The 119,352-nt window shown below is 33.5% G+C and overlaps 4 protein-coding genes across 7 annotated transcripts; 1 reads left to right on the top strand and 3 right to left on the bottom strand.

Moving 5' to 3' along the window:
- Nucleotides 1–3,893: 3,893 nt before the first annotated feature.
- Nucleotides 3,894–20,196, top strand: LOC133203804 (uncharacterized). The gene is made up of 21 exons (XM_061339589.1): nucleotides 3,894–4,103; nucleotides 4,991–5,150; nucleotides 7,673–7,739; nucleotides 8,737–8,812; nucleotides 9,687–9,782; nucleotides 10,455–10,530; nucleotides 10,614–10,797; nucleotides 11,824–11,890; nucleotides 12,036–12,102; nucleotides 12,357–12,434; nucleotides 14,407–14,505; nucleotides 14,667–14,769; nucleotides 14,935–14,988; nucleotides 15,104–15,171; nucleotides 15,308–15,492; nucleotides 15,631–15,687; nucleotides 15,868–15,928; nucleotides 16,045–16,173; nucleotides 19,433–19,540; nucleotides 19,626–19,703; nucleotides 19,995–20,196. The coding sequence occupies exons 1-21, from the start codon at nucleotides 4,044–4,046 to the stop codon at nucleotides 20,075–20,077; spliced, it is 1,956 nt and encodes a 651-aa protein (XP_061195573.1). The 5' UTR covers nucleotides 3,894–4,043; the 3' UTR covers nucleotides 20,078–20,196.
- An 8,835-nt stretch (nucleotides 20,197–29,031) lies between these two features.
- LOC133203511 (cytochrome P450 2D28-like) lies at nucleotides 29,032–41,049 on the bottom strand. The gene is made up of 5 exons (XM_061339286.1): nucleotides 40,955–41,049; nucleotides 40,645–40,811; nucleotides 35,240–35,764; nucleotides 32,248–32,688; nucleotides 29,032–29,243 (listed from the first exon to the last, which is right to left on the bottom strand). Exons 1-5 carry the CDS (start codon nucleotides 41,047–41,049, stop codon nucleotides 29,032–29,034), a joined length of 1,440 nt encoding a protein of 479 aa, XP_061195270.1.
- Nucleotides 41,050–51,275: 10,226 nt separating this feature from the next.
- On the bottom strand, nucleotides 51,276–67,410 carry LOC133203562 (cytochrome P450 2U1-like). 3 transcript variants are annotated; one of them, XM_061339330.1, is made up of 7 exons: nucleotides 67,287–67,410; nucleotides 62,754–62,850; nucleotides 62,466–62,632; nucleotides 61,647–62,171; nucleotides 57,370–57,810; nucleotides 54,015–54,195; nucleotides 51,276–52,599 (listed from the first exon to the last, which is right to left on the bottom strand). In XM_061339330.1, exons 2-7 carry the CDS (start codon nucleotides 62,846–62,848, stop codon nucleotides 52,536–52,538), a joined length of 1,473 nt encoding a protein of 490 aa, XP_061195314.1. In that variant the 5' UTR covers nucleotides 62,849–62,850; nucleotides 67,287–67,410; the 3' UTR covers nucleotides 51,276–52,535. The 3 variants fall into 3 exon arrangements, with proteins under 3 accessions (XP_061195314.1, XP_061195315.1, XP_061195316.1); XM_061339331.1 differs by lacking the exon at nucleotides 67,287–67,410 and adding an exon at nucleotides 63,385–63,431; XM_061339332.1 differs by lacking the exon at nucleotides 62,754–62,850 and having other exon boundaries at nucleotides 67,287–67,409.
- A 17,458-nt stretch (nucleotides 67,411–84,868) lies between these two features.
- LOC133203715 (cadherin-like and PC-esterase domain-containing protein 1) lies at nucleotides 84,869–109,455 on the bottom strand. Of its 2 annotated transcripts, XM_061339483.1 has the most exons (22): nucleotides 109,115–109,455; nucleotides 103,748–103,877; nucleotides 103,220–103,311; nucleotides 102,987–103,074; nucleotides 102,590–102,734; nucleotides 100,271–100,448; nucleotides 95,227–95,384; nucleotides 94,658–94,730; nucleotides 94,265–94,393; nucleotides 93,159–93,257; nucleotides 92,247–92,467; nucleotides 91,910–91,980; nucleotides 91,760–91,786; nucleotides 91,079–91,271; nucleotides 90,699–90,724; nucleotides 90,493–90,635; nucleotides 89,910–90,039; nucleotides 88,833–89,190; nucleotides 87,975–88,076; nucleotides 87,435–87,522; nucleotides 86,141–86,287; nucleotides 84,869–85,358 (listed from the first exon to the last, which is right to left on the bottom strand). In XM_061339483.1, exons 1-22 carry the CDS (start codon nucleotides 109,400–109,402, stop codon nucleotides 85,245–85,247), a joined length of 3,000 nt encoding a protein of 999 aa, XP_061195467.1. In that variant the 5' UTR covers nucleotides 109,403–109,455; the 3' UTR covers nucleotides 84,869–85,244. The 2 variants fall into 2 exon arrangements, with proteins under 2 accessions (XP_061195467.1, XP_061195466.1); XM_061339482.1 differs by lacking the exon at nucleotides 90,699–90,724 and having other exon boundaries at nucleotides 90,493–90,661.
- Nucleotides 109,456–119,352: the final 9,897 nt, after the last annotated feature.

Raw genomic sequence — 119,352 nt, 5'->3', positions numbered from 1 at the left:
TGGTAAAATACGATGACCGTATAAAGTGTATGTCGTTTTTACAATCTGTTCGAATCCTGGGATGCTTTGTATATATATACATGTTTTTTCCCAATGAAATAATGAAAATATAGTGAAATATCATTTTTTTTTTTATTAGAAAGAGGTTATCTCTGTATGAGGTTTTATGAGCAATATTTTAATTACATTTAAATTGTTACCCTCGTTACTGTGATCTCAAACTAATAATACATAATAATTTTGGATACTTTCATGACGGTTTAATGAAAAGAAATATATCATTTTCAATAAGCTGATTATGATATGCTTTTGTAATACTGTTAAGTGTTGGACGAGATCTGACTTGTGACGCATTTACATCCCTGCTATTCGTCCCTGCTACAACCAAATTAATTGAAATGATGTACTCGAAAGAATATCTTGGATGTAGTATCCACAATGTAGTTATGGGACACTATTTTTTAGAGAAATATATGCACGAGTTATCTACATCTTAAAAAAACATTGTTTAAGGTGCATACTGTATTGTTTGTTTGGTGTTGCTCCTCAAAATGACTTCCTTCTCGTCTACAATATGGAAGCATAGTTGCAGGTCTCTCCGAACGTTCGATATAAAAGAAATGTAAAATGTTAATAAGCTCATGCCCACTTTATCTATGAAGTAATTTGTTACTATATTTTGACATCACTCTTCATGTGCCGTCGGTATTAAAATGCCCTTCTAGATATAGGGAATAATCGCAAGTTTTTCTGCAACACTCTGTACTCTTAAACGGACTTTAATTAAATTGCAATGGTATTGCACACTTTTTGCTCTTCGCAGCTATGTTAGGCTTCCCGAAGCTTTAAAATGCGTTCAAAACATAATATTTCATTGCGAGGTCGGTTTTGGTTTTAATTTAGAAGTATTGTACTTAAGTACTTCCAATTTATACAGAGGCTTCCCTCGGCTTTATATTAACATGTTTGTTATGATTTCACATGACTTTGTTGATCACGTGACGGTCATTTATAATTTTTTAAAGTGCTTCACATAAATCGCTTCGGCACAGCTGATTAACACAATAATTATTAACATTTTGTTATATCAATAAACTCATCGTTTCTTTGGGTACCCGAAATGTGCTTGGGAAAAGTAATGGTATTACTTGGGTACAAAATATTTCCTGAGAAATTCAACTTACCTACAAATTTGAGGGTATTTACCACACAATATCGTAATCTGTATTAAAACAAAGCCATCACACATTTTTCCCAAGCAAGATTCAGTTAGAGAACAATCTCTTCTTACAGATTTCCACAAAAATTCTCAGATTAATCCTCATTAATCACCTGCGCCAGACTCTTTTATACACATATAATAAATTCTACCTCAAACCACGGGTATAAAACAGAGTACATTTCAAAAGTATATTTTTCGTAAACATTCTGAACATGCTATACAGTGATTCCTTATATTTCCATTTCATTGTGAAATAAAAATGTAAATTTAAATTTTAAAAATGTAGACTAATAGATTTAAATTACACGAGGCCTCCCATGTCAATTTCAATAGTCCCCGCCCACTGACGTCAAACACAAAGACAGCCGTACGAGAATTACATGCATATTAGGCCTCCTTAGAGTGAGACACAAAGACTGCTGCACGAGAATTACATGCATGTAAGGCCTTCTTAGCTCTGACCTTTCGCTTGGCGAAATTTACATTCCGGTAAAATGATCAAGAAATCAACTCAACTAACTTTCAAAGAGAAAACAAATAGAAATGGAAATATTCCCAAATTAACTTCTACATGAGAACGAGAAAACACTTGCTGTGGCCTTCCTATCGACGACGTTTATCAATTAACAAAAGTTACTTCCATATGTCGACTCCGAGTGAACTTGAAATATTTACATATCGCTGTGATATCTTGAAAGTTAAGTGTGTTGATTTCTCGATAATTACAATTGAATGCAAATGTCGCCAAGTTAAAGGTCAAGTGCCCACAATGCATGTCAATCTCGCTGTTGTCTTTGTGTCTGACGTCGGTGGGCTAGGGCTATTAAAATTAACATGGAATGACTCGTGTATTTTTTAATCTATTGGACAGCATCTTTTATTTATTTTGACATTTTTTATTTCACATATAAATGTAAATTTAAGGAATCACTGTCTAGTTTGTTGGGTATGCCAGGGCCATCAATGATTGCAACGACAGTTAGAAACGTGGGATAATCCCGAAATGCAAATAATCCCATTTTTTCAAGTATTGTTGATGCCCTGGCTATCCTACAAACTAGACATTGATTCCTTCAATATAAAGCACAATTGAACTTTAGCTATGAATTAATAGCAAAGATAAATAATATGGAATAATTCTAATTCGTGGGGCCAACATTCGTGGGCAACCAAAACTTGACTAGTTCGTGGGGATGTATTTTCGTTTTAATTCGCATTAACAAAAGAATCAATGAATCAATTCTATAACAGGAACTTAGCATCGTTTTAGAAAGGGGGTAGCCCGAGAAAAAAAAATCAACTTACATGTAGCTGAAAAAATTGACAAGCAAGAAAAAAAGAGGAAAATAGTCCAAACTCAAAAATCCTATATTTCGCAGTGATGATGGTGGGATGGGTGTTAGGTTCCAACTTCTATCAGACCCAACCACTACATTACCCTTATTTGACTATACTGCAACAAATAATGGGGCGGGGGCAACCGACCTTTTAATGAACATATCCAGTTATGTTTGGAAAAAAATGCCCCCCCCCCTCCCGGCCCCACTGATGCTACGTGCCTGAGTACAAAATTATAAGTTGTGTGGATGTTCTTTGGTAATGGTAACATAGGAAATCTACAGATTCAATCATTGCATTTGGTCCCCCACATACAGCAATGATTCTACAGTATTTATTACTAATTTTTTTAAAAGGAATATCAATGATTTTGCATGATAGTTATACATAAATATTTTAAAAATGTTGAAGATATGCTTTCAAACCCCTCTTCCGCCTGATACAAAATGCTCCAGCATGTTTTGGTTGTCACGTTCGAGCAACACCTGTAACGTATTCTAATTGGAACAAATAATCATTTGTATCTTTTAAATGCTTTTTATCCATCATGCGTTTTGTTTTTGTTGTTGACAACTTTATAAGTATATGACTACATTATCATGATTATTTAGTCAAAGTTAGACAATCTTTGTTAAAAATGCTAACATATAACGTTGCATTCGTATAAAATTCGTGATGTATTTGACGTTTCATGTGTAATTGATGAATAAGGAAGATGAAATATACAGAGATACATGTATATTTGTAACTTAATCATAAATAGAGTATCGTCGGGATAAAACAGACTTCCCTGTCTAAATCTGGAGTACCAATAATCTGTCATTATACACACAGGAATGATTGTGGTGTCCTTGCCAAATTTTGACAATTGCCCCTACTCCAGGGCACTCAAGATTTATTCTTGACTGCACTGGAAAGTTAAGAGCTCAAATTAAGCGTTCGACTTTCCTAAATAAGGTTTCACACTCAGACAGTTTTATCTCATTAGTTTGTTTATTTGCTTTAGCGTATTAGATATAACAGTGTAATTTACTTGCATTCCAGAGTATATAATAGGTAGAATGTTCAAATGCCATGGGAAATGCATCACATAATTTGGATGCCTCAAGTGGGATCCGCTCCTAAAACGGCAGAATAAACAAAACTTTAAAAAGGCCTTACAAAGTTAAGTGAACGCAATTGTCCAAATCCGGTGTTTATTAAGTAAACGTTCAGTACTTGTACATTTTTTGAATAGCGTTACAACACAACAAGCAGAGTCTACTTGGGTTTTATGTACAGTTTCTCGTGTCGTGATTTATCAAGCGAGTCACGCAGTTCAGGTAAACAAAAAGTTGACATCAACGGCCTCGAAATAGAACCACCGCGTTATTGTGATACGCTCCTGAAATTTCCACTTTACTTCCTGGACACCTCATTAATCGGGAAGGAGGAAAGATACAGAACTTAAACACAATCCCGCATCTTGCTTCCGGTGAGGAAGATGGGGAAGGAAGAAGAACTTCTAAAGACAGTTCACAACAACGACGAGAAAAAATTACAGGTAAGTCCTGGTGACCCGGAAGTGGCTTAATAGCGAGCTGTGTTGTTAATACCTCAACATAACATTTGTGTCCATTCAGTGTTATTTATATGAAAGTAGTGCTGAAGTCCATTTTTGAGCTTCTACAGTACATGGTGTTTATATTTTATTTTCTCTTTCACGCTTTGATGATTATCAAATATGACATACAAAATAATTCTACTCTCTTTATCTTATTTTAATTTGGTTTTAAATTAGTGTTTGTTTTTATGTTTAAACATAATATTATGTATTTTTTTTAATTATGTCTCTTAATTTAATTTATTCTACCTCAAACCATTTATTTTTTAGCATAATGTTTACCAAACTCTGGCGTCATTGTGAATTATGATAATTCGAAAAAATTGGAATGTAATTAAAAATCATTTATGCACACTTTTTAAAAGTACATCCTCCAAGTAAGGTAAACAAAAAAGGGATAAAATTGTGTAAAATAATGTCAGCATAATATAACAGTGTACCTCTTATATTTACAGTGCATGCAGGTGTTTATCAATTAAATTTAAAAGCGCCAAACTTAAGTTGAACTTAGAGTGTCAGTGTTACAAATCTTTTATCACATCGGAACTCTCCTATCACTACATGTAATTTGTGGCTATGATATATACTTACGATTTTACATGTATACGTTGCGCTTATTGAAACATAGGGATATGAGTAAAAAACAGTTAAAGATAATATACTATACATCATTTAAATAATAATGTATCGCGGAACTACATTAATGTGGCTAAATATCTTCATTTTTTTTCTTTACATTTTCTGCAGCAAAAATACCTTTTTAAAATCATTTATTCACACTTAGTTTTTTCCCTTCGAACTAAAATTGATATTTTTTTTACTGAAAGAAACTCTTGCTTCCGGAGAAAGAATTCCAGATTCGGAAGGTAGATGTGCCTACATCCGGCGCTCTAGGAGGGCGGATCCGGATGCAAGTGGTGCACGTGGATATCAACTGCAAGGAAAATGGCACGGGATACACGCCCTTAATCATTTCCGTCCTCAATGGTAATGTTGAGAAATTAATTTTATTGATGAAAATGACCTGTTCATGATTTATTTTTGATTGATTGATTGATTGTATGTCGTTTTACGTCGAACATTTTTCACTCATAAACCGGTTAAGGGCTTCAGATTTAGACATTTACTTGGCACTCAGGGCCATTGAGCAGTGAGGTTATCGCCCGCCGCGACATGGGGCCTCGGTTTTTAAGGTCTCATCCGAAAGACCCGCAACTTTCACGTCAAAGTTTCGAGAGCTTGGCAAAGGAACAGTTGCTACCTACTTTTAATCGACGTAGGTCAGTAGCTGCCGGGGTTTGAACCCCCGATCTTACGATCATGGAGTGAGCGCTTTCCTTTTTTTCGGAACTTTAATTTGTAAATATGCCAATTTTGATGATAAATTTTAGTGATTTCGAGATTACACTGAATGTAACTGATCTAGGTTCAAGTGAACTTTTCTGATCAATTGTCGTCCGAAAGATTTGTTCAAATGATCACCCATGTTGGGGCCACAATAAGGGATCAACGTTTTATACTGAGATATCTAGTGTAAAACTTATCAAAGACAACAGTGCTATGATTATTGGTATTGATGTACAAACATCCACAGGTAGTGCATGCCTATTCATTTTTTTAGCTCACCTGAGCTGAAAGCTCAAGTGAGCTTTTCTGATCACATTTTGTCTGTAGTCCATCTGTCCGTCTAGCTGTCTGTCCGTCCGTCTGTCTGTAAACTTTTCACATTTTCGACTTCTTCTCCAGAACCACTGGGTCAATTTCAACCAAACTTGCCACAAAGCATCCTTGGGTGAAGGGGATTCAAGTTTGATCAAATGAAGGGCCATGCCCTCATTCAAGGAGAGATAATTCAGAAATAGTGAAAATTTGGTGGCATATTTTAAAAATCTTCTTCTCAAGAACCACTGGACCAAAAAAGTTGAAACTTATAGGAAACCTTTATTACATAGTGTAGATTTAAATTTGTACAAATCATGACCCCTGGGGGTAGGGTGGAGCCACAATGGGGGTCAAAGTTTTACGTAGAAATATATAGGAAATTTTTTTTTAAAATCTTCTTCTCAAGAACAGCAATGTCATGATTAGTCATATTGATATGGAAGCATCCTCAGGTAGTATAGATTAAAGTTTGTTCAAATCATGACCCCCAGGGGAAGGGTGGGGTCACAATGGGGGATCAAAGTTTTACATAGAAATATAAAGGAAAAAATCTTTATAAATCTTCTTCTCAAGATCGGCATAGCCTTGTCCAGTCAAATTGATATGTAAGCATCCTTAGGTAGTGTCGATTCAAGTTTGTTCAAATCATGACGCCTGGGGTTAGGGTGGGGTCACAGTGGAGGATCAAAGTTTTACATAGAAATATATAGGATTTTTTTTTTTTAAATCTTCTTCTCAAGAACAGCAAAGCCTTGTTTAGTCATATTGATATGTAAGCATCCTCTGGTTAGTGTAGATTCCAGATTGTTCAAAACTGTTCAAATCATGATCCCTGGGGTAAGGGTGGGGCCACAATGGGGGATCAAAGTTTTATATAGGAATATATAGGGGGAAAAAAAATAAAAATCTTCTCAAGAACAGCAAAGCCATGTTTAGTCATATTGATATGGAAGCATTCTCCGGCATTGTAGATTCAAGTTTATTCAAATCATGACCCCTGGGGGTAGGGTGGGGCCACAATAAACACTCAAAATTTTACATAGAAATATATAGGAAACAAAAATTTAAAAATGTTCTTCTCAAGAACAGCAAAGCCATGTTTAGTCATATTGAAATGGAAGCATTTTCAGGTATTGTAGATTCAAGTTTGTTTAAATGATGACCTTCGGTGGTAGAAAGGGGCCACAATGAGGGATCAAAGTTTTACATAGAAATATATAGGAAAAAATCTTTTCCTCAAGAACAGAAAAGCCATGTTTAGTCGTATTGATATGGAAGCATCCTCAGGTAGTGTAGATTCAAATTGTTCAAATGATCGTCCCCGGAAGTAGTGAGGGGCCACAATGGGGTATCAAATTTTTATAATGGAATATAAAAGAAAAAGTATATAAAAACCTTCTGCTCAAGAACAGCAAAGCCATTTGTTATATATTGATATGGAAGCATCCTCAGGTAGTTTAGAATTCAGCCCCCCCCCCCTCCCATTTAAACTTTTCAATACTGAACTAATTTGTGCTTTTACCTAGCCAATGTGCTTAGGTGCGATGTGGCCTATGGGCCTCTTGTTTTTAAAATTGCGTTTCCTGCGGATATTGGTTGTGGCCAAAATAGCGGATCAACATTTTAAAGAATATATATATATATATATATATATATATATATATATATATATATATATATATATATATATATATATATATATATATATAAATTAAAATTCTGAAGAATACTAAATCAACACTAATTCAAATTCAGATGCAAAAATTTAGTAATTTTTTAAGCATATATCTTGAACATTTTTGGTCAGTATAATATTAAAACTAGTTCTTTTTTTTTTCTAATTCTAGGCAATAAAGAAATCATGGAAACATTGTTATTTTACTCAGCGAACGTCAATCTTGCCGATCAAAAAGGGTAAGTGTAGAATAATCTGTTGACTGTGCGACCGTTTGGGGAGCACAGTTGTTTATTTAATACTGGATACCTGTTCATTTTAACTTATATCCGCAACTTCAAACCGCACGAGACAAATGGAAGTCTAGACTTTGACGTCAAATAGCGTAGTATGTCAGATATATATACAACTAAAGTTTGTCATTGAGCGAGTTAGCAAAGCAAAATTCCAGTTCCTATAGCCTCGGAAAATAGTCCCTGCCTTGGGGAACTGGAATAAATGGTATACTTTTTTACTGTTTTATCATACCAATACAAATTTAAAGTAAAGTCTAGGGAATTATGGATAACCTGGAAATGGCTTTTGAAGCAGGATTAGCTCATTTGATGAATGCACGGCAAAACGGGGATTAGTCCATTCACAGCGATTTCTAGGGAATTATTCAAATCTAACGCTCTGACTTTTTACATGGAAAATCATATAGGTATAACAATAATAGTACTAGTAGTAGTAAGTCCATAATGAAGTCTGAAAAGTGCAATGTTTAATAACGAACATTTAATTTACTGTCAGTGAAATCCATTAAACACATGTTAAACGCAAGAACGAAATCTACGACGAGATCGATGCAATTTGCAAAGGATTGTGGGTCCAGATGTTACTGCCTGCGGAATGTGCCAGTCCGAATTTTCTCTTCGCCCAGGTGTTGCTCTAAATGCTTGTTGCGCTCGGTATGACACGATTAACAAAAGCTAAATTGTCATACATTTTCTTTTTCATTCGCTCAATCAGAGGGGCTCAAATAATTCTTACAAAATACAAAATTGATTTTCTTTCTCTAATGTTGAATAATGGTTTGTCTTATAGTGATGTTGTACGGATTCTGATTGTTGATAACTAAGGTGGAAAAAATCTCGATTCTCTGAATAAGAAAAAATTAATTTGTATGTTAAGCATTATCCATGCCCCATCATATTGTTAATGTTAAAATTTATTTACTGTTTTCTTTTTCAACAGGAATACGCCATTACATTTGGCTGCATTTATGGGAAGACTAGATATCGTGTATATATTGCTACGGAACTGTGCAAAGGTATATCGATTTCACAATATATATAAGCTCTTTGTAAATTTCTGAATTTTGTTGTTAGAAGTAAAAAAAAAAAAGCATATGAAGCAAAGAAAGCATTACAGTACATATTACAGTATCTAGTATTTGTGTATGGTTGTGGTAAATTGTGAATAGCGAGGAATAATCCATAATATTTTAAACAAAGATTTAGATTACGATATTCGAATTCTAGACTTTTTGGTTTGGTAAGTTGTTGAGAAATTGCTCATAACTTTAATTGCAAATTGCAAATTACAATAACTAAAAATTTACGGTACCACCGTTGGGGCGAGCTCAGTTGTGTATAATTTATTACTAACGTCTGGAATGTACTGGAACGTCTAGACTGTAACGTAACGAAGTCGTATGTAAGTTTATTTTCATTATCAAAGTCAAAAAACGCCATCATTCAACAAAGAGCGTCTAATCTAATATTTTTCTGCATTTTTTTAATGAAAGGCATTGCAGAGTAGATGCAATTATTTCTTGTCTCTTTTAAGCTCTCTGCAAGAATTTAATCTTCACAATAACAGGGGGACTGTTACATTCGCCATTATCGCATGAAATGCTGGTAGCGAATGAATTCTAGGAAGGTTTCATACAAAAAATATACAGATTTCAGTTAGAATTTTTTTCTGTTTTTACACATTAGTCTCTTAATTGAGCTTGCTGCGCTTCCTGTTAACTCCGATTTAAGGTCTTTACTCACTTTCTATGGGATTTGTTAGATATCATTTTCTGCACTTGAAAAGTGCAATAAATAAACTGAAATTTGTATCTTTTTTAATATATATATATATATATTTTTAGATTTTAATTATTTATTTATTTATTTATTTTTTTTTTTTTTTGGTAGGTAAATATACAGAACAGCGATGGAAACACGCCACTTCACGTGATCTGCCAAAGTCGAGCAGACGACAGCGTGCAGCTCGTGCACACGTTATTACGGGTACGTGCGTACCGGGAAGTGTCTGACCATTCCCCATGTGTACGATTCATGCAATCGTTTACTTCATACATTAACATGTGTATATATCACTCCAATCATTCCACCTGATATACGATACACAGTAATAACACTCTGTCTGAAGCAGATTTTTTTCGTAAGCTGTAGTTACAGCATGACAAACTTGTGCAGCCATCCTGATCACATGAACAATACTACATCGTTATTGTTTTTTAAACATTAGAGTTATAAATCGCTGGTATGATAGAGTAAAGATAGTGTAAACGTGATAAACATAATGAAATATCTTATTTCCTCAAATACGAGGGATTATTTTTTAGGTTCTAAAGCTTAAACTTTTAAATAAAAACCCAAACTTTTGTAATGTATTTTGTAACATTACATACATTTAAAAAGTTAAGCGTGACATTGATATTTTTATATGAATTTAAAATGTACCCGTGGCATGATATAAATAAAACAAAGAGAAAAGACAGGTCCATTTGTCCCAAAATCCTTGCAAAATTATATATATATATATACATATATATATATATATATATATATATATATATATATATATATATATATATATATATATATATATATATATATATATATATATATATATATATATATTAAAATGATACATATATTTGTTTTATCACATTCAAGGCAGGTGCTGATACCACGTTGGTGAACAAAAAGGGCGAACTTCCATTGGATGTCGCTGCCATGTATAATAGAAAAGGTCTAATAATTTTCAACATATGTCCTATCATTCATATTACAAAACTTGCAAAATTCTGATATTTTCTCCTAACTATATTGTAGACCTCGTGTCTTGTTTGATGGATAGTGATTCAGGGTTGAACGGGAACACGTCGGCCATTATTGAGGCCGCCATTAGAGGTCACACTGAGATTGTACAGCTGCTGCTAGATTTTGGGGTTAACCCCAACTGCATCAACTCGGATCGCAAAACGTGTGCTCTGCATGAAGCAACGAGGTTCTTAAGGTTTGTTGAATATGTATATTTTTAACAATTTAATACATATGTAAAGGTGAAGAAAAAGGTGAAGTGATCAAACTCGAAAATTTCGGCGACAATACAAATCTGTGAACAGGACATAAAACATTCAAGAGGTTGGATCAGATGCTTAGGGGGAGTATGCATCCCTGTAGACCGGTTACACCTGCCGTAAACTCTATATTATCAGAAGTGAAATGGTCTGTTAAACATCATTAATTTCGACAGGCCAAAGTTTTTTGTTTTGTTTTTTTCCAAAGTTATAGTTATGATGAGATTTGCATGATTTCAACCTCAGATCAAATAGAACACGAGGAAAATCAGATTATTTAAAATGCAGTTTGGTGACCTCCAATGCTCTAGCATGAATGCCAGGCTATTAATAGCCTTAACAATAAGTTCATTTATGGTAGATAGGCTTATAACTATGATGAGCAATTTTACAATATTTTTATTGAAATAATTCTATTCTAACACAATACTCCAATTCTTTTGGTCTGTACGTTTTCAATAAAACTGACCAAACAACCAGACTACACTACGACGCGTTGTTTTATGCATGCTGTTGCAAAATTTACTTTAATAAGATGCCTGTGAGATTCTTTTAAAAGGCTTCTCCTCCCTCAGATTTTGTTGATTTAACATTTTACTCAAGTAGACTACATTTAATAAGTAATTCTATTATCGGTTTTACATCAATGGAAGATGTTGCCAAGGTTACGATGATAGGAAACTCTTTGATATTCTTTCTAAATCTTACTTTGTAATTAAAATATTTTTAGTTGTTTTTAATCTCTTTTCTTGCTTAGTCTTACTTAGGCCTAAATCTACAACCTTTTGAAAAACGAGGCCCATGTGTTAAAATCAAGGAACAACTTTCTTCCTCCACTATTATACATGTAAAATTCAAAACAGTAGAGCTACAGTCTCATCAAAACTTTCTGCTTTGCTAGGCATCTTTCTTTTCGAGTCAAAAATCAATTGAGTGCTTCTAGAATAGAATTTTATTTTTAGAGTGAAAGTAGTCGAGGAGCTGCTAAAGTATGGGGCGGATCCGGAAAAGGAAAACGCCAAACAAGAGGTAAATATGTACTTATAAAAACTAACAATTTGAATTCTTTTATTTGATACATTAAATCCATTCCCCTTTTTTCTTTCATTTTTTATAATTTTTTTTTATTGTTTTTATTGTTTGTTTGGTTGTTTTTTTTTTTTCGACATTGCAGACTCCTTACAATATAGCATCACAGCTTCCTCCTAAAAAGTCAGAGGAATTCACAAAAATGTTTGATGGTTTGTCTGTTTAAATGATTACATTCCAGTCGTGTGATTATGTTTAATTTTGTAATGTAGAATTGTTAAAAGCTTTTTTAAAACATTTAAGTTTTCTGGGTAATCGTGGGTAAATAAATCACATTTCTGTAAATCTGAAAACCATTTATCTGTTCATATTGAAAAAGCAAAATTATCATACAAATGATGGCAGTTTATCACGCTGAGATATTATTTTGAGAAATGATACATCTTTCACTTACGTTGAATTCTAGAATACAAGACAAAAGGTCCTACGGAAATGCCCAAGTTCATGAAAGTTTCGTCCGCAAAAGCCCACATAGTTCTAAAAGGTAAATATGTAGACTTATGTAAAAAAAAATGTAAAACCTAAGCTTAGGAAAACGTATGCATAGGTTTATAGTCTTTTGTTTATGAAAATATTCACCACTCAGAAAGATAGAAGCAAATAGATATTTTCTTTTGTATACTTAGAGCAAAAGTATTATCCAGCATAGAATTTTGAACTTCAGAGGTCTAATCATTACTTTTTTGATTTTCTAAATGGATCAACAGTTGCCCTAAAATTGTTTCCTTCGAAATGAATGAACAGTTTGAGTCATTTGTATTTCTTTCGTCATTTGTGGGATGTTATTTTAACAATTTTGAATGGTCATGTTTTTTTTACAACAATCCCATATTAGAAACCGGAGCCACAGGTAATTTCTGCAGGATCTGTAAGCATATTACATTTGGCTGCATATTCTATTTAGTGCTTTTTGCAGAAGGCAGCTTCTGATAAATCAAGTACATAGTTAAAGGTCTTTTACGTACAATTTTTGATCTAGTGCATTCTGAAATTCACTAAATTAAATCTTTGCAAAGTTGTAGAAAAAATAAATTTCCTCAAAATATCAAACATTTGAAATATAATACATTTACAGTATGTGGAAATAAATCTTTTGAATGTTCCTTGTTAAAATTCTGATGGTTCTTCACTGGTATATAGTGACGTCTCTATGTGAGTGAAAAATTCTCGAACGGGACGTAAAACAACAATTAATCAATCAACCAATCAATCAATCAATCAGCCTATTTTGTAAACTATCCCTGGCTACTGCTTTTTAAATTATTTCTGTGTTTTGGAGTCTCTCCTTTTCAACTATTTTGTAGATGATCCATTTCTCCTGCTTTGTAGAGTATTCCTAGTATCTGTTTGAAAGACAAACCCAGTAAACTATCCTGTTTTGTAGACTATCCATTGCTCCTGTTTTGTAGATTATTCCTTGCTCCTGTTTGTAAACTATCCATTTCTTCTGTTTTGTAGACTTTTTCTTGCTCTTGTTTCGTAGACCATTCCTCCTTCCTGTTTTGTAAACTATCCCTTGCTCATGTTCGTAGACCATCCCTCGCTCCTGTTTTGTAGACTATCCCTTGCTCCTGTTTTTGTAGACAATCCATCGCATCTGTTTTGTAGATTATCCCTTGCTCCTGTTTTGTAGATTATCCCTTGCTCCTGTTTTGTAGACTATCCCTTGCTCCTATCTGTAGACTATGCCTTGCTCCTATTTGTAGACTATCCTTGCTTCTGTTTTGTAGATTATCCCTTGCTCCTGTTTTGTAGACTATCCCTTACTCTTGTTTGTTGACTATGCCTTGCTCTTGTTTTGTAGACTCTTCCTTGCTCCTGTTTTGTAGATTATCCCTTGCTCCTATTTGTAGACTCTTCCTTGCTCCTATCTGTAGACTATCCTTTGCTTCTGTTTTGTAGACCATTCCTCCCTCCTGTTTTGTAAACTATCCCTTGCCAATGTTCGTAGACGATCCCTTGCTCCTGTTTTATAGACTATCCTTTGCTCCTGTTTTTGTAGACTATCCTTTGCTCCTGTTTTTGTAGACAATCCATCGCATCTGTTTTGTAGATTATCCCTTGCTTCTGTTTTGTAGATTATCCCTTGCTCCTGTTTTGCAGACTATCCCTTACTCCTGTTTGTTGACTATGCCTTGTTCTTGTTTTGTAGACTCTTCCTTGCTCCTATCTGTAGACTATCCTTTGCTTCTGTTTTGTAGACTATTTCTTGCTCTTGGCGAGATTATCCCTTGCTCCTGTTTTTGGATTATCCATTGTTACTGTTTTGTAGAGTACGCCTTGCTCCTGTTTGTAGATAATTCATTGCTCCTGTATTTGTAGACCGTCCTTTGCTCCTGCTTTGTAGACTATCCATTGTTCTTGTTTTGAGGACTAATAGACTATCCCTTGTTCCTGTTTTATAGACGATACTTTGCCCTCATTTTGTGGACTATCCCTTCTTGCTTTTTTTGTAGACTACCCATCATTAGAGACAGATCCTTCCTGGACTAGGAACAGCCCTGATTTTTGTAATGAATGCACGGCAAACAGCCCAAATACAAATCTGTTAGATGGTAAGTTATATGTGTTGAACGTTTTGAACATCTGACATGATAGATATTTACAATATATTAATCATCAATAATAATAAGTATTGTAATATTTCATAAAGTATTAAGACACTTTCTGTTCTAATGAGTGTTTATTTATCCTTTGTTACTTGTTTTGATTGTAGGAAATCTCCGTACTTTTTGGGTGATTCCTGCAGTAACGGAGGCGTGGGCGGTGTTTGATTTTCACAGTATCTACACATTAACCGGCATCATTTTATACGGATGGTGAGTACTATTAATTACAAAGAGAAAACTTGATTGACTTTCAAACTTTAGTTTGACACGACTTATTCAATAAAACTTTTACTTTCCCAACAGTACTCGAAATGGTTATTTGACATGATAATCTTGTTGTACAAACACCTCTAATTAAACCATTTTCTTCAAAAGGTCAAGTCCACAGATGGTTAAAACATTTGAATTGCAAACAGCAGAAAGTGTTCTGTAAGTTCAATGAATAAGTGGAACAATGGAATAGATTACTTAATACAAATTGTATTTGATTGTAATTTTCATGAAATGGAATCAGGCATTGTTATTTACATTTCACTACTTACAGAGGGCCTTGGACTACAAATCATGTGTTTACATGTGCCTTAAAAGGCAGCCAGGATGCAAAAGACCCTGGTGAGATTTAAAAAAAAAATCCAATGTATTATTTCCTGACATTTCTGTAAATGTATTTTTTTTTAATATTCATTTAGATAAAATAAAAAGCTTGTTTTCTCTTTCTACAATTAACGTTAACAAATATTTATTTCAGGAGTTCCTCAGAAATTTACTGGTTTTACGTCTAAGTCACAATTCTGGAGAGTTAATATCATATCAAACTATGGGGGCCAGTGTACGTGTTTTCAGGCGGTGGAGTTTTGTGGCACAGACGATAGGATTATTGAATTTTTTGAGCATTTAAATTTACAGAAATACTCTGATGCAGTAATTAAGGCAGTAGGTTACTTAAAAAATACTTGTAAGATTAATGATATTATAACTGAAAGGAAAATTCTATTTCAGAATAGATGACATTATAACCTTAAGAAACTTAATTATCTATGTTTTTTTCTCTTACAATATTGTTATTTTTAGGGATATAATAACTACAGAAAATTTCTACTAATGGACGAGACAAAGTTACATGAAATGGTAAGAATAAATTATCTTACATTATTTTCATTTCTTTTATATTACTAGTATATGATCATTGTAATTTTCTCTATAAATATAAATAATAAAGACAACGCTTATAGCTTTTTAGTACATTTTAGGGTAAATATTCCTCTAGGTTTAATATTTATAAGAGTCTTATGTCCTGAATCATTTCAGATTGCCGATGAATCAGATATAGAGAAAGTCATACAGGAAATAAAGAAATGCAGGAGAAAAGGTCATTATTATGAATCAAAATATTATTTAAGAAGTTTAACGACGACATTGTCTTGAGTTATTCAACTTAATGCCTGTTAAGATATTTTTTGTATTGAGGAAAATTGTATTTTACAGAATTTGTATTAAAAACTTTAAAATGGGAGAAAGCACCTGTTCTTTGCGCTGATGTTGGCGAGATTCTTCCTGATATTGTTGTAAAGGGGGATGTTGCTTGCACAGAGTCTGTAGAATTTTATTTTCAAGGTGAGATCACAAATTGTAGCACTTTTCGATATGATTATTGTTGTACATTAAACGATTTTTGTCTGGTTGTAGATAATTAGTGACTTGTTTTTCTATGAATGATCTTTAAGTTGTCCATTTGTTGAATTTACACATATATTTTTTTTTAATTTCACTTCACAAAATTACTTGAAAAAAGAAGGTTGTTTGGCCTTTTCAAAAAACTTAAAACGGAAGTTCTGAAATACTCCATTTTTTTATCAATTATCTAATAGAAAAAAAATAAAAATACAGTACATTTGACTTTTTAGGTCACCTGAGGGACTCAGGTGACCTATTGCTATCCGTTTTTGTCCGTCGTCGTCCGTCGTGCGTTAACATTTAAACATTTTCAGCTTCTTCTCTGAAACCGCTCAACCAATTTCAACCAATTTTGGCATATAGCATCTATGGGTAAAGGGGGACAAAAATTGTGAATTTCATGGTCCCTGCCCCCCCTGGGGCTTGAGGGGTGGGGCTAAAACCACCAAAATTAATGCAATCTTTAAAAATCTTCTTCTTTACTCCTGGACATCAAGCAGTCTAACTGTTGGTATGATTGTAATAAGCATTGAGCCCTCTACCATAATTGTGAAATTCATGGCCCCAGGATCAGGGGTTCTGGTGCTACAGTGGGGCTATATAGATCATATAGTGAAAGTGCATAATTTCTTTGAAAATCTTCTTCCTTGCTCCTGGGTATTAGATAAACTAACTAAGTACATAGTTATGCAGAGCAAGACTGCTTCTTCCAAAATTGTGAATTTCATGGACCCTGGGTCAGGGGTTCTGGTGTAAGGGAGGGGCTCTATTGATTATATAATGGAAATACATTGATTCTTTGAAAATCTTCTTCTCTGCTCCTGGGTATTAAACAAAGTAACTAAGTACATAGTTATGATGAGCAAAAGTGCCTCTTCCAAAATTGTGAATTTCATGGCTCAGGGGTTCTGGTGTTAGGGTGGGGCTCTATTGATTATATAGTGAAAATGCATTAAATCTTTGAAAATCTTCTCCTCTACACCTGGGTATGAAATAAAGTAACAAGTATATAGTTATAATGAGCTTGGCTGCCTCTTCCAAAATTGTGAATTTCATGGCCCCTGGGTCAGGGGTTCTGGTGAAGGGGGGGGGGGGCTCTATTGATTATAAAGTGAAAATTCATAATTTCTTTCAAAATATTTTTTCTACTCCTGGTTATAAAGCAAAGAAACACGTGTATAGTTATGATAAGCAAGGATGCTTTTACAAAATTTTTAAAACTTTTTGTCCCAGGGGTTCTGTTGTTTCTCTGAAGGGGGGGGGGGGGGGGACTCTATTTGATAATATAGTGAAAATGTGTGAATTCTTTGAAAATCTTCAACTAATTGCATAGTTCTGATGATGAGAATACCTCTTCCAAATTTGTAAGTTTTCAACATCTTGACCATTTATTCAAGTGTTCTGGTCCTGGCCAGGGCTCTATTTATTTGTATTCTATTGAATGAACTTATTCCCCTTTGACATTCACTTTTGATAATTAATCTCTGTAGATAATGTATTTGAAAGGTTAATAGAATAAAGAGAATTATGCAAGAACATTTATTGTATAATATAAAAAGTACTTTCATAGTTTTAATAATCAGGTATACTTGGAAATAATAGATGAATAAAAATCAGACAAAAATAACTTATCTTCTTAAATGTTCTTCAAAGGCCAAGTGAGGCCAATGTGAGAGGTAATAATATAGACATTTTGTTAAAGTCTGCATGGTAATAGTGATAAATGGGGGACAGATAGAAAGATACTAGACCAATTATTTTGTTGATCTTAATCGTACTAATTTTCTTGCTATTGGGCAACAATTAAAGCTTCATTTATCAGTTTATGGATCCTCTAAATTGTTGTACTCAGGTGACCGTTAAGGCCCTTGGGCCTCTTGTTTAGACCTCAACTTTGTAAAGGTACATATTGTGTTCTGTACATATTGTCGCCGGCTTCTAACTTCCTTCCTTTACTGTACATATTGTCGTTCATCGGTGCATATCACCTGCGACGATATGTCCCTAGACAAGGCTATTTTCCTCCTGCAAAATGGACGACAAAATGTATAGTCACACATCGGTACATATTGTCCGTCGGCGACAATATGTACTGTGAACATATGCCCATTTCGTCGCCATATACTGTTGTATATAATATCTACTGGGAGAAAGAAAGAAAGAAAGAAACAGATGATCGTACATTTTGGTCGTGGTTTTCGACGATGGTTCCTTTAGAAGTCACATGCTATATATTCTTTTTAAGTGCCTCTTCAATCATATTGTAAAACTGTTTACAACTTTTAGTGCACTGGTTTTCAGTGAGCCTAAAATGATGAAACTTCTTTTGTATAAATAGCTGGTTTGATTGAAGTTTCAGAGAGAGAGAGAGAGATTCCTATTATGTTATTTGGATATTTCATGTTTTTCGCTCTGTTCTCCTCTTCAAAGTATTACATGTACACATGTATTTTAAATATACTACAGCTATTTCACTGGATTTCGAAATAAAATGTCAAATAAGCGATCTCATGAAAATTTATTGTATAATTTAATTTCAATATCATTATCCTCATCCATCTAACAGTGGATCGCCATTAAGTACAGAAAGGGTAGACACATATTGTCGCCAGCGACAATATTCGTTTGAGAACTCTCTGAGTGTGCCACATCAAAACAAAGACAAACTTAAGATAAAATAGTGACTGATGATACAAAGAGTTTTATTTCTTAGCAACACCATTTATCATTTTTTCAAAACGGCTGTAACGTGATCATTTGATTCCATTTGACAATAGAAATCCATTATAAACACACCATGTGACTCCGTGTTCTGGGGTATGTTGATGTGCTAGAGTTTTGTTAAGTAATTTATTAAGCATATGTCCTTTACATATCTCTCAGAGATGACATCTTTTAAGTTATAAACCATTAAACAATTCGACAACAATACGGCAAACAATGCATATTGCTTTGAGGTATTTAGGTTATAAATTGGCTACATGTGTATTTACATATTGACCGAGATGATGCATGTGTTTAAATACATTTAGACAAAATACTAGAATGTTTTGTGGATATGTGAGATTCACATAAACCTAATTAGACATGAGAGCTAAATATATATTATTTAATTTCCTAAACTGAGGATTGTTCAACACAAAATCACAACATATTTACATACTTTTTATTTAATTAAATTGTTACATTGTGTCAAAAGGTGTCAAACCAAACTGTCAGGGAAAAACGAAAGTGCAACTTTGTTCCAATGGTACTTCGTCACCCACATATTCTACAGCTGTGTTTAAAAACATATCATTTAATTCAGGTACGATTTTAGCTCATTTTACTTAAAAATATGAATTTTAAATCTTGATAAGTCAGATATTATTTGATTCCTACATATATTTTAGTTGGATCGTATGAATTTTGTGTTCGAGGTGTAGAACATCCCGAGGTATACATATCTTGTCCACACTTCATAGATATTAGTAAGTTCTTTAATTTTTTTAAAAAATTTCTGTTAATTTTTTTTCCTTGTGTGTATGTGTATGTGTTTTGTTTGTTTTGTTTTGTTTTTTCTTTTTTGTTTTGTTTTTGTTTTGTTTTTTTAAGTTTAAGGAATTAATTTCTAAAATGTGCTGTTTTCCTACAAGTCAAATAATTTTGAAACCTTGATTTCTGTAGACAATGAACACTAAATGATATATTTCCATTTATGGATGTTAAAATGTGTATAATTCTGCTTAGAAAATTAAGTAATGGGAATGGATATATTTCAGAGCCTAAAAATAAATTATCAAAAGAAGTTGAGAGATCATTCAGAGATATTGAAGATATGCTGGAAGGCCTTCAGGACTTATGACATCTTTTATGAACTGAAAAGGTGCCTGTGTATCGTTGTGAAAATAACATTGAATAAAACTGTGATATTGAATAAAAGTATGATAACACTTGTATCAATAAAATAAGCTTACATGTTTACTACAGAGTAAAATTTTCTGCATTCTCAACAGAAACTATTTTTATCAATATGTTTAATATCGTTATTGTAGATCAGCGTCATATAATTGTCGGAACGGCACCCTGTCGTTTCTTTAAGATACACTTAGATTTTTAAAATGTATTATTAACTAAATTCAGTACTTCCATTATTCTTCTTATTATTATTATTTTCATTTTCATCCTGGAGGTCAAATGAGTATCGAAAAACGGCGCTATTTTTGAAACCTGGTTCCAAGAATTCCTCATACGTTTTACACAGGAGTAATCTTATCCTTTGCAAGATGATTGGGATGTGTTCTTAGATGTGGTTTTGGAATTTTCATTTTCACCCGGGAGGCCACATGGTGTCGAAAAAACGTTTAAACATTTTTCATTTTACAAAAACATGGTTCCCAGAACTCTTTTTTAAGCAGTAGCCATTTCGTCTTTTGCAACAGGATTGGAGTGGTACTGCAGATGTGTAACAAGCAAATTCAAAGAACTGCGGTCCCCTGCTTTCGGTGTCTTAAAAAAAACCTTATTGCACGTCTACAGAGGACACCACCAATAATCAAGTAAAAATGGTTTGGCTACACCGTAAAATGTAAGAAGAATTTTAGGAACTAGGTTCTGGAAGGGAAAAACATCGTTTTCAAGTTTCATTTAGCCCCCAGGATGAAAATAAAAAATCTGAAACCTTATTGCACATCTTCGGGACACCATTTATCATATTCCAAAAGATGAATTAGTGTCTTAGTGGATGGGATGGGATGCTATTATTTATTTATGGCATATTGTAATTGTCTTGTTTGTGTGCCCTGTCTTGTTTGTGTATGATATAAAAATGACATAAATTATTGAATTAATAACAGTTATGGCAAAGATATGTCAAATGGCAAATGTAAATGCCATGTCTTCTCTCAATCAAAAGTTTCATGTATCAGCAATGTTAAAATATTTTAAAATAAGGTCAAACTTGAAGGTCAAGGTCACAGGGTCAAACATCATAGCAGATTCGGACATTTGACGCAGGTAATGCAATTGTCAAATATGAACGCCCTATCATATGTCATTCAAAAGTAATCACCCAAGTTAAATTTTTTGAAAATTAGGTCAAACATGAAGGTCAAAGGTTAAAAAATCATAAGATGCTCGGAAACATCTTGTCACAGAAAATGCACATGTCAAATATGAAAGCCCTTTCTTTTCACAATCAAAATGTATAAACAAAGATATTTTTTAAAAGTAGGTCAAACTTCAAGGTCAAGGACACGATGTCAAAAAAACCATAGTATATTTTAAAGGTCTTGTCACAGGTAATGTACATATTTAATATAAAAGCCCTATCTTTTCTTATTAGAAAGTTATGAGCAATTTAAAGTAATGCTAAATTTCTTGGAAAAAAGGTACAGCTTTAAGGTCAAGGGCTCAAAAATCATGGTACATTTGAGAAGATCTTGTCACAGGTAATGCACATGTTAGATATATAAAAGCCCTATCTTTTCTTCAATCAAGAGTTATACTAGTAAGCAAAGCTAACATTTTTGAAATGTAGGTCAAGGTCAAGGGGTCAAAAATCATAGTATATTTGAAAAGTTTTTTCACGAGTAATATACATGCTTAATATAAAAGCCCTATCTCATCAAAAGTTAAGACAAATTTAAAGTAATGTTAAAAATTTCAGAAGTAGGTCATACTTCAAGGTCAAGATCACGGGGTCAGAAATCATAGTATATTTGGAAATGTCTTGTCACAGGTAACGTACATATGAAATATGAAAGCCCTATCTCTTCTCCTTCAAAAGTTAAGACCAAGGTTAATGTTTTTGTGACAGACTGACAGACAGACTGACAGACGAATAAGTTTTAATGTCCCCTTGCTTTCACGAAAGCGGGGGAGGGTAATATTTCCGAATTTTCATTTCCACCCTGGGGCTAAATGGGGGTAAAAAAATGACGTCCCAGTTAGGGCCGATTTGTTTTTCATTACAGGAAAACGTTTTTCTGAATAACCTTTTAAAATCAGAATTTACTTTGATCATTACGATCTTCAATCTAAGGTGATGGATTTTTTATTTAAAATAGTAACATTAAAGACCCATGATCATATGCTCACTTATGCTTTTTATGTTCAGTTTGATACATGTAAATTATAAAATTACTGATGCGGCTTTTTCACTAACCAGGTACATTAGAGGCAAACGTCTTGTGACAGCATCTAGTTTATAATTTTACTCTAGTATCAGATTCGTTTTTCTCTCATTTTTCGGTCACCTGATTCATTCGTGCGTAAGCATTTGAACATTTCAGCTTCTCTCTTGGAACCGCTGAACCTATTTCAACCAATTTTGGTATATACCATCTATGAACAAAACTATGAATTTCATGGTCTACCCCCCCCCCCCCCCCCCCCACCCCCCATGGCTGACTGGTGTAGCCAAAACAATCGAAAGTAGATGCTGTCATAAGACCGTAATACCCAAACGAAAGTGTTTCCCTCTAAACTAAATGTACCTAGCTCTCTAGAAGCCACAACAGATATTCTTTAATATACATAACTATGCATGGCTGTAGGACCCGGGGGAGGGCCGATATATAGATTACTAGAGCTACTATATGCTTGTGCCCCCCTCAATAAAAACGTATGATGACCTTTTTTTTTTTTTTTTTTTTTTTTTTTTTTGCTTGTCAAGGAATTTTTGGTTGATAGTGCCCTCTCAACTGAAAATGTATGGCTGTGCCCGCCCCCCCCCCCCCCAACTGAAATTGCTTCCTACGGGCCTGCTATGTATGCATGTATCAAATTGGGCATAAAATGCACAGGTGAAATATGATCATTGGCCTCTTATATTAGTATTTCAAATAATAAATTCAGTCGCCCGCATGGCGCAGTGGAGTAAGGAGTTGATCCTTACGTGGCCCGTTCGAATCCCACTGTGGGACATGGAGACCGGTCCTTCGGATGAGGCCGTATAAACCGAGGTCCCGTGTCGCAGTAGGTGCTGGCACGAAAAAGATCCCTCACTGCTCAATGACCCTGAGTGCCGAGTATAGGTCAAAATTTTGAAGCCCTCCACAGGCAAGTGATGGCGTCTCTATATGAATGAATAATTCTCGAGAGGGACGTTAAACAACAAACAAACAAACAAATAATGCATAAAGATCGTTATGAAGTAACTTCTGAATTTAAAAGAGAGAATATCAGAAAAATGATTTTTTTTTTTTTTTTTTTATTTTATTTTTTTTATTTTTTGGTTAAAAAAAGTGGAAAAGAAAACAATTTGGCTCAGAAAACTACGTTTTTGACCCAAATTTGCCCCTAAGGGTGAACATTAAAGTTCCGAAACCCTATTGCACATCTACAGGATACCACCAATCATCGTCCAAAAGATGATTATACTATTGCGTTAAATGTAAGAGGAGTTTTAGGAATCAGCTATTTGTAGAAAAAAGTCTTTTATTGACCCCGATTTGGCCCCTGGATAAAATTGAAAATTCCAAAACCCTTTTTGCTTATCTACAATATACCACCTATCGTATTCCAAAAGATTAATTGGTTCCTGCTTAAAATAAAAGAGGAATTTGAAGAAGAAGAAATTGTGAGTCTCTATTGAAAATTGAGTGAAAATGCATTGAGAACATTTTCTTTTCTCTTTTGATAAATAAATAGACAAACAAAGTTCAGAGTGCCTCTTCCAAAATTGTGAAAATCATGGCCCCTCGGTCTGGGATTGTTGAGTTAGGACGGGGCTCTTTTTATCATTTAGTGAAAATGCATTCTTTGAAAATCTACTCTGCTCTTGAGTATTTAGCAAAGAAAGTTAGTACATGGTTTTGATAATCAATGGTGTCTCCTCCAAAGAAAGGATGCTTTTTGATTTTGATTTGTCAGGAATCTGGGCGAACTTGAAAAGTAGAAATTTCATTGTTGCGACATATGATAATTTAGAGTTTTATTGATGAATATTGGGTTCTTATGATGTAGGAAAGGGAAATATTTTCTCGATATTGTGTTTTGATTTGCTAAAATAGGCCGTAAAATGGCACGATGAGTCAATTTTTACAAAATATTACATTTTCACGCATTTTAGGCCATCGGAGTCTTTCAGGGGAAACTATTGCTATCTGTTTTCGTCCGTCGCCGTGCGACGTCCGTCGGTCGTAAACATTTAAACATTTTCAGCTTCTTCTCATAAAGCGCTTAACCAATTTCAACAAAATTTGATGTAAAGCATCTATGAGCAAAGGGGACATAAATGAGAATTTCATGGTCCCTGCCATCCCCTTCCTTGGCCTGGGATTGCTTCAAAAGCGTCAAAATAAATGCAATTTTCAAACAAAAATCTTCTTTACATGGACATTAAGTAGTCAAAATGTTGGCGTGATCATAATGTACAATGCGATTTTTACTAGCATTGTCAAATATATGGCCCCTGGTCTTTGGTTTTAGATATATAAGCAGAATCAGACCACTGTTTTGATCTCCGCCCTGGTATCAATCCTCCGATGGACTCGGCCCAAGCTCCCTCCACCCCACCCCGGACTAGGGCCGAAACCAACAGCTCGAATTGAAACCAGTGTGATAGGGTGTCTATATCTATAAAGTCACCTGATTGTATCAGGTTATCTGAAATAATAGATGCTTTTTAACTAGTATAAAGTTGTAAACACATTAATTGTCCTGGGTTCACTGGGTTCCATGGTCGGGTACGTTGTCCCGAAAGATTGTTTATTCCTCTGGTATCGGCTGAGAATTTGTCTATTACTCAGTATATGGCGATGTACTCTACAAGACAATTTATTATATGATTGAATGAATCCCATCTCTCTGATAGGCTGAGATCCAACAATGTTAGAAAAATACTACGTTATATTAACCTGCACGTGACCTTCCAGGTCAATATAGGGAATTATTTATTCTACATTGGACTAAAAATAGATAGGGAAATTCCAAATTGATTCAAATAGTTTTGGAAACATATTTCACTTGCACCTGAATTCTACTCATATGAACATAACATTAAAGCACATCGATTCTTTCTTGGGTGAGGGTTGGGTGGGGGGGGGGGGAGGAGGCGTGTCTGGGTGGGTTGCAGGAGGCCTGCCCTTCTCCCTACCTTTTGAGAATGTGAAGTTTTACTTTAAATTTTAAGGATAAAAAATTTCAATGAAAGCCCTCTCCCCTCTTTTATGGACCTTTACATCCCACCAAATAAGATTTTGAGTTGGGAGATTTCTTTTCCTTTGGGGGGGGGGGGGGAGGGGGCTAGTCAAAGATTTGTTTTCAGGTAAGTTGTCTTTTTTCCCTTTTAATGCCCCTTTTTTCAAAATCAGTCATACATATATGCCTGATATTCATTTTTTCTACTTTGCACCTAAACTAGAATTAGAAATTCCAAAATAATACAGCTCATTATGTTCGGCTAGTACTTCAGTAGATGTGAACAAGTAAGGTGGCATGGATTGCTTAATGAGTGCGTGTCATTTAATCATTGAATCATATAATAAATTATATTAACCTGCACGTGACCTTCCAGGTCAATATAGGGAATTATTTATTCTACATTGGACTAAAAATAGATAGGGAAATTCCAAATTGATTCAAATAGTTTTGGAAACATATTTCACTTGCACCTGAATTCTACTCATATGAACATAACATTAAAGCACATCGATTCTTTCTTGGGTGAGGGTTGGGTGGGGGGGGGGGGGAGGAGGCGTGTCTGGGTGGGTTGCAGGAGGCCTGCCCTTCTCCCTACCTTTTGAGAATGTGAAGTTTTACTTTAAATTTTAAGGATAAAAAATTTCAATGAAAGCCCTCTCCCCTCTTTTATGGACCTTTACATCCCACCAAATAAGATTTTGAGTTGGGAGATTTCTTTTCCTTTGGGGGGGGGGGGGGGGGGGGGGGGAGGGGGCTAGTCAAAGATTTGTTTTCAGGTAAGTTGTCTTTTTTCCCTTTTAATGCCCCTTTTTTCAAAATCAGTCATACATATATGCCTGATATTCATTTTTTCTACTTTGCACCTAAACTAGAATTAGAAATTCCAAAATAATACAGCTCATTATGTTCGGCTAGTACTTCAGTAGATGTGAACAAGTAAGGTGGCATGGATTGCTTAATGAGTGCGTGTCATTTAATCATTGAATCATATAATAAAACAATTATTGCTGTTTTTTCGATCAATACTATGATTTAGTCACCGTCGAAGTACAATATTCACCTCGTCCTTCGGGCCCGGTGAATATTGTACTCCTCAGGTGTCTAAATCATCGCATTGACCTCAAAAACCAGCAATAATTGTATAATATATAGTCTATATAAAACTACTCTATAACAATGAAATTATTTTTGAAAAGGAACTTAACTACTAAGACTCAAAGCGTTAATAAATAAAACACAATTTTTTCAACCAGACCTGCATGCACTGCATTATTTCAACTTTGTCGATCCAAAATAAATTATTGAGCTTGACAACGTATTTTAAAGAAAAAAACAGGAATTCCATTATTACATTCCATGTCTTTTTAGATAAATCCTCATACTATCACCGTGTTTACAAACTGTGACTCCATGAGTCACAGTTTATACATATATGGTGTTACGATTAGGACATACCTAAACAGATGGCAGAATCTCTCCTGAGGCTTATTTGTTCTAGTAAGATGGTTAAAACAATTGACGATTTAATGCAGTTTACATCTGCAACAGCCTCCTCTGTACGCTTGTCATTGTCACCTTTTTGGTAATTCACAACGATTTTTTCGATCTTATTCAGGGCGAGTGTCGTTACAATCTGATTAAAATACAGATCTCTTCATAGCGCAAAGTGCGCTTTGCGCTATGAAGAGATCTGTATTTTAATCAGATTGGTGTCGTTATAAACATGCTTTTTTCAAAAAGACTTTTAGTCCGCCTTAGAACATTATTGATGGATATGATGGAGTTAAGTTGAACTGAACTTATTATTACACTAAATTATTATTCTATGGTAACGTTCCTCGATATTTGGTGCTAATAGTTATTTTCAACCTTTTCCTCAATAAAATATTATTCTCTTCCTGAGTTATATTCACAGTCAGTATACTGAACATCTTATGAGAATTGCTTTACAAAACAATAATTTTGACGTGCATTGTTAATTTTATCAAAAACAGAATTCAAAACTTTGCAAATGCCTGACGTATAAATTGCTGAGTGCTACATTATGGAAAAATAACGAAGAGTGATGGATCTCAAAAATCATTTTAACAAAACAAATTTAAAACAGTACGGATTTGAGTACAGCGTATAAAACAGGACCCCTTGGAAATCAAGAGATAAGAAAATGTGCATTAGATGACTAATTTTTGTTTTCTGTTGACCGGTCACACCCACCGTGAGCCCTTTGTATTGATAAGGTAGAAGGAATAATCTGTAATAATAATTAAGAGTGAAATTAATAATCTAACATTGTGTATGACAAATGTCAGTCAAAATACAACCAGGTGATAGGTTGTGTTTGCAAAGAAACTACCACAGAATTTTCAAAATGCCGAATTTAAACTTTTTTTTTAAATTCCTGTAACAGCAACTTATTCTAACACAATAACTCAATGTGTTTGGATTAAGAAGATTAAGAAGACTTTTGTAAGTTTATAGTTTTATTATAAAGTCAAGGCAAAGGCAAAAACAATGGTACATAAAAAAGTTCAATGGCTGCAGGTCTCGGAGCCAAGATGGTGAAAAGCTATTGATACTCAGTGTGCACATCTTTTGTACGAAAAGCTGAATATAGAGATCACATATTTTGAAATAACAATCAGTAAGTTACACTGTCACTTCATTAATATTGATACAGTACGCCCCTCACTGAAGCTACAGTGTATGTCTCATCTCCTTATAGGATACGGCAATGGCCTCTGTTTACATTAACATTGTGTAAGTTGCACATTCTTCCGTTAATTAGATGGTAGCAGCTTTGTACAAAGTCTGATTGGAAGTGTCAATGTTCCAGAACAACACATCGTTAAAACTAATTGTCCGTCAAATGAAGACGCTCTCTTATTGTATCCAATCTCCCAGAGTTTGTAAACAAGTTCATATTTAAGAGGTTATTGTCCGTCGCTCTACACACTGATAGTATCAATTATAATTCATAATATATTTATACATAAATAAATGCACTGTACAAATTAATATATCAATTAAAATTATAATTTGTACGCTCATTGTGTTACATTATGTCTCAGTGGTCTGTCTCGGAAATATAATATATTACTTATGTACCTATAAGACCAGTAAAGATCTAAAACTATAAGTAAAATCATTTATTAATGAAAATGAGATTATCTTAATAGTTTTCTTGGAATTATCAAATGTAGAAATTAAAATTACTTTTTAAATGTCGAGATTATATATAGATATAATGATGATGTTTTTACAAATATTTTGCTTAGCTTTGTGGGGATAGATATTTATTTCAGACTTAACAAACCGCATAAAGCCAGAAAAAAAATAATACTCAACTGTGTGTACAAGTAATTTGTACTTGTATCAACACCACGTTGTCAGATCTATTCACATGTATAATTTTAAACATAAATTATGCATAAAAATTTAAATAGCAAATTGCTACTGATCTATGTATTAATTAAAACACCACGTATATAGACTTTTAAGATAAAATTATACATGTATGATAGTTTGTAAAGAGAGAAAGGCAACATATTAAGGTGTTTGCTAAACTTTACGGTTTTAGCCTATTATACAATTTTCAATAACTATTGAAACTTTTTATGCATGAATGAACATTTTTAAAGATTTGTGAATAGTTTGTTTTCTGAGTAGGCTTTATTAAACAATTTCCTGGCTTCTCTGTACTTCATTGTCTCTCTTCTTGAGGCACACTTTATAAGGGGTGGCGACGTGTACCCCTTTATATGTTCCCTCTAGGGATGGGAGGGGAGTATCTGCCTCGTTTTCAATATCAAAGTTCTGCACTAGGCTAGTGATGAAAAGGAACATTTCCATTTCTGCTAATCGTTGACCTAAGCAATTTCTTGGTCCTGGAAAAAAGGTTATGATTGATTGATTTCCATGTTATATATATATATATATATATATATAATTCTCAAAATCCACAACAATAATCTTAATCATATTTATAAAATAGTGTTGTGTTTTGCATACACTATGCGTAAATAGTAGTCAGGATTTGACACATGGTTCACGAGCCGGAGGCGAGTGCAATATGTGTCAAACCCTGACTACTATTTTTAGGCATAGTACATGCAAAACACAACACTATTGTTATTATTATGCTGACTGTTGTATGAAAACGACAACTTAAATAAATTTCCGTGTGCAGAGGTATAATCTTATTGACAAATTTTATTTATGTTCCTTAACTAAGCTTTATGCGATTAAGAGTTTTCAATATTCCCTGGACTCAGTTTGTGTATTGATGTCTTAACTCTAATATAATGATAAGTACAAAATTTGTTTGAATATTTTTTTTCCCATTTCCACAACTTCATAGCCCCTTACGGTGATTCTTGTATGGGTCTCAAACATATTAGTACACTCCTAATATGAAGTCACGTTGTGCTACATGTACGTCATATTTTTTTTTTTTTTAAATGTTTCATGCAGTTAGGTATAATGTACAGATAGTTTCAAAGAATTTTATTTAAGTAAAAAAGTTACAAGGACTTTTTTAGAAAAAAAAATTGCTATTTTTTTCTTTAAGTATGAACATGTATGAAACTACGTTTATATACATTATAATAAAATGCATGATAACGTCGTCTGTGGGTAATCGGTCGCGTGTCGGACTGACAATCTTGGGGTCGTAATTTCGATTCCCGGCGTGGGCGCAGTCGGATTTCCTTCAGAAAAAGAAGCCGTGCACTATTACGGCATAGTATGCATGCGCTATATAAATCCTTAGAATATTATGCGAAAATAGTTGGGTATTGATTATATAGAGACAAACTGACAGGAAGCATAATAATATGCAATATTTCCATTTTCTAATTGTTTTCTCTGTGATAACTCTTTGAAAGTTAGGAGAGTTGATTTCTTGATCATTCGACCGGAATGTTAATTTCGCCAGGTGAAAAGTCAGGAGCCTTATATGCATGTCAATATCGTTCGGCTGTGTTTGTGTCTGACGTCAGTGGGCGAAGACTCTTGAAATTAACACGTGAGGCCTCGTGTATTTTAAATTCATTAGACAGAATTTTTAAATTTATATTAACCATTTTATTCCACATAGAAATGTAAATATAAGGAATCACTGTCTAGTTTAGTGGGTATGCCAGGGACATCAACGATAGTTGGAAACTTTGGATAATTTATGCTTAACGGGCTTCTCTAACAAAAAATACTATAGTTAACTATAGTTTACTATAGTTAACAATAGTGATAACTTGATAGTATGAAAACTATAGTTAACTATAGTGATAACTTTGACACTTTGACTTACTATAGTTTTAACTTTGAAAACTTTGATTTACTATAGTGATCACTATGACACTATAGTGATCACTATGAAAATTTTAATTTACTATGGTGAAAACTTTGATTTACTATAGTGATAACTTTGAAAACTTTGATTTACTATAGTGGTAACTATGACACTATAGTGATCATTTTGAAAACTTTGATTTACTATAGTGATCACTATGACACTATAGTGATCACTTTGAAAACTTTGATTTACTATAGTTGTAACTATGACACTATAGTGATCACTTTGAAAACTTTGATTTACTGTAGTGATAACTTTGACACTTTGATTTACTATAGTTAACTATAGTAAATTATAATTAACTATATAGTATTTTTTTGTTAGGGTTCGCCCGTTATGCACTTCATCCCACGTTTCCAACTATCGTTGATGTCTTGGCATACCCAACAAACTAGACAGTGATTCCTTAAATCATCCTCAAGTAGCACAGATTTATCGGTAAGTATGTTCAAATTGTGGCCCATGCAAGGAAAGTGGAGCTATACTATGGGATCAACGTATTGTTTTTGAATATAGAAGAGAAAAAATATTATATAAAAACTTCTCAAGATAAGCATGGTCAATATGACTCAGGTGAGCATTGTGCTGCGGGAGCCTCTTCTGCTTTTTGAGTTAAATCAAAATAAAAATAGTGATAATATTCTTCCCCATATATGAGGTTGACCAAAAATTCCGTAAACTGAGCTCATATCTTTTACAGAAATTTATACATCTTCTGAAAATTTTCTGGGTGGATAAATTGTGTTGATAATTGGCTGACAAAATACGAAGTTTTAACATGATTAATTCAAAACAATCTGAGTAATAAGAATTGTGGTGTTTTCGTTCCCAAAACCCGGAACATTATCCGAAGTCCAAAAAAACAAAAAAAAAAAAAAAAAAAAAAAAAAGTTACCGGTTCAGATTTTGGGGGAAAATACACTAATTACCAGATTTAATTTTTTTTTAATTTTTTCATAAAAGTTAAAGATATAAATGTGAAATATCTTGATCATTGTAATACAATTTAAGATTAAAATAAATGGCACCTTGTCATGTGCACCAAACATTTATGACATGCGTTTCTGAAGGAGTGAATTCAAGATCAGAACATTTGATCACAGTCTAGAGCGTCATGTGTGTCAACGCAGCTGCTATTTTTCAAAAAAAAATTCAAAACGGTGGATATTAAACGTTATTAAATTCATATTTATTAAAGCATATGCACGAAAATATAAGGAAAGGTAATTAACGTTGCAATGTCAAAAAATTTTAATGTCTTTAATTTCTATATCCGAATTTCTGAGTAGTAACTACTTTTTAATAAGATTTTAAATATTATATCTTAAATATTATACCTATTTTTAATTCCAATATTTTGGGTTGCTTTTTACACCAGACAATGAAATATTTTATTTAAAAAGAGTTATTGTCGGTTCAATCTATAAAGTTTCATTAATTTATGACACCTAGTTCCTATAAACCTACATTTGTCTACGGAAATTGGGGACAACCCTCGTCCGTATCTATATAGATGATACAAAATATATATAACAAACCTAATGAAAAGGAAGTGTTGACTTTCTCAAAACCAAATACTTGACCATCTTCGTTAATGAAGCGATCGGGGTTAAATGTTTCTGGTTCTTTAAAGATAGATGGATCCATGTTGACACTACATAGGGCCAGCAGCAAGTAGGCGTCTTTTGGTAAAGTGTAGCCATTTATCGTTATATCAGATGTCAGAGCATGAATTGGGGCAGCATAGATGACTGACGCTGTTCGGAGAACCTCGTACATCACCGCTAGACAGAAAGGAAGACGTGGTTTATCTTCCATGGTAAGAGGGCGAGCGTTTTCGACGTTTTCTTCAATTTCTCTCTGCATGCGAGAGACGACTTCAGGATAATGCATCAGGTATAAAATTGACCATTGGAGTGTGTGAGCAGAACCGACTCCACCAAAGAGAAGGCCGTATCCCATTAAAAGTAAATCTCGGTCTGTAAGGAACATTCCGTATGTTGGACATTTATTTGAACTTTTGAATACATCAATTAAATATAAAATGAGCAATTATAAAAACCTTATCATGAGAGAATTGATCAAAGTTGGTTGTAAATTAAAATGGAAATCAGATTCCTTTGAATAAAATGTTCAGATAACAAACAGTAATCATGCTCAAAGTCCAGTTAAACGATACAAATTGTGACCAGAGCAAACATAAAAATCTATAAAAACGTAAGAGTGAGCAACCCCTGTCGACTGGTTTTACCCCCTGTGTTTTGTCATAATGGGGTTAACGGAGAGATCAGTAGTCAACACAGTATGTAAATAATGGGCAATTTGTATGAAGGACGTTAGACAACATTCGACCTAACGACAGATTATATTTGCACACAATGTCATTGTATCAGCCTTATAAATTGCTATATATTAACTTCAAAAGGGATTGTAGATACCCTTGTATCATTAACCTACTTGTCATTAGCCTGCTTCGTTTAAGATATTGGTTGTAAGAAGAATAAATTTCTGCATATCGAATCGACTGAGATACACAATCCCCATATACAAACGAAAATTGTATATTGCTACATAAATAACGGGAAGTCACGACGGAAAAGTTTAAATCATCACGTTAATCATACAAACGTTTAGTTATTAGTTTGCCATCAATGTCTTCTACGCAAATGTTCCCACAACAAGAATTTTCAGGGGTCCGTGTTTAATGCCCTGTTCACAGACTTGTATTAATTGTTTTTTAGGGTTTTTTTTAGATCAATCACTGTTTGTTATCTTCAACTATTTCATTCTAGTAAAACATTCATATATATTTACATTCCAAATATTTTCCTTAAGATTCCTTGCAAATTAGAAGACTGTTCATTTTCTCATGAACTACCATGGATGAGCATGAATATCTCCATTGTTACGTCAGAATACCGTACTTGACGTCAAAACTATAGTGCAATTAAGAAATGAATTTAATTTTTGAAGATTCATGAAGACATGAACTACGACGCTTCACGCCGGCATATGTCATGAAGCGCGTTAGCGCATCATGATAAATATGCCGGCGTGAAGCGTTGTAGTTCATGAACCTCATGAATTTTCAAAAATTAAATTCATTTCTTATATTTACATTTTTTTTGTGATGAGTTTGCACAGGTTACGCCATTCAACTGTCATTTTTTAAGCAAAACAGTTTGCACGATAGTTTTGACGTCAAGTACGGTATTATGAGAAAATGAACAATCCTCTAATTTGCAAAGAATCTTAGGGAAAAATTCTGGGAAATGTAAATAATTATACTGTTTTGCTTTAAAAATGACAGTTGAATGGTGAAATTTGTAGTAACTCATCAGAAAAGAATGTAAATATAAAAAATTAATCTTATTTTTGAAAACGCGCTTCATGAAATATGCCGGCGTGAAGCGTCGTAGTTCATGTCCTCATTAATCCTCAAAAATTAAATTCATTTCTTAAATGAACCTTGTATCAGACTCTGTGATGTCTTTTATTTCAAGTTCATTGTGAGATATGGAATCAACGTAGGACTGAAAATTGATAATGTTAATTGAAAGCTGTCCTTAACTTTGGTAAAGCACGGTTGACATATCTTGAAAAATGGCTTCCGCAAGAAAATCCTTATTTATTTAGATATGTTAAATAAGATACAAAGCATTAAAAGAGTATTTCTGTTAACAGAAGTTTCATGAATTTTCATCAAAACATATCGAATGCACTCTTCCGAAGAGATGACGATGATTACTATACGCTTTTTGCACCGAATAAAAAATTTATGTTCAAATGGAATTTATTTTATATGATGTTCTGTAGAAGCTTATATATTGATTTTATCCTTATTATCCTTTTTTATAACTGCACTGTCAACATCTTAGAAAAAACAATTGAATTTATATTTTTAGATAATGTTCTGTCTAATCTTACATATTTTTTTTTATTATTCTCGCTATTGACCTAAAAAATCAGCAATTCGCAAGTTCTGTGGTTGTCATAATGCTCTTGTTAGCAAATATAATCTATCACTGAGTCGTAGTTTGACCGACATATTGCAAACCAATTGTTTTGCTTTTGTTTTTATACTAAACTAGATGAAATCCCGCGCAAGCGTGGGGAATTGAATTTATACCAATACCGACAGAAAATATATTGTAGTTTCTACTGACAGCCTACAGGCTTATACATGTAGCAGGAAAAAATACGTTGTTCAAAATCCCGCATGAAGTAGATTAACCTATCCACACCCCACACACCCCCTTTTTACTACGGAATAATTCGTCTACCTTATCAATACATAGGGCTAACGGCGGGTGTGACCGATCGACAAGGGATAATTATTCCTTTTAGGCATCTGATCCCGCCTCTGCAATTTCCAGAGGTCCGTGTTTTATGCCGAAGTTTTATTTTTTATTTATAATCATATTATCTTTTGCAGAAAGAAAACATGTCTTTGTGTGCTTTTTGGGGGGAAACTTGTATAAAAATCGTGACCCATATAAGAGTGTTTAGTGTAAATCAAACAGGAAATACCTTTGAAACCAGATAGATCCTCATTATGTCGCCTCCTCCGTTCTTGCTCTTTAACAAAACTGTATATAAAGTCTGTAGAATCCGGTTTTTCGGGTATTTTCTTGTGCTCATCCACAGCCCTCTGCATGATGTTTAGAATCCCGTCGAGAACATATCGCTGGCGTCTTGCTTTATACTTATCCCCAGGAAGATGTCTAAGCCACGCCAAGAAAGTCAGAGGCGCTTGATCAGGAGTGTTAAATATTGCCTCGTTAATCAACTCTATGAGGCTTTGCAGTGTAGCATCTCCATTTTCGAATCTTTTCCCGAAAATAAGAGATGAGGCGATGTTGTAATGGTAAGTTTTTACCAATTCATCAACCTTGAAAGCCTGGCCTCCAACATTTTCTGCGTTTGTTATAAAGTTTGAGACTTCAACGACTACACGTGATTCTAGATTGAAGCTTCCTGAATCTATGCTTTTCAACGTATCGATTGCGAATTTCCTTTGCATACGCCAAACTTCTCCAAATGCACCAAGTATACCTAGTAGAAAATACAAACTAGGGGTGTATTATGATTTATATGCAGTTTACAACAAAAGCACATACAGATCCATCATTTATGTAAATACTTATTTCAGAGACATACGTTTTATGATTTGACGATTGTGCTTTGTTTTGAATGGAAGATATTCAAAAATCTCAAAACTCAAAATTTTATAATTTGCAAGTTTTGGATATAGAACACCTTCGAAAATATAATATTTGAAAAAAAAAAAGTCTATGGACCTCAATGGACGCCCGAGTATAATACAACAACTTAGTTGTTTCAAAGAAGTATAAAATAAACTAATAGATGAAGCTTTGTTGCACAAAAGCAAGATAAATAGGATGATCAGGGTCACGAAAGAAATCGACTTAGTCTAGTACTCAGTAACAACTCATAAAGTAAGTTCTATTTGCCCTATTTATCACTATCACCATGCAGACTATTTACAAAACAATAGTGATTCAGCACTATTTTTAACCATATATTTTAGCCTATCACATTGACTTCTCTTGGTCTTTGAAGAACATTTAATAATATAAGCTATTTGTGTCTCATTTTTATTTATCTATTAATTACAAGACTACCTGATCATTTAAACCATGACAGAACTTTTTGTATTATACAATAAAAATTCTTGCATTATTCTCTTATTCTATTAACCTTTTAATACATAATTCACAGAGATTAATTTATTTATCAGCGATAACTGAAAAAGAAGAATAATTTCTCTCAGTAGAATACAAATTAAAAGAGCCTTGGTCAGCACCAGAATACTTGACCAAATGGTTCAGAATTTCAACGACAAGTCTTTGTCGAGACTGTAGCTCTAACGGTTTGTTCTTATATAAAAGGAAGAGAAAAGTAGCACTTGGACTTGAAACTTTGCAACAGCAATAAATAAAATAATTCTGTGTCTTTTTGTGGCAAGATTGCAATCAGACTAAAATGGTAGGAGGCGTAGCCTTTAAAAAAAAATTACAGAAATTTCTATTTTAGTTACAATGCCAACATCATTCATCAGAATCAAAAAACGATAAAGACAATTACCAAACCTGTAGGAGGAGTAGCGTTTTGAAAGTATTTCACAGAAATTTCTATTTTTAGTGACCATTGCGACACCGTTCATCAAGATAAAAAAAAACGATAAACAGAATTATGTATTCCAGTGTAGTCTACTTGTGTGCCAAGTTATTTTGAAATCAGACCAAAACTGTAGGAGGAGTAGCGTTTTGAAAGTATTTCACAGAAAGTACGTTATGTACCAAAATCGGCCCTGTCCCTAAAACTGATGAAGATTTTTTTTTTTTAAACATGTCTAAGATGTCCTCTTTTTAATTCAGCTTAATTTTTGCAATTATCTCAAATCAGTTTTCCTACAAAGCTATCTGAATATACAACAATTGTAGATAGTTTCTTTGAAAACACTATGACGTTATGACGTCAACCTAGCGAAGCTACGCAAATACGAGGGTTGTTGGAAAGTTCGTTATATAAATTTCAAGAAATATCTAAAAAGTACACATTTTCTTATATAAAAATATTTATTTTGTTGAAGTGTGAAGTTTCATTCCATTAGATTTAACAGAAATCAGTTTACCTAATTTTAAAATCAACATGTTTGGTAACCCCGGAGCTACATTATAACGTCAAAAAACACTGCGTCATGGTGTTTAAAAAAAAAAAAAATAACCCTTTACATTTCGGTCCAATAGCCACTTATTAAAACCGTTTCTCAATTTTAATTTATTTATGAGAACTTAAAAACCGAGGCCCCATGTCACGATAGGTTCAAACTTTTTTTCACAATTTTTTTTCGCAACCAATTTTCCCGCAATATACTAAATTCCTAAACTTTCCCTATGCTACTGCAAAAAAATAAAAGGGGGGGGGCTTTCAATGAACATTTTCAAAGTTTGGAAAAAAAGTGGGAAGGGGCCCTGCTCCCCTGATTCTTCGTGCCTGATAAATAACTTGTTTTCAGACTTGTCCACACCGACAGATAATTTTGTTCCACAGTATACTAATATTAAATTGTGTGATACACATACACCACCGTAATGGGGTGAAAGAATTTAGTGACAGGTAACCTTGCTGAAAAGTGAATCCGATAAACTTTTTTTGTCCGAAATTCTTTTTTTGGGCCTCTCTGTAGCTTTCTCATTCCAGTTTTCTTTTAACTTCACTGGAAGCTCGACAGATTAGAAATTACAACTCTTGTATATGTGGAATGATATTACGTAGAATATACGGGTAAAAAATAAGTTTTACTAGGTGAAATATGAGCCTTTGTTTTTATATGCATAATTTTAACGGCAATGTCTACAATATAAACTTATGCAGATGCGACAGGCTTACATTGTGCGTGGAATTATAAAATCTGAAAATATATTGAAACATCCATCGTGCACTTGTATAAATGACTGAAAGTACAAGACTTCAGTATATTAATTAATCTGATCAGTCCTGACCAAGGGCATCCAAAAGATTGAGAATTTACCCCCCCCCCTTTTTTTTCTCCAAAAAATGTGTTGCAAGGGGACCTATTGTGACGTCATCTTTGAGTTTATTGCGTAATTTATTTACATACATGCAGACGTCAACTATAGGCCGTTTCAGTAGCAAAATAAAATAAAGGCTAGGATTTAAGCATTTTCTTTTCTGCAATAATACTTTTAGTGATTTCATTTGTCAGCTGAACATTTTCATTTTATTGCTTTAATGTATCAAATTGATCTCTTCCCTTCTTGCTGTCAAAATTTATCAAGTGTAAGGCTTATTTGTATAAAATAATATCGCAATTTGTCATTTCTGTAAAACATTTTTTAGTTTTTATGCTATTTTTATGACAAATATATTTGTATGAGCAATATAAATATGGTCAATAAATGAAAAAAAGTATTTTTAACATTATTACACGAAATACACAATCATTATTACTTCTAGATAAGAATTCGCCTCTCGACTGTCTCGTTATCCGCCACCGGAAATAGTCTTGAAATATCAAAATTAACATATTGCACATTCCTCTTACCATTATATTTGCTTGTCTTTCATCAAATTATTTTCAAAAATATATGTTTTATTTTGCTCGAGGGGTATGCACTACTTCAATTTTGGGAATTTGTTGTAAAAATAGTGGAAAAAATAGCAATTTCCGGAAAGAACAGATGTTTAAATCCTGTGAATACCTATAATAAACAGGATTGCGAAATTTTGTTATGCATCTATCAAAACTACCAATCTTCTTCTACATGGGCATAGTAGTTATATTTTTGAAAACGTGTATATCAAAATACGAAAAATTGTGGGCCTTCGAATAATACGTAACGTACTTAGTTCTTTCTGTTTTAGTAACCATGACAACACAAATGGAATTATGTATCTTAGTGTAGTCAACTTGTGTTTTGAGGTATATTGAAATCAGACCGAAACTGTAGGAGGGGTAGCGTTTTGAAAAACTTTACAGACATACAGACAGCTAGACAGACAGACACCTTACTTTCGCATAAGCCCTTCTGGTCTCTGACCAGTTGAGCTAAAAATCTGGTAAAAATATCTATGCTTATGAAAACTTTTACTGTTTGCCTCCGATCGAGATGCCTAGATGCAGAGAAGGTTTTCAAAGAAATAATGCCTTTCACTATAGATTCAACACAGCCCCACCTTAACACCTAGGGGCACGAAATTTGCTCATCATAGCTATGCACGTAGTTAACGATTTTCAAAGATTTGAAAAAATTAACACATTTTCATTTCATTATCAATAGAGCCACCCCCTTTTCAAACACCAAAACCCCTGACCCTGGGATCACAAGATTTAAAAATTTTGTAATTAACACCATTACTCATCAAAAGTAAGCACCTTATTTATCTGCTAAATACCCAGGAGCGGACAAAATTAGTTGATAGAATTGATGCATTTTACTGCATTACCGATAGAGCCACACCCTCACACCAGAACATCTGACCCAATGGCCACGAAACACCAGAACCCAAGACCCGAGATTATGAAATTCACAAATTCGGAAGAGGTGTCCGCACTCATCAGAATTATGCACTTAGTTTAGATTTCAAAGAATTGAAGAATTAACTGATTTTTACCATATTATCAATAAAGCAACACCCTCCCCAACACCAGAACCCCTGAACAAGGGGCCATGAAATTCACACTTTTGGAAGAGCGCCATTGCTCATCATTACCATGCATTTTCTTTACATAATACCCTGGAGCAGATAAGATTTTTCAAAGGATTTATGTATTTCCACTACATAAAAAATAAAGCCACGTTCTAACACCAGAACCCCTGACCCTGGGACCATGAAATACACAATTTTTCAAAGAGGCATCTTGCTCATCATAACTATGTACTTTGTAAGTTTGTTTAATACCCAGGGGCAAAGAGAAGATTTTCAAAGAAATAATGTATCTATATAGCCCAGCCCTAGCACCAGAACCTCTGACCCTGAGGCCATGAAATTCATAATTGTGGTACAGGGCGCAATACTTATTACATTTATGTCAACAAATTGCTTGTTTGTCCAGGAGTAAAGAAGAAGATTTTTAAAAATTTCATTAATTTTTATGGTTTTAGCCCACACCTCAGGTCCCATGGGGGCAGGGACCATGAAATTCATAGTTTTTGTTCCCCTTCATCCGTAGATGATATTTACCTAAATTGGTTGAAATTGATCCAGCTGTTTCAGAGATGAAGCTGAAAATGTTCAAATATTAACGCACGACGAACTACGACAGAAAAAAACGGATAGCAATAAGTCATTAGAGTGACTCAGGTGACCTAAAAAGACACGGAATAATGGGGTCAGTTCATTTATTTTTTATTGCTGGGGAGAAAAGCGACATCAAACCTACAGACCTGATCTTTCGAAATATTCTTGATTCTGATAGACATCTGCATGTTCAAAACTATGTTCGCCATTCTTCTCCAGAACCTCGTGTAATGTTTGATACCCACATACAATGATGAGTTTCTGTCCAAAGACTTTTAATGTGATCAAATCACCATGTTTATGCCATAAATTCCTAAAAAAAAAAAAGACCTTTGTCTTCTTTATTGAGCTAAAGCAGCATTGAAAACTCAATCTTCAATTCTAATGTCGAAGAAAAAGAAAGTAAAAAGTTTTTAGACTAAATAAAAGCAATATCTATTATTCGTGGGATCTTACAGAATGACTGGAGCCTCTGATTTAAAACCAACATTTCCTATTAAGGGATACCCTGGTTCTCGAGGTGGCAGATTGTTCTGGCATTTGCTACACATGTCTGAAAAACATAATGAGTCGATGAATCATTTTGGAAGATTCAAACAGAACAATGTTCAGATAATCTAAGTTGTACTTTATTAAACGTTTTGGTTATCTAAATCATACTTTATTATTACTAACAACTTCATATAAGACAGTTCAAAATATTTTGCTGAAAGCTTTTTGTGTTTTATAATCCCACAAATGTAATAAAAATGGCAGCATGTGTTGGCCATGTAAAACAGGCAATGCATGTTTAGTGTATGTTCAAAATATGCAAAACATATGTACATTTAAAAGAATGCTTACTCTACTTTCAAACATATGCTGGTCATAAATCATATACTACATATTGAACAATTGAGCAATCGTGCGAGGCACCAGTAAAAACATAAAAAAATCCTGTCCTCTAAATTAAAAAAATCCAAACATCAAATCACAAAATATTGAGTTTTCTGTTTATTCCATTTCCTATGGTATTTTTCTTTCGGCCTTACGTGTATCACCTATTGGCCGTCTTTTCTTAATACATTGAACTCATAGTTAAACGATTTGAGATTTCATATTATATAGACAAGGTTTTTAACAACAGTTTGGAAAACTATGCCAGTTTTAGGCAGTGTCAGGGTGTTTTTTTTTTCACTCTCGCTATCCACAATGAGTTTTTTTAACACTTGTCATTTAGGGGAGACATTATTTCCGCAAGAGTTATCAATGAGAATATTACTTATGATGTTTTAACAGTGAAAAAATAAAACCTCTTTGAAATTGTCAATCGATCATTAAATTGTATTATTAGCAACTTTATAAAAAATATTATTTTTAAATGCATAACATGTAATTCATGAACTGCACAAGGGACACTTCCATTAATTTTTTAAATTGACTACTTCATACAACATTATTGAGAGATTTTATTTGCTTGTCTATTTTTTATTTGTTTGTCTATATATAAGAAAAGATCCAGGAGTAGATCAACTTGACTGTAGGACTAAAGGTAACAATCCTTAGTTGTAATGTATAAAGGTGACGATCGTTTGTTGTAATGTATAAAGGTGACAATCCTTTGTTGTAATGTATAAAGGTGACAATCCTTTGTTGTAATGTATAAAGGTGACAATCCTTTGTATAATGTATAAAGGAGACAATCCTTAGTTGTAATGTATAAAGGTGACAATCCTTTGCTGTAATGTATAAAGGTGACAATCCTTTGTTGTAATGTATAAAGGTGACAATCCTTAGTTGTAATGTATAAAGGTGACAATCCTTTGTTGTAATGTATAAAGGTGACGATCCTTAGTTGTAATGTATAAAGGTGACAATCCTTTGTTGTAATGTATAAAGGTGACAATCCTTAGTTGTAATGTATAAAGGTGACGATCCTTAGTTGTAATGTATAAAGGTGACAATCCTTAGTTGTAATGTATAAAGGTGACAATCCTTTGTTGTAATGTATAAAGGTGACGATCCTTAGTTGTAATGTATAAAGGTGACAATCCTTTGTTGTAATGTATAAAGGTGACAATCCTTTGTTGTAATGTATAAAGGTGACAATCCTTAGTTGTAATGTATAAAGGTGACGATCCTTAGTTGTAATGCATAAAGGTGCTTTAACACGGGCTTTACTACTTTGTAAGTGTACGATTCATTTGCTATGATTTGGAGCTCGCTTTCTGCGACAATCACATTTATATTTTTTCTTTATCGATTAAAGGACTTCAATAATGAATAACTAAACATATCTATGATTGTTAAGGTATTGCTCTTAAAAGATGTTAGATCACAGGGGTCCTAGGACGCATTTTAACCTACTTCAGAAAAAAATATTGCTTTTTTGGTTGTTTCTTTTTCTTTCTTTTTTTCTATTTTTTCTTTCTTTCTTTTTTTTTTTTTTGTTTTTTTTTTTTTTTTTTGTTTTCTGTTTGTTTTTTTTTTTACACTCGATTAATTTAAATATCTTCAACGACTTACCATGTATAACAAGCTTATACTTATGCTTATATGAAATAGTTATAAGCCGAAAACTGCCTATCATGGCAAATGTCAGACGGTCCTATACGCGTCAGTACCAAGGGGAGTCTAATATCTGACCTAATGGTCAGGTTGAGGCTTATTGCGTGGACCCTGAGGTCCACGCAGAAAATATATAAGCGGGGTTAAACCAGATGCCATGGGCTTACGTCAGGCTACGCATGCGCGAGAATGCTAGAGTTTGCCCCGAAGACAACTTGCTTTTAGAATAATTCGCCCTTTTCGAATTAGAATATGCCAATCATTGGCAAACCTCGCTCTAAAATCTGCACATCGTATTTATATATTCTTTGGCGTAACCAAGTTCCGAATTTCTCTTTTATACATATATCCTAATATATATAAACTAAATTCTATGGTACAAGCATTTTAAATAAGTAGGGAGAACTTATATAGATAGCTTAGCAGCTTGAACATGTTGAATTAAAAACTTATTTCAACTACTAGCTTTTAAAAGATAGTCTTTACTATGTTCACCGGCATTAGTTCTGTGCATCAAGGTTCGCAAAATAATTTGATAGAAAGCAGTCCAAATGTAGCTTGATACAGGTCTGTAACTACGTTTTTCCATGTGGGGGAGAGGGAGAAACATAATAAAAAAAATTCTGCGTACTACAGATCTGTGCTACACGTGTACCATCTAACTTTCCAATGATAGAATCTTCCGTATAAAACTAGTACAGAAGTCAAGTCCCAGCCGTTACGGGTTAACAATTTTGCTATGAAAGTACTATCACTGAAAGTAGACAGATCATTGTAGAAAATGTTATCGAAAGGTTAACCTGTGCCACCTTTCAGAGTAACCAATGAACCCGTCCATGGATGCGTTGACGATCGTTGTAACAAGAATAGATTTATATGGGTTACCCCATATCCAAGATATTCGACTTTTAATTTACTCGAATTTTCACTAGTAAAAAACTGCACATGCTATGAAACTGGTATATAGCTCTTCATGTCTGTAGCGAATACTGTCACCAGTCTAAGCATCCTAGCAAACAGTGCACACACCTGTGATTTCAAGACCAAATAGCCTCTGTCTACACACATGCGAGCCCGGAAAAACACACTGTTTTGCCGAGAAGTTACGATTGCAGGTGTTGTATATTAACCATTCCGTTATTTAAAAAGAGAGAGAGGGAAGAAAAAACACACACACACAATTAATCTTTTTTTGTGTGTTTAAATTGATCAAGTTAATCGATAACTTAGCATCGCTTTAGATAACTCGAGCCCCTTTAGTGCTTGAGTACAGGGTCGGATCCAGCAGTTTTTGAAAAGGGGAGGGGGGTTCTAGGTCACACCGCAGACACTTAAATTCAAGCCTGCAGCAACGGTTTTCAAAGGAGGCAACCTCTAAAAAGAGTTGACAAGCAAAAAAAAAATAAATTAAATAAAAATAACAACCTGTGTACCACACTGTATAAATCCTACTATTTCAAGGGGGGGGGGGGGGGGGGGAGAGGGGGCTTCGTCTAACTTTTCGGTACATTTTGATTTCTTTTAAAGAATTGATTTTCCGTATTTTGAATCTTCCCGCAACAAAAAGTGCGGGGGAGCTTCCAATGCAAATCAAAACTTATATATTAAAATTATAACAAAAGATTATTTTTTAAAGGAAAAGTGAGCCCCCTCCCCCACATACTACGGGGACATTTTGAACCCTTCTCTTCATTGATTGAAATATCCCCATAATATAAGGAGAGAAATATTCTCTTACGCATACACCCTTTCATGACTTTTTATGCATTCTTCTTAAAGTTAGTTACTTCAGAAGATGGTCATAAAAATGGCATAGCCGTACGTTCGTCAGAATCTTCCGATGATATCAAAGTGAAATTTTTCATGTTACGTGTGGGTGGTCGAGGCCCAGGGTCGCGGGGTTGTGAAGGTACACGGAGGAAAGCAATATGCAAAACTCTATCTAGAGAGCAGAAAGGGCAGAGATTAAAGTACTTATTTTATTGAAAATAATAGACGTAAAAATATTTAAATTACAGAAAAAAGCATTCTCTCTCTCTCTTCCTCTTTCTGCAAAAATAAAAGGGGTTCCAAAGCCCGGAACCCCCCCCCCCCTTCTCCCTGGATCCGTCAATGGAGTTAAAATTCAACCATTACGATACCTGCACTCTTAAGCCTCTTTTAATTCTGATGTTAATTTTAAAGGCTAAATTATAATTGTGATAGAGCCTCTAAATACCTAGATCAACATTTCATATTCATATCATTTCATGATCATGATTTTTTTTATCACTACAGCCTAATTAAGCAGACTTAAATAACGATGAAAATTACAAGATACAAGAAAAAAATAATTACACCTTTGTATAATCACTAAATCTAGAAATTTTCTCAGAATTTCGTTTAGAAACACATGCATATGGTCCACATATTGCATTCCTTTTTTAAAGGACAGCAACTTGTAATTTACTTAAACGATTTCAGCAATGTCGAACACTTCCATTGTTAACCTATTGGACACGTACATGTACACTGATCTCGCTCGGGTGATTTTACCTGGAACTCTTCATTAAGTTAGGCCAAAGAAAATTTTTAATAGAAGGAATCATCAAGCCATGTTTTATATTGATAAATATTAACAATAACTTTATTTAGCCTACTAGTAATTTATCCTCAATGCGAAATTATTAATATATAGTACGTATGCGTGAAAGTTAGTTCTTGACAATTTATTCATTTTATAATGCATGACAGCATGGATGACAGCTTACATGTTTATGTAAAGGAGAAAGGCAGAGTACTGTACATTTTGTGAGAGAAAGAACCAATCGAGAGCCGTAGGCTCGAAATTTGTTCTTTCTCGCACAGAATGGACATGCAGTTTGAGGCCTTTCTCCTACATGTACTTAAAACATGATTTTCTTTGTTCTGTTAAATGAATAAAAAATGTACAAAACTGGTATCAGATATTAAGAATTGATTTTGTCAAGCAGCACAATAAAATGACAAGTTCATTGTTTACAGAATGGACAGTCACAGGCAAGCTAGGGGTTTACTGCAATTTCTTGATTAGCCATTATGTTTTCGGATACAAAATAAGAGAAAAGGTCTTTGTCTAAAGAATGGACAGTTACAGGTTGATTTTCGAGGATTCTAGTATTTATACATGTATGCGATGTTTCAAAATCAGTTTATAGTTTGCGTGGTAAAGGCATACGTGGTTTTTTTTTCAATGGAGAGAGTATATGACAGAATCAAAATCTGATGAACCAAAAGATGCACAAAATCAGTTATATTTGAACTTGAAAACAGAGAATAGTAAAAGACAATATTATTCAAATTTTGACCCAAAATGAACTTCTTCTCCGACAAAATACAAATAATCAAATTTGAATCAAATCTTGAAAAAAAAATTGGATCAAATTTTGATGGATATATTGACTGCAGCAGTGAGATGCAGATTGTCTTCTGAGTGTTGGATTAGCCATAAGCTGCAAATGTATTATCAAATCTAAAAATGTTTCAATTTTCATTATTTTCTAAGGAAATATTTCCTGCAGCAATGCAGTGTTCATGACTCAAACTGTGTTCTGGGTGGTGGATTTACTTTTAGCCGTACTTCGATCTTAAAATAGGTTCTTCTCGAGGAAATTATATTTTCGAAATTTAAATTAAATGTGAAATAGTGTCATTTAAATTCAAGCTTTGAATTTAATTGAGTGAAAATTGAGGTTTGAGTATTGAAACAATGTGCATCATTCATGGATTTAAAAGTGTAAAATCGAGCAGGTTCTGTGCAAACATTGTGTTCTCGATTAACTTAGGTCTCCACGTTCTTTTTTGTTATTAACATGTAAATTAAATCGTATTTGATGTATTTGTTTTAAATTGTTTTCCTCTTGAGCAAATTCCAAAGTTTACCAGTAACTCTCCATTCTCTTGTTTTAACTGGCCATTCTTTTTTGGGAAAAACTTTCCATTCTTAAAAAAGGAATGGACAGTTTTCCAAAACGCATGAACACTTACAGGTAACTTAATGGATTGTTTGAGGAGTTAGCTCAACATTACGCCAAAGAATGGACAACACAACCAAAAGGTTTACGTCACAATCATGTTTTAATAATTGAGAACACCAAAATGCAAACTTAAAGATATTAAATGTGAAATTTGAAGATGTTAATTCTTATGTTTCGACATTTGCAAGAAACAGATTCTTGATTGTTCAAAACAACAGGATTTGAAGGATTTTAAGCTTTTTTGTGAAATTGGAAGATTATTTCTGATATTATTTTTTTATTATTTTCAACTGTTCACAGAAAAAAAGGCCACAAATTGCCTAACTTAATAACAAGTTTACATCACAGTATCTGTAGAAAATAGCTGAGCGGAATAGTTTAAGGCAGAAAAATGGATGTTCAACCAAGTAAAAAAGCTCAAGGATGTGTATAAGGAAATGCATGCATCTGATTCTTCTTTGGTGTCCCCAAGACTCTCTGAATGTTCCGTATATCAATCAATGTGAAATTAATGGTAACGAACGGTAAATTTAAGAAATCTAAGATTGGTGCCACGGATTCTTCTACATTTCTTGTGAGACAATCAGGTCACCGTGATTTTTTCATGCCAATTGCAGTAGGATTATTTTCTGAAATATCTATAATCTACGCTGATTATTTCCTATCTTATTATATTGTGTGATTTATCCAATTTTTTCAGTGATTTTTATTTATCTACATCGCACTTTGTTTTCATTTCAATGTCACCCGTGGCTCTCCATAAGTTGAATCGTATAACACACCTACAGGTAACTTTTTTGGAATGACTGCAGGACAATAAGACACTTACTAGACCAGCTTTAACAAAAGATGACGTCACAAGTTTTTGTAAATACTCATATTTACAAGAACGCTCGTAAATTACAGATATACAATTTTCTGGACATTATTGCTATGTGATTTAAAAGAAAACAACGACTAATTGATCTATTTATAGAAGGATTTCATCCATTAAGACCTACCTGTCCTTAATATTGTCAGCCTGAATAGAGAACAATGATACACAACTCTATTGTTCTGAAACATTAAATAGGATATGTGCAATAGCATGTGAAGGAATGATAAGGCCACACATCCTATTTTTCTTCACTCATTAAATGAACTCTACACATCCTATTTACTGGACTCATTACATGCAGATAAATATCTAAAGCTTCGCACAGTATCTTGTCATAATGAAATAAGTGTAAATATCTGATTGATTGATTGATTGAATGATTGTTGTTTAAGTCCCGTTGGACATTTTTCACCCATGCACTCAAATGCACAGATGTCACTAGTCATGTGTCCCCAAACAAAGATTGGGAACATATTGTTTTTACCTTGTGTCTTACTATTGATATTATTTTTCTTCCTGGGTACTTTTTGTCCTCGAGTGATCTCGGAAACTACTCATCCGATTGAATTGAAATATTTTTAGAGTTAATAGGCATGTTATATAGATGTGCGGAAAGAAGGTAATTTTGCGCACACATGCATGCAATAAGTGAAATAACCAATATACTTGATATAGCTATAACTTTTATATTTTTTATGAAATGCTTGATACTCAGAATATAAAGATATATTAATCGGGTTGACAAGAGGATATTGTCATCATTGCACAGGCATGCACGTGCGATCGTGTGTAACATAAAAGAAAAAATATATTTGACAGACTAATTCGAGGAAGCTTACAGGGAATAAGGCACACAAAGGGACATAGGGAGCGTTTGGGATCTATATCCGTTATATATCTATAACGTTCTCCGTTAGAATGGAAACTACTTTTATGTAGAGTATCAACATTTTGTGCTATGCATGACGCTTACGTCTGCAGCTGTGATAATTCTTTATCGTGCCAGCGCCTACCCTAGGTTTTAACAATCTAATCTGAAAGTTCCGTGACATTTATTTTGAACTTGGCAAAGGAAAGGTTACAACAAATCATAAACGCCTTAGGTTTGACGCGGGGCCTGGATCGAAAATAGAACACGGACCTCATTTGAAGTGTTGAATTTTTGTTATTATCGTCTGCGTTGACGTGTAAATTAATTACTTTAAATGCAACTGGTTTTATGTAATATTAATTATTTTAATAAATATATTTTGTAAAATGAACATTTTAAGATTTTAATATGAAATTCATCTTCAATGTCATTGGATGAACAAAGCTTTGCTGACTGACGTTTTTCATACTAATTGTTAGGCTAATATTTATACACTGAACTGTCTACGGATTTTTTCCGTTTTTTCCCCCGATCTTGACAAGGAGCACACGGCGGGTTTGTCCGGTCGGCAGGGGATGCTCACTCATCCATGGCACCTGATCCCACCTCTAAATTTTGAGGTCCATGTTTGCTCTGCTCCAAATTTGTATCGTTTCATTGGACTTTCGAGATTTAATGCTGTTCATTATCTTCATATTCAACATCTTCTACATGAGAACACGAGACTTCTTGTCGTAACCTTTCCGACAATGTTTTCATCAGTTAATAATTCTTTCTTCCATTCATATGTCTACCCAGTGAACTCGAAACATCTATTTTAGATTTGGATATGTTACCGACTATTGACTTTAATGGTCAATTAAGAAGAAAACTGTTTGACAAACGAGATGACTTCAGCTTTTTCATCGTCAACTTTTCTTATTTATGTACTAATATTCCCCTATCACCTGGTGTTTATGTCTCCCAACTTATTTGGTATTTAAGAGCAAGTACGATCAATTTTTAAATTTTTTAAGCCTAGGCTGGCTACAAACAAATAAAATTATGTTACAGGAATTACAACAACCTCGTTTAAAGTCAACATTTTGAAATTCCATGATCGTTACAGGGACTTTGTTTGCAAATGCAACCTTTCAATGAGTCATATTCTGACTAACATATTTCATATACCCATTGTTAGTCCGTTGATTTTATAGTAAGTTTGACTACGGGTCATTCCGTCTACCCGATTAATACTAAACTTTTATGTCGGATGTGACCCGTCAATCAATAGGGGATGCTTACTCCACCTAGGTACCTGATCCCACCTCTGGAATTTCCAAGGGCCCGAGTTTTATGCGCTTTTCACAAATTTTTATTGGAATGATTCGTCTTCTAACGCAACTTGTAAATCACATACTTTATAGCTTGATTAAAGACATTAAATTCACATTTGACACATCTGTTTCATATCAGGATATTTTACTAGAAAAAGACGTACATGGTTATCTAACAACCAAGCTTTATGATAAACGTGATGACTTTATCATTTCAATCTTCAACTCAACTTCTCTTACTTAGGCAGCAATATACCCTTATCACCTGCATATGGGGTGTATATTTCTCTGTTGATTCGATACGCAAGAGCATGCTCTACGTACGAACAATTTCTAAAACGAGGAAAGTTATTTACAAACAAGTTGATGAAACAAGAATATCAACAATCTCGTTTGAATACAATATATCATTAAGTCATATGCTGACTGACGTTTTTCATACTAATTGTTAGACCATTATGTACACACTGAATTGTCGACGGATTTTTCCGTTATTTCCCGATCATGACAAGGAGTTTTGAAACGTAACGTGTCAAATATTACCATCTTTTATATTTGCTTTTTAGTTGGAACATGGAATTGTGTGTTCCAGGCGTTAATCATCCTGAAGTTACAATATCTTGTCCACATGCTGTTCCTTCTTTTATATTTTCAATAATGAACATTAAAGTGTATTTAAATTTGCTCTGAAGATATTACTTCTTATACAGGATTACAGTTTTATATATTTCAAAGCCTAAAAAAAGTTATCAAATGAAGCTGAAAGATCCTTCAAAGACCATAAGGATTCACTGAAAGGTCTTCAGGACTTCTGACATCTACAAATACACATGTGTATCTTTGTAAATATGACACTTAATTAAAGAGCGATACTATCAATATAAAATTCTACAGTCTTATTAAATGCCAAATTTGTAGAATTCTACTTTAAACATATTTTATTAAATAAATCGAATTAGGAAACAGGTAAAACCTACAGCTGTCCATTTTTGTATGTGTAGTATGGTTAATCATCATAACTTAGTAAAAAAAAAATTGTGAGGTTAACACGTTACATTGATAGTACCCTCTTAAATAGGACTCAATTATTTATATGTCAATTTGTAAAGAACCTTCTGGCATTGACGTACCTAAGCCATTTATTTTAATTGAAGGATGCATAACACAAACAAAAAGTGGATTGATATATATTTTGACTGATATTGAATAAAAATGATATTAAGAAAATAAATAAATGAAACATAAAGAAATTGTTAATAATCCTTGGTGCTGAAATATGCGACTTTGTTCAGTTTTCTATGTATTCTATAACAAACTTTTGCACACATTTTTAACATTATTAAAAAATCTTTTTACAATTAAGGATACACCAAAGGCTTTTTTCAAGATTTTCAACAATTTTGAGATTTTAGGCTAAGAAAAAGAAGTTTATCACTGCTTTATAATGCATTTAAAATTTTTGGTAATTATGAAATGGTTTTTTAATTATTGAACAATAATAAAACATAAACACTTCCACATGAGAATATTCCGTTATTGAAGCTTCTGATTTGATCTGTGACTGCCTGCTCATGTAAGACGCAATAAATCACCGTGACCACTTGGGAATTCTTCACTAGCCACGAAGAGGTTATCAGTAATTAAACTACAGGGACTCTAGATTTAGAGAAGGAGATCTAACAGATCACTGATGACCATAAAAAAGGAGGTGGATCTTAGCTCTTGCCATTTTGCCGGGAAATCTTTCTGATTCAGAATTGAACCTATTTTACTCAATTAAAAGCATCTAAATACAGAAAAGAACCTCCCATTCTTGTGAATATGCATGGGAAATATGACTAAGTGACAGGTATCCAAAGCTGAATCTCCAAGGTGTCATATATTCCTTAAGCTTTGGCAGATTTTTTTTTTTGTGTAATGGGTTTTTGCCCTCTACTGTAAAGTAAGATCAGACAGTTTGTGGTATTATTTCAAAGGATTCAGCTCCCTTATTTATCGACCAATTTCTCTGAAAATTGGATGGGTTGCTTCTCAAATGTGTGTTCACAAAACTGTATCTCAGATTTTTGATACCTGTCTTAGTTTTGGAATTATTGAGGGAAATGTTAATATAGGCTAATAAATTGCTAGCATTGAAGGGCAAATGGTTGTAACTTTTGAGTCGGAAGATTTATCAAAAATCTGAGATACAGTTTTTAAGTTCAATCTTTAATCTACGTTGAGGAAAAATTACCACTTTAAGGGGTTAAATACAAAAAAGTTTATTTATAGAATATTTATGCACTAAAATTTACATTAATATTTAAATAATTTTTTAATAAGTTATTGATTAAAGTTCAAATTAGGACAATTAAATAGTAAATTTAACAAGCTTTCAAATGATATATACTTTTATTATGTTATCTTTGATAATAAAAGAATTACATGCAAATTAAATTCTGGTATTTGGAAACCTTTGGTGTATCCTTAACCTGGCTGACATCCTGCTTGAATACCTATATGAATATAAATTTATGTGAGATATTGCTGATTACTGACAAAAAATGAGTTTGTGAAACACTGATGCCCTGTATTCAACTCATGGCGAAGGTTGAAGTTTCTCAAATGCAAGTCAACCTCCAAGATGAAGGTCAAGAGATAAAAAAAATATATATATTGGTACCCAAAGAAAGGTCACAAGAACTACACACGTGGAATAAGAAAGCCCTAGTACCAACCGTTCAAAAGTAATGGTCAAGATTAAAGTAGGTCAAATTCCAAGGTCAAGGTCAAAAATTGGTACCAAAGAGAAGGTCTTGGCCCATTAATACACATGCAAAATATTAAAGTCATAGCATCAGCTGTTCAAATGTTATGGCAAAGGTTAAAGTTTCTCAGAAGTAGGACAAACTCCAAGGTCAAAGGGACATAATTGTTGAAACTCAAGGTAAGGAATGCATAAGTGAAATAAGAGAGCCCTAGCAGGAACCGGTCAAAAGTTATGACCAAGATTAACGTTTTTCAAAAGTAGATCAAACTCAAAGGTCAAGGTCAAAGGGTCAAAATTAGTGGTACTCAAGGGAAGGTCTTGTTACAAGAAATACACCTGTGAAATATAAAAGCTCTAGCCCTAGCCGTTCAAAAGTTATTGTCATGTTTAAGTTTTTCAAAAGTAGTCAAACTCCAAGGTCAAAAGTCAAAATTAATGGTTCCCAAAGGAAAGGTCTTGTCACAGGGAATACACCTGTGGCATGTGAAAGCCCTAACCCTTACCATTCAAAAACTATGGCCAAGGCTAGAGATTTTCAAAATTCTGTCAAACTCCAAGGTTAAAGTCAAAAGGTCAAAAATATTTGTACCCAAGGAAAGGTCTTTCCAAAAGAAATATACAATTGAAGCACATAATCCCTAGCTTCAACCATTAAAAAGTACTAAGGTTAGAGTTTGGTAAAATTTTGCTAAAATGGGTCAAAATCCAAGGTCAAGATCAAGAGGCCTAATATATTGTTACCCAAAGAAAGGTCTTGTCACAAGGAATACACCTGAAAAATATGAGAGTCATAGTTCCAACCAATCAAAAGAGAAATAGATTAACAGACAAACAGACAGCCGGACGGATATAGCTTAAACTATATATATGCCCCCAATTCTTCGATTACGGGGTATAAAAAGTTTATTTTATTTATCCTTAAAGTTCAAAGTTTTAATAGAATGATATTAGCTTTCAGTTTTTTTAGGCTTAGAAAGAAAATTTCAGACACCTCTTTGTTACAAAAAGGATCAATTACGTTACAAACATAAATGACATCGTTATCCACTCAAATTCTCTATCTATGAGAGCTTTCTTTTGCTTAAATGTTATTTGGATTAATATGTACAAAATATTACTTTCATAATATAGTTTTATATAACAATATTCCCGAATTCTCACTGTACTCTCTTTTTTAAGCACACTTTATAAGGGGTGGTGATGTGTGCCCCTTTATATGTTCCCTCTAGGGATGGAAGGGGAGTATCTGCCTCGTTTTCAATGTCAAAATTCTGAACTAAGGCAGTGATGAGAAGAAACATTTCAATTTCTGCCAATCGCTGACCCAGACAGTTTCTTGGTCCTGAAAAAGAAGTCAATGAATAAAAGATTTCCATGTAAACGAAAAAAATGACATTAGGTAACATTTCTCTTCATATACCGACTATCATACCCCTCGATACTTTGTACAGTAATTCTTTAAAAAGTATTATTTTATTTTCATATCTCATAATCTTTCTGATCTAGAAATGCTTGCGTGAATCAGTCACATTACGGAATTCATTATACTTAAATTTCACTTGTTTAAGCTCTAGATTGAAAGACATTTTAGTAATACAAACACAATCTTTTAAGCTTACTTCTGCTGGACAATGGAAAATAGCCCACTAATAACAATAGAAAATTAATGGCTATTTAATTACAATAACAGAAAATCACGTATGAAGCAGATTATCTTTCGTGTATCTTAAACTTCCCTAGCATTACTTACTGTAGATCGACATTGGTTGTAACGATAATGGTGATGATTTGATTTTGATTCTGACTATTTTTCTTGTTTTAATGGGAATGCTGTATTTAAAATAATCGACTGGTGTGTATTCGGCCATCCTTAGGGAAAAAAATAACATTTCCAAATCCATCGCGCTTGCATTGTATTCCCAACACATTTAGAACTATTCTCTGTGACCACTTAATTTTCTTTGCCAGGCATATGGTCATCGATTATTACATAACTTTGCCCTTATGTAAGGGTTAATGTAGGAGAAGCGCTCCATTCCTTAAAAGTAATGGAGCCGAGGTCCCGAAGAGGCCGAGGCCCATTCCTTTTAAGGAATGGAGCGCTACGAGTATATTAACCGGCGAATAATCCACCTTTTTTAAATGTTTGTAATTATTTGTTAATACATAATAAAGAATATTTATAAGATAGACTGTAAATATACATTAAACATACTAGTAGTATTTATTAATATATAGAGAAAAAGTAAGGCTAAAAAAGTGTACTGAAGTTATTTAAATTCACTGTCATTCAACAGTTTCGAGAGATGAGTGAGATGATTACCTGACTCCGAAAGTGAAGGTACCGGGTTCAATTCTCAACAGTGCCACATTTATTTTCTTTATGTGAAAGTAAAATTGTTAAAATTTTCTAAGTTCTTTCCTCGGTAGAGGTACGGGAAGGAGAATATGAACTTAGAAAATTCTGTTTTCAATGTAATTTGCAACTCTCCATTCCTACAAAAATAATGGAGCGCTCATCAGACAAAAGAGTGACGTCACAGGTGGATTTTACTACAATTTGACACCAGAAAGATATATCAAATAAAACTTGGTTGCTATATGTCTTGGTTACTTTGGTATCAGAGAGAAAAGATTGAATAATTGAGATTTTCAGCTACTTCGAATCTTAATTTGGCGTTAATAAATACTAAAAAATCAAACAAACCACTCTCACAAGAACATAGAACGTAACACCTTGTTGCCACTTATACTATAAAGAAACTATTTAGAATGTAAGTGGTAACCAGTGGTACATTTGAAATACATTTTTAAACTGCTCAATATTCGCTAAGATAGGTGTAATATGATCAAACTCAATCGAAAACTCAAGACAAAAAAAAGTATTTGACCTTGAGTAATTAGGTATTGGCAGCATTATTCGAAAACTAACTTTCATGGTTGCCTGGTAACACAGTGTAGCCATACAAAATTTGTTGCTAAGATTTGGTTTATGCTACTTTCTTGAGGAATAACATGGAAATTCTAGACCAGTGCCATATATCTTTGTTACTTTCTTGAGGAATAACATGGAAATTCTAGACCAGTGCGATATATCTTTGCTACTCTCTGAATTTAGTTACCTTTTACTCAAGAAACATATTACTTGACTCACCTTGAATTGTACTTATCTGATAAAACTAATGTTGAATATCATATATTGATAAAGTTCAATGAAGAAAATAGCACTGTTGCTATGGCTACCAAGAAGGGAAAATGTTCCATTTTTTTTAACTTTATATCAATATTTAACGCTATATGGCAGCTTCTTCCATCTAGTTAGAGATTGTATGATAGTCAAAATTGAGTCAGGTTAGTTATTCATAAATGTCAATCATAAAAGTTTCGGGAATCTATACAAACGGATAAGTATCCATGGAAACAAAATATTTTACAGCTTTATATATAAATATTTTGTCCGCTAATTTCCATAGCAACGCTGTATTTTAAGAATTTAATTTGAATTTGTTTGAAATGTGAAAATTAGGACCACGCCAATGCCTTTCAATGCTTTTCAAAATTGATCACCAGTTGTATGGATATGTGCTTTTTAGAAAAAATAGGATCAGATTCAAACATACAGATAGTAAATTTGAAATTCCTTTGCAGTATTAAAAACATTGCAACCATTGCCAACCAATATGAAATATAACATTTCATCCTTAGTATGTGTTACTAGGATCTTTCTTATATTCTATTATTTGGCTACATTTCAACCTATAATTGCCTTTATTCTTGGGTGTATAACTTTTATAAAAATGGATGAATAAAATTATTACTCATGCATACTTTGTTTCAAAAGTAATGTATGTAATAGTTGATTTACCAAATATGTTTATCATCCGTTATCGCTGCGAATCTGACTTTAAAACTTACGAAATGTTTTTAATATACAATTCTACATATATTAAGATAAACATTGCTTGTTACTTCCCAGACACTGTAAGACATACGGTCTTGAACTTTTGGAACCCGACATTGCCACTTGTTTGCATTGCTGCAAACGTTAACAATTGGACTCTAAACATGTTAAAACTTTGCTATTTTTCAAACTTTAAGGCATATTGCCATGGTGACCATGATATATAACAACCAAGTCTTGCCTGATTTGAGCTTACGGTATCAAAGACTTTCATCATACGGAGTTTGGAGAAATTCTGAGACTATGCCTGGCACAGTTCCTATACAAAATTTCAAATTATTACAGAGAATGGCTTTTAACATCATCATTTTGCCTGTGCATCTCCCTGTTACTGGTGGGCCAGTGAGCTATTTCGATTACATTGCTAAAGCTAACAAAGATAAAAGTTTCCTTCAGTACGAAAAAAAGAGTCGTTTTATTTATTCTCACTAAAGCAAATCTATCTTTTAGCGTTGTTTTATATGAAACAACATTATTACAAGAACCATTTTAAAAAAAAATCATCACAACATATTCGGAAATACTATGCAATAGTGGAAAATGCATACTACAAACCCATTGAGAAAGAAGTGTTGACTTTCTCAAAACCAAATACTTGACCATCTTCTTTGATGAAGCGATCCGGATTAAATGTCTCTGGTTCTTTAAAAATAGATGAATCCATGTTGACCGTACAGAGGGCTGGCAGTATCCAGGAGTCTTTTTGTAAGTTGTAGCCGTTTATCAATAAATCGGATGTAAGGACATGAGCCGGGGTAACACAGATTACAGACGCTGTTCGGAGTACCTCGTACATCACCGCCTGACAGAAGGGAAGACGTTGTTTATCTGCCATGGTAGGAGAGCGGTTGTTTCCGACATTTTTCTCAATTTCTTTCTGCATGCGAGAGACAACTTCAGGATAGTGCATCAGGTATAACGCCGACCATTGAAGAGCCTGAATAACACCGATGCCACCAAAGAGAAATCCGTATCCCATCAAAAGTAAGTCCCGATCTGTAAAAACAAATCCTTACAAAACTCATCTGAAACATGTCTCTCACGCACACACAATTGCACAAGAACATACAATATATATATATATATATATATATATATATATATATATATATATATATATATATATATATATATATATATATATATATATATATATATTAGACTTTGACCCGTGCTTGCACGGGTTGACATTGTTATGAATGCATCCATGTGCATATCGGACATTTACCAAGAGTATCCTAAGTAGGAAAGAATGAACTTGAAAGTACTTCTTGCTGCAATAATGAAGCCTTTTCAAGGGGGGGGGGGATGGGGGGGGGGGGTTACAACTCTTTTTGGATCATACAATATCATTTCCATTTTTTAATTGAAATCATACAATGTAATCAGAAACATTTTAAAATAAATGTTTTTGATGTAATTATTCAAAAAAAATTTTTTTTTCAAAATATTTAGTAAAGTTTGAGTTTACCAAACTTTAAAGTTTACTGACCTTGACCGATTTTATTTTGGGACAGCCAATGAGAATTTGGGAGCGGATCTTGAACTGAATATGGGAATTTTTCTTACTTCATACGTAAATAATGCAGCAAAAATAAAATACATACCTCATAAACATTTATATATCTGTTTAGTGATAACAAAAGTTAATTTTCTGCAGTATTAAACGTTTTCATTCAAAAGTCATTACATCACATGAGAACTGTCATGGCTGCTGAAGAAGACAACTTGTTTTCACTCTGGTGTATTTTTTCTTTTGGCGATTTAATTAAACCTTAGTTTGTTTGCTACGATTAAATATAATTTATTTCATCAATGAGTAAATATTCCTTATGATCTTTTTGTCCCACCTCATAGTTTTGAGATTTACTATGCATGGATTATATTTTACAAATCATAGGCGTCGGAACCGGGGGGGGGGGTCTAGGGGGCTTAGCCCCCCCCCCCCCCCCGCCTTTTTGGCAAAGATAGACATAGTTTAGGTATTGAAAATTGGGGCTTACTTTTTTCGTTGGTTTAGCCCCTCCAACTTTCATTTATAGCCACCCCACTTTCAATTTGCTTCCGACGCCTCTGCAAATGATCGATATTTTAGCAGCATTGATAGAATGAACTGTACGGGCCGCATGGGCTGACTTCAGACTACCTATTAAGCGTAGTTACCACGACAACCTTTACATATTTAGAAGAACAGACTGTCCCTTCTATACAACGTCAGGGTCAGAGGTCATGTATTTACATAACAAAGCTATAAGCCTACAATAATGCTATTAATTTCACTACACTCTCGTAAGAAATAAAATGTGAATTTTTTTGCATGGAATCAAATATTTCTTTGCCCTTAGTTTATGTTTCATATTTACCGCTTATAAATCTCAGCAGTGAAGGTAATAGTAAACTTGGCGAACAAATTCAAGTTGCAATCATTTAGACACATTTCAAATTGAAAATATCGGTTATATTGACGTTATTTGATTATTTCGATTTGTTTCAAAGTTAAGAAATGAAAATAATGTTATTGTAATTTTTGGCGGAAAAAGAATGTCTACTTCACTAAAATGTGATTCTAGCTGGAGTTGGAGTTGTAACCCCCCCCCCCTTCCCCTCAAAAAAGCATAAAAGAAAGGAAGGATAAAATAAAATCGGGTAGTTACTTTAATATTGCTCCTACGATCATGAGCTTTTTGCCTCCGTTGAGATGGCCAGAGACGTAAATAACATATAATAAATGTGTCTCCGAGATGACGAATGATTACCCACGTGGCCACAATATCACATTTGCATGGATAAACTCAGAAACGATAATACAAATGCGTGTAAATTTTCATTGGAAATTTGCTATATATTCTGTTCATATATATTTATGATTTCTTATTAGAGAAATTATAAAATTACAAATATATATCTACTTAGTACTTTTGTCTTCTCTGATTTGAACACCGTGATTTAGCGTGAATGTAATTCGCACACGCAAGATTGTAAAATCCAGATGATTTCCGGAATTTTTTGAGGAATTTTCGTTGATTATTAATTAGCGAAGCTTAATTGAGAAAAAATAAAAACAAATTGGTAATCTTCAAGTACCAATGATGTTTGAAATATATAAAACAATAGACAGTACTCTTCCGATTTATCGGTATTATAGGCCAAAAATTCGAGTCTATTATTTTAATATAGTAGTATATATATATATATATATATATATATATATATATATATATATATATATATATATATATATATATATATATATATATATATAAAATCATCAATGAAAAAGAAAATGCACAGTTTCGAAATTTCATTAAACACAAGCGCTTTCTAGATTTCATATGTTCACCTGAAGACGGATTATGAAATCCATAAAAAGCTTGTGTTGAATGAAATTTGGAAACTGTGCATTTTCTTTTTCTTTTATTATTTTTACTGTGTGTCATTTTTCTTTTATTATTATTTTTACTGTGTGACATCATATATATATATGCGTGTATATATATATATATATATATATATATATATATATATATATATATATATATATATATATATATATATATATATTCCATTCATATGTCGACTTGATATATTCAGGTGAACTTGAAAAAAAAGACACCAAAGAATCTGCCACATCTGTTTTATACTTGAGTGTTTTACTGAATAAAGACAATAAGGAATAACTTACAGCTGTGTGACAAACGAGATGACTTCAGCTTTTCTATCGTCAAGGACGGCTACTGACATATAATATAAGTTGAGGTTACAGGTATTTCAACAACCTCGTTTAAAGTCAACGGACAAGATAGGCTAAAACCCGTTGTCACCCCTGCCACAAAATGAGTATTGGTTCTAAGTTATTGGGTACACAGAGGTCACAGTAAGGTCAGAAAATATGACAATTTCCGAATTTTCTCATTTTTATGCAATTTTTCATCTATTTTACAGCACATTTTGTTTCAGAAAACATAAAGCACAAGCTTGCCTATCCACCAAATTTACATATTTCATACACTAGTATCAGATGTATCTTGTGTATGAAAATTTCAGATTGGCAAGCTTGTGCTCTATGTTTCCCGAAGTGAAAAGTATCTCAAATTTGACAAAATTTCATCAGAATTGAGAAAAATCGGGAACATGTCCTATTTCTGCACCCTCTTTTGGCCTCCGTGTAAGCTTTGAATCAAAATTAGTGTTGGTTTTAAAAAAGGCCTCAGTTTAAGTTCTTAATTACAAATTATCACAGTTTTAACTGTGTTCTGATTTTTACATCAAATAAGGGACCAGATTCGGTCGTTACCATACCTTGCATTTTGTAAATTCTATGGTCGTTATAATGACCTTGTTTGCAAATATAGCCCTTCAATGGGTCGTCTTTGGGCTGAAGTGTTTCATCATAGACCTTTGCTTTTATACTAAATTTGACTACAATATCTTCCGTCTACCTGATCAATACACAGGGCTCACGGTGCCATGACCGGTCGATAGGGGGTGATTCCTCCTCCCAGGCACCTGATCTCGCCTGTGGAGTTTCCAGGGGTCCAGGTTTTATACACTTTTTTTTTTTTACAGATTTGCATTGTTTATAGAATTTTAGATCGATCACTGTTTGTTATTTTAATTTTTTCACTAAATATGGAGGCCTCACAGAGATTGTAAGCAGTAGACAGGGGATGATTACTCCTCCTAGGCACCTGATTCCATCTCCTGTATTTGAAGTGATTTGTTTTGTTTTGGGTTTTTTTTCAGTGTTTATGATTCTTACTGTTTTTACAGGATTTATGATATTGATCGCTATCTTCACGTTTTTCATTCAGAAAACACAAACAATAAAATACCTTTGAAGCCAGCTAGATCCTCATTGTCTTTCTTTCTCCGTTCTTGTTCTTTAAAAAAACTATAAATAAAGTCGGTAGAATTTGGTTTTTCTGGAATTTTCTTGTGCTCATCCACCATTTTCTGTAGTATCTTTAGAATCTCGTTGATAAGATATCGCTGACGTCTTACTTTAAACCAATCTCCTGGAAGATATTTCATCCATTCAAAGAAAGACAGGAGACCTTGATCAGGAACGTTCAGTGTTGCTTCATAAACCAATTCCACAAGCCGTTTCAGTGTGGCATCTCCAGCTTCGAATCTTTTGCCAAAAATGAGAGATGAGACGATGTTGTAATGACTTGTTTTTATCAATTCATCAATATTGAAAGGCTGGCCTCCAACATTTTCTGCGTTTTTAATAAAATCTAAGACTTCAATGGCTGCACGGGATTCTAGATCTGAGTTTCCAGAGTCTATGTGTTGCAACGTATCTTGTACGAATTTTCTCTGAATACACCAAACTTGTCCATACGCACCAAGTATACCTAGATTAGAGTATGTTTATTGACTGTATGTTCAATTCATTCTTTTATACAGTAATAATATAAAAATATAACAATAACTGACATAAAAGATGATTATACAGTATTTAAGAAAGAACATAGACATATATATATAGACGAAGATACTATACCTGGAATATATGATATTTGATAACAAATTTGATTAAATGCTGTAAATTTTAAAATTTCAAAACATATAAAGTTTGAAAAAGGTCACTTAATTTAGGAGTAAATTCATTTTTATTGTGCTCTAAAATCATATTTAACTCTACAGACCTGAACTTTCGAAATTTTCTGTGTATCCATACACAACCGGATGTTCTGAACTGTGTTTTCCACTCTTCACCAGGATCTCATCTAACGTTTGATGACCACACACTACGATTATGGTCTGTCCAAACATGTTTAATGTGAACAAGTCGCCATGTTTTTGCCACAAATTCCTGAAACATTTTTTTAACTGTTTTGTTAAACTGCCATTGATGCATCATTTGTTAATACTGATTTAGAAAAACAAGATTACTGTTTAGTAATTCACGTTATCTACTATTCCTGGGGTCTTACAAAATCACAGGAATCTCAGGTTTAAAACCAACGTTGCCTAATAAGGGATAGCCTGGTTCCTGTGGTGGCAAATTAATTTGGCTTCGGCTAAACATGTCTGAAAAAGCATTACAAATAAACCAATTTCTAACGAATACTGATATAATTTTCATTTACATACATGTATATCAAAAATCTTTTTCTGGTCAAATAGTCAACATTGCTAAAAACACTTACAGCATAAACAACCGCCATGGGTTTAATTGAATGTTTAATAAACGCAAAACAGATTAACTTTTAGCAGTATGCTTACAATATCACCAATCAAATTTACAAAAGTGTGCTCAACATTTTAAAATAACATATTGTTATGAATTTACATGGGCCTGGGCCTTGTGCCATCCATTGTTTTCACGTATGATTATTATTTTAGTTAACATGGATATTTACACATTACTACGGAGTGTAGATACCATATTTCAAGTGATAATATGTGTTTTACTCCAATTTATTTATAATAATTCGCTTTGATTGAAAGCGAAAGTAGAAACATGCCGTTTCACAATGAGAATGTGTTGTTTACATTCATTCGGGATGTTGTTCTCGATCCTTGTGGCATTAAATATGTGTCATTACACACAGCAGTGATTACCTGTGTTTATTATAGACGTTTTACCATCGATCAGAAGCGATATTTTATCCATAATCCATATTTACAGCTCTATTCAGACTATTGTGCTTCGATTTCCCTCCAAGTTTCATTACTTCTGCTAGAAGTTTCGCACGCGCTGCTTCGGTTGTTAGCCGCTCGCTGATTGGATAACGACGTAGCTCTTCTGTGTATATAAACAGAGAGGCTCGCTGAAGGTGCAGATTTTACCAAAAGTACAGTTAGATTACGGAGGTTAACCTACAAGTATAATGGCCCAGAAGGTGTCGCTTAATAACCCTTCTATATTACAGAAGGTGAATATTTTCTAGTAATAGTGTGCACCTTCTCTAGTTACCAGAGTTTCAGTATATTCTCCTTCCGTAGTTCTGTTTACCTTAGCAACGTCTGCTACGCCCCTTCATTTCCATACAGTTGCACCTTCGTATCCAGAGTGGTGCACCTTCTATTTTTACACCTTCCCTACGAAACCAGGAAGTTCCAAATATCGCGTTTGTTTTATGTATACTGAGCAAAATAAATTTAGCAATTGTTTTTCCATAGGTATAATTTTAAAAATATCTATCAAAATTCTTTTATTTTGTTTCTCCTTAAAATCAATATAGAAAAAGGTAACAAAACACACACTTCTTTTTTTAACTAGACGCGCAGAAACCGCGTCGTCCAACGTTGTGACAATTCAACAATACAAAAGGTTACGCTCGAACGCACATGGTCCAGGAAGAATTTTTTACTTGAAAAGCCCTTCGAGCACGCTTATAAAAGAAAACCGGTGAAAAATTTCAAAAACGTCAAATTGGGAAACGTCCAGGACTTTTCAAAAATGAACGTCGAACGACTATAGAGATGCTAACACCGGTTGCTCACAAAGAAATGTCGCTGAACATTTTCTTGTGCATCCGTTCACCATATGTTGACTTTTAAACCGATCCCGGACCACTTGACATGTTAGTAATTGTCGGTGCTCAGAACGTCCACGAAAAACAACGATTAGGCAAGATCAGTTTACTGTTACAACGTCGAGACGTAACCGTTTCATGACTGCTTCTAAAGTTGCAGACGAATTATGCCGTGCAATTGGACTGAGGATATGTGGGCAATGTGTAAAAAACCAGCTAGGTTTAGCAAATCTTCGAGCTCGAAAATCTTTTATACAATAAATTATTATATGTTTCTTTTACACAAAGACTTTCTCTTGTTTTGTTGACTGTCAAAAGGTACAGAGCCCACGTATTATTACCGTATAACGGGTATTTTCTGCGGTTGTCGAATTTTTGCGGAATTTTGCGGATGGGACAAATCCGCAAAAATTACAATCGCAAAATATTTTTTTTCAATATTTCTTCAGATATATATTTTATACATGCAAGTATGATAAGTGGTGCATATGTCACAGGATTCTCATTAACGCAAGAACCTGCGTACTGGACGCAGCAAAATTATTTGGGACGCAAGTTCTTAAAAACGATGCGTCCTTAGACTCATGAGTGGACACGTCCTCGTTAGCAAGAAAATTCGGGTGTCATCGAAATTCGAAGATTTTAGATGTCAGGATTTGTCCAAAACATATTGAATCAAAACGTTCATGTAAATAATATCAATTTAATAAGTTTATACAAAAACATCTTTTCTTGTACCTATTTATTTTATACGGATATACATGTACATGTAAATGATTAAAAGAGATTTCGCAATTACTAGTCCAAACTCCGATAGCTGCAAACAACACATAGTAGCTTCTCTTTCTTTCTTTAACACTTGTTTCAATCTTGTGTTTTATCTTGAGACCATAATTACTGCTTGTATACACAATGTGGCTTGATTGTCTCGTGCATTTCACACAATGCAGACGACTGACAGGATTAGTTACGCCTCAATGCACATGGCACCTGTGATTGTATACGGTCAACTTTAGGTTACTTGATTATGTAACTGTTTGTTTGAGCTTAAAATATAAACACCAGGTTAATTTTGATGGCAATTAACTGAAAGTGAATTTTTAGAATATGGCTTGGATGCATTAATTATCTATATATTTAAATATTTTAATAGATCGCATAAAACGTTTGTTACAATGTAGAATAAAGATTTTTTTATTTTTGTTTGGGTGGACTGATACGGCAATAATTCATTTCAATTGGGACTCGACATAATTTTACAAAGACTAACCAAAAGATAGTAGTTTAATTAAGCTTAATAGCTCAATATCAGTTGTCATGCACCTTTGATCAATATGTCTCAATGAATTTATAAAACGTAAACATGACAGCTATCTGATAATTCCTAGAGTTTGGTGATCATACCCAGTAAATAATTTTTTGCGGTATAATGCAACCGCAGAAATTGAAAACGCAGAAATTAATTTGCTATCTTTTAGGGGTTAAATCGCAAAAATTTCCAACCGCAGAAAATACCCGTTATACGGTATAACGAAATGCTGTAGAGTACAGGAAAAGTAATTATTTATACAAGGTTTAGTACAAATATTTAGACACAGCATATTTTCGTTACAATATGATACACTGAAATCATGATGCATGAGTCATATATGTAACACATGTTCATTAAAATGGTTTCCCATGGGCCTGGGATACAGACACTGCCTACTCAGACCTATACTTATTTTTTTCTTAGACATCATTTTTGAATATCCCATTAGATCTTCAACAATACACACAGAAAAACAAATAGAGATCAATGAACTCCGTTACAATAGTCAGAAATAGGGAGCTGAAGCGAGGAAGGAAAACAGGATGGCGTTTTCCTTGGCTCGGTGTAAAATGTGGAGGATGAGGGCTCCAAAATAGAGTGTCAAAGAGTGCAAGGGGTAGAGCTTCTTGTGTCAATTTCAACACATTTGCCTATTTTATCTTTCATTCAGTTTTAAACCCTAAAACCTAATTGAATATGTCAAGACTTCATGAGTAAATCTGGGACTAAATTTTACTGATGTTTGGATGTTTTCCTTGCACTCAGTATCTGTTATCTAAAAAAATTTAAATCAGAAGCGCAGGCTGTATGCCCCCTTTTGTTTTTCATATCTAAATGTCATTTGTTGGATAGAATCTCATTTTGTTGTTTCTCGATCCTTTCAAAAGAAAATGACAACAAAGGATAATTTTAATTCTGTTTCTGTTTCATTCAGTCTCTCTTAAAATTTAATTTAATAGCAAAGGTGTTCCCCTTTTTACATGTGAAGGTCATAAATTGTGTCACTCTTTCCTAGCTGTTTCTCGTTAACATACTTCATAGAGTATTGTCAAATGATCTACACAAAATTAACAAAATTGAGTTTCGGCATCGTCTAGTTTAATTCAGTAAACTTCAAAGAGGTTATCTTTTAATTGTTTGGATAATGTGACATTCTAACAAGTTCTCACGGAAAATTAGAAATTAAGTTGATATATTTAATATGCAAGTGCTTAAATTACAACACGATTCTCCATCCCTTGCATCATCTTACTCAAGAGACTCCATCCTTGCACTCTGTAACACTCCATTTTGTAGACTCAATCCTCAGCATTTTACATCAAGCCATTTTCCTTTTTTTGTCCTAGACAAGTTAGGTGTGAGATAAAACAGGAACAGGGGGTAAATGAAGTTAAGATGGCCACCTTCCCTGTGTTGCTTTGTTACTGAATGATTTTATTTTCAAAATATTTTACACGCTCGGAGCATCTGCTGCGATATGAATGAAATTCATTATTTTGAGGTCAAATTTTTCTTTGCTTCCATTCAATCATTAAGGAATGAATTCAAATATCCAATGCCCTCGAGACTCGCAAACTACTCATTATAGAAAAAACGTTTTGTAGAAAACTAAAAAAATTTTAAAAAATTCTTAAAGCTCTATTTAGAGCCAGGTGTCATAATATAGAACCTACCTTTTTCTAACCCTAGCTGTCCTGTTTTGTTGCGTAGAATAGTAAGCAAGGACAAAGATATCCTTGACACGTTCTAATCAAACTGAAGAGATGATTACGATATCACATTCTGCATATTGTGCACGACTGTTGTATTACGCTGTAGCACACCAGCTTGTAAAACGAGTTCAGACGCTCTAAATAGTATTAAGGTCATATGCATATAATTAAACTGTTGACGAATGTGTGCAATGAAACATCAAATGCCTTTTTTACATTTATAATTCACGGTTAATGTACTTTTTGTTAATGGCATATGGTTCGTAACTCTTTCTCGATTAAAACATGATTGTGACGTAAACCATTTGTTTGTGTTGTTCATTCTATAGCCTATTGTTGAGATAACTCTCCAAACAATCCGTTAAGTTACCTGGACGTGTCCATTCTTTGTGGAAAACCGTCCATTCTTTTTTAAGAATGGACAGCTTTTTTTTCAAAAAGAATGGACAGTTAAAACAAACATAATGGAAGTTACAGGTACACTTTGGAATGTAAACCAAGAGGGAAACAAAAACAAATACATTAAATATGATTTATTTACATGTAAATAACAAACAAAAAACAAAAACAAAAAAAACGGAGATTTAAGTAAATCCAGAAAACAATGTCTGCACAACATCTGCTCGATTTTACTCTTTTAAATCCATGAATAATGCACATTATTTAAATAATCACAAAACTTGAATTTAAATGACACATTTTCACATTTGATTTAAATTTCGGAAACATCATTCCCTGGAGAAGAATCCATTTTAAGATCGAAGTACGGCTAATTTTAAATCCAGAAAACAGTTTGCACCATGAACACTACATTGCTGCAGTTAATATTTTCGTAGAAAATAATTAAAATTAAAACATTTCCAGATTGGATTTGTAATACGTTTTTAGGGCGAAGTTTGTCACATGACAAATCCAACACTTAGAACACAATTTGCATTTGCATCGATATATCCCGGTGAGCTTGAAATAAAAGATACCACAAAGTCTGACACATCTGTTTCATATTTGGATATTTTACTAGAAAAAGACGTTAATGTTAATCTAACAACCAAGCTTTATGATAAACCTGATGACTTTAACTTTTCAATCGTCAACTTCCCTAACTTATGCAGCGATATACCTTCATCACCTGCATACGGGGTTCACATCTCTCAGTTGATTCGATACGCAAGAGTATGCTCTACGTACGAACAATATCTAAAACGAAGTAAATTATTGACAAACAAGTTGATGAAACAAGAATATCAGCAGTCTCGTTTAAAGTCGTTATTTTGTAAGTTCTATGGTCGATACAATGACATGTCAGCAAATACAATTTATCAACAAGTCAAATGCTGACTGACGTTTTTAGTACATATTGTTAGACCATTATTTACACACTGAATTGTCGACGGATTTTTCCGTTATTTCCCGATCATGACACGGCGGTGTGACCGGTCGGCAGGGGATGCTCACTCCTCCATGGCACCTGATCCCACCTCTGATGTTTTAGGGGTCTGCGTTTGCTCTGCTCCAATATTTGTATTGTTTAATGGACTTTTGAGCTTGAATAATGTTCGTTATCTCCGTATATTTTATAAAATTGAATTCAAATAAAACATTTTCAGATTTGATTCGAATTTGATTATCAGCTGTTCTTTGTCGAAGAAAAAGTTCATTTTGGGGTCAAAGTTTTGCACATATTTTCTTAATTTTACTCCTACTATTCTCTTTTTACAGATCTGAATATCACTTGTTTTGTGCATCTTTTGGTTCATAATATTTTGATTCTGTCATATACTATCTCCATCGGAGAGAAATATGCTTGCCTTAATAACGCAAACTATGAACTTATTTTGAAGCATCGCATAAATACTGGTATTCCCCAAAATCCACCTGTATCTGTCCTTTCTTTACACAAAGACCTTTTGTTATTTGCAACTGGAAACACAATGACCATTCAACAAATTGATGTACACGCCTAGCTTACCCGTGACTGTCCTTTCTGTAAACAATGAACTTGTCATTGTATGTGCGCTACCTATCAAAATCAATTCTTAATATCTGATAACAGTTTTGTACATCTTTGTTTGATTCTCAGAAAAAAGAAAATTATGTTTTTAGTAGGAGAAAGGTTTCAAACTGACCATTCGGTGAGAGAAAGAACTCTCAAAGAATGGACAGTTGGAGGCCTTTCTCCTTTGCTAAAAAAAAATACACTGGGCACTCCTTGATTTCTGAAAAAAAAGAAAATCATGAAATAAAGTAGTGTAGTTTGGAGAGGTCGTACACAGAAGCTAGATATAGCATCACAAGAGCAAGACATAGTTTTGCATGATTGAATTGGAGTATTTTAAAACAGATTGTGAAGCAGGTTTTCTGTTTCATTCCTTGTGTTGTTGTAGGATTTGATCACGTGACTAACAGTATGTCATATCACGATGAACTCCAAAAATGATATCCTATTTCTTAATCGGCCATTTTTTCAATAACTTCAATTCAATTTCAATTACATTTTAATTAATTTACATAATACATACATGTACATGAAATCGCCATCACAGTCACATTTTACTGTCCCTTTATCATTACAAACATCTCCACTATTTATATTGTTCAAATATTAAGCTAATATTTATATTTTTTATAAAATGGTTTTCACATTTTGGTTTGATTTTAATAATTTTACTCTTTTATAGTCAGAATTTCATAAGCTTCAAGTTTACCTTTTTTAAAAACAACAATGACTATCATTATGTTTTATATAGATTTTTCTTTCTTTCTTTTTCATTTTTTATATATTTATTCATTTATGTATTTATTTATTCATTTATTTATTTATTTATTGCTTATTCATTAAATTAAAAAAAAAACTGGAATTTATCATTAAGACCTCTCTTCTCGATGAAAGAGATAGATGCCCTCCAAATCACGGAAGGGACAAGAAGCATACAGTTTTCTGAAAACTTTTGACGAAGGACGATTCCTATGACAGAGCGAATTCGACAGATTCCTGATTGTTATTTCATTTACCTTGAGCTAATTCGTTTATCTTGATCCCAAAAATACATTTAAATCTGTACAAGTCCGTCAGCTCGGGCATGTTTTACTTGTATAACTCGCAAAGTTATAAAATATCGGAAAGACGATTGTAAACTTTACGTGACCGTAAATCTTTAATGTGTGTATTAGGCTTGTAGTACAAAACTCCTACGCATCCCAGACACACGGACAAATTGATTCTTATGTGTGTACGTGGTACGCAAGGGACACAAAATTTGAGCTTAGAGGGGAATCAGAATGGAGTATGTCGCTTTCTTATGCAGTGTCTGCTTATCATGAATTCCCTCACGAAGAGACTGAATTCCTGCCATTTGAAACTTTTGTAAGGATGGCTAGTACATGGACACATAGATCAACATGACCAACACAGATTATTACCCAGTAAATGGCTGGAAAGGAGAGATTCTAGACGTATGTCGCTCTTAGCGAAGATGCGTTATAAACATATTCTTATGAACCTAACTCATGACTCTCTCATATGGAGACGCCACCATTTGCCGGTGGAGAGCTGCAAATTTGACATATACTCTGCACTTAGAGCCGCTGAGCAGTGAGGGAACTTTTTCGTGCCGCGCACCTACTGCGACACGGGATCTCGGTTAATACGGTCTCATCAGAAGGACCAGTCTCCACGTTCTGCTGTGGGATTCGAACCCACGATGTAAGGATCAACACCTTACTCTGCGACTCTAGAGCAGACGCTCTAACCACTGCGCCACGCGGGCGACTTTGGTGCAAGTTACATTCAAATAGAATTCGGAGACATTTCCTTCAAATTGAAGTTTTGACATTTATTGTGAGTTGCAATATACATTTCTTCATTTATTTGAACAATTACAAAATGTCAGTTTTTAATTTGTGTCTGTGACTTGGAATACATATTTCATTACATTGTGAAACAGGTTGAATCCATTGCTTTGAAATTTTTATTTGTGTCTTTGCTTTGTTTTCTTAATCCGATAACTTACCTGTACCCGTCCAATAAGTTATTTAATACTGTCCATGATTTTAATAATGGACAGATTTTTTTAACTTATTGGTCAGTTACAGGTAATTTATTGGACTGTCTTGGACCTTTCAAAAAATAGAAAGTATTAAAAGAACAAAAGATGATGTCATCCTTATGTTTTAAATCAATTTATTTAATGAAGTTCTATCAAAATTTGTAAATCTATTTTCATGTAACTAGAGTTTTTCAACTGATCCATTGCTACCCCCTTCTGTCCATAACCGTAGTATACATCACCAAAGGACAAGGTATGGTAATGGCCAAATCTTGCCCCTTATTTGATGTAAAAATCAGAACACAGTTAAAACTGTGATTGTTTGTAGTTAAGAACTTAATATGATGCTTGTTTTAAAACCAGCACTGATTTTAATTCAAAGCTTACACAGAGGTCACAAGAGGGTGCAGAAGTGGGACATTTTCCCTAATTTCCTCAATTCTGGTGGAATTTCATCAAATTATAGATACTTTCACTTCGGGAAACTTAGAGCACAAGCTTGCCTATCTAAGATTTTTATACAAAAGATGCATCTGATGCTAATGTATGAAAAATAGAAATTTGGTAGAAAAGCAAGCTTGTGCTCTATGTTTTCTGAAATAAGATATGCTGTAAAATTGAAGGAAAAAAATGCATAAGAATGAGAAAACTCAGAAATTTGACATATTTTCTAACCTTCCTGTGACCTCTGTGTATACTATAACTTAGAACCAATACTCATTTGTGGCAGGGGTGACAAAAGGTTTTTATTGATTAAATGTTGCATCATTCTAAAAGACACCCCAAACCAGGGGCGAAAAGGGGGTCTTAGCCTTCAGGCCTCTATGTGACCTCTAAAATTTAGGCGCCAACTGGTTCCTAATCAAAAATATTTAGTCGCCAATGCAAATTTTTAGTCGCCAGGCAAATTTTTCTTAGGCTCCAATTTTAAATCTGATATTAGTCATTCTATAGAGACTTGTCAATTGCTAACTTTTAAACTTCTTTTCTACTCTTTATAAAATTTGAAATTTGACGACCACCAAGTCAATTTAAAATGATCGCCAATTTGGCGACTTATAGAAAAAATTTAGGTGCCAATCATAATTATTAGGCGCCATAGCGACTAATTAGTCGCCATAGCGACTAATTAGTCGCCAATTAGAGCCCTGACCTATCTTGTCCTGTTCACGTCTTATTTTCGCTTGACAGTTATTCGGTAACTGTTTAAAAAAATGTCACGAATTTTGGTTATTTTTATATATCATCTTTAATAAAACAAATATGCGTGAGAATGGCTTTTTTGTCAGCAGAATAATTGCACGAAATAAAGTTCTTTCTGATAAAAAGTGAATGACATTACGTCATGCGACTTCCTAAACTTACATGTATTATTCCAGCTTCTCTGACGAAACGTCTGAAACAATATCTGAGTGAGGAGAGGGGACAACCATTTTAAAATTAGTGACCATTATCCCACTTAGCCTTGATGGGTGTGACCGTAGCCAACACAATTTACACTATCTTCTAAGAAGAGACACTTTTTGGATGTTACATTGAGCAAACAGCTAGCTTTCAATCAAAATTGTGATATTCATGACTTCTTGTATTAGGATTTGGGATCCATGATAAAACCCACAAGTTTCACTCAAAAAGAAATGTCTTTTCTGGCCAATTTTGCCTCTCAAGTTATTCTAAATTATTTGCATTTTACTTATAAAATATATTTATTTTAGAAAATCATAAGAGTGATTTAAAGCAACATTTCATGTAAGCAAAATATTCATTGCCTGCATGGTAATAGTATTTGAAACAATACATGGGCTAAACCCCAAGTGGCATATTGGTTAAGAAAGGAGTTGTTCCTTGTGCCACGGGTTCAAATCCCAATGATGTGGAGACTGGTGCTTCGGATGAGATTGTATAAACCGAGGTCCTCTTTCACAGAATATGCTGGCAAGAAGAAGACCCCTTCGTGCTCAAAGACAGTAATTACCAAGTACAGGTCTAAAAGATGTATATATATATATATATATATATATATATATATATATATATATATATATATATATATATATATATATATATATATATATATATATATATATATATCTATATCTATATATATATATATATATATATATATATATGCCTTGATGTCTCAAAGAACAAGATAGGCTAAGACCCCTCTTTGGTCCCTGGTTTAGGGTGTTTAAAGAATATTATGGTAGAATATTCCTCCCCCTGTTTGTCAGATAATTATATATGTTGACTTTTCAGATGTTTACGTCGACTTTTCATATACTTATGTTACTCGTCTTGTCAGGTCTTTTTGTCGATTTGTCTTTTATTGACATGTATAGAAATTTAACTTGAGAATGTCCATGTCCAGTTTCTGTCATCCAGTTGACAACATATTTTTCTGACATGTCAACATAATTATCTGACAATTCGACATAAAGTTCTAACACGCCCACATAATCGTCTGACAAGTCGCATAATTTTCTAGCAAGTTCTCAAAATCATCAGAATAGTCTATATAACATTGGAAAAGTGAACTTGTTACATGATATGTCAGCTTATCAAATTATGTTGACTTGTCAGAAAATTTTGTCGGTTTGTCAGAAAATTTTGTCTTCTTGTCAGAAAATTTTGTCTTCTTGTCAGAAAATTAGGCTGATCTGTCAAATAATTATGTTGGTTTGTCAGAAAATTGTGTTGAGCAGTCAGATATGATGATGAGAAATGTCAGTGTTGTATTAACAAGCTTTAATAACAACAAATGTGAAAAGTTCACAACAACAAAGACGTTGACAGAAAATATTTTTTGATCAGATAAGCTCAAACACTCAGGTGAACTATAAACAAGATTAAACATGTTAAATATGGCGGTTAATGTAATCTAGAACAGAAGGAAAACTCTGTCTTACTTTTTGCTTGGGGAGGAAATAACATGCTTGGGAGGGGGTGAGACAAATCAACGTACCGGCGAAGCCAAAAGGATATTTTTGTGTATTGATTTCAGCTGATTTATATTAAATTTGAAAGTGAATCCCTTTAATTTTCAGAACCTTGTTCAAGTTTGTCTTGTTTTCAAATTGAAGAGAAAAACATATTTATCAACTGCAACATTGATTTCTTTAAAAAAAAAAAAACAATTACATAACTTCTTTAAATTTACATTTGCAAATGTTTTCCCTTATATAATACTATTTGAACATGGCGTTTTTACACCTGTGTAAAAACAGGTTCGTCCATAAATTGATTGTTTAGTCATAAACGATCAACGTAATTTCATAGTGACGTCATAAGCGATCAACGCGTTCAATACATTACATTCATATCGTTGAGGTTTGAAAATAATAAATCAATTTTTGGTTTAAAACTAAAGGACCCAACTTTTTTGTAATAAATCGGTCACAAATGTAAATATAATTAATAAGGTATCATTTTAAAACTTTTATCGGGATGTAAATACGGGTTGGCACGTGATCAAAACAAAATTAATCACATGTCCAACCCGTAATTACATCCCGATAAAAGTTTTAAAATGATACCTAATTTCTTAAAAAGCAGATAAAATAAAAGAAATGTGGTTCTTGTTTTCTTTAAACTTTATATAATTACCTAAGTCTTCTTTTAAGAATTAAAAAAAAATCCCTTATTTTTGCTGCCATTTACCCGCACATTTCACTTACAGAGAATGCAATGAAACATACCTATTATACTGTATATAGTTTTAAAAAAAATGGAAAAAACTACTTCTCAAGTCTGCTTGAAGAGAAATAAGACAAGCGACAGGTAGATTATTTATATATATAATGAGAAAATCTCACTGAGAATAATAACATGAAAAATTATCCATCTTGATTCCAATCAGCTGCTATTAAATGAAATATTATCAGTCTCAGTTAGAGTTCCACCGAGACATATGAATTTCCTTAGAAGACGTTATTTCTATGCAGTAAAGCGTACACACGATATCTTTGAATTCCTCGAGTTTTTAATTCTACTTTGAAAAGAGACATTGTCTGCGAATAAATTCTTAGAAGAATCTGATGAAGGCTCGTGTATTAATATATGTCTAAAACTGGTTATATCACGGCTAATGGCATGTAAAATGTTGCATTATTATTCTTTTTTGCTATTCTTATTCAAGGATCTTTTTACTTTTATTCAACAATATATCATTCCTATTCGATAAAATGTGATTCCTGTTCGATTATCCCATAGGCGTCGAAAGCAAATTGAAAGTATGTGTGTGTGTGGGGGGGGGGGGGGGGGGTGTTAAGAAAACCCAATAAAAAGTTTGGGGACCAAGCTCCAATTTTCAATAACTAAATTATGTCCATCTTTGCAAAAAAGTAGGAGGGCTAAGCCCCACCCTCTAGCTCCCCCGATTCCGACGCTTATGTCTCCAGCAAAGTTAGTGCTAAGAAAATAGTTTGAATGACCTTGTACGTAGTTTGCTGAATGATTGTTTCCCGCTAAACTATGCTAAACGAATTATGAGCCGTGTGCAAAATCAATCGACATATCTTATAAATTTTAGAGATAGCGTCATCGTAGGTAGATGAAGGGAATGTGACTTTTTCATGCATTGTTTTGGCTAAGTGATGTGTCAAGCACTTTTTTAAAATCATCATAACTGTAAAATTCAAAAAAAATTTGTAGGTTGTCTTCACTTGTTTCAATTGAAGCCTAATTTTCTGTTATATCAATTCATTTACTCAAGTTCTATTAAAATTCGTTAAACGTCTGAAGCAAGCATATATTAGTGAAGGGAGGGGACACCAATTTTACAGCTTCCAAAAGTCAGGTGCCTGTGATTCATAATAGTTGGACAATTTGTATCTTTGAATTTGAGTCGAAAGTTTTACATGAAAGTTTATCCCTCTAATATTTGTAAAGCTTTGCCCCACATTGAGACATCATCCTGATTCCAGGGTCCACTCTCTCTATTACAGAAGCTCTCTCTCCTTCTCTCTCTCTCTCTCTCTCTCTCTCTCTCTCTCTCTCAAGAACTTTTATAGATACGAAGATATTTAATTAGTCCTATACATTCTTTTAAAAGTTCGCTGAATAAAGGAACACAACCCTTCTTTGAACAAACGTTTATCAATTAATATGCTTTTAAGACAAGTTTGATTACAATGTTTCACATAGTTATGGAGAAGAAGCCAAAGATCCGATCCAGATGACCTAGAAATTGGGATTGTCAAGGAATTTTATTTAGTAGTGTTTTCAATGATATTAGAGAGACGATTTAATTAGCTAATTTAAGTCCCTTAGTCTTCAAAGAGCTGAAAACTTCAAAATGACAGAAAGAATGAGGAAAACAAAAATGTTGTCGAGAGGCATTTGTAGTTTTCCAGAGGAGGATTTTTCATTCAAAAGCGTTGGTGCCCCAGGCAACATCTGAATAGGATTTTCCATCTCGCAAGTTTCGAAACTTTTTCCACTGTTCAGGCAGTTCTGAAAATTCTGCAACACATCCTCTTGGGTGGGCAAGTTGCTACTCCCACTTTGAATTGACATATTGTCCTGTGGCTGATTTATACTGTCAATAAATTGCTGACAGTTTTCTAAACTTTGGCCGCTTTCAACACAATCATTCAGCATTTGGTCCGTGCTACTGCGTCCAGGACCAGAATTAGTCACCCATTCATTCGGTAGGGTAGGAAGCGTATTTTCCTCCATATTACTGGGGGGTATCTGACCGTGCACTTGACATGTCAATATCAGTAACAACATCGGGAGGCTATGACTAGCTGACATGATCTGAAAATATGAATTTATTAAATTTCAAATATATGTGGCTAAATTTTTCATCGATGAACGTTTAGTCAAATAATCAAACCTCTATATCTCGATCATTCCAACAAAGGGGGAGGGAGGGGGGAGGGGCAGACCAAAAAAAAAAAAAAACAATCAAATATACGAGATACTCGATCGTTACAAAAATTGTCTGTTAGACATAATATTCTACTTGTAAAAGTTCAAATGAAATTAAATGCTCATTACTGAAATAAAATAAAATTTAAGTCAAACATACAAACGAAGATACAAGAAATACAAACCTGCAATGCTTTTGAAATTTTATGTTGCTTTACATTATTTTGTAAAGTTATTTATTACGTGTATAATTTATGGTTCATTGATACTTTGATAAGAGAGATAACTTTTAATTGGATGAATGTTATTATTTCTTCATAAATTTGTCAAATAGAAATGTCTTTTCTGGCCAATTTTGCCTCTCAAGATATTCTTAAATTATTTGCATTTTATTTACATTTTACTTAAAATTATATTTCATTTAGAAAATCATAAGAGTGATATAAAGCAACATTTCATAAGAGTAAACAGAGGGATTTAGCATCTTAAAACAACTAGAGGCCCAAGGGCCTTAACGGTCACCTGAGTACAATACAACATTGTAAAGGATCCATACATGTAGAAGTATAAAACAAAATCAACAGGTAGACAAAAAGTGGTGCCCAAGAATTTCATAAATCTGGTTAAAATACCCTTGTTTATTGTAACGTTCTAAACCTGAATGATCTCTTTGGGGTTATACTTGGTTTTCCCAAGTCTTACAGGGATGATAATGAAAGTTTACCCGACCGATTGACGACGAACGACGAGCGAAGACGGACGAAAACAGATAGCAATAGGTCATCTGAGTGACTCAAAAATATTCATCGATTTCATTTTATCTTAATCTAGTAAATAACACAATAGTAGTATTTAATTGTCTTTTTTTCAAAGTAATTGACCACATATGTGTTATATAGTAAAATAAAAAATAATCTAACTCAAATCCATTTGTAATGTAAACAGAGCTGAACGTCTTAAAGAATTTTATGGTAGTACATTCATGCCCCTGCTTGTCAGATAATTATATGTCAACTTAACAGGTCTTCATGTCGACTTGTCACTTATTGACATGTATAGAAATCTAACATGAGAATGTCCATTTTCCGCCATCCAGTTGATAACATATTTTTCTGACACGTCAACATAATTATCTGGCAATTCGACACAAAGATCTAACACGTCCAAATAATCGTCTAACAAGTCGACATCACTTTCTAGTAAGTCGTCAAAATCATCAGACAAGTCTGTATAAGATCGGAAAAGCCGACTTGTCCCATTACATATCAACTTACAACATAATTATGTTGATTTGTCAGAAAATTGTGTCGATTTGTCAGAAAATTATGTCTTCTTCTTAGAAAATTATATTGATTTGTCAATAAATTACCGGGGTATGCTGACTTGTTAGACAATTTTGTTGACTTGTCAGATGTTATGATGACAAATATCATTTACTTTCATTAACAAGCTTTAATAACAAAAAAAAAATGTGAAAAGTTCACAACAACAAAGACACTGACATAAAATATGCTTTGATCAGAAAATCTCAAACACTTGAGTATTTGACTCAACTGAGCTATTAATACGATATTTCATATCTTATGATTTTGAATGTGTAAAATAAAAGATCATACATGTTGAAGATGGCGGTAAATGTAATCTGGAAGGTACAGAGGGGAAACTCTGCATTACTTTATGCTTGGGAGGATAATAAGGCGGGGATAAGACAGTTTCAGGTCTTTGTTTAAGACTTTCTTGTTTTCGAATTAAAGGGTGAAAAAATACAAATGTCAATTTCAATATTGATTTGTAAAAAAAAAAAAAAATCAACAACAAAGTTTCATCATTTCTTTATAGCAGATTAAATAAAGAAAATGTGTTATTTCTTTAAACTTCATATAATAACCTAAGTTTTTTTTTCAATTTAAAAAAAATCTCTCTAAATACCGGTAAACTTAATTATGCTGCCTTCTACGGGCACATTTCACTTACAGAGAATGCAATAAAACATACCTGTTATACTGTATAAAGTTTCTAAAAATGGAAAAAGCTACTTCTCAAGACTGCTTGAAGAGAAATAAGACAAGCGATAGGTGGATGACTAATATATATATAATGAGTCAATCTCACTGAGAATAACGACATAAAAAATTATCCATCTCGATTCCAATCAGCTGCTATTAAATGAAATATTATCAAAGTCTCATTAGAGGTCTACCGAGACATGAATTTCCTTGGTAAACGTTATCTTATTTCTATGCAGTATAGCGTACACCCGATATCTTTGAATTCCTCGAGTTTTTAATTCTAGTTCGAAAAACATTCCTTTGTGCAACATAAAACTGTTTACTTATGTAGTTTAATTTGCATTAGAACATAACTCACTTATACAGCCAATCAAATGTTTCCAATTCTCATGAAGAATCGATTCTTCATGGTGGAGAATAGTTCTATTTCTGAAATATTGAAGGGTGTTTGATTGGTCCACTTAACAGTTATATGGGCGTTTCTTTCTCGCGCAAAAAGAAAAAAAAAGATATTAATGCAAGAGACATTTACTGTTTCAAAATCATATTTGAATTTTTCCGGGTCTTGGAATTCACTTTTTCTGTAATTTCCACACTAATGTTTATGTTGCCTTTCTGAATACAAAGTTTTTCTCCACACATATCCAGAAAAGTACAATCGTCGTCATGTATATTAGCGTTGTCTCTGAAGATCGATTTAAAGCACGATTTTCTTTTTTTTTTTTTTTTTTTTTTTGGGGGGGGGGGGGTCGCACAGGAGGAGCGAGAGTGTTTCTAACTTCCTTCAGTATAAAAGTAAAATGTTCCCTATGGTACTTTTATGTGGGGTTAGAGCGATGTCCACTCCTACTGGCTACGGCCTTTTGTCGTTAAACCACAATTTTATAGAAAATCTTTAAAAGATTCTTGGATTCTTGATTGATTGATTTTTATTGTTTATCGCCGAGTCGGCAATATTTCAGCCATATTTCGGCGCTTGGTACATGTACATGAATATTCATTGCCTCGGTACCTTTAATATCCTCACCGTCCAAGACTCCCAATTAATATAGAAGAACTTCATTTAGGTCCATGCTAACTTGAATGGTTTTGAGGTCCATTTTGAAACTGCACGTGTTCAATATTGTGTGTGTGTGTGTGTGTGGGGGGGGGGGGGGGGGGTGAGGGTGTGTGTGTGTGTGTGTGTTTATATATAAAAATAGGTATGACACTATTGACACAATCATGAGTGGAGGAGTTTATTTTGGAATCATTAATTTGATTGGCTGAGGTTCTGTTCTAACCTGTAAGATCATATTAAGAAAAATCTTCATCATGAAGAATGGGCTTTGCTTCCTTCTGCCCATTCTTCATTACGAAGACTTTTCTTAATGTGGTCTTACTATTACATAAATTATTGTAAACTTTAAACTTGAGAGACTTTGTCCTTGAATAAATTCTGAGAAAAATCTTGTTCAAGCCAATGCATTCATATACGTCAAGAACTGGTTATATCTCGAAAGAAAAATGCTTTGCAATATTTAGTGCATTTATAATATGGTTCTGAAAATACATAAATTCAAAACATCTTTTGGAGAAAAGCGAAATTATTTAATTTTAACTCAGTTTGGCTACATTGTATGTCATGGCTTCATATGGAAATGGGAGTATCTTAATGACACCGTGAAGATAGAAAACAGTTTGCATAAATGCCGAAGGCGTTAATGCATGAAATTATTATGCAAGCCAAATGCTTGATCATCATTATAAAACAAAAAGCAAACCCTGACAGTTATTCTTTATATCTACATGATTCCGTAAATTCACCTGTTCGATCGAGGCCCCGCACGTGAATTTTAATCCACGCCTTTCGATGAACCAATAGTTTTATGAAGAAATCAATCTTTTTTTAATTTGTTTTATCTCGGACAAAAAATTGAAATGTAAATATTAACATTAATCTTATAAAATTTTGTTCTTAACATGCAGTTCTAAGGTCAACGAGCGACGATGCAAATAAACCAGAACGCTAGAGCAAAGAATACTAATCATAGACCGCTAGAGCAAAGAATGCAAAAACATGCTCTTGCATATCGAATCAAATGGTGACTTAGAACCCATATGCATGCTCTACGTACGAACAATTACTAAAACAAGTCAAAGCTATTGACAAACAGGTTGATGAAACAAATATATCAACAGTTTCGTTTGAAGTCTATCATTCAGTCGAATTCTGACTGACGTTTTTCATGTTTTTTCATACTTATTGTTATCAGTATGTTCAGTGAACAGTAATCAAGCTGGAAAGACCATTGAAACAATACAAATCGGGAGCAGAGAAAACATCAGGCTTCAGGGCCAGACCTCTAAAAACATCAGGCTCCAGGGCAATAACACTTTAATCTCACTCTTTCTTTTCCACTATCAATTCCTTTGGTAAAAGTAAGACTGGAATCAAAAGTGAGCAAGGGGTGGGATCAAGTGCCATGGAGGAGTAAGCATCCCCTGTCTATTCGTGTACTCCTTGTCATGATCGGGAAAACGGGGAAATCCGTAGACGATTCAGTGTGGATAAAATGACGTAACAACTAGAATGAAAAACGTCAGTCAACATTCAACTTCATGATAGTTTGTATTTGCTGTCAAGGTCAGTGTATCGACCATAGAACTTGCCAAATGTTCACTTCAAACGAGACTGTTGATATCCTTGTTTCATCAACATGTTTGTCAATAGCCTGCATAGTTTTAGAAATTGTTCGTAAGTAGAGCATGTTCTTGCGTATCGTATCGACTGGAACGTTGAACGCCACATCAAGCTAGTGTCTTCTTCTTATCATGTATAAGTGTTTGAATAAATTCTGCTATGAATACAAATATAGGTCTGCTAATAAAGGGGCGCAACTGTCATCCATGGGAAATCCAAATGATTGTCGGAAGACTTGTTCTCGAAAAATTGCACAGATATTGTCAATCAAAAACTCGTGCATTCTTACATCAACTTCGGAGTACTTGTGTGTACAATCAGAATTTTATTTTTACAAAATATTGTTGCAAATGACCAATGACAAGGTAAGTAAATTTACGAGTTCCATTTTTGTTGAAAAGGCAGGTACGAAGTCAAAACGCCTGGACCTTATTTTATCATGGGGAATGGTTGTATAAAGAGTTGAAAAATCGAACGTTTTGATGTTACTGATTTTGGTAAAATTTTCTGATTCCAAATTTTTAAACGTTCCTTGGGGCTTTTTTAGTATCCACATCTGATTTATACCACTTCTTGAGTATATTGTTGTACAGTACTCCTGAAGTTTCTCCTTCACTGCTGTTAATTATTTAGTGAGGTATAAAGAAAGAGGCTTCGTAGACATTTACTGGAACCGCTATGAATCAAATTCAATTTGATTGTTGGCAATATTAAAAATACTTTATACATGTATGTAAAATTTAATATATAAAATCTGACATATGAATTGAAGAATTTCCTCCTTAGAGAGCTATGGGTATAGGATGGATTACCACTTGCAGAATTAAATCTCAGCTCCTCTAAAATAGTAAAAAATTATGAGACAATGTTACCTGCTTTGTCAGCTGGGAACAGTACACATTGATTGTGTAATCTATCCAATTCTTTTTTTAAATCCTGAATTACTGACGACAGATGTTTTTGTTTTGTGTTCAACTAATCAGCTGCCAGGAGGATTGCCAATAAAAGAATGTGATAGAATAAAGTAAAGGGTAGCTCAAACTACAACATTGTGCAAAAAGAAATACTATTTTGAGATGCACAATAATATTGGAATCATATTAATCAGCATGAAGTTGTCAAATCCTAGATTAGCGAATATTTAAAAAAAAATGGAAATATGATGCACTTTTGATGCGGTGAATTTAACAATTTTAACAACTTAGTCTTCTATAGTCTACACGTTTGGTAGTCTGCTTCTATAGTTTGCTTTTTGGTTTTTAAAACCTTCTCAAAACAGTCTTTAATTATACTCAAACACTTGGATCCCTAATAAGGGTCTACCTTCAATGATCAGTTTTTATTTGAATCATTTGAAAAAGTTCAAAACTTCCCCAATTGCTGAGTCTTTGACTGCCTTTTGTGCTTCTGGGAGTGACACAATTCATTTATTCAAAGCAAAATCTTATCAACATAACATGGCCCCTGTCCCTTATCACTTTGAAAAATAAAATTGTCTTTTTTCTTGTACAATCTTGTAGTTGTAAACCCCTAGTAATATGGTCAATTGCTGCTTTCTGGGTCACGGAACAAATGACATCCTTTATTATGTTTTACCTGTGATTCCAGCCTTTGGACCTTGTACACACAAGTACTCTGAAGTTGATATTAAAAAGATGCTTGAGTTTCTGATTGACAATATCTATGAGGTTTTTGGAGACCAGGTCTTCAAACAATTTGTTGGAATTCCCATGGGTACCTACTGCGCCCAGTTGTTAGCAGACCTATTTTTTACATTCATATGAAGCAGAATTTTTCAAAATCTTATACATGAGAAATAGAAATCTTTTTGCTGTGGCTTTCATCTCGACATTTGGATATATCGATGACGTATAAATAATTATCAATTAACAATAGTTGTTTCCATTCATATGTATACTCGATATATCCCAGTGAGCTTGAAATAAGATACCACAGAGTCTGACACATCTGTTTCATTTTGAATATTTTACTAGAAAAGACGTTAATGGTAATCTAACAACAAAGCTTTATGATAAACGTGATGACTTTAACTTTTTAATCAACTTCCCTTACTTATGCAGCAATATAACGTTATCACCTGCATATGGGGTGTATATCTCTCAGTTGATTCGATACGTTTCTTAAACGAGTTAAGTTATTGACAAACAAGAATATCAACAGTCTCATTTAAAGTCATCGTTTCGTTAAGTTCTATGGTCGATACAATGATCGTGTCAGCAAATACAATTAATCATTAAGTCATATGCTGACTGACATTTTTCATACTAATTGTTAGGCCATTATTTACACACTGAATTGTCGACGGATTTTTCCGTTATTTACCGATCATGACAAGGAGTACACGGCGGGTGTGACAGGTCGGCAGGGGATGCTCACTCCTCCATGGCACCTGATCCTACCTCTGATGTTTTTGGAGATCCGTGTTTGCTCTGCTCCCGATTTGTATGGTTTAAATGGACTTTGAGTTTGGATACTGTTCGTTATCTCCATATTTCCTGACACTTAATTTGGATGCATGATTTGATCTGTCACACAGAGAAATTGCCGTTCCTCTGGTGATTTTTATTTAGCTTTCTTATATCTTGAATTGTTTAGCTAGTTATACTAATTCCATGCTTCCAATGGTAATTAATGCCCTGGCATACCAAACAAATTAGTGATTCCTTCATAAAAAGCCAATCTCAGTTTTGATAGAGGTGATTTAATTATATACAAGTATATAATTTATTTGGTATTATTTTAATGTTGATGTAGTTGAGATTTAAGTATATTTACCATTCCTACAGAATTGAGTTTTGGTGCAATCCGGGAACCTTAATATACTCTCCCTTTTATAAAAGGCAAAGTAGGTTTTCCAAAAACATTTTATTAAATTCTCATAATAAATCATAACAATTGTATAATGAGGTTTACAGTAGTTAAATTGTAACCATTAACATTAATCAAATAACACTTTAATGGCATTTGAAATATCAAGGATTACAAAACAGTAGGTGCATTTAAAAATAAAAGTCCATTAATTTAATAAAATGTATTTCAGCAGAAGATTCCTTCTTGAACTTTTACCATGATTAACAATGTGGTATCAAATTAGCTTCATTTTTTAAACTCTGAAAATAATATTTTGTAAACAAAGCAGTAAAAAGAATAGCTGTCCGGACATCAAACCTGTTATTAGACTCCTGATTTCTTTTTTATGAGGACATTGCCTCTTCCATGCCTCACAGAATTGATTTCTTCAGCTCCAGGTACAATGAACAATGCATCACCTTGTCATTTTTTTTTATTAAGTTTCATTTTTACATATGCTATTTATAACCATTTGTGAGTAGATTTCATTTATTTCACCCTGAACATGGTAAACTGTTTTCTCTGAGCCAGGATTCTTGACTTCTGAAAGCTGCAAAAATAAATGTCTTCTTTTCAGGATTAACACAGAATAATGTAAGTTACAAATACTTACACTGTCTAGCAGTTACTGTGTAGTTTTTAATTCTCAAATCAGCCCATTTGACAGACTCCTTTCTCTAACTTCCTATACAGCACATAATAAGATTAACTGAATAGTATATATGATAATGTTCCTTTAAAATATCACATGATTTCTTTGTTAGTGTATCATTTTTCAAAGTGTGCTTTCATATTAAGTTCTCTATTGCCACTAATTACATCCTGGCCCATTGTAATACCCAATACATTAAAATTATTTAAACTCAATACATTAAAATTATTTAAACTCAGACATTTCATAAGGTATGACCCTAGCAGCAGTGCTTTATCTGTGGACTTATATAGCATGGCTGTAAACCATTTCAGTATTCAGATATCACATTAGATCCGGATGCAACAAAAGATCATGCAAAGGACTCCATGGAGAAATGAATTAAGTAACTTAATAAGCTTTTCCATAGACGATACGATGAAAACCTTTTTGCCTGTTTTGAAAATATCTTTCCAAAACAAAAAGATGTGGCAAGAAACAATAAATCCATGTCAACAATGCTCACATACACCTTGCCATTTTTTACCCAGTGCATGTCCTTTTATCCTTGACTAAGAATTGTACAAACTCATTGTTCTACACATATTTTCTTGAATCTGATCAACAAATACATGAATGCAGAATCTTATATCACAAACGTTCATCTGATCCCCTTAAATTAGATTTTCTCATACAATTACCTTATGGAAATGACAGGCACATTTTCCCTGTAGAAAATCTTTGAATCTGGCCATTGTCAGATTAAACGTCTTGATGAATTCGAACCCTAACTTCCTGCCATGTTTTTCTAATTCTCTTTCTCTAAGTACAAGTTTCTGTATGTCGGTCTGAAAAATAAAGAGTTTGATGTAATTTTTTTCAAATTTGTTTGAATTTAATCTTTGTTATAGATTGTGAGACTTCTACAGACTTTGTTATTATACCTCTACTGGTATTTTCCCTATATACATGTAACATAAGATCATTTGATGTGACTAATTCCCTAGAAATCTTTATGAATGTACGAATCCCTGTGCATTAGTCAAGTGAGCTAATCCCTGCTTCAAAAGCAAATTCCCAGTTATCTGTAATCCTCTAGATTTTATTTTTACATTGGTATGATAAATGAATGGACTAATCCCCATGTATTAGTTCAGTGAGCTAATCCCTGCTTTGAAATCATGCTTTGAAATCACGCTATCTGAGTCCTCTAAATTTTATGTTTGTATCGGTATAATAAAACAGTTAAAAGTATATCATTGCAGGAGTTAGCAAGATTCCAGTTCCCCTCGACCAGGACTATTTCCCTTGGCTTTGCCTCGGGAAATAATCCTGGCCTTGGGGAACTGGAATCTTGCTAACTCCCTCAATGATATACTTTAACTGTATACTATAGATATATGTTTTTGTCCTGTCAAACATGCAGTAAACTAGATCAGTTCTAACAGACTCCCTCTGCCACTCTACCACATGCCCTGGTATTAAAATCATGTTCATACTACCACAGTATTAGATTAGCTAGAATCTGACCTTGGAATTATTAGAGAGGATATTCCAATCATTCAGCAAATATTTCATAATGTTCTGAATGTATTACGATTCACTAATGCTAATCCACCTATTGTGAGTAATATTAGTAAATATTTCATGTGCCTAATACAAGAGTATTCTTGAGTATTTACTTACTGTGAAATCACTAATTTTCGCAGGGACTTAATTTTTGTTGTTATCGTGGTATGAAGATACCCTCGAATTCATATCCCCCATGAAATATGAAAACCGCACATTGCAATACAATGTTTCTCATTTTACCACGAAATCAAATCCCCTCAAACCAGTAATTTTTCCTCAAACCACGAAAATTTGACCCCACGAAAATAAGTGATTTTACAGTAATCCATCACATATGAATAGTAACTATGAACTGTTTTTAAAGTATCAAACTCAAAGCCTGCCCCTAAGTTGGATTTACAACTGCTGGGAAGATGACAATACCTGTGGTAGATAGTGAACACCATTGACATGCTGGTGGAATCCCGAACCTAATCCTTTTACAATCAGCTTGATGTGGGATAAATTTTCTCTGGAAATAATGATAACCATTAATTCGAATACATTTCTTCTTTAATTACTTTGCTCTTTCTAAATTTTACGTTATTTCTCTGACAAGGAAGAAGATATTTCCTCCATTTTAGGCTAAATGTTGAAAGAAAAGTCAGATTTAATCTTTTTTAAAGCTTTGATGATTAGCTCTAAATGTTGACTTGTCAGTACCCCTTAGTTAAGCTAGAAGTACATGTTTCCTCTTTAAAGCTTTGATGTTGATATCTTCATGTTAACTTTATAGTACCCCTAAGTTAAGCTAGGATTCTATGTTACCTCTTTAAAGCTTTGATGATGAGATCTAGATGTTGACTTGTCAGTACCCCTAAGTTAAGCTATAGGATTCTATGTTACCTCTTTAAAGCTTTGATGATGATATCTTCATGTTAACTTTATAGTACCCCTAAGTTAAGCTATAGGATTCTATGTTACCTCTTTAAAGCTTTGATGATGAGATCTAGATGTTGACTTGCCAACCAATGAACACCCCCAACAACTAACACTGTCCTATTGTCATCACTTAATGGCTTCGTCCTAGTTACAAAATATACATTCAAATTCAAGTTCACAACAAAAGTTTAGGTATAGTAATGAGCAACAACATAAAATAACACATTGCAATTTCAGTATCTCCTTGAATGGTGATTTTAACCTTTAGGATATAACCTTAAAAAGATAATTACCAAAAACAAAGTTTCGTATCTCCCATACAGAAGAGATACATTGCTATTTTTTCAATATTTTTTTTCAATCGAAATCTAATTAGAAAAATTTAATTGCCTTAAATGAAAAAAATATACTCTTGAAAATGTTCCTAGAAACTTTACAGTAACAAAACTTCATATATTTCTAATTTTTTTCAAAAATTATTTTTAGCTGTAAAGTTACATTTTCCCACTTTTCACCAAATTATGTAGCTTGCAGGTCAAACATAAAGTTGTTTAACTAAACAGATATCATTTCTTTAGTCAGAAAGGTACCTATTCAAGCAGGATTTTTAATGTTTGTGTTATTTATCCTTAAGTGAAGTAAAAATGATAAAAATAGCCTACCAGAAAAAAAAACATACTAAAGATTGAATTCATTGAAGTAGAGGGTTAAAAAGACAGGACCAAAACTTGATCTAGTGTCAGTGGGACTGACAAACAACAATGACATAAACAATATCTCCTATGGGTGCTGATGTGAAGTCCCATGTGATCACCAATTCAGGTCTTTTTATGTCTGATACTCTTACTTACTTCATAAATATTTTATGTTACAATTTAAAAGTACGAAAAATCAATATACCATTTGATCAGCTGGAATACTGCCTTGTCAAATGCTGGTCTGTGATTGGTAGGTAACCAGAATTGTGGGTAATATGAAAAGCTCAGATCTGTTTGATTACCATTAATACTTTTGTAGAGCTTAAGATTATGAGTTTTGTCCCATTCTGTCAGAGAACCATTTATCTTCTCCAGAATATAATGCATAATCCCCCTATTTGTTGAGTCTCCAATAAAAAGCACTTTTCTTCCTTTAAAACAGGAACTAATATCTAGGTCACTCAGATGTTTAGTCTGACAAATGTTTGTCTGCCATGTAGCACTCCTCCAGTGACATGAATGTGGGTCTTTACAGTCTTCACATGGAACAAACCAGGAGGCTGAAAGTTAAACAGATACATCTATGAATAAATTCTCCTACAAAGTAAACTGATGATTTCATGGTAGCAAACATACATTGTATACTATCATGATGTTTAAATTTTAAATACAGGTATAATTACATGCAGCTATATTTCTTCATTGCTTTAATTACTACTCATTTATTACTTGTTAATTCAGAATTTTCTCATAAAACTAAAAATTAAATTTTCTGATATATCATTTCTGGTAGAGTAATATTAGGGAACAATAGAGCAGATCATACATATTTAGATAGTTATCATAAATCTGTACATGTGTTAATTTGACTGTCACCATTAAATCCTAAAATCATCAGACTCTTTATTAATGTTATCAACTAATTCTAAAATTATTCATGGTCTGCAATCATTTCAAACAAAGACAGACTATGAACTTTGACACAATGGTCCAAACATTTTTTTTTCTCTAATTGCTTTCAAATTGTTAATTTCAAGAGCAAAATTAGAAAATGACACATAAAATTGTCTCCTGAGCAAGTATAAAATGAAAAGGACAAACAGAATTCCAATTTTGTCTTCAACTTTGTCAAAACCTTCCCAGTTAGCTGCCAATCACATGATCAGGACTTCAGCCCCTATTCAATGCAATCCACTACTGATTGAGGTGTACGTCATATCAACTCATATTAATTTTGTCAAATTGAACAATAATCCCGCAAACTAGTTATACTGCTCACTTTCCTGGTAATCCGACTGTTGACAAACAGGAAGTTGTGAAGTGTATTTCTGGTACAACCTCCAGGATCTAAACCTTGTAACAGCTCTTAATCCACAACTCTCACTGGGGGAATACTTCAGCTCACAATCCTACAAAAAATCAAACACACTTCAGCTCACAATCCTACAGGAATCAAACACACTTCAATCTGCTTTTCTTATTTCAATGCCCCCCAAAACACAATCATCATTTTGATTTGACAAACTGTGAAATCACTAATTTTTGTGGGGGTTTTATTTCATGGTTTTCGACGTATGAAGAGACCCACGGATTCATGTCCTCCACAAAATGTAAATTGTCATATACATAACAACTTAACAATTCTTATTCCATGAAATCAAACCCCCCAAAACCCACAGATTTCCCTCAAGCCATGAACATCCGACCCCTTGAAAATATGTTATTTTATAGTATGGCAATTAAGAAATATCACTTTAAAAGAATTTCAAAATTAAGACTTTAATCCAAAGGTTTAAAAATATTTCAAAAATTAAAATTAAATTGATTTTCAAAAACAAAATTGTTGGTATATGAAATCTGACCTGAGTAAGCTGACAGACTCTTAACGAGGGGCGGAGATGGGGAATCCCCCTCCCCTGTCTCCAGATCAGGATAACGTAGGTGTTGACAATTTGTGGTTCTGTTGTTGATGTCATCACTACATGTATCCTGATTCTGTTCTCTCCTAAACCAAGGGTGTAGTTCATAGAGCTACAAAACAATACATAAAGCCCTAAAACACACAGACCTAAACCAAGGGTGTAATTCATAGAACTACAAAACAATACATATAAAGTCTTAAAATGCTCATTTAAATTACTTCAGCTAAAAGTTAGAAACTTTAAATTTTTTTGTATGAATACCATAAAAATATAAATGTTCATCAGGTCATAGAAAATACAATAACAATCCTTATACATGTATCTTTGCTACAAACATTTACTTATTTTATCTTATCCAGTTCATAATTATAATTGCTTGGAGATGAAAAGTTGCTTCAGTACAAGCATACATTCTTTATAAGTTTGTTAGAGAAAGTTATATTTATGTTTCACTGTAGTAATGAAGTACAGCTTTAACAAAAGAGGAAAAGACAAAATGGTTATGATTTGAGTTTTATACATGTACCTGTCTTCCCCGTCTGGTGTATGAAATCTTGCCGTGGTGTTACAATGCTTGGTAATTGCCGTTATAGAGAAGACAATGGTGTTATAGTCTGCATGGGCCTCATACATTGTGTGCTGAGGGTCAAACTCGGGGGATAGCTGGACAGAGGAGGGGGATAAAGTGACTGTGGATAACAGCGACAAATCTTGTTGATCTAAAGATGAAGTTAAGAAAAAATAATGCATACTTCATGTAATTTTTGGATTTAATGGTTTTAAAAGGCTTTAGTAAATTAAAGGAAAGAGACACAACCTAATATAAAAATGTGTCCTGTTTTATCAATTGATAGCAGTAGCCTCTTATTTTTAATTCTGACATTTCAACAAATAGTTGACATAAACTTACTGGCGTCACTGTCTTAGAGCTCTAAAGTTAAAAGAATTTCACAAAAAATAAAATAAAATAAAATAAAAAAAGAATTGTCTCAAAGAAAATGAAGAATAAAGATCTTAATATTAACAGGACCCACCTTTACTTTTTATTGTAAGTATCACAAAGAAAATAATTACTTTGAATATAAACAAAATGTTCCCTGTGACAGTTTAAACATTACAACTGTAAATCCTCTAAGTGCATAGCAGCTCTATTTTGTCTTCTTGATCTAACTATCCAGCAGTAAAAAAAATATTAATAGTGAATTACCTGAGCTACAATTTGGTGTCACCTTCCCTACAAAAACAACAAATATGATCAGTCTGAGAATAATTTTAATTATAATATACTACTCTGACAACCTGCTACTTTCAATTCTCTCACTGGATTTTTAAACTATTTATTTTTAATAGTATTTACCTGATGTGGACATTACATCTTCATTAATAAGGTTATCTTCTGAAAACTGGGCATCAAGTTTCCTTGACAAGCTGAAATAATAAACCTAGGTAAAAGACTGTCTACAGAACAGGTGTCAACAAAATTATAATGACATAAGAATATATGGAGAGTTTGTGGATAAAATATTCTCCTTTGTAATATAATTGTAAGTGCAAGGTTTTGTGATGTTAAATATCATATAAATCCTTGACATAAACTGGTTAGGAAGAAAGAATGGATACATGTATCAATTCTGCTCAGCATTAGACATATAAAAAGAGAGAAAAAAACATGACATAGTCTGCAGTGCACTCACAACATTGGCTTGTTTTGTATTGGTGTGAGTTGTCTCCCTTTAGAGCTCTGCTGATAGAGCCTCTCTGCCTCCTCTATGACTGGGTGTACCTCGGGAGTAAAATGACAGCTGGGTGGGTGTCCGGTGACATTGACAAATTTAGAACCTCTTTGATCCATGAAGAATAGGTGGAGGAAATGATCCATTAAATGACTGTAGTCCTCTGATACTGTAGGGTATAGCTAAAAAGAATAGACACTGAAAGTTTATCTGTAGACCTGATACTGTAGGGTACAGCTAAAAAGAATAGACACTGACAGTTTATCTGTAGACCTGATACTATAGGGTACAGCTAAAAAGAATAGACACTGACAGTTTATCTGCTAATGTTGTAGAGTTGGCACAAAGAGAAGTTATATACATGTAATTCATTCAATAGAATAAATATCTGTAGACCTGATACTGTAGGGTACAGCTAAAAAGAATAGACACTGACAGTTTATCTGTAGACCTGATACTGTAGGTCTGCTGATGTTGTAGAGCTGGCACAAAGAGAAGTTATATACATGTAATTCATTCAATAGAATAAATAACTTTTTTGTTTTTACCCTTTAATTATTAACATGCCCTGCTCTTGAGTATAATTCATGACTTCTCCAATGAAGAAATACTGTATACAAGAAAATTTACATGTGGGAAATTTATATTACATATTGTCATATCCTATACTTTTATACTTTTGTCATATTTATTCATAAACTAAGTATGAGAAAGCAGTCTACAGGGGATGGATTAAGTATATAACTAACTCTAATAAGATTGCTTACATGACCTATGTGTACAACCAGTGCACTTCAGTACCCAAGTCTCTTTCTTTACTAACTAAACAATGATAAATGGATTGTTTTTCATAAAACATTAGAATATCCTTACTCTGAGGAAATCTACAGGTGCCCTGAATTCCCTTCTAGTGTCCAATAAGTAGGTCAGATCAGATTCCTGTAGGCAGGGAGATAACTCTGATCTGCAATGCTATCAAAGAAAAGATATAAATATAAACAGGTGTAAAGTGAATTTCATGGATTTAATGTTCATTTAGGAATGACTCTAATTCTTGGCCAAATTATTCGAGTATAACCTGGTTTGGGTCAGTTTATGCTTTATAGTCTGCGAAGCGGATTATAAAACAGCCTAAACTGACCCAAACCAGGTTATACTCGAATAATTTGGCCAAGAATTAGAGTCATTCCTTATAATTTAATTTTAAAATCATTAAATAACTATGGGTGTAAAATTTCGTTGCTTTTTATTAGTTCAAATTTGCCGCTCAATAATACAACCGTAGTAATAGAAGTGATGGGAAGCGAGGGGAGGTAAAAACTGATACATAGGCCTAGCAGCCTTGTTGTTTGTTTACATGTGGTAAGATCGAATTATTGTTTGAAGTTAAAGGTACATTTATTAAATCTGGAATTTTCCATGAATCCCGAGGACTGGAAATGAGAGGATTTTATGGATACAGATGATTCAACTGGTTGTCGGGGGGGTGTCCCCATACCAAACCAGGTTATACAGAAATAATTTGTGTTCCTTTTTGGATATTAACCAATCAGAGGCTAGAATACAAACAAAATTAAATTATATCAAAATATTCAGAGGCATTATACTTCAACAGAAAATTAGTCACAACAATTAAATGAGAATATGTAGTGATATATTACACAAAACTCACCTGATGGAAAAAAATTATCTAATAAATAAATCCATAGGTTTAAAATATAAACTTAAATACTGTACGTGTACATAAATTTGCGTATTCAAAATTTAGAGTAATCCCTGGGTATGGAGTTGTTGGCGTAATCATGAATTAGCACTATACATGTCTGTGCCGTATATTGCATTATTTTATAAATGATCTCTTAGCAGTATTCATGAATAAGCGCATCGTTGTCTGCGCTAGAGCCGCTAAAATATAAAGCCTGCTTTTTTAAGTACACATACATGTACAGTATTGTTTTGTTCTTGGCAATCCGGCTCACCATTTTCTGGGGTTGAATATTCCCAGCTTCTTTCACAACATCCTCATATACAGGTTCTTTGAATGACGTTAACATTACCACATCATTCTTAATGTCCTGCGGCATCACTCTGTAATCTGAAGGCTCAACCTGTGTAATACAGAAAAAGACATCAGCAATTGAAAATTCCCAATTTAGCTAAATAGATGCTGGAATTCCTAATTTTGAGGACCCCTGGCCCCAGACCAAAAGTACTTTGAAAAAAACACTGGAGACTCAGAAAAGTCAAAAGGAATAAAAAGTTTCCCATGCCAAATGTTTAAGAAAGGATACAATTACTGTTTTATTATTCTTAACATACACATAAAGTCACACAGCATCCATTTCACTGAAATTTTCTGCCCTTTTGTTTACCTTTAATATGATTGGCTGAAATTCATTTGTAAATACTATATCCACAGACAGACTCTGAAAGCACCTGCTGCATCTGGTCAAATAAAAAATGTACATGCATAATATGTTAAGCTCTAATACCTGGCAGAAGAATGTAGAAAAATTTACTGCAAGATAAAATACATAAATATATGCTAAACAGAACGACTCACAGTATTCAAGAAAATTTAAACCATAATTTGCATATTTACTGAAAATTATTTCAATTCAGGGTTAAAAAAGATTAAGATTAATGCTCTGCTAAGAGAAAAAAAACCTAAAACAGATAAACATGTTTCCTGAGGAGTACATATAATTGTTCTTCAACAATGATCTGTGTCTCATTTTGTGCTGCAATTGGTACACTAATTAAAATTGCTGGAATATTGTATCTCGAGCAGTTGTTTGTTAACATGTAACACAGAAAACCATTATATATTTAAGGACCAACAGCATGATCTATAAGCAACTGAACATTGAAGACCTGTTTCTGTCCACTGTTGATGGCAGACTCCCTTAAATTGGCTTATTTTCCCAGTCAATTTACTCACCTACAAAGGTTATCTGCCCCTGATGTCCACACTCCTAGCTCCGCTGTAAGCAGTCCGTTAATCAGCCCCCTCCTGAGGTGGTTCCACCAAAGTTTGGCCGTCGTCTCCTCAAAGTTCTGCTGAATACTTTGACGTACATGCCACAGTGTGGTCAAATCCTGTGTCATATGATTAAGTGAGACATCAAACATATACAGTCAAACATCGTTATCTTGAACTCAAAGGGACCGAGAAAATACTTCGAGATATCCGAAGATTCGAGATATCCAGGGTAAAATACTTAAGGAATAAGCAGTTGGGACTTTAAATCGACTTTGATATATCCATGGTATTCGAGATATCTGTGTTCGAGATACAGAGGTTCAACTGTATGGTTTTTTTTTACCTAAAACCTAAATCATGTTAAAACCATTGCTGTCATGTACAGTTGAACTTCAGTATCTCGAACAGTAATATCTTGAATACCATGGATATGTCGAAGTGATTGTGAAGTCACAAACACTTATTCTTTCAGTATTTTACCCTCGACATCTCGAATCCTCGGATATCTCGAAGTTTTTTCTCGGTCCCATCGAGTTCGAGATAACAAGGTTTGACTGTATAAATCTATCCGCATCCAGTCAATATTTATATTAAATCATTAAAGATACATGGCAACAGTAGATTCACAACCTTATGTTTTTTAAAATACAGTAAAATGTGGTTATAAAGAACTCGCTTATAAGGAAATCTCAGTTAAAAGGAAACTTCTGTGAATCGATCCCTTTGAAAACTTTTCAGTACAATGTTCCTTATACAGAAAGAATTTTGTTTATAACAAGGTAAACTTTAAGATTCCAAAGACTTCGTTTGACTGTACTACTTACCTCCCTTTGAATCCTATTTGATTGTACTACTTATCTCCCTTTGAATCCTATTTGATTGTACTACTTACCTCCCTTTGAATCCTATTTGATTGTACTACTTACCTCCCTTTGAATCCTATTTGATTGTACTACTTACCTCCCTTTGAATCCTATTTGATTGTACTTCTTACCTCCCTTTTAATCCTATTTGATTGTACTACTTACCTCCCTTTGAATCCTATTTGATTGTACTACTTATATCCGTTTGAATCCTATTTGATTGTACTACTTACCTCCCTTTGAATCCTATTTGATTGTACTACTTATATCCGTTTGAATCCTATTTGATTGTACTACTTACCTCCCTTTGAATCCTATTTGACTGTACTACTTACCTCCCTTTGAATCCTATTTGATTGTACTACTTATATCCGTTTGAATCCTATTTGATTGTACTACTTACCTCCCTTTGAATCCTATTTGACTGTACTACTTACCTCCCTTTGAATCCTATTTGATTGTACTACTTACCTCCCTTTGAATCCTATTTGATTGTACTACTTACCTCCCTTTGAATCCTATTTGACTGTACTACTTACCTCCCTTTGAATCCTATTTGATTGTATTACTTACGTCCCTTTGAATCCTATTTGACTGTAGGGTGAATTCACCATGCATAGGACACCCTTGCACTTCAACAAGTTCTAGTGATATCACTACCGACCGAATATTATCAAAATGGAACTTAACATGTAGTATGTGGTTAAAATATAAATTTTTGACATAATCGTGCCCTATTTATTGAGAAAATATCATTAGAAACCGATTCGAAATGTCAGAATTTACCATGGATCAGACAATATTCACCATGCATCAGACATACGATATTTAAACCAGAAAAATATCATACCTTGATCTTGGTGCTTTAAAATTAGTGATATCGAACCATTTTTATCTTTTATTTAAAAATTAACCTTCTAATTAAATTTGAATGACTACTTCGATCCTCAAATATGAAGATATTTTAGTTGCATCACATCGCCTTAGATAGGCTTTACAATGCTAGTAATATGGCAACTCGCGCCTTTGTCTCACGGGTTATAATCATCTAGTTTAAAGAAATAAATTGAGTCCACTTCTAGTCGTCATATATCGATAATTTGTATTTTCACCGAAATTTAGAGTTTCTATTTTCTATTTCCGTAAAAAACAGCTGTCATCTGGGTTTTACATGAAAATGGAAGTGATTACCCATGCATCGGAGAGTGTCCGATGCATGGTTAATTTGTTTCCGATGTACGATGAAATAAACATACTAGTTAAAAACAACTCTAAAATATATTAAACAAATATTGAAGTAAAATTTTTGAAAAATTTCTGTAATATTATCAATCACTGGCAAATTTTACCAAAGTCCGACCCGTTCCATTGACGTCTTAGACTATTTAAAAGAACGACAACTCTAAAAATTGCAAAATCGTAAAATTCTGGTTACTCCCCTTTGATGATGCAAAATATGATGTAATTTCAAGGCCATTCTTGTGGTATTTTTATCACAACATGAAAATAACAAGAGGCCCAAGGGCCTTAACGGTCACCTGAGTACAATACAACAATTTAGAGGATCCATAAACTGATAAATGAAGCTTTATTGCCCAAAAGCAAGAAAAATAGTATGATATTAAAGCATCAACAAAATAATTGGTCTAGTATCTATCTGTCCCCCATTTATCACTATTACCATGCAGTCTATTTAACAAAATGTCTATTTTTTAACCCCATATTATAACTTCTCACATTGGCCTCTCTTGGCTTTTGAAGAAAATTTAAAAAGATGTTATTTTTGTCTTATTTTTATTCATCTATTATTTCCAAGCCTACCTGATCATTAAAACTATGAAAGTACTTTTTGTATTATACAATAAATATTCTTGCATAATTCTTGTATTCTATTAACCTTTCAAATACATTGTTTACAGTGATTAATTATCAAAGGTGAATGGTAAAGGAGAATAACTTTGCTCAGCAGAATACAAGTTAATAGAGCCCTGGCCAGGACCAGAACACTTGACTAAATGGTCCAGGTGTTCAAAATTCTGGTAAAAATACCTTTGCATATTAAAACTTCTACTCTGTTTGCCTCGAATATACCCAGAAGCATAGAAGATTTTCAAAGAAATGCATTTTCACTCTAATATTAAATAAATAAAGCCCCACCCTTACACCAGAACATCTGGCAACAGGGTCATGAACTCACAATTCTGGAAGAAGCACCCTTGCTCATCATAACTATACACTTGTTTCTTTGCTTTATAACCAGTAGTAGAAAAAAATATTTTGAAAGAAATTATGCATTTTCACTACATAATCAATAGAGTCCCCTTCCCTCTTCACCAGAACCCCTGACCCAGGGGCCATGAATTTCACAATTTTGGAAGAAACATTCTTCCTTATCACAACCATGCACTTCCTTTGTTGGAATAATACCCAAGAACAGAGTAGAACCCTTGACCAAGGGGCCATGAAATTCACAATTTTGGAAGAGGCAACCATGCTCATCATAACTCATCGTCACTGTGTACTTAGTTTATTTAATATCCAGGAGCATAGAAGAAGATTTTCAAAGAATTAATGCAATTTTACTGTATAATCAAGAGAGCCCCGCTCTAAACAAGAACCCCTGACCCAGGGGGCCATAAATTCACAATTTCTGAAAAGGCAGCCATGCTCATCATAACTATGCTCTTAGTTAGTTTATTTAATATCCAAGAGCAGAGAAGAAGATTTTCAAAGAATTAATGCATTTTCACTATATATTCATTAGAGCCCCGCCCTAACACCAGAACCCCTGATCCTGGGGCCATGAAGTTCACAATTTTGGAAGAGGCACTCTTGCTCATCATAACTATGTACTTAGTTAATTAATATCCAGGAGCAGAGAAGAAGATTTTCAAAGAATTAATGCAATTTTACTATATAATCAATAGAGCCCCGCTCTAACACAAGAACCCCGACCCTGGGGCCATGAAATTCACAATTTTGGAAGAGGCACTCTTGCTCATCATAACTATGTAATTAGTTACTTTATTTAATATCCAGGAGCAGAGAAGAAGATTTTCAAAGAATTAATGCATTTTCACTATATAATCAATAGAGCCCCGCCCTAACACCAGAACCCCTGACCCTGCGGCCATGAATTTCACAATTTTAGAAGAGGCACTCTTGCTCTTCATAACTATGTACTTAGCTAGTTTATTTAATACCCAGGAGCAGAGAAGAAGATTTTCAAAGAAATAATGCACTTTCACTATATGACCTATATAGCCCCCACCCTAGCACCAGAACCCCTGACCCTGGGGCCATGAATTTCACAATTTTGGTAGAGGGCTCAATGCTTATTACAATAATGCCAACAGTTTGACTGCTTGATGTCCAGGAGTAAAGAAGAAGATTTTTAAAGATTGCATTATTTTTGGTGGTTTTAGCCCCACCCCTCAGGCCCCATGGGGCAGGGACCATGAAATTCACAATTTTTGTTCCCCCTCACCCATAGATGCTATATGCCAAATTTGGTTGAAATTGGTCCACTGGTTCCAGAGAAGAAGCTGAAAATGTTCAAAAGTTTACGACCGACGGACGACGCACGTTGCACGACGATGGACAAAAAGAGATAGCAATAGGTCACCTGAGTAACTCAGGTGACCTAAAAATCGACATCATTAAAAAGTTTAATTCTTCATCTTTAAGACAGAAACAAGTAAAAACACGGGGAGACTCAGGTTCAATGAAAGTTAATTGCTTGAAGTTGTCCGAAGCAAGGTATGTGTCCGATGCATGGTTAACTCACCCTACTACTTACCTCCCTTTGAATCCTATTTGATTGTACTACTTACCTCCCTTTGAATCCTATTTGATTGTACTACTTACCTCCTTTTGAATCCTATTTGATTGTACTACTTACCTCCCTTTGAATCCTATTTGACTGTACTACTTACCTCCCTTTGAATCCTATTTGATTGTACTACTTATATCCCTTTGAATCCTATTTGATTGTACTACTTACCTCCCTTTTAATCCTATTTGATTGTACTTCTTACCTCCCTTTGAATCCTATTTGATTGTACTACTTACCTCCCTTTTAATCCTATTTGATTGTACTTCTTACCTCCCTTTTAATCCTATTTGATTGTACTTCTTACCTCCCTTTTAATCCTATTTGATTGGTTGATTTTGAACACCTGACAGCTGGAGTGAAGATAGGCCCTGAGTGGGGACAGGGAGGTTATAAGAACAGCCAGACGTAAGGAGAATGGAGCCCCCTCTAACATCAGCACTCCAGGAGACACTCGCCACTCTACTCTTACCGTCATCATTTCCCTATAAAATGTATGTGTGTTATGACAGATGAGATAACTGCAGTGGAGACTCAACCAAAAAATATACTTTTGTTCCAACAGAAAGTGTAGTTTTTGAAATCTATAAATTAGGGATGTCAACGAGTACCCGGTTCACCGGGTACTCGATCGAACATCCGAGTATCGAATACTAAAAATGGTACTCGGTTACTCGGAAGTGTATTTTTTCTTATTTCAAAGTACATATTTTTATCAAAAACTTATCAAAAAATAACTTAAATATGCATAGGGTAATTAGCGTGTCATTGTCTACACCTGTTAAAATAAGCGATTTGGTCATCCACAACGCAGAAAATTCAGGTTGTATCGCGTATATTTTCGTAAGATTAACGTGGAGCTGATCAGCCATTGTCGCCTTTGACGTCACAGGGTCACGTGATCGCTATCTAATTAACTTGGATTTTTAAATCAGGGGTTTTCATTTGTGGCTGTGTTTATACAGTAATTAGTGACCAATCATCTGGTACACAGCTATTCTCACCTATTGTGGTCCTTAATTTTTGGATGGCTTTATTGATTGTTTTCAGTGAACATCGTTTACGTATGATCTATTATTTTCAAATCATTTTTAAATTACTTAATTAATGTAAGGCAGGGTTGGAAATGCATAGAAATGAAGCTAACCACATAAAAAGTGAAGAAATATTTAGAAATAACTAAAGATTAAAAAATGTAGTAAGTTTAGTGTATGGGGGAATTAAACAACCAACACATGGAATAATATTAGACTAGCGATCCCAACAACGTCCGTTCCTTCCCTTTCGCTAGTCTAATCACCACAAACGTGCGCAACAGACTGTCCTCCTTTTTGCATTGATGAAATAGATTAAACAAGAACTGTAAACCATTTGTAATTTTTTGATGCATTAATTGTGTCTTCTGTGTTTATTTTATAAATAACTTCAGTACCAAAAATCATTTCCCTTGCACTCGATTGTCTATATACATTTATAAACGTGATAAAAACAACATTGGGGTTTAACAGAGCTTAACGTGGCTCAAGAAAATTAACACACTTGTATTTTCATTTTTACCGAGTACCTGGGTACTCGATCGGTAAAACATCCGAGTAACCGATTAGCAAAAATTGACCGATTTGACATCCCTACTATAAATCAATTTCTTAAGCTTGAAATTTTCCATCACTTCACTAAATCTCAAAGTTAAGTAATTTAATTATTATAATTAATTATTATAAGTATTATTATAGCTGACCCTAAGTAAACATGATGCTTCATTACTGAATACATTGACCCATATTTAAACTGTAACATGTACTTTATGGAAAATTTCAAAGCTTTTAAGAGATCAATAAATCAGACCTCTTTTATAAATTTGTTACCAAACAGAAAGGGGCTATAACCAGTGAGAAAAAGCAATCAGAAAAGGCAATCAGAGATACAGATGTACATAATAACTAGTCACTATTAAATCTATCAATAGGAAAATGAAGGTCAGATCCATCACCCAAAGCAAGTCTGGTAGTGTGCATCCTTAGGTGTATCATCCATACAAGTTTTGTCAACATAAGGGCTTAGAATTACTTGAAAATGAGATCTGCTCCAAAAACTTTAACCTGGTTTAGCATCCAGAAAATGATGGTCAGATCCAGCATCCGTAGCAAGAGTGGTTTTGTCAACATAAGGGTTTAGAGTTACTTAAAAAATGAGATTTGCTCCAAAAACTTTAACCTGGTTTCACATCCAGAAAATGATGGTCAGATCCAGCATCTGTAGCAAGAGTGGTAGTGTGCATCCTTAGATGTATCATCCATGCAAGTTTGATCAATAGCTAGAGGGCTTATAATAGTTACAGGTACTTGGAAATGAGACCTGCTCCAAAAACATTAACCTGGTCATTCTTTAGTTGAATTTGTAGCATTTGAAACCTTGACTGGTACAATGGAACACACTAGAAGCATCCTCCATTCATCTCTGAGTTATTTAGGCATAGAAGTACTTGAAAACAAATCTGCTCCAAAAACTTAACCTGGGACACCGAGGGTATTACATAAGCTCCCCCAATTTCGTTGAGGTGAGCTAAAAATCTATTCAGAATGTGAAATGTTAGGATGACTAGCATCTAAGTTATCACCGTACTCACCTCTGTGTTAAATGTAATTTTTGTATAGAGATGTTGTCATCCTTATGTAGGTACATATAGTCCAGTTCTCTCTTGTGTGAGTCAACTTTCAGCTCGGTACTCAAGTGTGGCAAAACATAGCATAGAGTTCTGTCCCCTACCCTCACTGAAAGCAGAATAAAATGGCATTGAGTACAGCTAGTGCATAAAAATGTTAAATACAGGGGAATAAAACATCCACATTTCTTCACACTGAAATCCAAAATGATAAACAGTAATTTACATCTTTAGTTTTAACCTACTGAGAATTAATTTTTTTAACAAATTAACTCATCTATAACCTGTATCACCAAATGTGTTTGACAATCAAGAATAAAGAAAGCAACTGTTAATTCTTGATACAGTTAAATAAGCCAACCTTTAGAGAATGCATTCTGTGTTTTCTGTATACTGCAGAGGAGAGAAGGGTCAGCTACAACCCGCTGTAAGCTCTGTATGGAGTTAATCTGACAAAAATACAACATAAATCAAAAATACATTCACTTTAGGTAACAGGAATGATGAAGAGCCTGCCGTAACAAGTTAGCCCTTCACTTGAAATTGTTACCATCTGTCTGGTATTTTATATCCTTTTTATGGAGAATGCCTTACCTTCTTTAAATCATTTTCTGTAACAGTTGTGGAGTTATGTCCCTTTAAATTCCAAATCATTGACAACTTCTGTTTTTTCTGTCCAACATTTTCTGAAAAACAAAAGATGCCAAGTTAATACATAATGATACCCAATAAATATTTTCTTTCAATACTTTCATATGAAGTAATTTTTCTGTCAAATTTTTTGATGGAGTTAATAATATAATGGAAGACAAATTATTATCACAACATAGGATCAAGCTCAACTTTAAATATTGGGTAATATATTTGAGCAAGGATCAATTCATTTTAATAAATTCTTAAGTCTTTAAGTAAATTAAAAATGTAAATGACAAATACGCTCTACAAATGACAAGTCAGATCTGAATATTGTTCAGTATGTGTTTTTTTAATATTCATTTTGAAAAATTTGTTATTTTAAAACTACACTAACCAAGCAGACAAAAGAACAGAGAAATAGGCCTCTATAACACAGAAGAGTTACATTCTTTATATCCATTAGACAATAATTTTCCTTATTCCTACCAGCTCTGTGGATCACTCTATAGTCTAAGTGACGTAACAGATCTTCCAGTACTAGCGTGCTGTTGTCTTTTGCTCCCTCGTTTTCAATAAGCGCTGGAAATCTAGATACAGCTATTATTCTCTCTTCAATCTATATGCAACAAAATTTAGAAGTTTTAGTAATCTATCACAAAGGACCATTTCATTATTTTTATTTAATAATATTTCAATTACACAGAAACCAGTTTTCTTAGAAATTTCCAATACTCATTCATTAATGCTTAACATAATTACACAAGAGAACTGATAGATGTTTTATTTTATGGTTTAAAATTCTAGATTAAAATAAAATTTTTAAAAAATCATTTTCTTCATAACTTGCATTTTTTCAAATATTCTATACACTGTTCTGACATATTATTGGCAACCTGTGATTGATGATAAATTAACAATTAAACCAGACCTTCATGTACAATGTACATGCATGACTGTCTGATACTATTCATATTAGTACATGTAACCAAATTATGTAGTACATGACTGTACAATTCTGATCATATAAATACACATGTATATGTAATCAAATGTACATGACCGTATGATATTCAGGTGAGTTAATCTTTCAGTACCACTCAATTTTACAAAATCATGTAAATAAATCGATTCAGCAATATGATACTATGTATAATTATATCACTGACTTAGTTGTCAATTGCAAGTTACAAAGATCTATAAAATAAATCTGAGAAATTTATCAAGCTTCTACAATCTGATCTGCTTAATAAACAGGAGCAAAGGCATTAAATTGGAAAAACAAATTAATTTGATCCACCCAACGGCTGTTACTCTCAATAACTCCTACCACTGCCAAATCATACATCACCCTCGCCCAGGGAATGTGTAAACACTGACCGTGATTTATGTTTGTACAAAAACGTAATTGTGTGATCTAACTAAACGTAAACATTACAGCAGCTTTGCAGTGAAGGGAAACACCCTGTCAGCAAGAAACCATTCATATAGCAAACATACAGAATATCTGAGTTTCTTATCAAAACTAAATATTTTGAAAAATTTCAAGCACTTAATTCTCATGACAGAAAATTTCTTACACTTAAATTTTGACATATCATAAACAAATATATTCATATTAATCAAGAAAAATCAGAAACTGAATCTGACAATTTTTCCAATATCTTCACTTTATGAAATAGCTGATTGACAGTTACAGCTATTGCAAAATCTTAAAAATAAAATCAAGGTAATTTTACTTGATTGAACCTTAAGGACTGATATACATGCAATAGAACATTATAATGACTTATTAAAAGGATAAATACAACATAACATTGACAACTGCACAAAAACTGACAAACGTACCATTCATCTATATTCATAAAAGCAAAAAAAATATCTTGATATTAAAGGTACGCCTATAGCTGCTGCATACATCTTAACATGTTACAGTATTCAAAGTGCACATATCCCTTTCAGAGTGATATCTGAAGAAACTTATTAACTTTATTAATATTTTCTTCCAGTAATTTACAAATGTACATATAGAACATGATACCCTGTACAAAACGTTCCGCCCGGAATATAGGGGGAATAGAGACATTCTTTGAAAAGGATCGCGGTGTGAGTTTGTCTGACTACATATGGTGTTATGCAGGTTCCAGCGTAAACCAAGAGGAAACAAAGCGGAATTGAGCAGAAATTTGAGGTGAAAAATGCAAATGAGTTACACCTGGAAAAATAAATGATGCCTAGAAAAGAATTACGCCTGGAAACTAAAATGAAGCCTGAAGCAAAATTATGCCTGGAAAGTCCTTATTATTATATAATACTATGTGACCTAAAAACCTATATATAGCCAAGAAAAGCAAAATTATGATTTATAATGTTAAAGTTGAAAATTTAGCCTTTTGAACTGAACTGAAAAGAAAACATAATGACAAGTCATTAACATCTAAAATAGTATAAAAATATATTATATGAAAGCTGTTTTATTTCTTTGCATAAGGGACACCGAGACATCATCAGGAGTGTAAAATAATGTCTATAAGAATTTGATAAACTTTTTGAAATTATTTTATCATTCCATGCATGACAATGATTCAAACAAATTACTTAACATCAGTTCATTTACTCAGTACTTTACAGATTGAGTGCCTCTATGTCATCTCAGAATGTGTTCAAGGAAACTCCAAATAGTCTAATGAGTCAATAACAATCATTGTACATTCAAATTTACCTAAATAGGTACCAGATATTAATTATCACACCTACCAGCAGATACTGTGTCGATCAACCACAACAAGTGTAAAAGCCTTAACATTGATATACATGTATCTGTATTTCCTATTTCACTCACACTATACTCTCTCGATCCTTCTTGATGAAATTCAAACTTAATCTCCTATCTGTAATGACCCTTATTGACCAATCAGAGGCTTTTACTCCTCCTGAAAGTTCCAGGTGTAATTTTTGTTTCAATTTTCCTGCTATTTTATGCCAGGGAAAATCTGAACTAGGCTTGCAAACTGACGCCGGAAAGTAGAAATGACACCTGGAAGATGCCTCTTCTACTCAGGCATAACTTTTCAAAAGTCCGTCTCCATCTCAAGTACACCCGGAAGTAGCCAATTCCTGCTATATTCCACCCATATTCCAGGCGGAATCTGCCTTTAAATTTCATACAGGACAGAACATGAAATATGAAGACCGTGAGTGTTGTTTTGCAAATTAAATTATTTTTGATACTAACTGCAAACAGAAAGAGAGAGAGATCGAGACAAAAAATGTAGACTTTCCAATGGCATGCTTTTGATGGAATACAGCTTTCATTGTTTTATATTCCACTTCATCAAGTTAGCCACAAATACACCAATAAAATAATTAAATATAAACACACTCTCCTCCATAAGCCAAGGATTAATTCTATTTTCTTGTCTCAAAAGTACACTTTATCAAATTGAATTTAAAAAAACAACTTATTTTGAAAATTTTAGACCATGAATGTCAGATAGAATTTCCCCTGCGTACAGAAGCTTTATGGATGAAATGATTTTATGAGAAATTTAGCGACATTTATGACACAGTAATCTCCCCTGCATGTCAGATGTTCCTCAGGGTGAACCTACAGTCAAAGGTCAATGGGGACAAAGAAAACAAGAGGCCCATGGGCCACATCGCTCACCTGAGCACAGTGGATAGGCAAAAGCACAAATCAGTTCAGTATTGAAAAGATTCGGGGGGGGGGGGGGGGGGGGGGGGGGGGGCTTGAAATTTAAACTACCTGATGATGCTTCCATGTCAAAATAACAAATGGCTTTGTTGTACTTAAGAAGATTTTAAAAAAATTTTCTGATATATTCCTTTGTAAAAATTTGATCCCCCCTGGCTCCTCCCTATCCCAGGGGTCATCATTTGAACAAACTGGAATCTACACTACCTGAGGATGCTTCCATATCAATATGACTAAACATAGCTTTTCTGTTCTTGAGAAGAAATATTTTTTCTCTATGTTCTTATGTAACATTCGATCCTCCATTGTGGCCCCGTCCTACTCTCGGGGGTCAGCATTTGAACAAACTTGAATCTACACTACCTGAAGATGCTTCCATATCAATATGACTAAACATAGCTTTTCTGTTCTTGAGAAGAAATATTTTTTCTATGTGTTCTTATGTAAAACTTTCTATCCCCCTTTTGGGCCCCACCCTACCCTCGGGGGTCATCATTTGAACAAAATTGAATTTACACTACCTGATGATGCTTCCATATCAAAATGACTAATCATGGCTTTGCAGTTCTTCATCAGAAGAAATCTTCCTACATATTTCTATTTCAGACTTTGATCCTCCATTGTGGCCCCACCCAAGCCCAGGGGGGCAACATTTGAACAAACTTGAATCTACACTACCTGAGTATACTTCCACATAAATATGATCAATCAGGGCTTTGCTGTTCTTGAGAAGAAGATTTTTAAAGATTTTTCCCATATATCTCTATGTAAAACTTTTATCCTCCTTTGGGGCCCCACCCTACCCCCAGGGGTCATGATTTGGACATACTTAAATCTACACTACCTTAGGATGCTTCCATATCAATATGATCAATTAGGGCTTTGCTGTTATTGAGAAGAAGATTTTTAAAGATTTTTTCTATATATTTCTATGTAAAACTTTGATCCTCCATTGTGGCCCTGCCCTACCCCCGGGGGTCATGATTTGAACAAACTTGAATCTACACTACCTGAGGATGCTTCCATATAAATATGACTCATCATGGCTTTGCTGTTCTTGAGAAGAAGATTTTTAAAGGTTTTTCCCATATATTTCTATGTAAAACTTTGATCCTCCATTGTGGCCCCACCCTACCCCCGGGGGTCATGATTTGAACAAACTTGAATCTACACTACCTGAGGATGCTTCCACATGAGTTTCATCTTCCCTGGCTTTGTGGTTCTTGAGAAGAAGATTTTTAAAAGATGCTATTAATTTTTCACTAATTCTTTATTATCTCCCCTTGAAAGAGGGCGTGGCCCTTCATTTGAACAAACTTGAATCCCCTTCACCCAAGGATACTTTGTGGCAAGTTTGGTTGAAATTGGCCCAGTGGTTCTTGAGAAGAAGTCGAAAATGTGAAAAGTTTACAGACAGACGGATGGACAGACGGACTACAGACAAAATGTGATCAGAAAAGCTCACTTGAGCCTTCGGCTCAGGTGAGCTAAAAACAAAACACATACATAGCCTAGCTGTATAGAATCTTCAAGGCATTACATGATTGAAATACCATACTCTACTTTGTGTTTTCTATCATTTACTAATTATATCCCTCATTCATTTTTCAACATATTTTAATCCCATATTCTTTCTGTTTGAAGAGTTAAAATTCATTATCATTTAAATATTCAATCAATACATTAAGATTGCTAAGCCTTGTCAACACACCTAAGAAAACAAATAAATGCCTAAAATAACACTGATTGATTTCTCTCTGAATTTTAAATATGAATCTACATATTTTTTTTTTTATCCCATATCATATTACATTTAAATATGTACACAATATTATGTATCTTTAAGTAGAATGACTAGCTTAAATTCCATCAAGATAAAGTTTATAACCACCACAAATATTTATAAAACCAGGCACCAAATATATCTTGAATACAATGACAAAAAGGCTATTTTGGACTTAATAGAATGGAGAGCTTCTGATAAGGGGGTTGATACTTAGTGTAGACTTTTGCACATGAAGCAGGGCCATAAGAAATATGTCTTGCCAAAGAAGTACGTGAAACATGTACATGCATACAATTCAAAGAAGGAATTTTCTGTTTATAATCCGTTATTGAAAACTCTGAGGAAAATTAATTACCTTAAAAATCTTGTTCAAGATATTGAGCTTCCGAGTTGTAGCTGTCGCTTTCTGCTCTTGGTGGTCTACCTTCTCAGGGAGATCCAACCCATCTTCACCATATGTTTTTCTAGCAATTTGATTTTGACGAATCTCTAGAAAATGAACGTCCTTGACCTCCTTGTGACCTTCAGGTGGGTATGGGAGGTACAACACTATGTGATAGGTAAGTAAAAGGGAGGAAATTCCTATCAACAGCAGCAGCAGAAAAACGTCCTTGACCCCCAGTACTGAGGTGAACAGTGCCATGACATGAGGTTATTCCAGGGTCAATCTTCATCTAAGGTCACAGCCTGGAGAGACAAAAAAAGCAGGTATAAAATAGGGGCACAATGACAATAAATCAGATCATTTAAAAGCTGATTTCATTACTAATTCACAAGAAACAACAATTCAATATTTTTAAAATCAAAAGGATTTTCTCTTGTGAATTAGTACATAAGAAAATAGGCAGTAAAAATCCAACAAATGTACCAGGTATAATAAAAGGTGTAGAATAACAAATAATAACATTAAAGTCAGAGAAACTCAATCTTATAGTGCTAATGTCCTGATCAAGATGAGAAATGCACACCTGATGTGAAAAAGCATGACAGTTCTGTCCAGGGAGGTAACTGAACTTCCATTAACGTGTGCCAAAAAACAATATCCAGAGAAAATGAAATTTCTATTATATGCCAGATATTATCCAAACCAAAGGTTTTTTATCTAAACACTTTTCCCGTGAAAAGAAGCAGAATTTAACGGAATAATCTCACTGATAGGGGGAAATGCTTATCATGATTCTATGAGCAGAGCACAGGGAAATATCAAAATGATATCATTCAACAGTCAGAAAGAACTTGTAGGTTTTCATTTGTCAATTTAATCTCCATCTTCTTCCTAATTGACTCCTTAAAAGTGTCTTCAACATGACAAGTCTGTATCACAAATACATGTGTAAGACTCACACAAGTGATTACCAGACCGGCTTTAATAGTCCATTTGACCTTAGTACATTCACTAACTGATAATAGATTCCATAATCATTAGAGTTTGAAAGATAATCTTGTTATCTTTCTTTCAAGTTTATCTACAACTTGTACAAATTTCATTTTTCAAACACATTCCACGCGAATCATTGGGTTATACTGAAGAAGTTCAGAAAGTGACATTTGGTGTGAAATACTACATACCAGCTAACATGGTAGTAATTCCCTTAATTCTCAGCTGTGTCTATTTACAGCAGTGACTTTTTTTATTTGTAAAGCATGACAACATAAAATGTGTGAAAATACAACGAGTAACAAAAACTACAAAATAATGCTGTTTACATGAACATGTTAAAAACTCTAGCAGAGATGAATACATGTGGTATATCTCTCAGTTGATTATACATGAACTCCTGATATTTACACTGAACATGGAACATTTTTTTCCAATTTCTAGGTATTTTCCGGTAGTATAGAATATGAAAAGTTTATCTTATTCATCAGAGTAATATGACTCCTAGATGGTGCTTGCAGATATAATTGTCACATTATACAGGAACAGTATAATATTGAAATTAATTTCCAGATGTATAATTTATGGAGAGATTTTTTTATGGCCTTGACAGCTGTGGTACAAAATAAAACTCCCCAGCAACAGATGCTGGACCCTATTTAATCATATTTAGTCTTTATAATCAACCACTGATTCCTTAGTAAGCACTATAAAATTCAATTTCTCTCATATAACAAAACAACAATTTTATCTTTAACACCAATTAAAGTGTAACTTTCCGAGACAAGGGAATAGAAATTATCTACCACTGTCCCATCTGTCCTCCTTCCATTAAGTTTTCATTGCATTAATGATATGAAGAAGACAAGAACACAGATCTTTGATATCACTGAGTTCATATTAGGAAGATTGTTATTCAGTTAGAAATGTTGTGGGAACAGAAATTGAACTTTCTAAATTCCACTTTCTGACACCAATTACACATCCCTTTAATCCCTATATTTCTGAAATTTGTAGTTTTCTCCCTCCCTGAAATAGTAAACTCCCTGTTTGGTCCTGAGTCTCTACTGAGTGACACAGCATCTCTAATAGTACAGTATAGTAATCTTATTTTGACTGTACACCACTTGCTGGAGAAATGACTTCCAGCTCCAGCTGCCTGACCTTCAGCATTCCTGGTCCTAGAGCGCAGGGATACTTGGAATTCCTGGCCCTAGAGCGCAGGGATACCTGGAATTTTGCTTTAACCTCTAAAGGTAAATCAAAGGCCAGGTGGCCTGGTGTCATTACCTCCCTTGTATCAAATTACTGCCTAAACCAGAAACACCTGTATATATATATCACTTAATTATGTTATGTTATGCGAGAAAAGATAAATGAAATCATCACAAAATTTAAATATCCATTAAAACACTACACAGAAATTCAGCATTTTTCTTCATGTGCCTCATCTCCTGGGGAAGCCTGTTTTATATGTCCTCAATTCTAGGTAATAAGCCCCTGCTCACAAAAAAATGAAAATTGTGTATCACTGCGACACAATACATTAATTACTATACAGTTTTATTCATTTTTTACAGTTCTTTCATACTTTATATGCATGCAGCTATTATTATGTAACATCAAGTTTTATTAATCCAATATTTTTATAGCCTTAGATATGGTGTGTTACAGAATACAAGAAAAAGTTACCTCCCTTGTCGAGCACGAGTTGGTTAGTATCCTTGTAAGATGTAATCCATGCACTCAACATATTTTGCACAAATTTAGAAGTTAATAAATATTGTAAAAATGAACTGTTTCTAGCTGTGGAAGGAGGCACACTAGCTGTAACAAAAGAATTTGTTGCTTCTTTATCAGAGAGAGTTGATTCATGGCTGACGCCAACTTTTTATACGGGAGAAAGATGGCAGTTTCTTCCTTTGACATGGTTGATATAAACAACAAAAGAAATAGATAAAATTTCCCACCAATATGTAACTTTTATATAGATAAATTACTGTAAGCAGTTATTTTTATTGCAGGGCTCCATTACGTTTGTGTTGATAACATCATCTATTCCATCTTTTTAATGTTTGTGTCCTTTTTATGCCCTGTCAGATATAAGTAACATGTATACAAAATAAGGTATGTCCCATTACAAGTGATGCATACTACTGTCATGGGATTTTTTTTATTTTAATTGTAATAATTAAAAAGGTAAGATTCTGCTTCATTAGTGTGTGTTACATTTTGTTTATTACTCTGTGTGTGTGTTACTTACATGTATATATATTTTTTTTAATTAAATCTTTCATTTTGAATTAAATAGTAAGCCCCCCCCCCCCCCATTTCCCAACAACTCAGGTACATAATCAAATATCAATTTTAATACCTAATTTAATCTGCAGAAAAAGAAACTACCCTACATTTTATGCCAAGCACTAATAGTACATATAAACTTACATATCCTATCAAAATATCCATCCCCCATCCAATATGCAATCAAAAGGAGTAAACATCAAGGGAAAAATTAATGTATCAAAAATACAAATTAATTATTGTATAGTTGTATCTGTCATAGGGATACCTGTGTTTCTATGTATAAGATTACATGCTGCCTCCGAGCTGACAATTCTTATTTATTTTTTTGTTGTTGTATGTATCTATTACACTTAAGGACCAGCCTGGTGGTTTACTATCCCCGGGCCAGAAGATGGCAATATCTCTATATACATCTGTCAGATGGATTTTTTATATGGTCAGTCGTCACTTAATCACTTGTTCAAAATGTAATTCACTTGCTGGATCCCTGTAATTATTTCCTTATAGCTGGACAAACACCTTTCCATAAATCACTTGTCTCGTTACTACAGGTAAACTTCAGCCATACTAGTCTCAATGATTGACCAAGAAGTCGTTAAGGGAAATCCTCAGAAATAAAAAGCTGCGATTTATCAGTGAAGGAGTTAAAACTCCAAGTGAAAGATGAGCCTTCACAAAGCCTGGGGTATCTTTGCCTGGAATCACTTGGGGAGTTTAATTAAATCCTGTGTCCGCTTTTCAAATCTAAATGACTGAAAATTTGTCTGATCCATGATAATTTACAAGATAATGTGTTGTGAACCCATTTAACCAAAAATAAAGAACTTTAAAAGAAATCTCAGAGTTTTTACAGATGAGTTAAAATCCCTCTTACTTGTTGAAAATTATCTTGAACTCTTTCTTTATATAATCACTGTGAATGTAAAAGCCACTTATATTGCCTATATAACTTATCACAAGACTCTGAGAATTAATGAAAGAAAGTAAAGACTCTGTCAATTACTTAATTTTTATAATCTTCTCCCTTTTTTTGCAAAATTAATCATTTTTGACATGTATTCAAAGCTACAGAAATAAATGCAGGATTTTTTTAAAATTAGTAATACACTGAATAAATATATGCAAATCCAATTCATTGATTTTGGTGAGTAAGTGCCTTGCTTAACATAAATTTACAAAATCATTTTAAACCTATATGCTTCTATATCATATGTAAATATCTAAAATTGCATGTTATTTAAATTATTAATACCTTGCACATTATTTCCCTTTAAATTGAAATTTGAAAACCTTTTAATCATTTTTTTCATTAGAACTGTTTAAGTTAATTAAACTTCAGGGAAAGTATTTCTTATTAAGTTTAAAAAATATACGTATAATATCAATTTTTCATAAGTTAATTAAAGAACTCCCTTTAAAACCTAAAGTCCTTAATATAAATGTATTGTATACAAGCAATGGGTTGACTATGGGTCATCTGCAAGTCTCTTAAGAGTTTTAAACATTCTAATTACTTAATTTACATGTATAAAACATTTTCATTTTGCCATACGGACATGTGAGGCAATAAATATATCAAAAAAGGACACAATATGTTACCAATATGTTACACAGGTATAACTTACCTTTGACTGTTTCGAGCTGGTCCATGATGGCAGAAAATGTGACAATAGAGGGATGACATGAGATAATATTGTGGAGAAATGTTTCACCCAGGGGTGCTTTGTCAAGTCATTAATATCCCAGGGTCCTCCAACTGCCTGATAAACAAAATCCCACCGCTCAGGTGGTCAAGCGGAAAAAAAAAATCCTGCATTTAATTCAAGTCACAAAAATCACAACATGCACGAGGGCCATTCAACCTATAATGTACAAAGTAAAAATGTATAAGCACAGGGAAAAGTCCAGGTTGAATTACATAACATACTTCCTATCTGATTAAAATGGAAATTTAAAAGTCATGAGCGGAAAAAGTATGTATAAATTAATTAGCATACATACCTGTGCAGAATTCCAACAGTGTGCTAATTTCATGTTTTCTTGCCTTTTTTTCCAGGTTTTTTCTTTTTACTTTATGTTAAAAATCTTTATGTGTGTCTCAGTATCACTCCTATATCTGTCAGCAAGGCCAATGGAAGAAAAACAAAATCTTGACATACTTAGAACATGATACTGTTACATCTGCCTTGTTTGAGGGTCGGATTTTGTCATTTGAAACCAAGAGATTTTCTCAGCGACTAATTCCTTAAAGCCACTGTACCTACGATACTTGAAAACTGCGAAAACATTTATTTAGCTTGGAGTAAGTTAACAAGATTTTAAATTAACAGTTGAGAAAACTTTTACATTTTAAGAATAAAAACAAACCCAGGTACAAGTGTGAAATGAATAAAGCCACATGAAGCATTTACCTTGGACAAACTGGTCATATTTATTTTCCTGTGAATATACAGAAACATGTGTTTAAACACTTTTCTTAAAATTACTAATATTTTGTTAAGTGGTCTACAGGAATGAGAAAAGCACCTGTGTTTACAAACAGGAGAATGGGCTTTAACTCGATCTGCATGTGTATGCTATAGGTATTAATTACACTGACCAGACACAGAATATTACCAACATCAAACAAATGGATAAACCTTTAAATTGATCTGTGGTTAAGTGATTTTAAATTATGGCCGATTTCTTGTTAATACTATAATTATACAGTATACTGAGAATGTATCAAAGTGGTTCAAATTTGAAGTAGTTTGGCTATAAATAATAGTAATATTAATATATATATATATACGTATACATGCATGTACAGTTAACGAGGTTCGCTCCTGAGCTTTTGAGCAGATTTATATCTTAACCTATATTTCAAAAATTCTGCTTAAAGTTTTAACTCTTACAATAATTTTGGATTCTACAATGCCAATTAAACTATATTCAGTTAAAACTCCAGGATTAAATTCCATACCAAAAGCATTAAGTGAGGAACTATATTTTGTGGCGGAAGGTTTTTTAAAAGAAAATGATCATTTTTTTCTCTTTCGAAGTATTTAAAGGATGTGAAGTTTGGGTTCCTATTTTTACATGCAGTCTGCACACAGAGTTATTTTGTGCAGTGAACTGTTTTATACTGGTCTTAAATTATATATTAAATAAACTGTCATGAATTCTATCATCATATTTGATAAATATAGCAAATATATTGTGAAAATCAAGAAAAAAATATCCCTATTTTAAGCTTAAAATTAACACTATTTTAGTTATACCTAAAAATTAACATCACAGACCCCCACTTTTTATTTTATTTTCTGAATATATAAGATACTTTTAAACATTCTTCTTAAATTCAGTAAAATGTCATTACTTTCAAATGATATTTTTGCTTGTTAAATTTTTAATGGCAAAAAATGAAATTTTTTGAGTGCAAAAAGGTCAAATAATTGAACATGCGGAGTAATTTGAAATTTTTTTCGTTGTCACAAATTTTAATGTGTCTATTCAAGATGAAATAAGATTGTGTTTGTTCCCATAATCTATTTGAATAAAAAAAAATATTGGAGGAAAACTTTTAAAAATTGATTTATGTGAAAGACATATTTACAGTGCAAAAAGGTCAAACTAAATGCTCTGTAGCACCAAAAGAAGCACATTTACCCTCATTTTTTGTTTTGATTTTTAACTAAGCTATGTGTATAAATTCTAAAAATATACTTGATAAAAAATTCTCATTACTTTTGATTGCAGGATCCAACCTCCGTAAACACGCTTATATAGCAAACATGCTTATAATGAATTGGCCCTTTATAGCGAAGTGATTTTCATTCCCTGTGACTTTAAAATATATGACTGCCGTCATGAGAAAAGGGCCCTTAAGGTCAAAATTTCACAAGTTGACTTTTTGGTATATTTTGATAGCCTGACTCTTTCTGAATGCAAAAATACATATAACTTTTAAAAATATCTCACTTTTTCAATATTTTATGAGCATTTTAGTAAATCGCCTCAAAATAACGTTGACGTTACTCACTGAAAATGTAATGACGTCGCGTGCGTCAAATTCAGTTTCCAAACATTCTTAAAATTATTTAAATAACTTTAATCGTTTTGACACAAATAAACTTGAAAAAAAAATTGATTTCTTCTTCCAAGCTTCTAGTATGTAATTTTTCTTAAGGAAAGTTATCTTTATAGTTCATACTATTTTAGAGACAGATTCAGTGATATCGTAAAGGAGGGGGGTGGGGTGGCCATGACAGGATCTAGGAACGGTTTATATTCATTTGAAAAAATAATATTTGTACAATTCCACTATTTCAGCACAAGATATTTTTTTTATATTTAATACTCTAGCCAAATTTATACAATATATAAAGCACTTGTAAATTAAAAACATTAAAAAAAAAAACTTCACAGGTGTCCAATAGAGAAAGGATAGATCCAACAAATATTTACGTGCATGTAGAATACCTTTTAATAATAAGTCTAATTCATATGAGTCAAATTTAAGTATCTGCAAATTGCTCAGAAAACAAATACACAGTATTTTTAGTCATGCATAGTATATAGACATCGCTATAAATCGCTGTACCCAACAATGTGTTCAATGTCGCGATTAGATTAATTATGCGATATCAGAAAAAATGCTTATTAATAAACAGAATTATGAATAAATACATGTACTAAATAGTAATAATATTATTTATTACAAATTTCAGCATCAATTTTCAAATATTTTTTTTTATTTCACCTGAAAATCCAATTTTATTTCTTGTTCACGATACGCAGTCGACAAAAATTACTTCCGTGTTTACAACACCGCGACTTTGACGTCGTTTTCTGAGCATTATGACGTCAAAAGATAAGGGCCCTTTTCTCATGACGGCAGTCATATATTTTAAACTTTACGAATATAAAGAATTACGCTTACAACGATTCAGCAAAATGGTCCGTCCCTGGCACTTCGTTATAAGCGTGTTTTACTATATATCATTGTACAATCATGCAGGGTTCAAAATTAAGTGGAAATTCTTGCTAAATGCCATTTTGCTAAAAGTCAATTTCGATTCTTTCTTTAGTTAATAATTAGTTAGCTCATACCACTATAATTGTTTTTGATGTAAATTTATAACATAATTCATACCTTTTGTTAAGGAGGGATTCTTGTCTGGTTTCTGACTAGATGAAGTCGCCCGCGTGGCGCAGTGGTAGAGCGTCCGCTCTAGAGTCGCGGAGTAAGGTTGCGGGTTAGAATCCCACTGTGGGACGTGGAGGGGTGAGACTGTATAAACAGAGGTCCCTTGTCACAGAAGATGCTGGCACAAAAAAGATTCCTCACTGCTCAATGGCCCTAAGTGCCGAGTATAGGTCAAAATTTGCAGCTCTCCACCAGCAAGTGGTGGCGTCTCCATATGAGTGAAAAATTCTCGAGAGGGACGTTAAACATTACACAAACAAACAAACAAGACTAGATGAAATATTCAAAGTATATTTACTTTACTCTTATATTTTAAGATGTAAGGGATTTAAAAGATCATATTTTTCTTTCCTCAACATAATTGTACAACTTTAAATAGAAATAGTAAACTGAGTTTGAAATCTAGTACTGTAGGGACTATATTTTTGGCGGAATGGCGGCGTATGAAAATATCTCCTTTTCTGCTTCTCAAAATTGCTATAGAACAATGAATTTAGTTAAAATTTTTAAACAATGAAAGATTTTAAGAAAATTTCAAATGTAAGTAAAATTAATAATAATGGACTGAAGTTTTAAAATATATCAAATAAATATGATTTTCCAAACAAACTTCAATTTTGTTTACTTTTGAAAGCTTCCAATCTAAAAACAGATTTCGGCAAAAAAAAAAAAAAACAAAAACAAAAAAAAAAACAAAAAAAGCAACAAAAAAAAACGCATAAAAGGATTTTTCTCTATTAGTAAACGGTCAAAACTTTTTGTTTTTGTTTTTTTTTTTTTTGGTATCAATTTGTATCTTTATATGACTACTTTACCATATGTGAAAATAAGAAAAATTTAAATATACAAAGCATATAAAAATAACTAATATATCATAAAAATCTGAGAAAAATAGAGGGAAATCGGATTAGCCAATATCTTTTATAGTTAAATTATTCATGTCAATTTGGTAGTATCATCTGATAGACCCTTTATGGTAATATCTTTTTATGCAAAAAGAAAAAAAAAACATTTAATCTTTTGAAATAAAAGTAGGCATCGCACGATTGGCAACAGTAATATTTTACTCTTAGGGTCAAGGAAAAAGAAAATGACCTTGACCTGACCTTGCTTTAAAAATAAAACGGTCAAATTTAATCTAATTGGTACCATCACTTAATGGAAATGTCTTCTTCAATTTATGAAAATTTCATTAATTTTTAAATACAAGAAATATGAGAAGAATCCCTCCTTAAATATTCTTGAGTTGTCATTAACTGCTGTTTGTCTATTTGAAATTGCTTTCCATATGACAGGTGTTTTCATGAAATCCCGATCTGGCCTAATTGACTTTAAAATTCTCAATTCTTTGGACCCCAGCACTCTTACCTAAAGTACCAGCTAAAGAAAAAGAGCCTTATATACTGCAGTAATTTTTACACTGGACTCAAGCTTGAATAGATAAGATATGTTTTATTACTAATTCAGTGCCCAAATGAGCATAAAGGGAACATACGGTAACCATTTTTTAAAAATTACAGAAAATTGCTCTCCTGTTGTGGAAAAAGCACACACTGTCAGTTACTTTTGTCAATACAGAGTGTTTTGCAAGAACAATATGTCTGTCTACACAGGTGACAAATGATTACACTGAACAGTGACTAAGTGAACAGCTTATATAGGGGCCCTCAGATATAGTGACTGAATAAAAGAATATGGTGGACAAATTCCTTTCATGAATTGT

Source organism: Saccostrea echinata, unplaced genomic scaffold (assembly GCF_033153115.1).
Source record: "Saccostrea echinata isolate AGI-Se365-2 ecotype Australia unplaced genomic scaffold, CSIRO_AGI_Sech_v1 ptg000051l, whole genome shotgun sequence".
In the NCBI taxonomy this organism is placed as follows: domain Eukaryota; kingdom Metazoa; phylum Mollusca; class Bivalvia; order Ostreida; family Ostreidae; genus Saccostrea; species Saccostrea echinata.
This window is presented reverse-complemented; position numbering and strand designations above follow the sequence as displayed.

What these genes read in the sequence shown, in the direction of transcription:
- LOC133203511 (XM_061339286.1), bottom strand. Translation starts at nt 41,049, where the DNA reads ATGTGTAGCAAATGCCAGAACAATCTGCCACCTCGAGAACCAGGGTAT. An exon ending in TCAGAGGCTCCAGTCATTCT is followed by an intron (nt 40,812 to 40,954) that starts GTAAGATCCCAC and finishes TTTTTTTTTTAG; the next exon opens with GAATTTATGGCATAAACATG. An exon ending in AGAATATTTCGAAAGATCAG is followed by an intron (nt 35,765 to 40,644) that starts GTCTGTAGGTTT and finishes ATTTTCTACTAG; the next exon opens with GTATACTTGGTGCATTTGGA.
- LOC133203562 (XM_061339330.1), bottom strand. Translation starts at nt 62,848, where the DNA reads ATGTTTAGCCGAAGCCAAATTAATTTGCCACCACAGGAACCAGGCTAT. An exon ending in GGATCTAGCTGGCTTCAAAG is followed by an intron (nt 57,811 to 61,646) that starts GTATTTTATTGT and finishes TTGTTTTTACAG; the next exon opens with ATCGGGACTTACTTTTGATG. An exon ending in CAACACTTCTTTCTCAATGG is followed by an intron (nt 54,196 to 57,369) that starts GTTTGTAGTATG and finishes CTTCTTTTTCAG; the next exon opens with GACCAAGAAACTGTCTGGGT.
- LOC133203715 (XM_061339483.1), bottom strand. Translation starts at nt 109,402, where the DNA reads ATGGCACTGTTCACCTCAGTACTGGGGGTCAAGGACGTTTTTCTGCTG. An exon ending in TTCAGCCAATCATATTAAAG is followed by an intron (nt 94,394 to 94,657) that starts GTAAACAAAAGG and finishes TGTATTACACAG; the next exon opens with GTTGAGCCTTCAGATTACAG. An exon ending in ACACCAGACGGGGAAGACAG is followed by an intron (nt 90,725 to 91,078) that starts GTACATGTATAA and finishes ATTGTTTTGTAG; the next exon opens with TTCTATGAATTACACCCTTG.
- LOC133203804 (XM_061339589.1), top strand. Translation starts at nt 4,044, where the DNA reads ATGGGGAAGGAAGAAGAACTTCTAAAGACAGTTCACAACAACGACGAG. An exon ending in ACGACGAGAAAAAATTACAG is followed by an intron (nt 4,104 to 4,990) that starts GTAAGTCCTGGT and finishes TTTTACTGAAAG; the next exon opens with AAACTCTTGCTTCCGGAGAA. An exon ending in AAAGAAATGCAGGAGAAAAG is followed by an intron (nt 15,929 to 16,044) that starts GTCATTATTATG and finishes TGTATTTTACAG; the next exon opens with AATTTGTATTAAAAACTTTA.